The sequence below is a fragment of the Myxocyprinus asiaticus genome, chromosome 48 (genome assembly GCF_019703515.2).
Source record: "Myxocyprinus asiaticus isolate MX2 ecotype Aquarium Trade chromosome 48, UBuf_Myxa_2, whole genome shotgun sequence".
Taxonomy (NCBI): domain Eukaryota; kingdom Metazoa; phylum Chordata; class Actinopteri; order Cypriniformes; family Catostomidae; genus Myxocyprinus; species Myxocyprinus asiaticus.
Genome location: NC_059391.1, coordinates 9,353,521 through 9,472,392, shown reverse-complemented (window position 1 = coordinate 9,472,392; position 118,872 = coordinate 9,353,521). Strand labels below are relative to the sequence as shown.

The window sequence follows — 118,872 nt, the reverse complement described above, 5'->3', positions numbered from 1 at the left end:
GTTTGCAGCGGGCACGCAGCCGCCGGCTTGTGGACGGGCCCGCGACTGCATTGGCACATCAACTGCCTCGAGTTGTTGGCAATTTTGCTCACCCTGCGGAGCTTTTGGCCGTTGATCCAGGGCAAGCACATGTTAGTTCGGACAGACAACACGGCAACGGTAGCATATGTCAACCGCCAAGGCTGTCTGCGCTCTCGTTGTATGTCACAACTCGCCCGCTGCCTCCTCCTCTGGAGTCAGCAGCACTTCAAGCTGCTGCGAGCCACTCACATCCCAGACAACCTCAACACTAATCGGTCTACCACCCGCGGTGGTAGACACGATCACTCAGGCTAGGGCCCCCTCTACGAAGCGCCTATATGCCTTTAAGTGGCGTCTGTTCGCTAAGTGGTGTTCTTCCCGACGGGAGGACCCCCAGAGATGTGCAGTCGGATCAGTGCTTTCCTTCCTGCAGGAGAGGTTGGAAGGGCGGCTGTCCCCTTCCACCTTGAAGGTGTACGTTGCTGCTATAGCAGCACACCACGACACAGTCGACGGTAAGTCCTTAGGGATGCACGACCTGATCATCAGGTTCCTGAAAGGCACCAGGAGGCTGAATCCCTCCAGACCGCGCCTCATTCCCTCATGGGACCTCTCTGTAGTTCTTCAGGGTCTACAGAGAGCCCCTTTTGAGCCTTTGCAGTCAGCTGAGCTTAAGGCACTCTCCTTGAAGACTGCCCTCCTGACTGCGCTCACTTCCATCAAGAGGGTAGGAGAACTGCAAGCGTTCTCTGTCAGCAAACCGTGCCTGGAGTTCGGTCCGGGCTACTCTCACGTGATCCTGAGACCCCGACCGGACTATGTGCCCAAGGTTCCCACGACCCCTTTTAGGGACCAGGTGGTGAACCTGTGAGTGCTGCCCCAGGAGGAGGCAGACCCAGCCCTGTCGTTGCTGTGTCCGGTTAACGCTTTACGCATCTATCTGGATTGAACTCAGAGCTTTAGGATCTCTGAGCAGCTCTTTGTCTGCTTTGGTGCACAGCGGAAAGGAAGTGCTGTCTCCAAACAGAGGATCGCCCACTGGCTCATTGACGCCATAGCTATGGCATATCACGCACAGGACATGCCGCCCCCGGTAGGGCTATGAGCCCATTCTACCAGGGGTGTAGTGGTCTCCTGGGCCCTGGCCAGAGGTGCCTCTCTAACAGATATTTGCAAAGCAGTGGGCTGGGCAATACCCAACACCTTTGTAAGGTTCTACAACCTCCGGGTGTAACCGGTTTCATCCCAGGTAGTGGCACGCAATACAAGCGGATAAGCCCGGGATAACCGGCCGGCTGTATCGCTTGCACATAGCACCTTTCACCTCCTCTGAGCTGAAGATGTGCGCCGTTAATTCCCAGTAGTGTTCACAAACTATGTTCCCTGGTTGACTTCCTCTGAGCCCTGTGGCAGTCGAGTTTTTGGAGAGACTCACTGCCGGCCCAGTACACGTGCTAAGAGCCCTGTTCTGGGGTAGGTGCTCCGCATGTGGCGGTTGCCTGTAAGGCTAACCCCATGCGATATATATCTTCTGCTAATTCGTTTCCCTGTTGGCAAACTGCGTCTTCCTTGGCCCCAGTCTCCATGTTTGTAGTAACTCCTCCCCCATTGGGCAGGATCTACCTTGAAGACTCTCCACATGGTTGGCAAGACCATGTGACGTATTTTTTTCCACTTAAATATCCCCCCCCTCTCTTTGGGCGAGCTGTGGTCTCCGTGGTGTCCTCCCCTTGGGAGGGACACCCCCCGACTAGACCTGGTGGCCCAGTCAGATAATCCCCCTTCTTTTTTAAGGAGTGGAAAAAAGAAAGGGAAAAGAGGCCACGACTGGGTTAGCCTGTCTCTATCTTTTGGGTTGTCGACTTGTCCCCAAAGGGCCGTTCGACACTCATAACTATGTTGGGGGAGGTTACGTGTCAGCCTGGTGTGCTGGCTACGAGGCACACAGTGGTCTGCCCGTCACACACCACCAGTTCATGTAACACAGTTCAGCCAGTTGTGGCATTTCGTATAGGGACCCCTAGTGTCACTACATCGACACAACGTCGAGTGAGTGACAGATAGGGAATGTCATGGTTACTTGTGTAACCTCCGTTCCCTGATGGAGGGAACGAGACGTTGTGTCCCTCCTGCCACAACGCTGAACTACCCGCTGAAATGGCCGGACCTTGTCTCGGCTCCTTAGCATAAAACCTGAATGAGTGGTTGCATACCAGCTCCTTTTATACCTGTATGTCCGGGGGAGTGGCATGCAAATAGCACTCGCCAATTTTCATTGGCCTTTTATCAAAGACCAGAGGTGTCTTGGTCTCCCAAGAGTGACCCCTAGTGTCACTACATCGACACAACGTCTCGTTCCCTCCATCAGGGAACGGAGGTTACACAAGAAACCATGACGAATTTAGTAAAGGAGAGATATTTGTGGGGGAAACTGGGTGTATTACAAACTGTAATACTGACAATACTGATTATGTTTTGGCTGTTTTAGAAGGTATCTGCTCCTTGGTGGAGAATGCAAGCAGAACAGAGGGTGCAGAGCAGAGATGCAATTCTTGATTAAAACAAATCTGTTTTAACTAATTCAAAAATTAGGTTATGTCTGAATTAACATATTCCTATTAGTTTCCTAAATTAAAAAGTAAAGCAGTTACTTGTTTTTTATTTTTACTCTTTTCTGCTTCATGTATAAGTTACTAAAACCTTCATCTACTTTAGCATTACTTTCCAGCGTACAACCTTACAGATGCTCCATGAGCAGGAAGATAAGTCAGTCAAGTTTAGATAGAGTGCCTACTGATTTTGGAATGTGTTCGTTTGTCTCTCGCAGGAGGTGGAGGGTCAGTCTCTTTTGTGTTGTGGTGTTAACAGCCGCTTCATTTACTACTGACTTGCAAAACTTGAAAAGTTATTTCATTGATCTATCTATGTGGATTTTCTTCCCTACCACACCCTTTTTTAGCTACTTCAGTTCTTGAAACACGTTTTACCTTATTTCATCTTCATTTTAAGCCACTAAGGTGTAGGAAAGAGAAAAGTTGTGAAGTATCGTGGTGGGTTTTTTAAAATGAATTTTCTAATACTGTACTTCTTTACAGTATATCACTCCTTTGTGATGATAGTTTAGGCTATATTGAGTCAGTCTTGCTGAAAGATTGAATTGTATCTCTTGGGTTTAAGGAAGACCTACAATTAAATTAAACCCAATATCTCCAAGCAAATAGAGCTGTTCAGCCATGACATGGTTCCCACTGGATTTTCCTATTGGTTTTTATAAAGGCAGTTTTGGATTTATGAGTAAAATAAGGTCTGTGGTCAACATTATTTGAAGGTACAAGGACGTTTTGCTCTACAACATAAACTACACACTTTCATACATCAAAAGTGAATTTTGAAGCTGAATTTTGAAGTATTTTTGTAAAAGGCATGTTGCTTTAATTCTGCTTCAAAATTCACATTTGGGGTATGACTGTGTGTAAGTTATTTTGTACAACAAAATATTTTATCTTCCAAGTAGGTTAAAATCCAAAACATTATAAAAAAATCATAGGAAAATCCTGAGGAAACACATGGCTCAAAAGTGCTAATTATCTTCCGGGTTTTTGGACTACAATCTGAACTTCTCATTCCAGCCAGATGATCTGATGGTAGCGAGCTGGGTCTCAGCCTGCTTAGCAGACATTTCATGTTGGATGAAAGATCACCACCTCCAACTCAACCTTGCTAAAACAAAGCTGCTCATGCTTCCAGTGAGCCCAGCAATTCATCACAACTTCACCATTCAGCTAGACACGTCAACCATTACACCATCCAGGACAGCCAGAAATCTTAAGAGTTGTGTTTGATGATCAGTTGAACTTCACAGACCACATCGCAAAAACTTCCCGATCGTGCAACATTAGGAAAATCAAATCAAATCAAATCAAATCAAATCACTTTTTATGGTCACACAGAAATTCTTGGGTGCAGTTCCGATCAACATAGCAGTCGTGACAGTGATGAGACATATACCAATTTACAATAACATCAAATGAACACAGCACAATTTAAAGTCTAATATACACATAATTACACACAACACAATATACAAATAATAACATACACTGTACAGTATACAATACACACAATATAGATACACATTATTCAATAAAAAAAGTATATATAGTATATATAGAATGTACAGTAGGTTGTATTGTACTGTATTGGGGGAAGAAGCTATCATGGAGTCAGCTGGTGCGGGTCCTGATGCTGCAATACCGCCTGCCTGATGGTAGCAGTGAGAACAGCCCATGGCTCGGGTGGCTGGAGTCTCTGATGATCCTCCGAGCTTTTTTCACACACCGACTTGTATATATGTCCTGGAGGGAGGGAAGCTCACCTCCGATGATGTGTCTGGCAGTTTGCACCACCCTTTGCAGTGCTTTGCGGTTGTGGGCTGTGCTATTGCCGTACCAGGCGGAGATGCAGCCAGTCAGGATGCTCTCTACAGTGCAGGTGTAGAACCATGTGAGGATGTGGCGGTTCATTCCAAACTTCCTCAGCCATCTCAGGAAGAAGAGGCGCTGATGAGCCTTCTTCACACCGACTTCAGTGTGGATGGACCATGTGAGTTCCTCAGTGATGTGGACACCCAGGAACTTGAAGCTGCTGACTCTCTCCACTGGTGCTCCATTGATGGTGATGGGACTGTGTTCTCTATCTTTTCTTCTGAAGTCCACCACAAGCTCCTTTGTCTTACTGACGTTGAGGGAGAGGTTGTGCTCCTGACACCAGTGTGTCAAAGTGTGCACCTCCTCTCTGCAGGCTGTTTCATCATTGTCAGTGATCAGACCTACCACCGTCGTGTCATCAGCAAACTTAATGATGGCATTGGAGCTATGTGTTGCCACACAGTCATGTGTGTACAAGGAATATAAGAGTGGGCTAAGAACACAGCCCTGTGGGGCTCCAGTGTTGAGGGTCAGTGATGAGGAGATGTTGCTGCCTATTCTAACCACCTGGCATCTGCTTGACAGGAAGTCCAGGATCCAGCTGCACAGCGAGCTGTTTAAGCCCAGAGCCTGGAGTTTCTCATCTAGCTTGGAGGGCACTATGGTGTTGAATGCTGAGCTGTAGTCTACAAACAACATTCTCACATAAATGTTCTTTTTTTCCAGGTGGGAGAGAGCAGTGTGTATTGTAGATACAATGGCATCATCAGTGGAGCGGTTGTTGCGGTAAGCAAACTGCAATGGGTCTAGAGAGAGAGGCAGCACAGAGCAGATGTAATCTCTGATTAGTCTCTCAAAGCATTTGCTGATGATGGGGGTCAGAGCAACAGGACGCCAGTCATTTAAGCAAGTGATTTTTGATTGCTTTGGAACAGGCACATTGGTGGATGTTTTAAAGCATGTGGGGACTACAGACAAAGAGAGGGAAAGGTTGAAAATGTCTGTAAAAACACCAGCCAGCTGGTTCATGCACGCTCTGATGACGCGGCCCGGAATGCCGTCTGGGCCCGCGGCTTTGCGGATATTCACCCGTCGGAAGGATCGGGTTACATCCGCTACAGAGACGGAGAGTGAACTAACCTCTGTAGCTTCGGCCGCGAGAGCTCTCTCCGCAAGGGCAGTGTTATTTCCCTCAAAATGAGCATTAAAAGTATTTAGCTCATCTGGGAGAGAGGCAGCGGTGTTCATGGCGGAGTTTTTATTCCCTTTAAAGTCCATGATGATGTTAATTCCCTGCCACATGCTTCTAGAGTTGGTGGTGTTAAACTGTCCTTCAATCTTGTTCCTGTACTGGCGTTTTGCTGTTCTGATAGTTTTTCGGAGGGCATAGCTGGCTTGATTATGCTCCTCCGCGTTCCCGGAATTAAAAGCGGAGGTCCGCACATTAAGTGCTGCGCGAACATCGCTATTTATCCAGGGCTTCTGGTTCGGATAGATCCGTGTTGTTCTGGTCAGAACGACGTCCTCTATGCACTTTCTGATGAACCACATTATGCTATCAGCGTAAAGCTCGATGTCGTCATCAGAGGCGGACCGGAACATCTCCCAGTCCGTGTGATCAAAACAGTCTTGTAGCGTAGAGTCTGATTGGTCCGACCAACACTGGATCGTTCTGAGGGTGGGTGCTTCCTGTTTCAGTTTCTGCCTGTAAGCGGGCAGAAGCAGAATGGAAGAGTGGTCCGATTTGACAAATGGTGGGTGGGGGAGGGATTTGTAGCCGTCCCGGATGGGAGAGTAGCAATGGTCCAAAACCCGGTCCCCTCGTGTGTTGAAACTAATGTGCTGGTGGTATTTTGGTGCGACTGATTTGAAACTGGCTTTATTAAAGTCCCCGGTCACAATGAACGTGGCTTCAGGGTGCACAGTTTCCTGCACACTTATACTCCCATGCAGTTCCTTGAGTGCCCGGTCTGTGTCGGCTTGTGGGGGGATGTACATAGCAGTGATAATGACCGCTGTGAATTCCCTCGGTAGCCAGAATGGTCGACACGGAAGCATGAGAAATTCGAGATCAGGAGAGCAGAAAGACTTGATAGAATGTACGTTCCTCTGATCACACCAGGATTTGTTGATCATAAAACATACACCACCACCTATGCTTTTACCTGAGAGGTCTTTCGCTCTGTCTGCTCGGTGCACGGAGAACCAAATTGAAAAAAAATGGTGAAAAAATCAGGCCCATCCTATTGGAGCATGCTACACAACTCCTCGTCCAAGCTCTTGTTCAATCCAGGCTGGACTATTGCAATGTTCTTCTGGCAGGCCTTTCAGCATGTACTGTCAAACCTCTGCAATTGATCCAGAATGCAGCAGTGAGAAGGGTCTTCAACGAGCCCAAGACAGCGCACATCACACCTCTCTTCATCAAATTGCACTGGCTGCCAATGGTTGCTAACGCTAAGTTCAAAGCATTGATGCTTGCTTATAGAACAACCACTAGCTCCGCACCCCAATATCTAAACTCACTACTTCAGACTTATGTGCCCTTCAGAAGCCTGCGTTCTGCGGGTGAATGGCGCCTCATGGTGCCATCTCATAGAGGCACAAAATCACTGTCCTGGACCTTTATCTTGACTGCTCCCCACTGGTGGAATGACCTGCCTAATTCCACCCAAGCGGCTGTCTTTACCCTCTTTCAAAAAACAGCTAAAGACATCTTTTTCGTGAACACCAAACTCATTCATACTAACGCACTACCTTTAAGTTCTTTAAAAAACAAACAAAACAAAAAACTTTCCTTGCTATGTGTACTGCTCTAAGCTGTGTGAGACTTGTATTACAGCACTTATTAAATTGTTGCCCCTTTTGTTGGATGAATCACTTCTATTGTTCTCCTCAGTTGTAGTTGCTTTGGATAAATGAATAAATGTAAATGTATTAGAGATAACTCGATCTTGGTGAAAAACAATATATGTGAGCATGGTTAAAGGCAAATACGGTTGACCAAGACAGTCACTGATGTTCCAGCCTACTGGATGATGCCCACTAGTGTGGACAAGGTCCAAGCGGAGGTGGGCTACAAGATTGATAGCTAAGAAGAAGGAGCTCGACAAGTGCATCAGTGGAGAGAGAAGTATGTAAGGGATACAGACTTGTGCTGACTGCATGAGTCCATGTGGGCACAAGCCCACACTTTTGGACCTGTCACCCCTACTTCAGATTTTACACACTCACAGCAAGGCTGTTTGTCTTTCTGGAATGGAGGACTACTACCATGATTATGCAGACCCTGTTAAGCCACGTGTATTGCCAAAGTCCATCCAGCACCTTTGTGACCCAGGAAAGGATGGATGCAAACTCTCTGTCCTGCACCAGCACTGTGAGGGCCTCACACATGTGGTAGCGGTAACAGAGACACATGCGGCTGTAGTGGAAGCTCAGACGAGACAGCAACATCGATCCCCTGTCTGGTACACATCAAGAGCAGGAAGAATAACAGCTTAGAATGCCGTTGTGTCCACCAGTGTTGCCAGACCAGCTATTTCAACTGTGAGGAGGGTGTGCTACCTCAAAAAAACATAAATCTCAGCTGCCATCAGATGAGGGATAGACAAGGCAGACCTATTTCACACTGATAGCATCCCAGCACGGGAACCTAAAAGTGGAGCAATGTGGGTTTTATAATAAATCCATAATTTCCTGAAGTTGGGGCATCACTTGATGGGCTCATTCACTGCACATATTGTGGGAAAGGCTGTCTGGAAATCGAATGCACATTTAAGTGCCGCAACAACTCCATCCTGCAGGCCTGTGCAGATGACAGCAACTTTTGTCTCCAGCTAACTGATGGGAAGTTAAACTTGAAGTGGACACACAAGTACTACAGCCAAGCACAAAACAAAGAGTTTTGTGACTTTGCGGTGTGGACGCAGAAAGACTGTGTTGTGGTTCGGATCTTACCAGATGTGGACTTCTGGACGACACTTCTGACAAAGCCACAGGAGTTTTTCCTCAAAGTTTCTCTACCCGAGCTTATGGCTTGTCACTACACCCGATCAGCCTCCACAACACTGCATGCTAAGCCTTTAACCGAGTTACAGCCATCTCGCACAAGAAGGCCAAGAAAACAGGCACTAGAGAACATAAACAAACAGTGGTGCCTTTGCAGAGGACCTGAAGACCAGGATGACATGGTGACTTGTGACATCAAAAACTGTGCAATCCAGTGGTTCCACCTCAGCTGTGTGGGACTCAGTCAAGCACCTTCAGCAAGTGATGCACTTACTTATTTACTGCCTTTTTTATCTCAACTGTCAGTACTTTAAGGTTACACTGCCACTTTGTTTACCTGTTGTATTTGCACTACAATGTTACTGTGAACTGTATTTACTTCAGCATATTATGTTACACAAATAAAGAGATTCAGAATTGAAACACTTTTCCATCATTTTTTATGGTAACACGTGATATGCAACATATGAATAAGCTGTTAATGCAGCATATTCAGTTCACATGGTTTATGACATGGTTTACGGTTTCATAACAGCACTGGGGCACATATTAGTCAAGGCACAGCCCAGTCACAATCTTGTCAAAGAATATCATGTCCTCGCCTACACATGGGCGCACCATGCTCACTGGTATGGTCTCACTTAGTATGGTGTACTTGGTGTGTACACATCCAATCACCCTCTCCACATGAACCCTGAGGTGAGCTATCTGCCGTGTCTCCCCCATATCTTTTGCATCCAGTTGGCAGCATCCTCTTGTGAATGCAGGGATTTTCACTTCTGCACATTAGTCCGACACTGTCCCTGATGCCAAATCCACATTCCGCCAACACTATGTCTCCAGGCAATAGTTTATTAAGAAGGCCACTGTTCTCAGTCACTTGCTTGTCACTGACACGACCTCCCTACCCTTTGGAAATGAAAGAGATAGCTCCCTGTGGTGTAATGCCAATAAGATATTTTAGAGTGTGCTTGTGTTTGTAGTGGGAAAATGTCTGTGCTCTAGCTTTCAGATTTGATGCTCTCTCAATGTTAATTCCCAAGCAGTCCACAATATCTGCAACACGATTGCCAAAAGCCTCCACAAACTGATGTGGCATGCTGCCTTGCAAGCAATGTCTCTTTGGCCAGTGCACCAAAGGGCTGAGGTGTGTAAACATTGCACTTATGGTGTCTCTGAACATGGTGGACACAGTCTTTCGATCTATGCAGAAGAGGTGTGCAATGTGCTGGATTGGCAGATTCAGCCTCAGGCGCAACGGAGTTAAGAGGAGCATCTGAAAATGTGAAAGTTTTTGGCCTGTTTGTGGTAGGCAGGGGAGAAGCTGCATCAGCACACCCATCTCAACAGCAAAATATGGACGCCCAGTGTAGTACTTCACCTTCATTTCATCTTCTTTCAAGAAATGCTCATCCATCTTTTTTTGGGAGAGCTCTTCCTTCAGTATCCTGTTCTACTCCAACCAGAGGTTATTGCTGCATTCCTGCTGTATATATAATGAAAAAAAAAAGTTTTTTTTTTGGTAACCTTTCTTTACTGTGACTAGATGGCCCAGACACAAAGACTACAAGAGTGAAAATTAAAATTTAATCTATTTAATATATGCACTCCCATATACAGTGCATTCCAAAATGGATTAAATTCATTATTTTCCTCAAAATTCTACAAACAATACCCCATAATGACAACATGAAAGAAGTTTGTTTGAAATCTTTGCAAATTTATAAAAATAAAAAAAAATCGCATGTACATAAGTATTCACAGCCTTTGCTCAATACTTTGTTGAAGCACCTTTGGCACCAATTACAGCCTCAAGTCTTTTTGAGTATGATGCTACAAGCTTGGCACACATATTTTTGGGCAGTTTCTCCCATTCTTCTTTGCAAGAACTCTCAAGCTGCATCAGGTTGGATGGGGAGCATCGGTGCACAGCCATTTTCATTTCTCTCCAGAGATGTTCAATCGGGTTCAAGTCTGGGCTCTGGCTGGGCCACTCAAGGACATTCACAGAGTTGTCCCATAGCCACTCCTTTGTTATCTTGGCTGTGTGCTTAGGGTCGTTGTCCTGTTGGAAGATGAACCTTCACCCCAGTCTGAGGTCCAGAGCGCTCTGGAGCAGGTTTTCATCAAGGATGTCTCTGTACATTGCTGCATTCATCTTTCCTTCGATCCTGACTAGTCTCCCAGTTCCTGCCGCTGAAAAACATCCCCACAGCATGATGCTGCCACCACCATGCTTCACTGTAGGGATGGTATTGGCCAGGTGATGAGCGGTGCCTGGTTTCCTCCAGGCATGACGCCTGCCATTCAGGCCAAAGAGTTCAATCTTTGTTTCTCATGGTCTGAGAGTCCTTCAGGTGCCTTTTGGCAAACTCCAGGCGGGCTGTCATTTGCCTTTTACTGAGGAGTGGCTTCCGTCTGGCCACTCTACCATACAGGCATGATTGGTGGAGTGCTGCAGAGATGGTTGTTCTTCTGGAAGGTTCTCCTCTCTCCACAGAGAAATGCTGGAGCTCTGTCAGAGTGACCATCGGGTTCTTGGTCACCTCCCTGACTAAGGCCCTTCTCCCCCGATCGCTCAGTTTGGCCAGGCGGCCTGCTCTAGGAAGAGTCCTGGTGGTTCCAAAGTCTTCCATTTATGGATGATGGAGGCCATTGTGCTCATTGGGACCTTCAATGATGCAGAAATTTTTCTGTACCCTTCCCCAGATCTGTGCCTCAATACAATCCTGTCTCAGAGGTCTACAGACAATTCCTTGGACTTCATGGGTTGGTTTGTGCTCTGACATGCACTGTTAACTGTGGGACCTTATATAGACAGGTGTGTGCCTTTCCAAATCATGTCCAATCAACTGAATCTACCACAGGTGGACTCCAATCAAGTTGTAGAAACATCTCAAGGATGATCAGTGGAAACAGGATGCACCTGAGCTCAATTTTGAGTGTCATGGCAAAGGCTGTGAATACTTATGTACATGTGATTTTATTTTTTATTATTATTATTTTTTTTTAAATTTGCAAAGATTTCAAACAAACTTCTTTCATGTTGTCATTATGGGGTATTGTTTGTAGAATTTTGAGGAAAATAATGAATTTAATCCATTTTGGAATAAGGCTGTAACATAACAAAATGTGGAAAAAGTGAAGCGCTGTGAATACTTTCCGGATGCACTGTATATATGTGTGATGTGAGAACCAGCTTTTGATACTTAGGACCACTGAGGGACTAGTTGTGAGGATACACAACTATTAGGTGCAAACGTTCACTGATGCTCAAGAAGGCAACACACTACTATATGCATATTATACATTATGTAAATACCTGTTATGTAGATTTTGAAGGGCAGTACTAAATAAAAAAATTGTAAAATGTAAACAATATTTGTATAAATTCTTAAAGGGGTGTGAAAACTTATGAGACAAAACAGGAATGCAAATCTGCGCACTCAACTATACAGTATATTTATAATAAACACCCGATTAATGAGCTACCAGATATCTTTTCTTTGACTTTCTATCTTGTTTTTTTTGAACAACAATCTAAATAAAGCAATTATTTAAAACAGTAATTTGGCTCCTAAATGTTTCAGTTAAGTCATTTTTTTTAGTCTGGAGCCCTGTCAACCAAGGCAACCACTCGATCCACATCAGTTCCACGCAAACCTCCTGCCACCTGACTCACCTTTAAACAGTCTAATTACTGAGGAATTCCTCCCTTATTTAAGGCTGTTTCACTGATCATAGGTAAGTTCATTTCAGGTTATAAACTTTGGAAGAAAGAATAACTGTTAACAAAATTATTACAGTTGTGAAATGTGATTTTTATCTTTGAAAAAAAGGGAAACTTTTCTTTAGCAATCATATGGGTCATTATCAAAATATGGTGACAAACATGTTCCTTAACTTAAGTAATGAAAAATATTTCAAATAATAAAGAAACCCCATTTAAAAGGCATCATTCTGAAACCTAACCTTTTATTAAATAATATTAAATGGTTTGACTCTATATTGTTTTACACATTTTGTTTAGTGCTTTTCTCACCATGTTGAAAAAGTTTGAGAATGATCTACAGATACATTATAGGTCGTTTTCTTTGTTTTAACACAAACAAAATGTACCACAGTACTACCATGTTGTTTTATTTTTATTTATTTTTTTGTGGACATAAACCACAGTAATTTGGTATTTTTTTAAAGCACCATGCAAATAACATGGTACATGAATATACAGTATGGTAATCATTCAAACCACGGTATTGTCATCGGATACCATCACTTTACCATGGTACATTAAAAAAAAAAAAAAAAAAAAAAAACTTTTTTCTATGGGAAACTGGAGAAAACAAAACACCTACCTGATATTGTATTAGTCTGCCCTGTAACATACAGGTCAAAAGACGAATACATTACCACTTTACAGCAAATATTATTTCACATTTCAGGCTTTTTCAAAGATTTTTCGGTTCCAAACACAATCCCGCCCATTTGAAGGAGGGAAGATAAATCTACCTTTCCTGAGGGACCGTTTCATATCCCATCAAACGGCATAATTTCCTCACTGTCTTTGCTGTCATTATAATTCATTTGTTGTGTGGGTACAGTCGAGTTTGTTTATACTTGCATTTAATCGCTCTTTTAATTTAGGTTTTCACCGGCCTCTGGTGCAAAAGTTTATTGCCTCAAGGGGGGGGGGGGTATGAGGCGTGGTGCGCATGCGCAGAGGAGTAACGCTGCAAGAACATTTCTCACGCAGCTCCATTGCATAGGCGCAGTCTAAAGAGAGCAGACTGTTTCCACAGCAGAATCAGGACTACTGCAAGAAGAAAGATTCGGAAAACATGCTGTTACATCTTGCAGCAGCCCTTATAAGTAAGTTTTAACGGCATAATAGCAGATTTGGTTTTGTGCAGATTTAATGTAGACATTTTCTTTCGTTTTGATTTAACTTTTAAATTCTTGTTTATTAATTACTTTCTCATGCTTTAAAAAAAAAAAAAAAATCTTAAATCAGCGTAAAATGTTTTTAGCTGGTCTAAGCTGGTTTAAGCTGGTCTCCTACGCATGGACAAGCTTGTGCTCAGTTGGTTTAGCTGGCAAGTAAGCTGGTTTCTCAGCATGACCATCTGAAAAGTTCCCCAAAGCCCTCTAAAATAGCCAACAGACCATGGAGCTAGACCAGCAGAAACCATCTTAGGTTGATTTAAACATTCCCCACCGCCCCCCAGCAAGGATAAAGCAGGGGTCCCAAACACTTTTTATCAGATGAATCCATGAATCATTAATTATTTACTTGAAGTAGCATATCCACTGTTGTTTTAAATAATGATAATCTTTCAAAACACAATACATTTTACAGCATCTTTGCATGTTCTCTCTCTCTCAGTTTTTTTATTTATTTTATTTCAATGAACTTTATTATTATTATTATTATTATTATTATTATTATTATAAATTTTAGTTACATTTATTTCAGCACTGGCATTTCTATCACAATCTCACAAACCCTGTTTGGAAAACCTCATTACAGAACATTGCATCTTATTTAGATACCTTACTCATGTGACACATTGAGGCATATCAGACATAACATACTGTATGCATTTATTGAGTTATGCATATGCATATTTTTTTGCATTGTTTATTATATAAAATTGGGTACTGGTATAAAGGCCACTTTTTCCACTCATTATGTCCTACATTTTTAGCTTTTCTAAAACTGAAAGTATACAAGAATAAACAAAGGCGAACATCAAGTTTTATTAATTCAAATGGATATTAATCTTCCACAAAGGTCTAGGGGCATGGGCTCTTGCACAGGTGCCCGAGCTGGGAGATGTTTGCACAGAGGGGAGCTGTTACCCTGCGACAGGAGATCTGCTTATTGGGAGAGCTCAACAACTTTCGGCCACCTCAACATGCGGACTTCAAAGACCTGAGCCCTTTTGTATCGTCAGTCATTTGCAGGTAACATATGGGCTACATCTCAAAAACCTAGCCTTCACGGTCAAATAACTGCTGAAGTTTCACCATTATAAGACAATGCAATGGGATATCAAATAATTAGAGAGTAATAAGTATTTCTTTTTCGTATTTTAAAAAGTTGCACATGTAAACATTAATAACATGATAACGTCATGACATAACTTGATAAATGTCCCTCTGAAATGAAAACTGCACCCCTGTGGGCTCTATATTTGGCCTTATAATTATATTGTAATACCACACTTGAGGATTTATATGTTAAAGTTTTTTTTTAAAAAAAAAAACATCCCCAGGGCTTTTATCTGGCTTTATTGTGGTGTTGTTATGTCATGTGGGTGTTTCTGAAATATGCAAACTATGTTTGCCTTTAGAGATTTGATTCTGGACTTACAACCTTTGGATGTCTAGACTACTTCCTTGTAAACGGCCCAATCTTTTTTATGTGTGGCTATTGGAAATGGGTTATGAGGGTCTTCTGAATCTTCAAAAATGCAACCAGGAGGTTTATAGGGGCTCATTGATTCTAACTGATTATCACTCATCAGATAGTCTTGACTTGAGAGACTTGAGAGAGAAAGCAAGAAATTTGCTTTACAATCTTGTATCAGTTCTTTGATCACTCCTTTAATCATCTGAAAAAAGTGGTTAAATCACAGACAACCCTTTGCAGTGAAACATTTTGACTTAGAGCTTATGGTATGCAGACAGTCATTAAACATTGTGGCGATGTCATCATCCTTCTTGGTTAGGTCAAATGGCGGTTATAAGGTTGAGGAACATGCTATTGTTAGGATAGGTGCTTAATTTATGAAGCTAGTTACATTTTAAAACCACCAACACCATACAAGACCTAACTTTTAGTCAGATCGCTCTCAAAACAGCTACTGCTCCAACAGGTTTTTAATTAAAAGAAAAATGTCACGGAGGAACACACACCAAACACTATACATCTGGAGAGCAAATGAAATCAATGCTCTCTGTAAGCCAGCAAACTTTAAAACCGCTGCTTCATGTAAATAAGACCTAGTGGGTGTAATTGCTTCGGTATCTCCTTCAGTCATCCATTGCATTTGGAGAAATCTATATAGCATCACAAGAATGCAATTGACATTTTCTGGTTTTCCCACCCCCCTCCATCTCAGGAAGAGAAGAAGTGCTTTATGTGCGATTCCAGGGAGTCCTACAATGAGCGGACGCACCAAATATCCAGCCATGGAATTGAAAATGTCGTCACTACTTTTGCCCCAAATCGCCTGAAGACTTGGTGGCAGTCGGAAAATGGTAAGTTTAGTTTTGATACCAAAATAAAACCAGTAATATTCATCTTCTTTCATTTCCAGTGCTATTCTCTACTGTACTGTTTTTGGTATTTGACTATTGTTTAGTCTTGGTCATAAAAGGTAGTAGTCACTTTACAGTTTTCTTAGGAAAATAGGAAGGCTGTGACACAAGGTCTTATCAGAGGGAACTCTCTCTCCTTAGTGTGTCCGTTAGTTCCCCTATAATCAGACCAATGGTGGGACTTACAACTTTACAAGTTCAAAGCAGTTGCCTTATTGCTGGCCAGTTAAGATGATGACCTGTCTTTAATGTGTGCTATGACAACTTTTTTCCCTTGGGAAAGAGGTTTCCACCTGTCTGATGGCTAGTATAGTATTAAGATGGGGTTAAACTTTAGAGTCAGGTACACAAAAAAATCAGTCTACAACTAAAATTATATTGTGTAACTCTAAAAGAGCATATTTTATTTTAGAAACTTGGTCATGTTGGGAATATGAACATATTGAATGAAACATCTTCACTAGTAGTTGAGCAATATCGGTTTTTCAACGGCTGATATTGGTATCTAGACAGCACAGTGCCTGATGGCCTTGATAATACCAATATACATACATGCAATTTAATTAAATTTACAAAATTAATGAGATGTACACAAAATTGCTGAAATTAATTGAAAAGACACTTATTTTACTTAACATTTATTAGAAATTAAATAAATTATTAAACAATATATTCATTGGCAAACCTGCTTTTAGACTTTGAAACTCACACAAGGTTGAAGTCTCAACTCTGGTAACTTTATGGCTGTCAGCCAATGCAGATAATCTCAAAATGACCTAATATAAGCCAGTTAATTGGCCTGGTTGCTATATTGGTTTATCGCTACTCTGCATTCAACTAGAAATGGGAATTTTCAAATAATTTTGTAGTAGAGTACAATATCCCACTAAAAACGAGTAATCGATTACTCGTAAATTAAAATATAAGTAAAAATAACTAGTAGGCCTATGACACATACGTGAAATTTGTATTTTGCTTTATTTACAAATGTTACCAAGAACTGTTTCAAAATAAGATAACTTTAACAACCTATGTTTTTCTTTTGGGAAAAAATTAAATGAACAATATGTATTCATAAAAATGAAATAATAATAATAATAACAGTGAAAAACATTTGCACTCACCCAGAGCTTACATTGAAACCAATACTGATGGCATTAAGGCTGTCACATTTTATATAATTTCACATGTTATTTAGAAAAACAAGTGGTGAAATTTGGCTTTTTATAAAATGCATTCTGCCGGTGTTCAGATTTTTTTAAGTACATACTGGTCTGAAATGCTTCAGAGTTTCTCATACCACTTCGTATTTTCTTTTCACCATAAAGCAGATCCTCGTTCGTTGGTTTGCATGAATCCAACAAGAAACGAGTACCAACAGAGTAGAATTCATTAAGAATCAGAATGTTACAAGTATTGCCATATTTGGATTTGCTTGAAAGCACAGACGCCATGATATCTTCTTCTCTCATCCAAAACCTCAACGATACACATCAACAGTGCCCACAGTGGACTCAATTGTAGCTACTTGATTTGGTAAGAGATTCAAAGGGAAAGTACAGGATAATTCAGGGTTGCCCACGGCAGGTAAATACGCAAAGGAAAATCAATTTGCGATATTCGAGTGGTGTTTTAAATAGTCGACAAGCTGGTGCAGAATAAGAACATGATTTGTCCATTACTCGTGCACATCCCTACATTCAACCAGTCCAGCTGTAACAACCAAAATCTCCATGACATACTGTATGTTCTTCAATAAAATGAGCAGACTGAGGAAAGGCAAATCCAGAGATTTAATAGTTATAGCAGCAGGAGAGTGTGAAATATAGAGGGACAGGAAATGGGCCATGAATGCAACCAGAGAAGCCTGTGAATGTAAAGTTTGGAGAGCGAGAGTTGGGTGGGAGGACAGGGGAGCATTTACTCATCAGAGATACAGCAGCAGCCAACTAGACAGAAAGCCTGGAAATACAGGGGTGGTGACCATCTACCTAATGAAAGATATGATAACTGTTTATTCTTATAGTTTTATTATTTATCGCCACTGAAAGCACTTTTATAATCTCACGTGTCTTCTGTCATTATGTTTACATGCAATTTAAAAGTTGAATGATAAAAGTTCAGTAACTCGTCTTTTAAAAAATATCATGTAAACGCTTTAGTCCGTCTGAAATCGCACCAGTTTTTTTGCAAAGTCGCACTAACAGACCCAGATAATGCAGTTGTTGCTCGGCTTTGTCCAGCATGTTTACACATTAATCCAACCACAATTGGTCTCGCCATTGTCTTAGAAAGACAGAGGTGACGCACGACATGTATTTGAACTGGCATATTTATCTTCCTTGAAATATTCGATTAAGCATTGTATCATGTATAAATGGACGGACAGATGAGAACAGTAAATCAACTATGCAAAAACTCATCATAGCTCGATTATAACTGCGCATGTAAACTCACTGAACGTTTCAAACTGTGGTCTTGTGCCAAGATACCAAAGTCTGCAATCAAGTCAGAGTTTTCAATATGAACCTAAACATTTCTCATCAAATTCTTCCAAGACCAAGTTGTCTACTCTCATTTTTGTCTATTGTTATTTCTAACAAGAAATCTTTGGAGCAACATCTGAGACACTGTTGATACTTATGTAAAGAAAAATATCGAGAGCTCAATAAAGTCTCCTGAGCTATGAAAGAGCAACCTCTAAGCAATGCCGTTGTCCTCTGGGTTTCAGTGCACGGGTCAAAATAATGACAGTCAAGTTTTTGCAATTTAGTCCTGCAAAAATATAACATTTGCAAAATAAAATATATTTTATTAGATGCCAAAAGACTTCTAGAAGTACACTTTGGCATTTGGTCTTGGACGAGAGTTCTGGATGTTTCAAGAATTCCTGAACAGGTGAAGAAATACAGCCCTTCATCTTGTATTGTGTCTTTAATTTCTCTTTATCTCTCTCACAGGCTTGGAGAATGTCACAATCCAGCTAAACCTCGAGGCAGAATTCCACTTCACCCACCTCATCATGACTTTTAAGGTTAGTCGGTGAGGGACACTGTCAGTTTGTGATGTGTGTGGTTGTGTGGAAGGTGTCGCCACAGCCTGAGGTGAGATTTGAGGTCGTTAAGGGAGAATGTGGGAAGGGAGGAGGGGTTGATGTGTATCGGCTGGGAGGGGAGGGGAAGTGTCGCTCAGTGTGTGGGAGCCGTGGGAGGTCTGGGATAAACCCAGCTGTGTAGTCAACTGAGACGGCTGGAATGCTTAAGATAAGGCTTGAATTTCAGTGGGACCTCAAAGATTAGCAATACAGTTACACAAGATCAGCAAGTGCATATTAAACGCCAAGCATCAAGAGAACGATAGTGGTCATGTGATGCTTGCTACCTTGATTACTGAGAAATAGGAACAAGACTTTCATCTTTCGTCATCTATTCAACCATTAGTGTGTGATTATTAACTTTATAGCAATGTTCACACCTTCTACATGGCCAAGTTTGGGGTTCTTCTCATACGCCATGTTCAGAGTAGAGAGGGGCAATGTCACTTATTTTCTTCCGATACCAAGTACAAACAATGCCAACATTACCACTACCAATACTTATTTCTAATAAAGGAGTATTCTGGGTTCAATACAAGTTAAGATCAATCGACAGCATTTGTGGCATAACGTTGATTACCACAATAATAATTTTGACCCTTAATTTAAAAAAGTGCTGTTACAGTACAACACTTACAATGGAAGTGAATGGGCCAGTCCACAAACATTAAAATACACACTATTTCAAAAATATAGCCACAAGATATTAATACGTGATTTTAGAGTGATAAAATTACGGGCATTACAGTTTGTACCAGATTACAGGAATTATCCGTCGGCATTACGTTGTCATGATGACAGAGTTATAGTAAGGTTGAACAAATAAGGTTAGTCACCGATTTTATCACACTAGAATAATGGTAACTGGTATAATGTTTACATTGTGTGTCTATACATTTGAAACAGTGTGTAGTTTAATTTTTGTGGACTGGCCCCATTCATTTCCATTTTAAGTGCTTTACTGTAACCGTGTAATTTCTGAGTAACTGTAATGCGATTTTTTTATTTTTTAAATAAACAAGGGACGATTGGTAATTATGTTTTGTGGTATGCAACATTATGGTAAAAATGCAGTCCATAAAGCTCAACTTGTATTGAACCTGGAATATTCCTTTAAATGGAAATTGTTGTGACTATGAAATTTATTTTTTGCATAAAATGGTTAATTATAGCCATTTAACATTATATTTAAAAGCCATTATCAGTAACAATACATAATAACAAATTATGACACCTCAATTTCAACAAAAGCCTATGATATTAAATGTCAATTTTAGCTTCATCTTTCCTTAGTTTAGTGAAAAAACTCATGATGATGTTAAAACGAGCTGAGGGATAAATACTATTTGCTAGCACTGTTCCACTTTAAATCATCTGACACACTTATATTTTCATACAAAAAAAACCGTTATGGTTACTTTCGTAACCTCCGTTCCCTGATGGAGGGAACGAGACGTTGTGTCGATGCAGTGACACTAGGAGTCACTCTCTGCTTTTTTGAAAAAAGGCCAATGAGAATTGGCGAGTGGAATTTTCATGCCACTCCCCCAGACATACGGGTATAAAAGGAGCTGATATGCAACCACTCATTCAGGTTTTGTGCTGAGGAGCTGAGACCAGGTCCCGGCCATTTCAGTGGGTAGTTCAGCATTGTGGCAAGAGGGACACAACGTCTCGTTACCTCCATCAGACCACACCCCACCCAAAAAGGGGGGGGGGGGGTGGTATTTTGAGTGGAATACGTCACATGGCCTTACCGAGTCTTGTCGGAAGTATGCCATGTGGAGAGGTCCCATGGTAGGTCCTACCCGACGGGGGAGGAGTTTCTACAGAGCATGGCGACCGGGGGCAGAGGGTCCTCTGCCCAAGGAAGATGCAGTTTACCGACAGAGAAACGATTTTGCGGAAGATATCACATGGGGTCGCCTTTGGGGAACCAGCACATGTGGAGCACCTACCTCCAGGGTCTCATTAGTGCATGTACTGGCTGGCACCGAGTTTCTCCGCAAACTCAACTGCCAGAGGGCTAAGGAGGAAATTCATCCAGGGATCACACTCTGTGAACACGACTGGGAGTCAAGAGCGCACGTCTTCACCTCAAGGGAGGGGAAAGGCACTATGCGCAAGCGGTACACCCGGCCAGCTGTCCTGGAACTTACCTGCTCATGCCTGCCAATACACGGGACGAGACCGGCTCAACCCGGAGATTGTAGGACCTCACAAAGTTGTTGGGTGTTGCCCAGCCCGTTGCTCTGCAGATGTCTGCCAAAGAGGCGCCACTGGCCAGGGCCCAGGAGGCTGCCACACTCCTGGTAGAGTGGGCTCGTAACCCTGCAGCGGGTGGCACGTCCTGAGCCTGATATGCCATCGTGATGGTGTCAATAACCCATTGGGCGATCCTCTGTTTGGAGACAGCGCTTCCTTTCCGCTGTCCACCAAAGCAGACAAAGAGCTGCTCGGAGCTTCTAAAGCTCTGTGTGCGATCCAAATAAATGCGTAAAGCTCACACCGGACACAGCAACATCAAGGCTGGGTCTGCCTCCTCCTGGGGCAGTGCTTGCAGGTTCACCACCTGATCCCTAAAAGGGGTCGTGGGAACCTTGGGCACATAGCCCGGTCGATTCGCTGACAGGCACGATTCGCTGACAGAGAACGCCTGCAGGTCCCCTACTCTTTTGATGGAAGTGAGCGCAGTCAGGAGGGCAGTCTTCAAAGAGAGTGCCTTAAGCTCAGCTGACTCCAAGGGCTCAAAGGGAGCTCCCTGTAGACCCCGAAGGACTACAGAGAGGTCCCATGAGGGGACGAGGCACGGTCTGGAGGGATTCAACCTCCTAGCGCCTCTCAGGAACCTGATGATCAAGTCCTGCTTCTCCGAGTACTTACCATCTACTGCATTGTGATGAGCCGAAATAGCGGCTACATACACCTTCAGGGTGGAGGGGGACAGCCGCCCCTCCAGCCTCTCCTGCAGGAAGGAAAGCACCAATCCGACTGCGCATCTCTGGGGGTCTTCGTGTCGGGAAGAACACCACTTAGCGAACAGACGCCACATCAAGGCATACAGGCACCTCGTAGTGGGTGCCCTAGCCAGAGTGATCGTGTCTACCACCGCGGTTGGTAGGCCACAAAGGTCTTCTGCGTCCCGTCCAAGGGCCAGACGTGGAGATTCCAGAGGTCAGGTCGCGGGTGCCAGATGGTGCCCCATCCCTGAGAAAGAAGGTCCTTCCTTGGGGGGGGGGCTGTCACGAGGAGCGTGAGATCCGAGAACCACGTCTGGGTGGGCTCTGTGGGTCTGTGCAAGTAGGCTCACTGGGGGAAACACGTATTTGCGTTGTCCAGGGGGCCAGCTGTGTGCCAGTGCATCTATACTGAGGGGTGCCTCGGTCAGGGCGTACCAAAGCAGGCAGTGGGAGTATTCCCGGGAAGCAAACAGGTCTACCTGTGCTCGACCGAATCGACTCCAAATCAGCTGGCTCACCTGCGGGTGGAGTCTCCACTCTCCCCTGAGGGTAACCTGACGTGACAGCGTGTCCGCTGCAGTATTGAGGGCGCCCGGGATGTGAGTGGCTCGTAGCGACTTGAGGCGCTGTTGACTCCAGAGGAGACGGCGGGTGAGTTGTGACATGCAACGGGAGCATAGACTGCCTTGATGGTTGATGTACGCTACCGTCGCTGTGTTGTCCGTCCGGACCAACACATGCATGCCCTGGATCAACAGCCGGAACCTCCGCAGGACGAGCAGTACTGCCAACAACTCTAGGCAGTTGATGTGCCAACGCAGCCGCGGGCAAGTCTAGGAGCCGGCGGCTGTGTGCCATTGCATACGGCGTCCCAGCCTGTCTTGGAGGTGTCTGTTGTAATGATGATGTGCTTGGAGACCTGCTCTAGGGGAACCCCTGCCTGTAGAAATGCAAGGTCGGTCTAAGGACTGAAGAGGCGGCGACAGATCGGCGTGATGGCTACGCGATGTGTCCCATGGCGCCATGCCCATCTTGGGACTCGAGTCTGAAGCCAGTGCTGAAACGTTCTCATATACAACAACCCGAGCAGTGTGGCGGCCGCAGAGGATGCCATATGGCCCAGGAGCCTCTGAAAAAGTTTCAGTGGAACCGCTGTCCTCCGTCTGAATGCCTTCAGTCAGTTCAGCACCGACTGCGCATGCTCGTACGTGAGGCGCACTGTCATGAGTCCAACTCCAAACCTAGAAATGAAATGCTCTGAACCGGGGAGAGCTTGCTTTTTTCCCAGTTGACCCAAAGCCCCAGTCGGCTGAGGTGCCGGAGCACGAGGTCTCTGTGTGCGCACAGTAACTCTCGAGAGTGGGCTAGGATTAGCCAGTCATCGAGATAGTTGAGGATGCGGACGCCCACTTCCCCTAGCGGGGCAAGGGCAGCCTCTGCGACCTTTGTGAAGATGTGAGGGGACAAGGACAGGCCAAAGGGGAGGACCTTGTACTGGTACGACTGGCCTTCGAAGGCAAACCGCAGGAAGGGTCTGTGTCGAGGTAAGACCGAGATGTGGAAGTACGCATCCTTCAGGTCTACCGCCGTGAACCAATCTTGATGCCGGACGCTCGCTGGAATGCATTTATGCATCAGCATCTTGAACGGGAGTCTGTGCAAAGCCTGGTTCAGTACTCGCAGATCCAGGATTGGTCGCAACCCACTGCCTTTCTTCAGTACGATGAAGTAAGGGCTGTAGAACCCTTTCTTCATCTCGGCTGGAGGGACAGGCTCTCCCTTGCGCAGAAGGGTAGTGATCTCTGCACATAAGGTAGCGGCGTTCTCACCCTTCACCGAGGTGAAGCGGATGCCGCTGAACCTGGGCGGGCGCCTGGCGAACTGAATCGCATAGCCGAGTCGGATGGTGCGGGTCAGCCATCGCAACGGGTTGGAAAGTGCGGACGTACCAGCGGGTGGGGCCCGAGGTGCCACGTCGAGGGGACTCGAGCCGATGTCCCTGGACTGTTGAGTCCAGGGACATCGAAGCACTTACCTGGCTCCTGCCGCCCACCATAAGATTGGCCAAGGAGGGAGGAGGAGGAATCTCGTCCCCGTAGTCAAACCAATCCCATGTGGGCATGTTTGTGCCACAGCTGGGCGCACAGGGGCAGGGGGTCCACCGCTGGAGCGCCATACCTGCCAAAATGGGACGGTGGACGGTGGTCGTGACGAAGGCCGTGTGCACTGGACATGTGACCCAGGAGACGAGGAAACCATTCTTTTGTCAGGCTTTTGGGTGCCGCAGCCTCCTGGGCATGCGGCGACAAAAGATTCTCCTCCCGGCCCTCCACAGGGGGATGGAGTGGTCTATCAACCAGCTCCAGAGAAGCCCAGCCGAAGCCTCTGCGTCAGATTGTACGAGCCCGCTCTCCGATGCTGCGCTCGATAACTCATCATCTTCCTGAGCTCCAAATGAGAAGTCGAACTCGCGCTGAGACGAGCCGGCGGTCTCGTGCGAGAGCCCGATCGGGGCAAGCGAGCGTGCTGGGGAATGGGAGGTCCATGGGGGGGATACCCGGCGGAGGTGGTCCCATTGATGTCCCCAAATCACCCCCAGTGCTAACCGACGTGGCCTCAAACATGTAGGTAGAAGGACCGGTGTGGGGAGCCGCTAGAGATTCTTACGAAAGCAAACTGTGACCGTAACGTTGCGATGGTCATGTTCTCGCAATGAGGACATGACTCATCCACGAATTATGTCTCCGCGTGGGCAGTGCCCAGACACGTAAAACAGCGATCGTGGCCGTCAGAAGCGGAGAGATAACGACCGCAACCAGGAATAACACACAAACGGAAAGGCATCTTTAAAAAGACGTTCCGCGTGTGAATGGAAATATACTCTTTTAGAATATACTCACTTATTTTCGCTCTGCCGAAGCGCCCAGGGGCGTTCTCTGCACTCCATGGGTGCAGAGGGTGAGAAGCCGCTGAAATGCGCCGTAAATCCAGCAGTTTTGAGGTGCGTCTTTGGAGGGAATTGAATTCAGTGCACTGAATACAACAGCTCGGCTCCGAAGAGAAAATCTGAATGAGTGGTTGCATACCAGCTCCTTTTATACCCGTATGTCCGGGGGAGTGGCCTGCAAATTCCACTTGGCCTTCCACTCGGCCTTTTTTCAAAAAAGCAGAGGTGTTTGGGGCTCCCAAGAGTGACCCCTAGTGTCACTACATCGACACAACGTCGAGTGAGTGACAAATAGGGAACATTTAATATCTAGGATCAATCGATACAGCATCAATATTGTAAGTATGATTGTTTTAATATAGATCCACCCATCCCTGTTCTTGTCTGATCTCTATCCAGACATTCCGGCCTGCTGCCATGGTTATCGAGCGTTCATCAGACTTTGGGAAGACGTGGCAGGTGTACCGTTACTTTGCCTATGACTGTGAGGCATCCTTCCCCTTCGTCTCTCAAGGACCCATGACGAAAGTGGACGATGTTATCTGTGATTCTCGCTACTCCGATATTGAACCCTCTACTGAAGGCGAGGTGAGCATCTGGAAATCTGATGCACTGTATCTTAAAATGTATTGTACTGGAGTTTCCATTGACTCTTGTTCCTCTTGTTCTGAAGGTCATATTTAGGGTTTTGGATCCAGCCTTCAGGATTGACGATCCGTACAGTGCCCGAATCCAGAGTAAGGACAAGTTGCGCAAAAAAGAAACAACAACCATGATAATTTCTCTAAAACGTTTTATAATACATCCATATGCTTATTTAAGATATTAAATGGCCCCATTGGTCTAAAATTCCAATCAAAAATTTTTATTCCTAAATTGAAGTGTCTTTTCATATGCGTTCCCCTGCTATAGACATGCTAAAGATTACCAATCTGAGGGTGAAGTTCACCAAGTTGCACACTCTGGGAGACAACCTTCTGGACTCCCGTATAGAGATCAAGGAGAAGTATTACTACGCAATATACGACATGGTGGTGAGAGGAAACTGTTTCTGCTATGGTCACGCATCTGAGTGCGCCCCCATCGATGGAGCTGGAGAGGTGGTGGAGGGCATGGTGAGTTTAAGAGCCTGAAAAACATGACTAGCAAAAATAGCTTGTTAATAATGTGCTAGTAATGTGCCATTGCTAAGACTGCACAGTTTCTGCACTTGCAGAATTCCTCACAATTAAGGCTAAGTGCTTCTATGTTAGAAGTTCGAAACAGCTGAGCAACGACATACTGTTTGTGAACATTCAGACATCAGCCACGCCGCTGTGAGAGAGGTGTTGATTCTTGAGATAAGGGACAATAAGTGTTTAAATCTTAGTTTTTGTTTTTTAATACTAAATTAATTTGAAATGGATATATTTGTAGACAAAGGTCTCAGCTAACGAACCATGTAAGGAAACAGGTTTTTATAAAAACACTTTTTTTCTGAAAATTTACATTTATTCACTTCATAACTTACATCTTACTATAATTTGTGTCAGCTCTGTCCGACACACTAAAAAGCATGTCTTTTTAACTGTATCCACCAATAAGAGTGTAAAGTCTTTAATTACCTAATAATGCCGTTCATTAAAGGATTTAAGTGATAAAATACATTCTATAACTTATTTTTCTGTTTTCACACTATTTATAATAAATAGTTATAATATTTATAATAAATAATATTTTTTATTATAATATTAATTATAATATTTTATAATTATAATATTATAATTAATATTATAAGTTATAATATTTTTCCATCTTAAACATGTGTGGTACACTGCAGACATTTTGTTGTTTTCCTCAGTTGAAGCTGCCTCTATAACCTAAACTAAAGTGCCAAAATTTATCCCACAATTCTATCAGAAATTATCATAATAGGAATGATGGAGTTGACATGTTGAAGCTGTGACCACAGAGACTTAAACATTGTTTGTTTAAAATATAAAAAAATATTAAACTTACCAGACCACATGTCTACTGTTGCATCCACCTTGAGCAGGAAGTGGGAAAGGGGTACTCAGAGTTACAGTATAGCTGATCATAACATTGTCTGATTTATTCAGGATTATAAAAAAATCTGACGGAGTTGATGCAAAGTGAGGACACAACTTTGATAGGCAGTTTTATATGGAAAATATTATTCAAAGTTTACTTTATATATTTACAGATCCCTACCTTTCATTTGATATTTATATTTATTAATTTGTTGCATTTTTAAACACTTTGTTTGGCAGTTTATCATTGTGACCTCTTTCTGAGGAAAGGTTAAGTTACACATGCTTCCAAGTATAGAGAATGCATTTAAAAAAAAAAAATGAAATTATTAAATAATATAAGTAATAAATGCCCTGAGTATACACATTCCTTTAGATTTTTATTATTATTAATTTCTTGATTTTTAACATAAGGAGGACTTTTGAATGTAGGACATGTTTTGTCCCTTATCTCAAGAACCATTGAGGAATATTTATATATGAGAGACGCTCAAGACTTCATGTAGAACATCAAATAATATGACATTAAGATGTGTTATCAATGACTTCATGCCACATTCAATGAGGAGAATTCATACGAGATCCGTAAAAAAAAGCTGTTTTAACTACTCTGGTGATTTAAAGTAGAATATATGCATTAGATAATGTGTCATTTGTAATGTTTACCTTTTGCATTTATGGTGCTTATGCACTAACACGCTATACGCGGCCATAATATGCTCCGATTACACTCTGTTATTGTAATTTATCATGACACTGAAAATCCTGCAAAGATGGGTGTATAAAAGAGTGTTAATGGGTAGAATACAGACAAAAGAGTTAATACAGATAAAAGAATGATGATAAGAGGGGCATTTCTTACTTTGGGAAGATGTGTGAATGGCTTTCAGCTGCAGATGGCACATGAATGAAGCGGTGTATCAAACAACAGAGTGAATGGGCACTTTAGAGTATTTGAGTAGATTTGATTCCTTCAGTAGACTAATAAAAAAAAAAAAAGACATGTTCTTGGAAAATGATGGTAAATTTGCACCAGCTCATTAATAACTCCGTAATCGTTAATAACACGCCGATGTGTTCATGTTGACTGATCTTAGCTGGCTGAACAATGTAACCGGAATTAGATGCTGACCTCAAAGTAGGTGGAGCTCTAGGTCACACCTACCGGTGTCGTGGCCCAATGGCAGTATTGGTAGCTCAGCGGTTAAGGCTCTGGGTTACTGATCAGAAGGTCGGGGGTTCAAGCCCCAACACCACCGAGATGCCACTGTTGGGCCCTTGAGCAAGGCCCTTGACCCTATCTGCTCCAGGGGTGCTGTATCATGGCTGACCCTGCACTCTGACCCCAGCCTAGCTGGGATATGTGAAAAAGAAGAATTTCACTGTATATGTGCAAATGTGTGATGAATAAAGAAAATTATTAATTAATTATTAGTAAGGAGGTGTTTAACAGCTGGTATGACATTTTCCTCAAAGTTCGCATTGGCGAGCTGTTATGAACCAACGAAACAAACCCCAAAACACCTTTGTTTGGCCAGATTTGTTTTCGAAATGACGTCACACCTGTTCTTTGATTTCGTATGAAGTGTGCAGGGGCTTTTATACACCCGTCATCCTCCGCCTGTTGCGTGTTTGTTTAGTACCTTTTTAGTTAAATAAATTACTTTTTATTTTTATTTATATAAATAAATATTTATATTTAATTTTATTATTAATAATTTAATATAATTAATATAATATAATGATTTAATATGTTTGTATATTTAATCAACCATTTTATTTATTTTAAATTATTATTAGTTATTATTATATGTAATTATTATTAGTTATTATATTTTGATTTATTTATTTATTTTGTTATTTTGATAATGCTTTCAGTCACCAGTAAAATTATAGTGCACTTAGCTTTGTTTAACACATTTTACCATATTTCGGTGAATTGATTCCACAGATTTTTCAGTCGGCACAGAAAACGGGCAAAAAAAAAAAAACAAACAAAAAAAAACAGATTTGTTTGGGCTTAGCAATCGCATATGACAAGACACATACTTTACTCAAGAAAGTTTCATGATTTATTTTGTCATTTTTTACTAAAACAAATAGGAGATACAGACAGTACTTTTTTGTACTAGTTTTTTAATTTATGCGGCAATTAAATGCAGATGAATTTTGTGCCTTCTTTAACCACTGATTTAAAGAAAACATCTCAAACACATTTGTCATGGAAAGAAATTGTTTGAACTCGCATCACAGTCCTCTGGTAACTCAGTCTGGATCTGTTTCGCATTAGTATGAAAGAATGCAGACAGCTTTATGGTTTCACTATTTAATTATTTACAGTGTAAATGTTCATGGTGCACAGGAAATGCACGCGAAGGCTTGATTTTCAGTGTCTTATTCGCGCACAACCATATTCAAATACTTTTTATGGTGTGTTTCTTTATGTTTATGAATGTTCTTTTTTGTATGAGTGTGTTTTTAAAACAATGAAGAAATATAGCAAAGCAACAAGGATGCTGTTTAGTCTGCCATCTCCTCTGGTTACAGCCCGTCTGAACCGAGATCAGTCTCAGTCCATTACCAGTGCACTTCCAAAGAAATTACATCTACTGTAGATCTTAATCTCAGTACATTTATACTGTATATACAAAATTCTTATTCATAGGCACTGAATTGATCAGCTCTAGGTAAAACACAGTTCTGTGAAAGCTTGCTTAGGCTGCATCTTTGTATGTGCCTGGAGTTTGTTTAATGTAGACCCAAGGGCGTAGATTTTTCTTGAACGCTGGGGGGGTTGCAGCGTGAAGCATTTACATGTTTCCATTGATCATGGTATAAATATTGGGGGGGTTGTACTTGCTTGTTTTCCATCAGGTCTGCAGGCTGGATTTGTGGATCATTCTGAGCAACTGTCTTTTATCTGGGTTTCCGCTGTGCGATGAGGCTACCTCTGTGTTTTTTGCAAAACTTTTCATACTGTGTATAAGATGAACTAATGTGGGGTGTTTTAGAAATTGCAGCTTTAAAAAAAATATATACATATTTTTGTACATATGGGGGCTTTAAACATCTCCTATGTACAGTATGTTTTTAGTGCTTTTACACACTCTGTTCTAGATACTACATATTAGATTACAATTATTTTAAGTTGTCTTGAACTTGAGTTTTTCACTATTATGTCTGCTTTTGCCGTAGGTCCATGGCCATTGTATGTGTAATCATAACACCATAGGTCTAAACTGTGAGCGCTGTCAGGACTTTTACCATGACCTGCCATGGAGGCCCGCGGAGGGACGCAACACCAATGCCTGCAAAAGTATGACAAATTCTAATGTTAAATTATTGTAACTCATCAAATAATTGCAAATGATTATTCTTTATAACATTATATAATAACATATATTGTTATATATTCTTTATATATTTTTTCTAATAGGGTTGGCACAATGCCAAATTTTTGCTTTCTAAACCTTACCAGCTTTGGCACCTCGATATTGATACTATAGTACATTAGTGCCGTTAGGTTTCCAAGTTGACCTTTTTAGTGTACTTAGCAAACAACATCTTTCACGTTATCTTCAATTTCTTTCCCCCAATAAAAGTATACTTGCTAGCTGCCAAATATGTTAGCTAGCTGTAAACACACATTAACTTTAATGCTTCACATCACAGTGCCTGAACTGCTGAATTGTGCTAAATATCAACACATTGTTGGCAGGTATTATGCCAATCAGATAACTAAGCTGGTGAATAAGGCGATAGCCGATTAATCAGCCGAAAGTTTTTAAAATCTATTTATTTAATGTTAAAATTCTAATGTCTTAGTGTTTCCTTACTGTGACGGGCACAGACATAGAGACAACAAGAGTCCAAAAAGTATAAAGTCCCAGATGTAGTTTTTTTGTGCGAACAAAATCCCAATGGTAATCAGGAATAAGCAAAAAAGCAACTATCTGTACTAATTAATCTGGGAAAACAATATATCGGTTGACCTCTAATTGGTTATAAACAATGTTGTTGTAATTCTTTGTTGTACCATTGTTACAACATACGTTTTCAAACAACGTTGGTGGAATTCTTTGTTGTATCATTGTTACAGTATTACAGTTACCAAACAACTTTGGTGGAATTCTTCATTGTACCATTTTTACTGCATTACAGTTACCCAACAACGGTGTCGTAATTCTTTGTTGTATCATTGTTACGGCATTAGTTTCTAAACAGCGTTGTCTACATTCCTGGTTGTACCATTATTACGCCATTATAATTTCCAGACAATGTTGTCATAATTCTTTGTTGTATTATTGTTACCGCATTAGTTTCCAAACAACATTGTTGGGATTCTGCGTCACATCATTGTTATTGTGATATAGTTTCTAAACAATCTTTTCAGAATGTTTTGTTGTATTATTGTTCCTGCACTATAGTTTCCAAACCAATTGGTCGTAATTGCTTTTCCTTGCTTCTTTTACAGAGTGTAACTGCAACCTTCACTCTGATTCCTGTCATTTTGACATGGCCGTGTATCAGGCCTCAGGTAACGTGAGCGGCGGCATTTGTGATAACTGTCAGCACAACACCATGGGCCACCAGTGCGAGCAGTGCAAGCCGTTCTTCTACCAGCATCCGGAAAGGGACATCCGCAACCCCAACATCTGCGATCGTACGTGTCCCCTCTCATTTCCTCTGCCTTTCATTTCCTCTACACTTTTTTCCCTTCCATTTCCTTCAGACAGCCGCTTCTCCTCTACATGTCTGGTCCAGTTTGTGATGCAAGTCTGCTCCAGCTGTTCTATTGTTCATCTCAGATTGGAGTGGTGGAAACACCTGGGCTTTGAAGTGGTCCGTAACCCCACAGCTAAGGTTTCACACTCGCCTTTTGTTGTGGTAGCTGAGGTTTGTTCATTCCAGTCTTTTGACCGCAAAGCAGAAATGCAGTTTGTGATTTCCAATGCAAACTGTGTAGTCAGTCCTAAACATTGTATTTACTTGTCTGTTTTGATACCTAAAGACAGCTTATGTACAAAGTATTTTTAGACACTTAAAAACAAATTAAGCACTTAAAAATGTGTGATTTTCATTGCTTTATAAAAAAAAATTGATTTAATAATTTTTCTTTATGCAATGACATTCATACATTTTTAAATGTAACTTGAGTGTCAAAATAATTTTTGGGGCCTCTTTATCTTCTGATGTATAGATATATGATTATACATCTTAATCTACTGACACACTTTTCTGTCAAGATCAAATGATGTAATGCACAAGTTATTAGGTGGACACTGAAATAGCGTAACAATTCATACTGTTCTATGTCTTACTTTTTTCAGCTGTCTACTATTCCTCCTACTCGTTTTAAGTCTGCTGTGCCTGGATTTTTCTTTCCAGCCTGTAACTGTGATCCAATGGGCTCTCTCAGTGGAGGAATTTGCGATGCGCTGACAGATGTGTCTCTCGGGCTTATCGCGGGTCAGTGTCATTGTAAGCCCAATGTGGAGGGTGAGCGCTGCGACCAGTGCAAACAGGGTCACTATGGACTTAGCGACGATCCCCTGGGATGCCAGCGTAAGTCTAGATTCCTTTAACAACAAAGCAAGTTTTTAAAGGCTGTGGAGTCTTAATCTGAATTTTTCAACAATTAATGTGAAAGTAGTTCTGAAGAATCTCCAAAACTCTAATAAAAGATGTTTATTTTTGTTTTATTCTTACTCAGAATGCACTTGCAACGCTTTGGGGACTGTTCCGGGTGGCAGCCCATGTGATACAGATTCAGGAAACTGCTACTGTAAGCGTTTGGTCACTGGATGGAATTGTGACCAGTGCCTGGTGGGTGTTCTTCATTAAGTCATTTCTTCACACAATTATACTGTAAATTTGCAATCATTGTTTTTTACGGGATAACATTTTCGTTTTATATTGGTAACATGATGCTATAATGCCCTACAAAGGCAAAATGCAGTCACAACACCAACCCTGAAACAGACAACAATGGCTTAAAAAGGTTTTTGACTATCCTTCTAAATGTGGTGTACATATGTACATGGAAAAACATGGGTTGTACATGACTGAGCATAGCTGAGCCAAACCTGTCTGTCAAAGGACAGATCATAAAGTTAATGATTTAATTTATGTAAAAAATCAGAATATCGCAAAAACAGTTTGCAAATAGAGCGAAAGCGTGTTCTGGGATGTAATAGTATAGCTAATCACTTTGATGAAAAGATTTTTGTCCGGCGTTGCAGAATAACCTGAGCAACATTTCAGATGCTATGCAATATATTCTCTGATTGAATTATATATGCACATGTCTTGTTGAGGCAAAGTCACATGACTTTTCTGATGCATATCTATATTCCAATATAAATTCTATAGGAATATATTTGGTAAATGTATATTCAGTAAATTTCCATCTTAGTTTATGTGCATGTCTTCTTATCGAATAAAAAATTATCCATCTCAGATGAGCTTCTATGTTTTTTTTGCAACTGTGGTGCGGAGGAGGGTGGGCCGAGCCGGAATCACGCACGCCCGGATCCCAATCAGCCTGATGAGGCGAGCGAGGGATAAAGCCCCGCCTTCCTCCGCGTCACAGCAACTTTTTGAGATTTTATTCGCATTTTAGATATTTCCATCCAGCATTTTTGTATGCAATATTCGAAAATTCACATAAAAATATGCTGATGGATATAAAATTCCAGTCTAAGAGGCCAATTTCAGTCATAAATAAATTTCAATAAAATGTAATTACTTAACTTAATAAACTGTTCCTTGAAGGACAATATATATTTAAAAATCATACATATGTTTTTTATTCAATTGCTAAGTGTGATCTGGCACAAAAAATATGGGGTTTATTTCTGGACTTTTTTAGCATTTTGCCAAAATATGATCTCATGCCTTCAAGAACTGCTGTTTTTGCTTCTTGGGAGGTCTGTCATAAACATTGTGTTGTTCAAAGAGTGTTTTAACAAGTATCTCTCTCTCTCTTAGCCTCAGCACTGGGGTCTCAGTAATGACATGGATGGCTGCAGACCATGTGACTGTGATCATGGAGGTACACTCAACAATAAGTGAGTAAAATGACTCCTTTCTAAGTTCAGATTTCTGCCTGACTCACTCAATCAAATACAGTTTTCATAATCACTGTTAAACTTAAAAAAAAAAAAAAAAGAAAAAAAAAGGATTTGATCAAACCCTTAACCTATAGTAAATTTTGGCGAGTAACTTGTCCCGTACGTTTGTGAACCTTTTTACTTTTCTAAGCGATCTGACTTAAACTGGAATATTCTGGTTCAATACAAGTTAAGCTAAGATTTAAGCTACTTTACAGCTCAAATAATAGTTTTAACAGAAGAATTAATGTAAGTGCTTTAATAAAATTATAAGCTTCACATTTAAACCCTCTAAAAATGGGCCCCATTCACTTACATTGTAAGTGCCTCACTGTAACCACCCAGAACACTTTAGCAACCACCTTGCAATGCCCTAGCAACCCCATAGCGATGTAATAAACACCACTGAGCAGACTTAAGAAACCAAAGAGCAATGCCCTTGCAACCACCCACAACACCATAGCATCATGTTTGCAACTTTTTGCAGGGGCAAGCACCACCCACACTTTCTTCAGAAAATGTAAAAATCGAGATTTCCCTAATACTGCAATTTCCTCTAGGTGACCTTAATGTGGTAATAAGAAACATCTGTTTCATTATTGTTTTACGCTTCTTACCAGCATTATTTCAACAGGCTATGAAACAACTTTTTCTCCACCTATTAAAAAACAGATGGTAAGAGGCCTGAGAAAACAATGAAAGGATGTTTCTTAGTCCCAGAATAAGTGTTGGCCCTAGACAAGCAATATCGTCCAATAACAACCCTCTTCACATGCTTTACAAAGGCAGCCAATAAACTACGGTCAAACAAACTGTTGGGTGCTGTTTCTCACAAGTTTCGGTGAGTCAGCTTTGCGTATTGCCTCCTGAGCTTTTTTCTCCCAGATCTTTCAGAAGAACCTTCTAAATCTCATGATTGTTCTCCTCCCAGTTGTTCTCCTGAAACCGGCCAGTGTCAGTGTCGTGAGCACATGTTTGGTAGACGCTGCGACCAGGTAGAGTCTGGTTTTTACTTCATTGCTCTAGACCACTACACTTATGAAGCAGAAGATGCCAAGTTTGAGCCTGTAAGTCTCCTTAGAGTCTTTGTCAGTGTTTTCATTTGTTCTGAGTCCTCAAGCATTAGAATTGTTGATCCAAACACTTCTCTCTTTGTCTCTGTAGGGTGTGACGGTTGTCCCAAGAACCCACCCTCAGGACAGATCTCCTACTTGGACTGGTATTGGTTTTGTGAACGTTCCTGAAGGTGCCTACCTTGAATTCAGCATCGACAACATCCCCTACTCGATGGATTATGACATAATCATTCGCTACGAACCTCAGGTGACTTTTTCTACATTTGTGTTACATTAACTCTATTTTTTATAGCCTTTATAAAGGCTTTTGTAATGTCTACCTGAAACAGGAATGGGACATGATGGTTGACTAGTCAATCAGTGAGATCTTGATTTGTTTTGTATATTTTTTACGTTTTGTTATTTTTAGGGGTGGTGCAGAAATTAGTGTGCTGTGCTTTTGCATGTTAAAACCCACTCGGAAAAGGCGCGTCTTTAAATTCATCAGCCTTTAAAGCAATGCCGCTATAGCATACCCGTTCAGATGGAGTTCCATGCTGTTGCGTCACATCGGTCAGTTTTTTGAGTATTCTACCATGAGTGTTGCGCTTATAAGACAGCGTGTCAAGTTAAATTTAGCCCATGTCTTGAGACCCTGTTTGTCTAGCTGTTTTTCAATGCAATAATGTGTCTTTTGTAAACGTCCTCTTAAGAAACATGTCCAAATGGGGTCAGGTGAATCTAAAACCAGCCTAGTTACACAGGGCTTTCTTGAGACTGAATAGTCAACTAGACTTTCAGACAACCCACCAACTGGTTGATTTTGAAAATATGTAGTTTTGGATTTCCCTAAACTAAAGGCAACTAACAAAAGCCAACTGTACTGAATTGTGCTAACAGTAAGCATACCTTTACATGACATCATTATATTACATCATCTTTAGATCTTTTGTAATGTATGTGTGTGTAGTTGCCAGAACAGTGGGAAGAAGTTTTGATAACTGTCATCAGACCTCATGTCATTACTGCTGACAGCCGCTGTGCCAACACAATGCCCGATGATGACAACCAGATGGTGTCTTTGCATCCTGGATCCAGGTACAGGCTTTCATTCTCAAAACTGACATAATAGCTCTGTTCCAAAACCTGGTGCGCTGACTGCCTAGACAGCATTTTAAGGCATCGTAGGCACATTCCCGATGCAAAGGCTATTTCAAAAGGTTGGCAACAAAATTATACTGCCTTCTTTGAGGGATTGTTCACCAAAAAAATTACAATTCTCTCATCATTTACTCACCTTCATGCCATCCCAGATATGTATGACTTTTCTTCTTCTACAGAACACAAATTAGGATTTTTAGAAGAATATTTAAGCTCTGTAGGTCCATACAATGCGAGTGAATTGGTGCAAGTGAACGACTCCAGTTTTTTAATCCATAGAAGTGATATGATATGTGTGTTTGAGAAACAGATCAATATTTAAGTCCTTTTCTGCTAGAAATTATTTTCCCTGCCCAGTGGGGCATGAAGAATGTGAATCACTAAAAACACAAGAAGAAGAAGAATGTGAAAGTGAACGTTAAAATGGAGATTGACTGAGCAGGGAGGAGAATTTATAGTAAAAAAACAACTTAAATATTGATCTATTTCTCACCCACACCTATCATATCACTTCTGAAGACACTGATTCACCCTCTGGAATCGTATGGATTACGTTTTTGCTGACTTTATAGAATTTATAGTAAAAAAACTACTTAAATATTGATCTGTTTCTCACCCACACATATAATATCACTTCTGAAGACATTGATTTAACCACTGAAGTCGTGTGGATTACCTTTATGCTGATTTGTATAATTTTTGGAGCTTCAACATTTTGGCACCCATTCACTTGCATTATATGGATCAAAAGAGCAGAGAAATTCTTCTAAAAATCTTCATTTGAGTTCAGCAGAAGAAAGAAAATCATACACATCTGGGATGACATGAGTGTGAGTAAATGATGAGAGAATTTTCATTTTTGGGTGAATTATTCCTTTAAGATACCTAATTCTAACCAATTTCTAAGGAATCTCAAGTATCCTCAGAGAAGAGAATCCCAAAAAGAGTCAGTAGAAATATACTTATATTTTATTAAAAACAACAAAACATTGCTAAAATAGTAATGTTTTTTTATTTAAATAAAAATGGCTTATTTACCTCATAATTATGTATGCTATTTCTTTTATTACGATTAGAGTATTGTGTTGTTAGCTTAGCAACATTCTAACGTCAGACTTTATTGTAATCAATTGAGAGTCGAGTTTCTAGCATGCTTTAAGTGAGTAGCACAATTTGTGTCATGCACAGACTTGTCAATGTAGAGCAATCAACATCAGTCACTTCTCTTGCAAAAAATCTAGAGTAGCCACAAACTTCCTGCAAATTCACCACTCATTATTTTCACATGCATTTGAGCTTTGCGGAAAACTCTTGTGATGGTAGTGGTTTGGTGCACCACTACCAGTGAAGAGCTGCAAACTTCTATCAATCATTTGCGGTGGATAACAGGTTAATTTGCACGCGAAAATAATGAGTGGTTAATTTGCTGCAAGTTTGACCGAACTCTAAAATTTTTGTAAGGTATATGAGGTTCCATTTCGGTTGGGATGCTGCCTTAGAAGGCAGCTGCCTATGTAGGCAGGAGACAGCAGGGCAACTTACAAAGTTTTGGAGCAGAGCTAATGTTTTTTGATGATTACAAGCAAGTCTAAATCAGTGCTTTAGTTTAATCTAACTGGATTCTCTTGGTTTTGGCCATCAGGTATGTGGTGCTGCCCAGGCCTGTGTGCTTTGAGGAGGGGTTGAACTACACTGTGCGTTTGAGTCTGTCTCTGTACTCAGCACTCAGTGATGTCCAGTCACCATACACACTCATCGACTCGGTAAGCTCTCTCTTTCATCCTCTCAAATGAATGCATTCAAATGCATTTGAATCCTCAAGCTCTAAATGGTTGATTTTGATCTTTGCCCTCAGATTGTGCTCATGCCACACTGCAGAAACCTGGATATTTTCACTGGCTATGGATCAGAGGGTGGAGACTTGGTGTCTAACAGTGCCTGGGAAACCTTCCAGCGGTACCGCTGTTTGGAGAACAGCCAAGCGGTGGTGAAAACCCCCATGACTGATATCTGCAGAAACTACATTTTCAGTGTATCAGCTCTTCTGCATCAGGGAGTGAAAGGTACATTTCCTTGTGCAAAAACACAAAACATTCTGGGTGTCCAAAATAGGTGTGTCCATAAATTAGATATATTTAATCCTAAATAATTAATCCTAAAAACATATAAAAATGTGTGAACAAAAATGAAGGGAATGTTAAATTTTGATTTTGTTGAAATTTGCCTTTAAATATATTTTTTTTCTTTCAAAATGTGGTGCATCTGTTGTAATGCATTCAATTCTTATTTTAAGAAAAAAAAAATGTGTCTGCCTTTGCATTATTTGTGTATTTTGCATATACATGATATTTCAGATTTATTTAACTTCAATGATAATTAAATTTTACCATATAACACCGTAAATTACTACAAAGTCCCATTTGGATTTCATTTCTAAATAAATTTGTAGTTAAGAAGGTCTGTCACTATTTAATCAAAAACAGTGTGAGACATATTTTATTCATCATATTTTATTAATTAAATCAATTTAATTTAACACTTAAAGTAAATGTATAAATAAAACATATTTAACTAATTAAATTAATGCATTAACTTTGGCAGCCCTGGTAAATATTATAATAATAATAATAAGAATATCAATAATTTATTTTATTAATTAAATTTATTTAATTAAATTGTTATTATTATTATTATTAATAATAATTAATAATTATGTAATTAAATACAATTAATAATTATTAATAATGATGATCAAATCTAATTAGTTTAACCCTTAATGGTAATTAATTGAACAAATATAACATATTAAATTAATTTAATTAATGCATCCGATATAACCCTGGTGCCTGTTTTTCCATCAGTTGTCAAGTTCCCTTTCTGATCTTTTCACTGTTGTCAGCCCACTTTGATTATAGCGCACACACATATTCACCCTGTCATCACTGTGTGACATTGGCTCCATTTTCTAACCACATAAACATTCCCCTTCCCCCTTTATGACAGATGTGTCAATCTTCATTCTGTCATCATTCATTCAGCTTTTATTCTCCTCTGTCTGCAGAAGTGCTTTCCTGTCTCATGTCAGAGCTTGAAACGGGGCCTCAGGCCTAATTACACTGCCTTACATGCTTCCTGTCGGAGTCTTTACCAGCACGGCACATTTCATCGGCTGTAAAACAGGGCGCAAACTTTGCTCACTATTAATATTACTGTGGAAATGTTCATGATAAAATCAATAACAAGCAGATACAAAACACACTTCTACAAAACAGTTATCTTCATTTAACATTGTCCTTTTAAAGCACTGTTGAGGAAGTTATTTTAAACTGTAGTTTGCCAGTCTACTAATAATTTAAAGTAGTTAAACTACAGTCCAGTTACATTTAATTAGCTACACTACAAGCGTATACCACTAGCTATTTATGAGGACAATGTCTTTATATAACTATCAGATCACATAGGCTCATTTAATCAGAGCAGTTTATTATATTTGGCACAAAATCAAAAAAGGTACTTAATAAATCTTAATTAAGGTGAAAGTTTAAACTTGAACAGGTAAATTTACACTAAACACAATGAATTAAACTAGAAACACCTTATATTATAACTTTTATAATGATCATACAGAATAGCAATATACAGTATAATGCAATATAGCAATCAATAGTAGCATTTAATTAAATATGTCACCATAAAAAAGAATACCTAAAATGCAAGGGAATCAGTGAATCATGTTTCTGAATGGTACGTTTTTCAGAACACTACTTGAGAGAGAGTACACTCTAGATAAGTGTTTGATTATTACCTCAGTTCGCTAGGCTGTAAAGATATTTGTGCAATACGTAGTGATTGACTGATTTGTTGCGCTACATTGCTAATTTTTGGATTGTTACTGGAAAAGATACTTGAAAATAGCTAAACTACTGTCATGCTACAGAAAAATTTTTGTTCACAGTATAGTGAATTTTTCTTAGTGTTGCTACTTTCAGTTTGTTACTCCCCAAAACTTTTTTAGAGAGCCACTAACTTCGACAACAGTCAAAATTTTCGCTCTTATGCAAAGCAGAACAAACTTTGATAATGAAGTTTGTTTGAAAGAACAAGGAAATTATACTTTCAGGCCCTGAACCAGTGACTTTTAAAAATTTAACTTGGTTTTTTGAGGTCTTTCAATGTGATATGACTTGCCAAGTCACTAGGCAAAACAAAGCAGTTGTGCATGGTTGTGGCTTCAGTGTCAAGCCACTGAGGTGTTGAGTTAAAGTTCAGTGATTTAGCTCAATATGATTAATGAGGTGTGCACAACCGCAAGAAGGGCCAGGGCTGCTCTGGGTTTGAGCCCTTGTTAAACTGCACAAGCTCTGTGTCCGGGTCTAAGCACTGCCCCCCCCCCCCGATGAAATTCATGAAATGAAAATCATTATTTAAAAAATAAAAAAAAGCCAGATTAAAAAAAGTAAAAGCTGTAGGGAATGCGTGCCAGTCCCAGAAGCTAGACATTGAAATTATGGTTGTTTGATTTGTAGGTTGTCCTGTTCAAATACTCCACTAACGACTATACATAAAATAGAAATCTTGGCCGATATTTTTGCTAAGGTTCTTTTTTTTTTTTTTTTGACAATTACCAATGCAATGATCCATATAATATATATATATATATATATATATATATATATATATATATATATATACACACACTGACGGCCAAAAGTTTGGAATAATGTACAGATTTCACTGTTTCGGAAGGAAATTGGTACTTCAATTAACCAAAGTGGCATTTAACTGATCACAAAGTATAGTCAGGACATTACTGATGTAAAAAACAGCACCATCACTATTTGAAAAAAGTAATTTTTGATCAAATCTAGACAGGCCCCATTTCCAGCAGCCATCACTCCAACACCTTATCCTTGAGTAATCATGCTAAATTACTAATTTGGTACTAGAAAATCACTTGCCATTATATCAAACACAGTTGAAAGATATTTGGTTTGTTAAATGAAGCTTAACATTGTCTTTGTGTTTGTTTTTGAGTTGCCACAGTATGTAATAGACTGGCATGTCTTAAGGTCAATATTAGGTCAAAAATGGCAAAAAAGAATCAGCTTTCTCTAGAAACTTGTCAATCATTGTTTTGAGGAATGAAGGCTATACAACGCTTGAAATTGCCAAAAAACTGAATATTTCATACACTACAGTCTTCAAAGACAAAGGGCAACTGGCTCTAACAAGGACAGAAAGAGATGTGGAAGGTCAGATGTACAACTAAACAAGAGGATAAGTACATCAGAGTCTCTAGTTTGAGAAATAGACGCCTCACATGTCCTCAGCTGACAGCTTCATTGAATTCAACCCGCTCAACACCAGTTTCATGTACAACAGTAAAGAGAAGACTCAGGTGTGCAGGCCTTATGAGAAGAATTGCAAATAAAAAGCCACTTTTGAAACTGAAAAACAAAAATAAACGGTTAGAGTGGGCAAAGAAACAGACATTGGACAACAGATAATTGGAAAAGAGTGTTATGGATCTGAACCCCATTAAGCTTTTTGGGATCAGCTAGACTGTAAGGTGCGTGAGAAGTGCCCGACAAGACAGCCACATCTATGGCAAGTGCTGCAGGAAGTGTGGGGTGAAATGTCACCCGAGTATCTGGACAAACTGACAACTAGAATACCAAGGATCTGCAAAGCTGTCATTGCTACACGTGGAGAATTTTTTGATGAGAACTCATTGAAGTAGTTTAAGAAGTTCTGAACATTTTTTTCAAATTGTAATAGTAATTTTTCACGTTATTAATGTCCTGACTATACATTGTGATCAGTTGAATGCCACTTTGGTGAATAAAAGTACCAATTTCTTTCCATAAGAGCAAAATCTGTACATTATTCCAAACTTTTGGCCACCAGTGTATATATATATATATATATATATATATATATATATATGCAGGACATTTCTTTTTTATTTATAGTTCTCTCTGTTTCTCAAAATAGCGTGTCAGTGTGACCCTCAGGGGTCTCTCAGCACTGTTTGTGACCCGAGCGGTGGCCAGTGCCAGTGTCGTCCCAACGTGGTTGGCAGGAACTGTGACAAATGTGCCCCAGCTACCTTCCTCTTTGGACCGCAAGGCTGCAGACGTAAGTACATCTGACCAATTTCTACCATATGCATCTATCATATTTGTAACTTGGTTTTTTAAGAATTTCTTTTAAATGGAAATGCACCAAGTCCTGCAGTATTCCCAGTCTATATTGGTAGAGTTCAGTAGTTAAAATGTCCTTTCACTAGTGTACAACGTAATTCTAGTCTGTCTGTTGTTGGTTAGACTGTGACTGCAGTCCTGAGGGCTCTATCCATTCTTTCTGTCATGAGTCCACTGGACAATGTGAGTGTATTCCCGGAGCGTATGGACGGCAGTGCGATCGCTGTCTGCCAGGACACTGGGGGTTCCCAAACTGTCGCCCCTGCACTTGCAATGGCCACGCTGAGCAGTGTGACCTGCGCACGGGACAGTGCCTGTCCTGTAGGGACCACACCACTGGACATAACTGCGAGAGGTCAGTGACTAGTGTGTTTGTTTAGAGTGTTTTGTTTCTCATTAACTGCTTGACATTAAATCATAAAATCACTTCCACAGGTGTTTGAGTGGTTACTACGGTGACCCAGTCCTGGGCTCTGGAGACCATTGCCGCCCCTGCATGTGTCCTGACGGTCCTGGCAGTGGCCGACAGTTCTCCAGTGCTTGCTATAAGAGTTTTGACTCTAATCAGTTGTTCTGCGTCTGTAACCAGGGATATAAAGGTAACCTGCAGGCACCTTGATTGATTTATAAGGGCATCTGTCAACAAAAAAGATGCTGTAAAATTGCTTAAATCATAACACATGCTAAAATTTGCTTTGGTCATATAGATTATATAGAAGAATATGGTAATATTTTGCTCTATGATATACAATTATATGTGGCGAGGGCTGCAATATTAAAAGATGGTGTTAGCTGTTTTGTCAAGAAATGTTTAGACATGCATCAGAGGTTGATTTTATTCAATGCATGGCCCTCTTATGTTGCCGTAGGTGCCAGGTGTGAAGAGTGTGCCCCCGGTTACTATGGAAACCCGCACGAGGTGGGCGGAGAATGCAGGCCCTGTCAGTGCAATAACAACATTGACATGATGGACCCGGTGTCCTGTGGTGCCCGCACGGGTGCCTGTCTCAAATGCCTGTACCACACAGAGGGAGAGGGTTGCAACCGTTGCAAGCTTGGCTATTATGGCAATGCGCTGACCCAGAGTTGTAGAAGTAAGTGTTAGAGATTTTATGAATCGGCAGTCTGGGTTTTAAAAATAAAATTCCCCCTCCGAATATTATCCAAATACTGTATATTTCATATGTAGTGTATATATGACTTTAAAATATAATTTTGTTTTATACAAAACATGCATGCACCAATGTAGAAATTGTGACAGACAGACAGACAGTCAGACAGATAGATAGATAAGACAGGCAGAAAAGACAGACAGACAGATAACAGATAGATAGATAGATATTTAGACGGACAGACAGGAAAGACGGTCGGACAGACAAACAGATAGATAGATAAGACAGGCAGAAAAGACAGACAGACAGATAACAGATAGATAGATAGATATTTGGACGGACAGACAAACAGATAGATAGATAGGTTACATTCATATTTCTATTATAATGAATGTGAAGTTTGCTTTTTACAGTGTGTTTCAAATGTTTTCTCCTTGTTCTCAGAGTGTGTGTGTAATCATATGGGCACTGCTGAGGAATCTTGCCCCTCTCTGGGTAACTGCAACTGTGACTTAAACAGTGGGCAGTGCCAGTGTTTGCCCAACGTGGTGGGCAAGCACTGCGACCTGTGCACTCCTGACACCTGGAATATGGCCAGCGGGAAAGGCTGTGAGGTCTGTGACTGTGACCCCAACCATTCCTCCAGCTCCTCCTGTAATGAGGTTAGACCACATTCACAGCTGTCTTTATGTAAATTGTGTGTACGTGCATGATTGATTCATCAATGTTTTTTTCCTCTGTAGATTACTGGCCAGTGCTCTTGTAAAGCTGGATTTGGTGGCAGAACCTGCAGAGAGTGTAGAGAACTGTTCTGGGGCAACCCTGAGGTCAAATGCCATGGTGAGATGAGAAAAAAATCACAGCAATACTGCCTGGCAAAATGCAGTAACTATGCCAACATTAAAACTATGAAAAATGGCTGCGGAGTTACTTGGTTTTGGTGTGTATTTTGTTGTGTTTGCAATTTTCAAACTCTGTTTGGAATATTTGGATTCTCTGTGGATTATATTCTAAGAGACTGGATTTCGATAAATATGTAGTTACTGCATTTTGCCTTTGCACAGCAGAGTAAATTACCCAATTAATTATGGTAACCCTTGACTGAATGTTCTGGATTCAATACAAGTTAAGCTCAATCGACTGCAATTGTGGCATAATGTTGATTACCATAAATTGTTTTGACTCATCTCTTGTTTATTTAAATAAGCAAAAATCACAGTTACAGTATAGCACTTACAATAGAGGTGAATGAGGCCTGTCCTAAAACATTAAAATACACGCGGTTTCAAAAGTAAAGCCGCTAGACCTAAACATTATACATGTTAACATGATTTTAGTGTGATAACATCGCATACTATCCTTATCTGTTTAAAGTTATATATTACAATATTACAACTTCAATGTCATGATGACATTAGGCCGGTATCCCTATAATCTGGTAAATGCTGTCACACTTGTAAATCCTTGATTTTATCGCACTAAAATCATGTTAACACATATAATGTTTACGTCTAGTGGTAATAAACAGCATCTTCTGTATATTCAAATTTCTGGACAGCCTTACTAGAAACAGTATTTTTGTTTTTAAATATACAATGGTTGAGTCGAAATTCATTTTTGTGATAATTAACATAATGCCACAAATGCTGTCGATTGAGCTTAACTTGTATCGAACCCGGAAGATAACACTGAAGATAACATGAAATGGCATTTACAATGAGTTTAATTTCTGTAATGTCACGTATTTCCAAGTGAAACAGAAAAATCTGCAAAAAATTATTTGACTTGATTATTATCCATCAGAATTTGATCGGATTGTGAAAAGTTAGGCTATGATATTATTGGCAGATATGATTTTATCCCCACCCATACGGTCTTGGTTACACCAGCAGCAAAGAAAAGTTGTTTCAGAGGCGATTCGGAAAACAAACCCTTTGTTTTCTTTAGAATAACATGTACTGATTTAGCAGAGCAATACCAGGGACATTATTAAGAAAGTAAATAAGGTCAAGTATGATTGCATTTTATCTTTAATTGTTGCCACTGTTGGACATTAAAAAAAAATTATGAAGAGTGCAACTGAACACCCATTTTGCTGACATTTCAAACATGACAATTGTGAGCTTTGCCAATACTTTAACCTTGAAAACTTTTTTGTAGCAATAGCAGAATGGAAGAGCCTTTGGCCCACTCTTTGATTTGCCTCAGATGTGCGTGACCATGACGGACTGCCACAATGTACCTTTGTTTTCATGGGTTTTCCCCTCATGACTCCATTAGAGTCTGACGCAGTATCCCTCCAGTCTTTGTCCCCTCTCGGACTGTATATACTGCTATGCAGACTATATCTGTGGAAATCTATTTGAACTGAAGTTCCATGAGCACTTGATAACAAATTTTCTGGTGCTTTTGAGGTCTTGAAGACTTGAGGATCAACATTTTATTTCAACTTCTCTACAATCTCAGCCCAAATAATAGCTCATGATCAAGGGCGATAAATGTGGAATTATGGTCTACCATCAGCATTTCCAACACTTGAGAAGTTATAAATTCTGTACTATTCATATTAGTGGAATAGTCTTGTGGCAGAGCAGGTTTTGGGCTCTCTGTGAGGTGAAAAAGCTGTATGCTGAGAGAAATCTCTTCCCTCCACCCTTTCGTTTGTTTGAAGAGCCCTGACAGAGCAGGAAGCCCCCCGTGTTCCTCTAAGATCCAGTTACCCTCTATAACCCTCTCTGTTGACTCGCCCTCAATATGCTCTTCCCTCTTCCAACACAGGAATGAACATTTATTCAGCTTGAGCTGTTTAACTGCCATTTGTGGTTTCCTGTTAAATACTACTTTGATTGATAAAGAGTAATCTTATGAAACCACAGGCTTTAATTTGAGTTGAACCACATCTCGTTCACTGGAAGAATTTGTAGTTTAGCTTGAATATTTTGCTTAGAGGTATTTGTATTGTATCTGGCAAGTGATTTGCTCTTTGAGCCATTATTAGACTTTAATTTTAAAGTTTAAAAGTTTGACTAGTGGTTGACCAATGTGGGTTTTCTAATGGCTGATTCTGAAAGCGATACCAAGAGAGCAGAGTTGGACGATGTAATGGCAATAAATACATTTTAGCTGTAGCGAATAATCTACAGAGAATTGCTGAATTTAAATGAAGAATTGTTATTCACTTTTTTATTTAATGTTTTCTCAAAAATATCTAAAAATATTTGAAAACAGAAAATGTGCACTATCCATTGATTTCAGTAGGTGGAAGAACCATTTCTGTTAATTGGTCAATCAGGGACAGTTATTGATGTCAATAATTTAAAAATGGTCAAATGTCGGCTTAAGAAGCCTGGCCGATATGTCAGTCACTAGTTTAGACATCATGTTGTCTTGAAAAATAAATACTCTTTTCCATTTTAAGCTTTTTCCAAAATCCCTAAACCATGACCAAAATCCTCCTGCAGGTGCAACTGTATATACAGAACTTCTGATCAGATAACCGTCTGAATTACGGTTTTCGCACAGCGAACAATAAAAAATCCCATAGAATTAGGCCACGTCTACACAAATTCATTAATAACGGAGTTTGTAAAGGATTTGTGTGGATGTGGCCTTATCCGTTTAAGTTTAAACCTCCATTCCCTATCTGTCACTCACTCGACATTGTGTCGATGTAGTGACACTAGGGGTCACTTTTGGGAGCCCGAGACACCTCTGGTCTTTGATAAAAGGCCAATGAAAATTGGCAAGTGGTATTTGCATACCACTCCCCCGGACATACGGATATAAAAGGAGCTGGCATGCAGCCACTCATTCAGATTTTCTCTTCGGAGCCGAACTGTCGATGTTTACTGAGCTGACTGTTCATTCACCTCTGCTGGATCTGACGGCGCATTTCAGCGGCTTCTCCCTCCTCTGCACTGGTGTACTGCAGAGAACGCCCCTGGGCGCTTCGGCAGAAATAAGAGAGTATGTTTTCTAAAAGAGTATATTTCTCTAAAAGAGCGGCACACACAGAACATCTTTTTAAAGACGCATCTTTTTAAAGATGCCTTTCCGTTTGTGTGTTATTCCTGGTTGCGGTCGTTATCTTTCAACTTCTGACGGTCACGATCGCTGTCTTTCATGTCTGGGTGCGACCCACTTGGAGACAGCGTTCATGGATGGATCATGTACTCATTGCGAGAACATTCGTAAGAAAGCAAGCCACCCCAGCGGCTCCCCGCCTCGGTCCTTCTACCTACGGGTATGAGGCCAGCGCGGCTAGCACTGGGGGCGATTTGGGGACCCCAATGGGACCACCTCCGCTGGGTATCCCCCCACGGATATCCCTCCCATTCCCCAGCACACTCGTCTGCCCCAATCGGGCTTCTGGATGAGTCCGCCGGCTCGTCTCACGGCGAGTTCGACCTCTTGTTCGGAGCCCGCGAAGCTGATGAGCTCTCGAGTGCAGCATCGGAGAGCGGGCTCGTCCAGTCGGGTACGGTTGCCCAGTCACAGGCTGACGCGGAAATGATGGACATGCTTTCTCGGGCAGCCGCGAGTGTCGGGCTAGAGTGGAATCCTCCGCTCTCCCCTGAACCCTTGCAGCTCGATGATTGGTTCCTGGGCTCGTGGCGCCGCTCAAAGCAGCCATGCCCTGCTCCAGTTCCTTTCTTCCCGGAAGTGCACGAGGAGCTGACAAGGTCGTGGGAGGCACCTTTTACTGCCACGTCCCGATCTTTCAGCTCCCCCGCCCTCACTACCCTCGATGGTGGGGCGGCCAGGGGCTATTCGGCGATTCCCCCGGTGGATAAGGTGCTTGCGGTGCACCTATGCCCGCAGAGCGCCGCCACCTGGCGCAGGCGCCCAAAGCTCCCGTCCAAGGCATGTAGGTTTACGTCGTCCTTGACGGCCAAAGCCTACAGTGCCGCTGGACAAGCCGCCTCCGCCCTGCACGCCATGGTTCTCCTGCAAGTCCACCAAGCCAAGGCGCTAAAGGAACTGCATGAGTGTAGTTCCGCCCCAGATTTGATGCAGGAGCTGCGCTCGGCGACCGACCTTGCTCTCTGGTCGATGAAGGTCACGGCACGGTCTCTTGGGCAGGTGATGTCCACCTTGGTGGTCCAGGAGCACCACCTTTGGCTCAACCTGGTCGAGATGGGTTCCTTGCTGCCCCCATTTCCCAGGTTGGCCTGTTTGGCGACACCATCGAGGGCTTTGCCCAGCAGTTCTCGATGGTGAAGCAGCAGACAGAGGCTATCCAGCACATCCTGCCCCAGCACGGCTCAAGATCCTGCACCCCGCCTGCTCATCGTCAAGGGCGTCCCCCTGCGGTGACTGCACCGGCTCCATCGCAGCCCGGCCCTTCGGCCCCAGTGTGGAGCCCACCGCAGGGAAGCACGACCTGATCATCAGGTTCCTGAAAGGCACCAGGAGGTTGAATCCCTTCAGACCGCACCTCGTTCCCTCATGGGACCTCTCTAGTTCGTCAGGGTCTACAGAGAGCCCCCTTTGAACACTTGCAGTCAGCTGAGCTAAAGGCACTCTCTTTGAAGACTGCCCTCCTGACTGCGCTCACTTCCAACAAGAGAGTAGGAGACCTGCAAGCGTTCTCTGTCAGCAAAACATGCCTGGAGTTCGGTCCGGGCTACTCTCACGTGATCCTAAGACCCCGACCAGGCTATGTGCCCAAGGTTCCCACGACCCCCTTTAGGGACCATTTGGTGAACCTGCAAGTGCTGTCCCAGGAAGAGGCAGACACAGCACTGACATGGCTGTGTCTGGTGCACGCTTTACGCATCTATTTGGATAGCACGCAGAGCTTTAGAGTCTCTGAGCAGCTCTTTGTCTGCTTTGGTGGACAGCGGAAAGGAAGCGCTGTCTCCAAGCAGAGGATCGCCCACTGGCTCATTGACGCCATAACAATGGCATATCACGCCCAGGACATGCCGCCCCCGGTGGGGCTACAAGCCCATTCTACCAGGGGTGTAGCGGCCTCCTGGGCCTTGACCAGTGGCGCCTCTCTAACAGACATTTGCAGAGCAGCGGGCTGGGCAACACCCAACAACTTTGCGAAGTTCTACAATATCCGGGTGGAACCAGTTTCATCCCGTGTAGTGGCACGCAGGTAAGTCCGGGACAGCTGGCCGGGTGTATCGCTTGCGCATAGCGCCTTTCACCTCCCTTGAGCTGAAGACGTGCTCTGTTGACTCCCAGTAGTGTTCACAAACTGTGTTCCCTGGTTGATTTCCTCCGAGCCCTGTGGCAGACGATTTTGCGGAGAAACTCGCTGCCGGCTCAGTACACGTGCTAACTTAGCCCTGTACTGAGGTAGGTGCTCCGCATGTGGTGGTTCCCCGTAGGTAACCCCATGCAACATATATCTTCCACTAATTCGTTTCCCTGTTGGTAAACTGTGTCTTCCTTGGGCAAAGGCCCCTCTACCCCAGTCACCATGCTTGTAGTAACTCCTCCCCCGTAGGGTAGGACCTACCATGGGACTTCTCCACATGGCATACTTCCGACAAAGCTCGGCAAGACCATGTGACATATTTCCACTTAAATACCCCCCCTCCCCCCTTTGGGTGGGGTGTGGTCTCCGTGGTGTCTTCCCCTTGGGAGTGACACTGCCCCGACTAGACCTGATGGCCCCAGTCAGTTAATTCCTTTTTTTGGGGAGAAGAAAAAAAAGGGGATAAGAGGCCACGACTGGGCTAGCCTGTCTCTATCTTTTGTGTAGTCGACTTGTCCCCAAAGGGCTGTTTGACACTCATAACAGTGTTGGGGGAGGTTACGTGTCGGCCTGGTGCGCTGGCTACAAGGCACACAGTGGTCTGCCCGTCACACACCGCCAGTTCACGTAACACAGTTCAGCCAGTTGCGGCGTTTCGTATAGGGACCCCTAGTGTCACTACATCAACACAACGTTGAGTGAGTGACAGATAGGGAACGTCCTGGTTACTTGCGTAACCTCCGTTCCCTGATGGAGGGAACGAGACGTTGTGTCCCTCTTGCCACAACGCTGAACTACCCGCTGAAATGGCCGGGACCTTGTCTCGGCTCCTTAGCACAAAACCTGAATGAGTGGTTGCATACCAGCTCCTTTTATACCCGTATGTCCGGGGGAGTGGTATGCAAATACCACTCGCCAATTTTCATTGGCCTTTTATCAAAGACCAGAGGTGTCTCGGGCTCCCAAGAGTGACCCCTAGTGTCACTACATCGACACAACGTCCCGTTCCCTCCATCAGGGAACGGAGGTTACACAAGTAACCAGGACGTTTTCAGTTTCATAACGTCATTGTTTTCCACAGTATGCGTGGTGCAAAGTGTCCGTTTTCGGTGGAGAAAAGTACTGTTCTAGTGTGGATGAGAGGTATAAACATGGCAAAATCAATGTGTTTTCAAATGCAAATGTATTAGTGTGGGCATGGCCTTATGGTGTGTTCACATCATGTCAGAATTACTGTAATTACGAGATTCGGACTTGTAAAAACTCTTCACATCTTTGTTGAACTCATAATTACATTTTGCAAAATCTAAATTCTATGAAATCTCTGAATTGACAGTTCTAACGTCATGTAAAAAGAACCAATGTGGCAGCGGCCTAAACGGTTAAAACTAGTTAAACATTTTTGTTCATATGCCATTTTCTTATAACCAGTGTTACCTTAAGTGCTTTCTTAATTCATAAACATTTTGCAGGAAAATATAGAGGTGAATTCATAATTTTATGAAGTAATTAAATCAACAACAAAGCCACGCAAGGATCCGTTTTGGTGTTATTTGTGTTGCCAGCAGTGCTGGGCGGATTACTTGTAAATTGTAAGTACTGATTACAAATTACATGACAAAAAATGCAATCAGTAACGTAATCTCGTAGATTACATTTTTGGGGTAATCTTATCCAATTACTTTTGGATTACTTTCAACCTAATTCTATTTTATTTTATGTAACATGCATTTGAGTAGGAAAATAATTTTAACATAAAAGTACAAAGAGGAAGAAAATGTATTCCATTCTTTATTACTAACAAAAAGAGCTCCTTATGACATTTTTAAAAAGTGCATTAAAGATTACATTAATGAAATAAACATTAACTCTAACAGCAATGACAGTGCATAGCTGAAGTTTATAATTCAAAACACTGAGACATTGAGTTCATTTTAAGTGCATAAAACAATAGCAACTTTACGCACATTAATGATCATAAAATCAATAGCAACTAGATCAAAGCTTTAAAACACTGAAACACTTTTAACCCTTACTGCTTACTGATAGTCCATCACCTGTTCCAAAGCTTAGGGTCAAGATATTATCTTTTGAACAGCAAGAATATTCTAAAAGAGCAGAATATTTTAAAACAGCAGAGTTCCAATTTGTAATCCAATTACAAATTCTTGATATTTGTAATCTGATAACGCAATCCAGATTACATGTAATATGTTACTTCCCAGCACTGGTTGCCAGAGAAACAAATAATTTTACAGTTGGAGAATTTGAACAGCTCTGAGTAGAATACTCATCTACCAATTGTCATCTCATAATTACAATAATTCCAACAGGAAGTGAATGCATCAAAACATTGATGGAATGTTCAAATTGGCCAAGATTATTTAAATTCCAACTGTCAAGAAATTGGAATGTAAACAAACACACTCCAGTCAGAATATCTAAACATTCTTAAAACAAGTTAAATGTACCCAAAATGTAAAACTTCATAAAATGTATAAGATTTTTCGAAGTAAATATACTTTTTCAGAAGTAGACTGTACCTGCATTTTATCATGTTCCATTATCAGATTTGTTCACTTGTTCTGAAGCATAAACATCACTAACATTTTTATTTTGTTTTTCTTACAGCCATTTTATACAGTGCAAGGCTTTTTGCTGCTACACAATACTCTACAGTTATATCTGAAATACCACTCAAACCCTGAAAGCCCCTATGAATGGAATGTTAACCAGATATAGTTGTGTTTTAACACAGGCCAAGAAGTTTCCTCCCCTGCATTTTTACAATCACCTCATCGCAGAACCGTATCAAAGCATATTTGTGAATGAAAGGCCACTTACAGTTAAATCGGAGTAACTGCCCTAATACTGAGACTTGGGGTGGGCTTTTTCGACTTGGACCAGTAAACGCCCTTACAAAAAAATCTAGCTGCAAACTTGCCGCAATCGCCACTTATTAATTTTCACATGCAAATGAGCTTTGCGGAAAACTCTTCATTGTCACCAAAGTTTGCTGCAGGTTCACCACTACAGATGAAGAGCTACAAACTTCTGGCAAACATTTGCAGCAAATAACAAGCTAATTTGAACGTGAAAATAATGAGTGGCGAATTTGTGGCAACTCTTGATTTTTTTATAAGCCAGAATACCTAAGCAAACCACCTAGTAATGTCCCAAAACACCCTAGCAACCACATAGCAATGCTCTAAAACCCTCAGAATACCTTTACTTCAGAACATTTCAAAGTCTAGTTTGTTTCAAGTTGTTTATATATCTAGAAACCCACTGGGCAACTGCCCTCATGACTTGTTACTGTTTAAACAAATCTGGCAAATATATCTCCAACCCGTTTTCAGCAGAAGTAGGTACGCTTTTAAAGCAATAGTTTAGTGAGCTTGTTAACACTGTCATGAATGTTAAACACCAGTAAAATGGACTGTGTAATTTCACAGGACCCTTTTTTTTTTTTTTTTTTTACAGTTTCAAATAGCTCTTGAGTGGTTCCTTTTCTTTGCTAATGTGTGTGTGTTAAACATTGAAATCCCTACACCTTGGCTATTGAGAGTCTGTGTAAACAGTGGCTGAATACACAATTGTGTTATATTGCATTTAATCTTCAAGGAGCATATTTGTTTACTTTACAGCTAGTTTTAAAAGCCCATTTTATTTGACCTACTTTTAAACACTAAAATGCATATGTGCTCCTTGGACAGTGAAAGTACATTTTGGAGCATTTGTGTTGGGTATTTTTTTGTGTGGGTAGATATCTACCAATAACTCATCTACATCACAAAATCTTGTACGCCTGTTGCCGTCTCCAGGGGTCACATTCATGTCATTGTCCCAACAAGAAACACCCCCGGCGCTGCCCTAGGCCCCCCCATATTAACATAGGGATTAACTTCTGAGATAATTCCCTAACTCAACCACTTTGTGTGCATTAGAGCCCTTAGGTAAAGGAGCCTTTTTCCTTAGGAATGTGTGTGTGTGTATAAGCACCAAAGCTTGGAATGCGTTTCAAGTAAATCAACTGTCTCAGACAGGGGCCCCACTCGTGTAGTGTGTGTGTGTGTCTGTACTGTTATGTGTATTGTCCTGAATTTCCTCACAGGGATTAAAAAAGTGTCTTTCTATATGGCTACCTACAGTATATACCCTAGTGAGCAAAACCTAGTTAGCTGCCTACCTAAATAGCATTTTAAGGCATTATTAGAATGCTCCCAATATGAAGACTGTTCCAAAAGGTATAGGGAGCATACATTTTATTCCTTTTTGGCCAAATTCTAAAGCGTGTATTTACTTTGACAAATTTAATCCAAAATGGTGGACAAAGAGATATGTTGATCCTAAATATACATAATCATTAAATACTGAAAAGTACTGTTAAAAAATCATTAACATGGACTATTTAACCCAATATTTGTGTTTGCTGTGTATTTTCATTGTTAGCATAGCAACATGCTAACATAAAACTCCATTGGATTCGCTAAACTTTTGTGTGCTTCACGTGAAGAGTGCTTTTTGTATGTGACACACTGAGTTGCTGTATTGTAGAGTGTTTCAAATTAGTCACTTTTGAGGACTGGTTAGGATGCTGCCTTATAAAGCAACTGCCTATGTGAGCTGTCAGACTGATGTCAATGTGAAATCGAAAACAGTAGGTTGACTTTTCTTTAGGTAAAATCAGCCTGTGCTTACCGAAATTCGAAAAACACTGCCCCCACTGTCCAAAGCGATAAGTATTGTTGGGCAGATGAGCATGTGTGAGCTCCATTTTTTTGTGAGACATTTCCACGGAGGCATGCCAAAAGCTATTTGTTTTCAGCTGCACAGGCTGTAATACAGTGAGGAGGATTGCATATTTTATAAACTGTACCCCCAAATCCAAACCCCAAACCTAAACTTAACCATCAGTGTAGAAAAAAAATTATGTTAGAGGGAAAAATTCATAGTCCGAATCATGCTTGTGATTATGCAAACGCAATAACTTCCTGGTTTCAAAGCAGGATCCGAACCCGCATCTCCCTACAGGGGAAGATAAACAATCTGGAGCCGATGCAAACATATCTGATAAGAGATGGTGCTCGTCAATGTGTCGGCACAGTTTGGCCAATCCTAGGGTACTGGAACTCTCAGATACAATATGCAGACTTCCCGTCTGATCATGTTAGAGCAGTAGACAGCAAGGCAGCTTGAACAGTTTCTTCTTTTGGTAAATTGATGTTAACAAGTTTGTTCGTACAAACCCTAGAATTTTCTCTGAGCTTGTTCGTTTAAGGGTCTCAAAATAAGGTTATTCCGGATGTGGTGTTTGCTAAGTGTCTCGTCAGTCATTGTGGGTCTGTTACTGCCTTTTGTTCACAAAACACTTTGAGATGACACCAGCAGTGCAATCTTTAACAATCTTTCCTCCATCCTTCTTTTCCCCCTCTGTCCCCCTCTCACTCCATCACACACTCTTTCAACTCCAGCCTAATAAGGTCACAGTAACTCTGAGTATGCAGGCACTGACAAACAAAGCCACAGTCAGTGATCTGTTGTCTTTAAGATCTTGAATTGTACAAGTCTTTCAGATCAGTTCTTCCACCGTTTCAGATTGTAGTTCAATTTATATGTCTTGTTTTAAAGGAATATTCCGGGTTCAATACAAGTTAAGCTCAATCCACAGCATTTGTGGCATAATGTTAATTACCACAAAAAATAATTTTGTCCTGTCTGTCCTTTTCTTTAAAAAAAGCAAAAATCTGGGTTACAGTGAGGCACTTACAATGGAAGTGAATGGGTGCCAATCTTTGGAGGGTTTAAAAGCAGAAATGTGAAGCTTGTAATTTTTATAAAAGCACTTGCATGAATTCTTCTGTTAAAACTCATGTATTATTTGAGCTGTAAAGTTGATTTTAATGGTCATTTTTACAGTCATTTTAGGGTTTTATGGGTTGTTGACATTACATCGCCATGGCAAAGAAGTTGCAAAATTGGTTTTAACTTAAAGATTAGTAAGTGATTTTTATCCCACTAAAATTGTTTACACACATATTGTTTATGTCTTGTGGCTATATTTCTGAAAAAGTGAGTATTTTAACATTCAAAAATTGGCTCCATTCACTTCCATTGTTATTGCCTCAGATTTGTGCTTTTTATATATATATATAGAGAGAGAGAGAGAGAGAGAGAGAGAGAGAGAGAGAGAGAGAGAGAGAGAGAGAGAAAAGGAGGGGCAAGTCAAAATAAATTTTTGTGGTAATAAATATTATGCCACTAATGCTGTCAATTGAGCTTAACTTGTATTGAACCCGGAATATTCCTTTAAGCAAGGCTCAACAACATAAATGTGACTAAGCATTCAACCCAACACTGCAAAAAAATCATTTTTTTCCAGTAAAAATATCAAAACATTCTAAAAATGTGTCAATGTGGTAGCCATTTTTCAAATGGAAAAATTGACTTGGCTAATTTATTATTTAAAAAAATACCCTTCACATCATGGCTGCATTATCAGCATAGATGTGCATAACATTTTCCATAAAATGATGATCAGTCATCAGAGATCTTTTATTCTGAGATAACAGCCTCCGTGTTTTTAACATAGTAGAGAGAGTAACGGTCAACAAGCGTGTCACAACAGTAAGTCACTATTTGCGGATACTATACAAATGAATGGGGAGAGTCTTAAGCTGACACCTACCTGTCGCAAAATGTTCTTCTGTCTTCTCTTGTAAAGCAGCAATTTTCTCATAGTAAACTCCACACACAGTTCATTCCAAAAGGACTGTTTAGCGTAAAACATGTTGAAGATTAGCAGACAGGCAGTCAGTTCATTAAGTGATGAGTTGTTTCCTCACAAATGCAGTTTATTCAGCACACTGAGGCATCTCCTCCATAGACATCCATTAAAAAAATAATAAAATGTTTTTTTTTTTGGCCTCTTGTCTCCTCGCCAGTGTACCGCCATAGAATGTCTATGGAATGGCAGCGTTACGCTAATCTATGCTAACCTTGTTGGCTCCCCTTGGTAGAAGCGCCCTGCTGTTATTAGTTATTCCTTACTTATTAGACAGTCACACTGGAGAAATTTTAGATGAATCGCCTTGAAGTCACAATGGTGAAAGTTCCAGGGTTCCCAAAAGTCATGGAAAACCTGGAAATATCAGGGAATTTTTAAAATGATGATTTTCAGGCCTGACAAAATTAATGCAAATTTATAAAACCTTAAAAGTCATGGAAATTTCTATAGTGAAAGCACATTTTTCTTGCCTTTCAGTTAGATACTGCTCTTGGATAGAGCAAAACTTGGTCAAAACAGTTCTCAAATCAGGCTGAATGAATCAGTAGGGAATCTGTATGAATCAGATTGATTTTTAAAAATCTGTATCTATTAAATCCAAATGCATGGAAAAGTCATGGAATTTCATGGGTCAAAAAAAGGTGGTGATTTGCTCCTTGTGAGATTTGAACCTACAACCTTTTGGTTACCAGATCAGGGCTTTAACCACTAAGCTGCACCACCCCTGGTGCATTGCATTGTGTGTTAACTTCAGTGTCCCTATATGTTTTCAGCATGTGACTGTGACTACAAAGGCATTGCAGAACGCCAGTGCAACAAGGCCACAGGTCACTGCGTATGCCTGGAGGGTGTGTCTGGAGCCCGATGTGACAAGTGTGCTCGCGGCTACACTGGCGAGTTCCCACGGTGTGAGCGCTGCCACCAGTGCTTTTCCGAATGGGATGTAATCGTGGGTGACCTGACCAACCAGACCCACAGACTGGTCCAGAAGGTCAACACCATCAAAACCAGTGGCATCATGGGACCCTACCAGACCACCATAAAAAATGTTGAGAGCAGCACTAACTTCATCCGCGACATCCTGGCACAGAGTCCCGCCACTCAGCCTCTCACTGAGATCCAGGGACTCCTCGAACAAGCTACGTATGTTACGACCATGCTCAAGTTAAAGCAGGTGTAGATACGTACTTAGTGTATTTACAGAGACTGTTTTCTACTCTTCCTATTAGATCTTCTTCTGGCTTATTTGGTTTTGCTTTCGGACTATTTGATGTGTATTTATTTATCCTGTTTAAATTAATATTCCCTCTACAGTGCCTTAATGGCCGAAATGAACAAAAACCTTAACATAACAGAAGGGGCGTTGTCTGAAATCTCATCAGAGAACAATAGCACAGACACCAAACTGAACTCTCTTAAAAAGGAAGCTCAGAAACTCCAACAGACAGTGAAAGACCTGCAGGAACAGGTGGAGTTTGTGAAGAACTCAGACATTCGAGGTGAGTAAAATCACTCAAGATTTACACAATGCTCATTGAAGCTCTAATACATAGTAAATACCTCAGAAGTCATGTGTCTCCATTTCCACAGGGGCAAGAGCCAGTGTGAGTCGGTACTTCCAGGAGTCTGAGGAGGCAGAGATCCGTGTGAACGCCTCCACCAGTGACCCATTCAACCTGGTCAATCAGTCTGCCACTCTGCGGAGAGAGACAGAAGACCTGATGTACCAGACCAAAGAAGAGTACAGTCAAAGGCAGGATGAGTTTTCCAAGAAACTGGATGACCTGGCAGGACAGCTGGAGACACTGGATCTATCTGAGCTTAGTGAGAAGGTAGAACAATCAACAGCTTGTTGTTCATAGTCTGCGGCAAGAGCCTGTTTAAAGACTTTTTTTCTTCTCCCCTTTTCTCCCCAATTTGGAATGCCCAATTCCCAATGTGCTCTAAGTCCTTGTGGTGGTGTAGTGACTTGCCTCAATCTGAGTGGCAGAGGACAAATCTCAGTTGCCTCTGTGTCTGAGACCATCAATCCATGCATCTTATCATATGGCTTGAGCGTGTTACCATGGAGACGTAGCACATGTGGAGGCTTCATGCTATTCTCCACGGCATCCACTCACCACGTGCCCCACTGAGAGCAAGATCCACACATTATGGAGGCCACAAGGAGGTTACCCCATGTGACTCTACCCTCCCTAGCAACTGGGCCAATTTGGTTGCTTAGGAGACCTGGCTGGAGTCACTCAGCACACCCTGGATTTGAACTTGCGACTCCAGGGGTGGTAGTCAGTGTCAATACTCGCTGAGCTACCCAGGCCCCCTGTTTAAAGACTTGATATTCTTCACCTGACGGTTTTGCAAAAGTTTAATTTTCAGAAATAAATCAAGGGACAAATCGCACTGTTTTAAACTTCATTTTCATATTACATTTTACAGCACAACTCGTCCCTGCACTGTTTTGTGCTGTGGACTTGAATGATACCTATTTATGAGGCTTGTTCAGGTTTGCTATTACTTTTCTAAGTGGTTGGACTTAAGATTTTCACCTCTCAAAAAAATCCCTTAGACTTATATTGAAGGAGGAACCCGAGCCATAAACCTGTCAAGAAAATGTCCTGGTCATATTTAACCTCTCCCAAGAAAATAATAAGCAATAATAAATAAATAGAAAATAAATAATAATAATAATAATAATATTAAATTTTATTTTGCACAAAGAATATGCCTACATGAAGAACCATTAAGATATTTTGCATTAATTTCAGGACACATTAAGCATATTTGACCCAATTCTCATTGCTGCAATGAAAAAAATTATATTTAAATTGTAAAATACATCATAGTTTTACATTTTTACTTTTACTATTCACATTGTTTTCAATTATGATTGTCATTACCAGAAGATGTCTTTTTTTGGCCCTAAAAATAGGCTTTATTTTTTATTTGCAAAATATTATTTCTTACATGTTTCTTTTGATTTTGAAGTAAAATAGTAAATTTTCTTCACAGGTTTCATGAGAATCACCCAAAAAGATGTATTTTATTTTTAACTATCCGCTCTTTCCATGGATACAGACATGTGGTAGTCCAACTGGCTCAGAGAACTGTGCCGACTCACCCTGTGGTGGCCTGAGCTGCGTGGATCTGGAGGGAAATAGGAAGTGTGGAGGAGAGGGATGTGACGGCCTCACCACGCTGGCCCACAACGCCTGGCAGAAAGCCAAAGAATTCGACCTAGAGATTATCAGCGCCATGGAGGAAGTGGATAAGCTCTCCAAAATGGTATGATATATAATGCTATATGTTTTACTGACTTGATTAGAGGTTTTGCTATGCATTTACTAGAGATATTATTCAGATCTTTTCATTATGATAAGCACTCCTGAATGCTTTTGAAAAGAAGCTTTGTTCACATTGAAGAACTGATTTTATTGTATGATTACCAAGGCTTTCTGTAAAAAATCTGTGTACTTTCTGTAAAGAGTCCTTAATCTGTGAGAGGTCACATGACGCCATGTGAGGAGCAGACATGTGAGCGACGAGCTCTGCGCACTTTGCTAGTTTTTTAATTATTTTCATGTTATAATCCAGTGAGATTCGATACACCTAGTTACATATTTGTTCTGTGAGGTAAACATGGCAAAGAAGTCAAAATCCTTGGGCTCTGGAGACATTAAAAGATACAGTACTTACCTGCTCAAGCTGAAACCTCTGACAGGCCTGCAGACCGGGGACTCGATTTGGATGGTGCGGCGGGAGAAGAAATCTAGCGTCAACTGTCCAACATGTCTGTGATGCTGACAAAGGTTGTTGCTGACTAGGAAGATCTCGCTGTAATACAGTGCATCCGGAAAGTATTCACAGCGCTTCACTTTTTCCACATTTTGTTATGTTACAGCCTTATTCCAAAATGGATTAAATTCATTTTTTCCTCAAAATTCTACAAACAATACCCCATAATGACAATGTGAAAGAAGTTTGTTTGAAATCTTTGCAAATTTATTAAAAATAAAAAACGAAAAAATCACATGTATATAAGTATTCACAGCCTTTGCCATGACACTCAAAATTGAGCTCAGGTGCAACCTGTTTCTACTGATCATCCTTGAGATGTTTCTACAACTTGATTGGAGTCCACCTGTGGTAAATTCAGTTGATTGGACATGATTTGGAAAGGCACACACCTGTCTATATAAGGTCTCACAGTTAACAGTGCGTGTCAGAGCACAAACCAAGCCATGAGTTCCAAGGAATTGTCTGTAGACCTCCGAGACAGGATTGTATCAAGGCACAGATCTGGGGAAGGGTACAGAAAAATTTTTGCAGCATTGAAGGTCCCAATGAGCACAATGGCCTCCATCATCCGTAAATGGAAGAAGTTTGGAACCACCAGGACTCTTCCTAGAGTTGGCTGCCCGGCCAAACTGAGCGATCGGGGGAGAAGGGCCTTAGTCAGGGAGGTGACCAAGCACCCGATGGTCACACTGACAGAGCTCCAGCATTTCTCTGTGGAGAGAGGAGAACCTTCCAGAAGAACAACCATCTCTGCAGCACTCCACCAATCAGGCCTGTATGGTAGAGTGGCCAGAAGGAAGCCACTCCTCAGTAAAAGGCACATGACAGCCTGCCTGGAGTTTGCCAAAAGGCACCTGAAGGACTCTCAGACCATGAGAAACAAAGATTGAACTCTTTGGCCTGAATGGCAGGCGTCATGCCTGGAGGAAATCAGGCACCGCTCATCACCTGGCCAATACCATCCCTACAGTGAAGCATGGTGGTGGCAGCATCATGCTGTGGGGATGTTTTTCAGCGGCAGGAACTGGGAGACTAGTCAGGATTGAGGGAAAGATGAATGCAGCAATGTACAGAGACATCCTTGATGAAAACCTGCTCCAGAGCGCTCTGGACCTCAGGCTGGGGCGAAGGTTCATCTTCCAACAGGACAACGACCCTAAGCACACAGCCAAGATAACAAAGGAGTGGCTACAGGACAACTCTGTGAATGTCCTTGAGTGGCCCAGCCAGAGCCCAGGCTTGAACCCGATTGAACATCTCTGGAGAGATCTGAAAATGGCTGTGCACCGACGCTCCCCATCCAACATGATGGAGCTTGAGAGGTCCTGCAAAGAAGAATTGGAGAAACTGCCCAAAAATAGGTGTGCCAAGCTTGTAGCATAATACTCAAAAAGACTTGAGGCTATAATTGGTGCCAAAGGTGCTTCAACAAAGTATTGAGCAAAGGCTGTGAATACTTATGTACATGTGATTTTGTTTCGTTTTTTATTTTTAATAAATTTGCAAAGATTTCAAACAAACTTCTTTCACGTTGTCATTATGGGGTATTGTTTGTAGAATCTTGAGGAAAATAATGAATTTAATCCATTTTGGAATAAGACTGTAACATAACAAAATGTGGAAAAAGTGAAGTGCTGTGAATACTTTCCGGATGCACTGTACGTCGATCAATTACAGCGATGGAAACAAAATTCTCTGAGTTGGTTACAAGAGTGGCAGAAGTGGAGAAAAGGATCAATTATCTGGAGTCATCAAAAGGGAATTATCCGCAAATCCGCTGGTGACCAAAATAGAAGTGGGAAACATTTTGGAAAAATTGGAATATCTTGAAAATAGGAGCCGAAGAAATAATGAAATTCCTAGACAAGCTCTTCCCGAGTCTGCTGGACATAACAGGCCATAAGCTGGAAATCGAGCACGTTCACAGAGTCCCTGCTCGCAGATCGGCTGAGGGAAACAGGCCCTGATCAATTCTGGCCACATTTTTGAGATCATCCGATAAAGATCTCATGTTGCGCGAGGCGAGGAGCAAAGGAAAGCTTTCTTGGAAGAATCACAATATTTACTTGTTCCCGGATTTTGCGAATTCGACAAGAGCATCGCGATCAATTCAAGGAGTGTAAGAAACACTTGCATCAACGGAAGAACGCTTTTGCACTGATGTTTCCGGACAAACTGAGAATAGATACGAAGGATGGTCACAAAGTATTTACGTGTCCCAAACAAGCACTGTCCTTCATAAATACATTGGAGTGAGTAAGCCATTTGGTGTTTCTTATGTGAGTGGATTGACTCGCTGAATATACACTCGATTGTCTGAGGAAGCTGGGCGTCATTTTTGTTTCTGTTTGTGCTGGCTCCACCTAGCGGCTGGAGTTTGTTTTGTGAAATAACACTTCTCCTTCAAGAAACTTTTGCATTGATGGAGGATCGCTTTTGCACGGGGGTTCCCGGCCAGATTGAGAGTTTGTCTGTCCGAGGAAACTGAACAGCTTTATATCGGTTGGAATTTGTTTTGTGGAGGAACAAACCTCCGAGACAGTTATGAGAATGAATCTACACGTTCTTTGTGTTTATTCTGCCTATTGGCTTGGATTTGTCTTACAAAGTATTTTCTGTTATGTAATTTTGCCTCACAAAATTTATGCAGAAGCACCGGGCTTGAGCAATCCGACAACAAAGTTGTCACGGGGACTCTCGTAGGCGTACATGGACCTTTTGAGTTTAGAGGGATTGATGCCGGTTGGCGCTGTCGTGTGTGGGGTTAATGCGCACGTTTTTCTGAGTTCGGGGGAGTTCGGGGTTTGATTGTTGCACTAATGTTGGAATGTGGTCTTTATCATTTTATTTTTGATTAATGATAAATTAGGAAGAGTCATTATTGTTTTAGCTGAAATTCAGGGGCAAAGGTTGATTTTGGCTAATATTTACGCACCTAATGCTGATGATCAGGGCTTTTTTATAGATCTTGAAGGCACCCCTCATGATATAATATTGGAAGGAGACTTTAATCTTTTGATGGACTCAGTCCTTGATCATAGTGAAGCAAAAGTGTGTAAGCCCCCTAGAGCAACACTGACGCTTCACAGGATGTGTAAATATCTTGGTCTTACAGATATTTGGAGACTTTTGAACCCATCTGGTAGGGACTATACATTTTTTTCATTAGTCCATAAGACTTCATTAGTCCATAAGATTTATTCTAGAATAGATTTATATATATATATATATATATATATATATATATATATATATATATATATATATATATACAGGTGCATCTCAATAAATTAGAATGTCGTGAAAAAGTTCATTTATTTCAGTAATTCAACTCAAATTGTGAAACCCGTGTATTAAATAAATTCAATGCACACAGACTGAAGTAGTTTAAGTCTTTGGTTCTTTTAATTGTGATGATTTTGGCTCACATTTAACAAAAACCCACCAATTCACTATCTCAAAAAATTAGAATATGGTGACATGCCAATCAGCTAATCAACTCAAAACACCTGCAAAGATTTCCTGAGCCTTCAAAATGGTCTCTCAGTTTGGTTCACTAGGCTACACAGTCATGGGGAAGACTGCTGATCTGACAGTTGTCCAGAAGACAATCATTGACACCCTTCACAAGGAGGGTAAGCCACAAACATTCATTGCCAAGAAGCTGGCTGTTCACAGAGTGCTGTATCCAAGCATGTTAACAGAAAGTTGAGTGGAAGGAAAAAGTGTGGAAGAAAAAGATGCACAACCAACCGAGAGAACCGCAGCCTTATGATTGTCAAGCAAAATCGATTCAAGAATTTGGGTGAACTTCACAAGGAATGGACTGAGGCTGGGGTCAAGGCATCAAGAGCCACCACACACAGACGTGTCAAGGAATTTGGCTACAGTTGTTGTATTCCTCTTGTTAACCCACTCCTGAACCACAGACAACGTCAGAGGTGTCTTACCTGGGCTAAGGAGAAGAAGAACTGGACTGTTGCCCAGTGGTCCAAATGAGAGCAAGTTTTGTATTTCATTTGGAAACCAAGGTACTAGAGTCTGGAGGAAGGGTGGAGAAGCTCATAGCCCAAGTTGCTTGAAGTCCAGTGTTAAGTTTCCACAGTCTGTGATGATTTGGGGTGCAATGTCATCTGCTGGTGTTGGTCCATTGTGTTTTTTGAAAACCAAAGTCACTGCACCCGTTTACCAAGAAATTTTGGAGCACTTCATGCTTCCTTCTGCTGACCAGCTTTTTAAAGATGCTGATTTCATTTTCCAGCAGGATTTGGCACCTGCCCACACTGCCAAAAGCACCAAAAGTTGGTTAAATGACCATGGTGTTGGTGTGCTTGACTGGCCAGCAAACTCACCAGACCTGAACCCCATAGAGAATCTATGGGGTATTGTCAAGAGGAAAATGAGAAACAAGAGACCAAAAAATGCAGATGAGCTGAAGGCCACTGTCAAAGAAACCTGGGCTTCCATACCACCTCGGCAGTGCCACAAACTGATCACCTCCATGCCACGCCAAATTGAGGCAGTAATTAAAGCAAAAGGAGCCCCTACCAAGTATTGAGTACATATACAGTAAATGAACATACTTTCCAGAAGGCCAACAATTCACTAAAAATGTTTTTTTTTTTTGGTCTTATGATGTATTCTAATTTTTTGAGATAGTGAACTGGTGGGTTTTTGTTAAATGTGAGCCAAAATCATCACAATTAAAAGAACCAAAGACTTAAACTACTTCAGTCTGTGTGCATTGAATTTATTTAATACATGAGTTTCACAATTTGAGTTGAATTACTGAAATAAATGAACTTTTCCACGACATTCTAATTTATTGAGATGCACCTGTATATATAAATTCCTCATTTCATCTTTTGTTGATTGCTCAATTGGAAACATTTTAGTCTCAGATCATGCCCTGGTGAGTTTAGAGGTGTTGACATATATGGAGAAAAATAAATCATATAGTGGGCATTTTAATGTATCCTTATAGCAAAATCCTGATTTCAACAAATGTTAAAGACTGAAATCAATGTCTATATGGAGACCAACTGGTCCTCAGTATCCTCTGTGGGCGTGGCTTGTGAGGCACTTAAGGCGGTTCTTAAGGGTCGGATCATACAGTATGCCTCATTCATTAAAAAATCCAAAACACAAGAACTCGTGGAGTTGGAAGGAAATATTGAAAGTGCCGAGGCTGAGCTGAAGCGCTGTATGTCATCTGATGGCCTCAGAGAATTGACCCGATTGAAATATAGATATAATACTATTTTGTCACGGAAGATGGAGTTTTGGTTATTCAGGGCAGGACAGTCATACTTTCAGTCGGGGGACAAAGCAGGAAAGCTTCTGGCTAGATATATAAAACAGAGAGAGTCTTTTTCTACCATTCCCTCAGTGAAATCTGCTGGTGGTGAAATATTTACCTCGGCCATTAATATTAATGATGTTTTTAAAGAGTTCTGTCTTAATCTTTATAGTTCCACGTCTTCTTATACTGATGAAGATGTTAGAATCTTTGTGGAACCGTTAGAACTCCCTAAATTGACGACTGAGCAAAAAAATTCTCTTGATTCTGAGATAAGCTTGGAGGAGCTTGACGATGTAATTAAGGCCCTGCCTACTGGCAAGGCTCCAGGGCCAGATGGCTTTGCCGCTGAATTTTTTTAGATCTTATGCTACAGAACTGGCTCCACTTTTGTTAGAAGTTTATTCTGAATCATTAAAGAATAACCGATTAATTTAAGTTATGACATCTCTTATACATATAGATCAGGTGGGGTTTATTCGGGGCCGTAGCTCTTCTGATAACATTAGGCGTTTCATCAATATCATGTGGTCAGTAGCGAATGATCAGTCTCTGGTCGCTGCCATCTCACTTGATGCTGAAAAGGCGTTTGATATGGTAGAATGGGATTATCTTTTTAAGATTTTGGAAATGTATGGGTTCGGGAGTACATTTATTGGTTGGATTAAGTTACTTTATAGACACCCTATAGCAGCGGTACAAACAAATTGATTAATTGCAGATTATTTTACTCTGAATAGGGGCACTCGGCAGGGTTGCCCTCTTTTCTCATTATTGTTCTGTCTTGCCCTGGAACCATTAGCAGCTGCGATAAGAAAGGAGGATGATTTTCCAGGGGTGGTGGCGGGTGGTGTGGCACATAAGCTTCTGCTTTACGCAGATGATATTTTATTATTTGTGACCCTACTAGATCTATGCCTTGCCTCCACAGAATTATTAATTCCTTTTCCAAGTTCTCAGGATACAAAGTCAGTTGGTCTAAATCCGAAGCTTTGGCTCTGACAGTGTACTGCCTGATAACGGCTTTTCAGCCATGCGCCTTCCAGTGGCCCAAACAGGGCATTACGTATTTGGGTATTTTATTCCCAGCAAATTTGTCTGATTTAGTTAAGAGTTAATTTTGACCCTTTAATAAAAAGGTTTTCAAGCGATGTGGACAGGTGGGCTTCATTACACTTACCGATGATTTGGAAGGTTAATGTTATTAAAATGAACTGTATTCCAGAATTCAACTACCTGCTACAGTCACTCCCTATAGAGGTCCCCCTCTCTTTTTTCAAGCAATTTGATAGCATAGCGAAGTCCTTCATTTGGAATGGTAAAAGTCCCAGACTACACTACTGGTCAAAAGTTTTGAAACACTTACTCATTTGTTTTTCTTCACTTACTTTTTCACATTTTAGAATAATAGTAAAGTCATTAAAACTATGGAATAACATAAATGGAACTATGGGAATTATGTTATGACTAAACAAAATCCAAAATAAATCAAAACTTTGTTATATTTTAGCATCTTCAAAGTAGTCACCCTTTGCCTAGAATTTTCAGAAATGTACTCTTGACATTTTCTCAACCAACTTCTTGAGGTATCACCCTGGGATGCTTTTTAAACAGTATTGAAGGAGCTCCCATCTATATGCTGGGCACTTATTGGCTGCTTTTCTTTATTATTTGGTCATCAATTTCAAAAACTTTTTTTTTTTAATTAAATTTTAGATTTATAATGAAATAAATGAATATGGTGGCACAATTATATTTTTGTCTACAAAACTATTTCAAACATTTAAGCATACGCCTTCAGATCAAAAGATTTTTAAGATCATGGGAAACATTTCGGTCAAGTGTTTCAAAACATTTGACCGGTAGTGTACATTTCAACAAATTACATTGACAAAGGTGGGCTAGGCCTACCCAAGATTTTGTTTTATTATTATGCGTTCGGTCTCAGGCATTTGGCTCATTGGTCGCTTCCACCTGAAAGAGCCCCTCCCTGGTTTTCTATTGAACAGGAAGTCCTTGCCCCTATTTCGCCATTGCAAAGACTTTCTATCAAACTAACCGGAGAAGTTAAGTCACACCCCGTTATTTCACATTTGCACATGATTTGGACAAGAGTGGCCAGAGTATTTAATTCGGACATTTATTTAAATGTTGCTTCAAGCATATGGCTGAACCCCAAATTATGGATCAACAAGTCCCCTTTCTGTTGGTCAGAGTGGATTGTGAGGGGGATTACTACACTCGGCGACCTTTATGAGAGTGGAGTGTTGAGATCTTTTAAGAATTTGGGTCATCATTTTGGGATTCCAAGATCTCAGTTTTATAGGTATTTACAGCTGCACCACATGCTCTGTACTGTTTTTGGGAGTAGCACACACCCCCCTAAAGCAGCAGATGCTTTGGGAGAGGTGATTACTGCTTTTGGAAAAGGTCATGAGGCATCAATGTATTACTCCCTGTTAATTCAGAGTCTGGTGGACTGAGCTTCAACTTCTCTGAAGAGATTATGGGAGAAAGATTTGGACTTGGTATTCAAGGAAGGAGTGTGGGCTAAGATTCTAAAAAATGTCAAGTCTGTATCTAGAGATGCAAGGTCGCCTTATGCAGTTCAAGATTTTACATAGATTCTATTGGACCCCTTCTAGATTGTATAGGCTTGGTCTTAAAGACACACCTACCTGCTGGCGATGCCAATCGGAGGATGGAGATACAACCCATGTTTTTTGGGGGTGCGTTAAGATCCAAGGGTTTTGGTTGAGGGTTCAAAATTTTGTATGTGACGTCTTGGGCACTCGGGTTTCGTTTTGCCCCAGACTCTGTATTTTGGGAGATGGGGCAGAAATCAAAGTGGAGAATAAACGTGGAGGATTGAGGCCTAACCTGTGTTATAGTCGCCAGAAAGGTGATTTTGAGGGATTGGAAGTCGGTTGGAGCACCCCTGTTCAGGAGCGGTGCTCGGCGATGGGGAGAGTGGCAGGGAGGGGTCTTATAGAAGATTGGGGAATCTAGATTTGTTTGTAGGAAAATGGGGTGGATATTTAGCATCCTTGGAGGGTTCTTAGGTGGAGTAGTGGAGAGAGAGGGGTAATTGTCAGTGTGTGTGATTTTTATATTTTATATGTATTTTTTTTTTCTTTTTTCCCTTTATTAGTTGTTTGTTTTTTGTTTTTGTTTTCCTTCATATGGATTCAGGTTGATCATCATGATGGCGCCATGGATGGCTGCCTCGGTGTGGAGCTCCTCAGTTCTTTTGTTGTTTTTGTTTGTTTGTCCTGTGTTTAGTAATCTTTTTCCAGTCAGTTTTAACAGAGACGAACTGCTGAACATTCGACAGCATGTACCAGACAATCTTTTCCCGGTTTTCGAATATTCAGATGTTTTGCTAGACATTTTAGTTGGAGGCACAGCTCTGCTGTTCAAAAGACGCAGGCGAGGGAGACGAGCCGGTGTGCTGGTCAAACTCCGTCAGCACAGATTTCGAACAGCGCTGCCGAGTATTCACTTAGAGAATCTCCGCTCTCTTCCTAACAAAATGGACGAACTACATCTCCTCACCAGCACAAATAAGGACTTTTCAACCTCTGCTGCCTTGTGCTTCACAGAAACCTGGCTGAGTGAAGCCATTCCGGACAGCGCATTACATATGCCGGGCTTCCAGCTGTTCAGAGCGGATCGCATCACGGAGTTAACGGGGAAAATGAGAGGCGGTGGAACATGCTTTTATATCAATGAAAGTTGGTGTACAGATGTAACAACGTTAAAGAGGATGTGCTGTCCTAATTTGGAAGCACTCTTTATTAACTGTAAGCCTTTCTACTCGCCGAGGGAGTTTTCCTCGTTTATTCTAGTGAGTGTGTATATCACGCCAAACACGTGTTTGAATGCGGCGCTGTAACAGCTGGCTGATCAAATCACAGACACGGAACAACAATACCCGGACTCAGTTATTATTATTCTTGGGGATTTTAACAAAGCAAATCTCACACGTGAACTGCCCAAATACAAACAGCACATCACATGCCCCACTAGAGACAGGAACATACTGGATCATTGTTACACAACAATAAAGGATGCATATCGCTCTGTCCCCAGAGCAGCTTTGGGACTCTCTGATCACTTTCTGGTTCATCTTCTTCCAACCTACAGGCAGAAATTAAAATCAACCAAGCTAGTAGTAAGGACTGTAAAGAGATGGACCAATGAAGCAGAGCAGGAACTACAAGCCTGCTTCGATTGCACGGATTGGAGTGTTTTTGAGGCTGCAGCCACAGACCTGGATGAGCTCACAGATACTGTTACATCATATATCAGTTTCTGTGAGGATATGTGCATTCCTACTAGGACTTATTTAAGGTTCAACAATGACAAACCGTGGTTTACAGCAGAGCTCAGGCAGCTTCGTCATGCCAAAGAGGATGCTTACAGGGGTGGGGATTAAGTCTTGTACAATCAGGCCAGAAACACACTGAACAGGGAAATCAGAGTGGCTAAAAGAAGATACTCTGAGAAGCTGAAAAACAAGTTTTAAGCTAACGACCCTGCATCAGTGTGGAGTGGCAGGAAACAACTCACAAATTACAGGACTCCTACCCCCAACCCTGTAGGGAACCAACAACTGGCTGATGACCTGAATGTGTTCTACTGCAGATTTGAAAGGCCCAATCTCACACCCCACACCCACTCTGACCTTCACTTCACACAAATACCAACACCTCCTGCAACCCCCCTCCTCCCCCCTCCTGCTACTCAACCTGCACTTAAGATCTGTGAAGATGATGTGAGCCGCGTCTTTCGGAAAAGACAAGGAAGGCTTCAGGCCCAGATGGCGTCTCACCAGTGTGTCTTCGATCCTGTGCTAACCAATTGGCCCCCATCTTCACACAGATCTTCAATAGATCACTGGAGCAGTGTGAAGTCCCATGCTGCTTCAAATGCTCAATCATTATTCCTGTCCCAAAAAAAACCAAAAATCACAGGACTTAATGACTACAGACATGTTGCCCTGACGTCTGTGGTCATGAAATCATTTGACAGACTGGTGTTGGCCCACCTGAAGAACATCACTGGACCCTTTCTAGATCCCCTTCAATTTGCTTATCGAGCAAACAGGTCTGTGGATGATGCAGTCAACATGGGATTGCATCATATCCTGCAACATCTGGACAGAACAGGGACATATGCAAGGATCCTTTTTGTGGACTTCAGTTCAGCTTTCAACATCATCATCGGTAGTGGGTGTTAAAAGTTGATTTTGTGTATTTATGTTTTGTTTTTCTATGTTTTAATCAAAATAAAAATGTTAATCATAAAAAGATCCTTTAATTTGTGTGTTCAGGTGTCGGAAGCAAAGGTAAAAGCAGATGAAGCAAAGCTAAATGCCCAGGAAGTGCTGACAAAGACCAACAAGACCAAGAAAAGAGTGGATGGAAGCAATGAGGAGCTTCGGCAACTCATCAAACAGATCAGAGACTTCCTCACTCGTAAGACACAATTACGTTTCTTTGCCACAAGAGACCTATCAGTTGACATGAAATTTGAAACTGTTTCTGCTGTGTCCTGAGTGACATATTATAATTCAAATTATATTAAACAAACGTTTCCAATTCTTCTATAATTTAACGTGTTAATTTTATGCAATTAATTATATAAAAAATTACACAAATTCCATAATAAGGAATGTTTCTACTATCTGAGCAATTCAAGCTTGATGTACCACATTGATGCAGTAAACTCACTGAAAACTAGTGAGATGCAACGCAACCAAAGTGTGATGCTCCAAAAGTGTTCGTCTGATGCATGAGTACATAGATAGACAATTAAAAAGGATGGTAGGTCAATAATTGGGTTATATTCAGAGATATGAAAATATGTAAAACAAACAATATTTTGATTTTTAAAGACACTATTTGTATTGTATAAATGCTTTACTTCTCTGTTGCCACAAAATATGTATATAATGTAATGTATCTAAATTGTCTGAATTATAATATTTATTCTATAATATATTTATAATAATTTTAATTATTATTCTAAATTGCACTATTTGGGGGCCTTTCATAGTAAATATTGATATGTGATTAAGTGTAATTCATTATAAATAATTTGATTAAAATTTAGCGATTGACAGCCCTAATCATAAAACATGTATTTTATGAGCTCTTATTAAAGGGATAGTTCACCCAAAAATGAAAATTTTGTCATAATTTACTCACTCTCATGTCATTACAAACCCATATAACTTTCTTTCTCATGCAGAACAAATTGTTTGTTTTTTGTTGGTTTTGTGCTAAAAACAATGCATGTTCTTGCATGAACACACAAACTACTGTAAAAGAGCTTCTCTTGTGCACTCATGAATGTGCAATGACAATATTTTCACTGGAAAATGACTTCTCTACGAAACCAATCGCATGCCTTCAGAAGACTTGGAATATGACGCATGAGTCGTATATACTGCTTTTATGAAGATTTTTGGGTCCTTTTTAAGCTTTAAAATTAGTCTTTATCAACTGCCATTGCATTAAAAGATCGATCACTATATTCATTAAAACATTTCCTTTTGTGTTCCACATAAAAGAAATAGTCATATGGGTTTGGAACAACATGAGGGTGAGTAATAGAGGACAGAACTTTCATTTTAGGGTTAACTATTTTAATTTAGAGACTACATGGAATATCTGTACTTAAAAAGAATTTGTCATACCATTTAAAATGTAATGAAATGAGTCAAAAAGATGATTAAAAATGCTGGAAAATGTAAAAGAAATTGTGAATGGTTACAAGACCTAAAATATACACTTTCCTTAAACATTCCTTTTAACTATCTTTCCCCCCTCAAATCTAACTCTAACTCTTGTGTGTCTACTTCCTGCAGAAGATGGAGCTGACATGGAGAGCATTGAGGCTGTGGCTAATGAAGTTCTGCAGATGCAGATGCCCACCACACCAGCCCAGCTGCAGAACCTCACAGCGGAGATCAGGGAGCGTGTGGGCAGCTTGTCAGACGTGGAGGACATCCTTAACCAGAGTGCCGATGACATCCTGAGAGCGGAGAGCCTGCTTGAACAAGCCCGCAAGGCCAGGTTCAAGACATCTCCTAGAGAACAATGTAATATAGTAGTGCCATCTAGTGGCCAGTTCATTGAACAACATGTTTCTGGATGTTTGACAGGAAAGAAGCCACAGATGTAAAAGACACAACTGAAATGGTGAAGGAGGCCTTGCAGCAAGCTGAGCGAGCACAGAGTACTGTAACTGAGGCTTTAAAACAGGCCACTGCGGACATCAAGGGAACACAAGACCTGCTGGTCACAGTGAGTCTGCAATGTTTTATATGACAAGTTTTAAGTTCAAAGGGAAAGATGTTTGACTTGATTCGATCGTGAGAGATTTATTGCTTTTGAAGGAATCTTTTCAGTGAACAATACATGGACTGAACAGGATTCAAAGGCTGTGTTTGGTATGGAATACTAGTTTACTACTTACTGAATACTGGAAATAAACAGTATAACTATTTTTATTTTTATTATATATACAGTATATATAATATAATAGAATATAATATATAAATGCTATAAATGTTTTTCAAAAATATATGAAACCAACATGGACACAGATATTACATTTCTGCAAACTTAAGTTGATTCAAGAGTTCTTAGTTTTATTACTTCAGATAACCTTATTTTTCAATGACCCATATACTTCCTACTTTTATTTTAGAAATAGTATGCAAAACAGAATGCATTATGAAATGAAGAAACAATACAGATTCAAACAGTAGTATGCTTCATTGTTGTCACATGACCTTCCCACATTGTATTGTATGTTTAACATACATAAGTAGCATCCAGTTATCTTCTTATAAATAAAGTTATTTGCATTTTTAATCCAAATGTGTGTTAAAAAAACAACAACAATTTTTTAAATTGCAGCTGATATTAGGGATGGGTAATACCACTTATTTTCTTTTCGATCCGATACCAAGTACTACCAATATCACTGATACCAATACAACAAATTTTGTTTTTGTTTCTGAGGATGAAATAGGGAATTTTAGCCATTTGATATTATATTTAAAAGCCAAAATTTTTTAACATTAATCAGGGTTCCAACTTGTCCTGGAAAACCTGGAATTTTGCAATGCAGTTTTCCAGTCATGGAAAAAGTAAATTGCCTAAATGTCCTGGAAAATATTTTATTGTATGAATCCCTGTCACATTCATTCTCTGCTCATCTGCTGTCATCTCTGCTTGATGACAATAGCTTGATAACTAAATAGCTTAAGTACTGGTATTGGGATTGGAATTTTTTTCATTCCAACATTGCTGTTAACCAAAAAGCATTGAGTTATAAACATATGACTTTTAAATTAGAGTTATTTAGACAACGATGATGGTCGAACCGCTGATTATTATTATTATTATTTTTTTATTCATTCACACCCTGGGTCGATAGCGTGGTGATTTGGACTTAAAGAAATAGTTCACCCAAAAATGAAAATTCTCTCATAATTTACTCACCCTCATGACTCATGCCATCCCAGATGTGTATGACTTTGTTTCTTCTGCAGAACACAAATGAAGATTTTTAAAAGAATATCTCAGCTCTGTAGGCCCATACAATGCAAGTGAATGGTGAACAGACCTTTGTAGCTCCAAAAATCACATAAAGGAAACATAAAAGTAATCCATATGACTCAGTGGTGAATCTATATATTCTGAAGCGATATGATAGGTGTGGGTGAGAAACAGAACAATGTTTGAGTCCTTTTTTACTCTAAATCTCCACTTTCAGATGTGAAAGTGAAACTAAACAGGCACCACATGTGACTTACAGAAATAAAAGTGAAAGTGGAGATTGTGCCCCGAAAAGAGTGGGAACCCTTATTTATATCTTTTTTCATTTATCATTTGTTAACGAAAATTACAGAACATTATCAATGTTACTGACTGAGAACTAAGTGACTGCTTGTGTTGTTCAGCATGTCTGTGTGCTACGATGAGCGGAAGAAGAACGAGTTCCTATCATATGCGACTGTGTGCTAATATCGTTATAATTTATAATTATATACTTTAATTTTCATGATAAATAAATAAATCACTAGGAAAAAAACTTTAGCAGCCATATTTTCTATCAGGATCAATCCACTCAACACAGCATCAGTACTGGAAAGTCCAAGTCAAGCAAATTGCATAATAGGATAAAGTGCACAGTGTAAATTTGATACGCTGCTGCAATAGTAAGAGTAGTATGGTAGTATTCTGTTCCATACAGCCCATGTCTCTAGTCGCCACCTACTGGTGTAATCATGTAGCCTACAGACAGGGCGACTCAATGAACAAATCTGAGCAAGTTGTCTTGGTGAGCAGAAACAATAGATCACTGGAATGAATCAAAGACCCCACCATTAGAAAATATAACCTTATGGGTAAAAAGGACAGACATTATGAGTCTATGCAACATGGTTCTTACTTCCTCTTTATTATGTGGCTTTTTTGGACGACAGGTGGAATCAGAAACATCCGACTCGGAGCTCAAACTGAGTAACGCCACTCGCAGGCTCCTGAAGTTGGAAAGTGATGTAGATCTGTTGAAAGAAAAGGCTTTCAACACTTCCACCAGCGTCAACAACACAGAGAAAGAGGCCGACAGCATCAACAAACTAGCCGAGCAGATCAAAAAGGTGCTGGTGTTACCTGGAGCCGTTTACAACTAGTTAGATATGAATTGTATTTGCGTTGTTACAGTTGAAGTCAGACATTTACATACACTAAGGTTAAAGTCATTAAAACTCATTTTTTAATCACTCCACAGATTTAATATTAGCAAACTATAGTTTTGGCAAGTCGTTTAGGACATCTACTTTGTGCATGACTTGAGTAATTTTTCCAACAATTGTTTTTTAATGACTTTAATCACAATTCCAGTGGGTCAGAAGTTTTACTTCTGTTGATTTAAGTTGACTTAAGTCTTAAATTAACTGTGCCTTTAAGCAGCTTGGAAAATTCCAGAAAATGATGTCAAGCCTTTAGGCAATTAGCTTCTTATAGGTGTACTGAATTGGAGGTGTACCTGTGGATGTATTTTAAGGCCTACCTTCAAACTCAGTGCCTCTTTGATTGACATCATGGGAAAATCACCCAAGGCCTCAGAAAAAAAAATGATGGACCTCCACAAGTTTGGTTCATCCTTGGGAGCAATTACCAAATGCCTGAGGTACCATGTTCATCTGTACAAATAATAGTACGCAAGTATAAACACCATGGGACCATGCAGCCATCATACCGGTCAGGAAGGAGATGCATTCTATCTCCTAGAGATGAATGTAGTTTGGTGCGAAAACTGCAAATCAATCCCAGAACAACAGCAAAGGACCTTGTGAAGATATTGGAGGAAACAGGTAGACAAGTATCTATATCCACAGTAAAACAAGTCCTATATTGACATAACCTGAAAGGCTGCTCAGCAAGGAAGAAGCCAATGCTGCAAAACTGCCATAAAAAGGCCAGACTACAGTTTGCAAGTGCACATGGGGACAAAGATCTTACTTTTTGGAGAAATTTCCTCTGGTCCGATGAAACAAAAATTTAACTTTTTGGCCATAATGTTCATCGTTATGTTTGGAGGAAAAAGGGTGAGGCTTGCAAGCTGAAGAACACCATCCCAACCGTGAAGCATGGGGGTGACAGCATAATGTTGTGGGGTTTCTTTGCTGCAGGAAGGACTGGTGCACTTCGCAAAATAGATGGCATCATGAGGAAGGAAAATTATGTGGATATATTGAAGCAACATCTCAAGACATCAGCCAGGAAGTTAAAGCTTGGTCACAAATTGGTCTTCCAAATGGACAATGACCCCAAGCATACCTCCAAAGTTGTGGCAAAATGGCTTAAGGACAACAAAGTCAAGGTATTGGAGTGGCCATCACAAAGCCCTGACCTCAATCTGATAGAAAATGTGTGGGCAGAACTGAAAAACCGTGTGCGAGCAAGGAGGCCTACAAACCAGACTCAGTTACACCAGTTCTGTCTGGAGGAATGGGCCAAAATTCCAGCAACTTATTGTGAGAAGCTTGTGGAAAGCTACCTAAAATGTTTGACCCAAGTTAAACATTTTAAAAGCAATGCTTCCAAATACTAACAAAGTGTATGTAAACTTCTGACCCACTGGGAATGTGATGAAAGAAATAAAAGCTGAAATAAATCATTCTCTCTACTATTATTCTGACATTTCACAGTCTTAAAATATAGTGATCTTAACTGACCTAAGACAGGGAACTTCTACAATTAAATGTCAGGAATTGTGAAAAACTGAGTTTAAATGTATTTGGCTAAGGTGTATATAAACTTATGACTTCAACTGTAACCTCACATAACTCAGTGGTTAACTGTATTTTCAGGATCTGGATTCAGAGCTTAAAAACAAGTACAGTACTGTTGAAGGGCTGATCACACAGAAGGCTGAAGGAGTGGCAGAGGCCAAGAAAAGAGCAGAGAAGCTCCAACAAGAAGCCAAAGTGTTACTGCTACAGGCCAGAGACAAACTTCATCTTCTGAAAGGTATAGGATGAAATGGGATTTTGGAAATGTTGATGCTGTGAAGTAAATTTTTACACCTTGTTGTAAGAGTCTGGTAAAACAAAGACATGTTTATGGCTTTTTAAAAATATATTCCCTGTTGGAACCAGCCTAAGCATGTGATTAAGTACATTTCTGTGTGCTTCCAGATCTTGAGAAGAGCTATGATGAAAATCAGAGGCTGCTGGAGAATAAGGTCAATGAACTGGTGGATTTGGAGAAGGCTGTAAAAGACCTGCTTCAGGAGATCAGCCACAAAGTTACCATCTACAGCACATGCCTGTTTTAACACTAACACCAACAGTCTGTATTAGGACAATGAAAAGTATTACCACTTATTTCAGATTCTTTAAAAGGCTCAGTGAATTTTTATTACAAACTGTTACAACTTCTCACACACATCTATCTTTTGTCACTGTAAAACACTTTTGAGACCACAAGAGAATGTAATTTGGATTTTAAAACAGAACAGAACAAAGACTGAATGTAAGATTCCCAACCTAATTATGAGACTGCAAGTACAATGAGATCATTGTGTCAAGTTAAAATAAATGTAAAATAATGTAAATGTGCCTAAATGTTATACTTTTCTTACTTTTATAGATATCTGGACCAATTGTCGTGAAAATCCAAACAGAATAAATTTATGTTAGCAATACTACAGAATGAAGTTGTGTCATGTTTGTTTTACTTTCTCAACACATTTCGAATAAAAATAAAATCTGAACACATCTCCGTAATAAACATGCACTCAGTAGTTTGTGGATGTTTTCAAATTAAAAGATACAATTCTGTATTTAAATTAATTGCAACTTTTCCTGAACCGACTTTCTCAGACTTCATCACAAACACTTGCATTGTATGGACCAACAGAGTGGAGATATTCTTCTAAAGATCTGTGTTTGTGTTCTGCTGAAGAAAGAATGTCATACACATCTGGGATGGCATGAGGGTGAGTAAATGAGTGAATTTTAATTTTTGTATGAACTGTCACTTTAACAATGCCATTATTGAAATACCCTATTTGCAGGCTTATTTGTACATTCATGATTAAATTATTTAATTTTAAATGTCTGCTTATTCCCCTATAAGTAGCATTTAAAGGGACAGTTCACCCAAAAATGAAAATTCTCTCATCATTTACTCACCCTCATGCCATCAAAGATGCGAATGACTTTCTTTCTTCTGCAGAACACAAATGAAGATTTATAGAAGAATATATCAGCTCAGTTGGTCCTCACAATGCAAGTGAATGGTGATCAGACCTTTGTAACTCCAAAAAACACAAAGCAAACATAAAAGTAATCCATATGACTTGGGTGTTTAAATCCATGCCTTCTGAAGCGATATAATAGGTGTGGGTGAAAAACAGATCAACATGTAAGTCCTTTTTTTACTCTAAATCTCCACTTTCACTTTTACATATGAAAATATTTATTTGTGTTCTGCAGAAGAAAGAAAGTCATACACATCTGGGATAGCATGAGGGTGAGTAAATGATGAGAGAATTTTCATTTTTGGGTTAATTATTTATTTTTTATTTTTTTCAATTTGTTTTAAACTCGGAATGTTCCTTTAAAGGCGTGACTGCAAAAATGGATCATTTCTACCTTACTTACCCATGGGGAAAATACATAAAATGGCCACTAGATGACAGCATATAAAACGATACGAGGCAAACCGCAACAAACTGAAGGCAATTTTACGAACAAATATAAACCTGAGGATTCCTTATTGTCAAGCGCCTTGTTTTAATTGTATTTATTATGGTTTCGTTCGTAAAAGCAAAGTTCAACTGGGAAGACCTGTCAACAAATTAGGCAACTTGCACTGAACCACAAGTCACCACATTAAGGCGCAGGAAATTCAGTTCTATGTGCGGTCCACCGTGTTGCCATTGTTTCAGCAGCGTTTGTTTATATGTCCTGACCACTGGTTTGCACATATAAAATGGTTACAATTGCATTTTAAAGTTAATTTATATGCACTTTTATTCTAAACTCGAGCAAGCTCCACCAGTTGGCCTCAGACACTGACAAAATATGCTGTTCGTTCTCATTGTTTTAACTGCAATAGGCTAATGCAATAACAAGCCTAACTTTGTTGTATTTTATTTAATATTTGTATTTTGATGAAGGCTGGGAATGCTGTACATTTTAACATTACTAGATAAACAAGGCTTATTCAAGGGGGAAGCCATACTTGCAGTATATGCAGGATATTCAGTTCCCATTTACCAGAATGATACGGTATAAAATCTCTAGACATGCATATTTGGACTTCCTTAAATTTCGTTTTTCATCATGCATTTGCCATTTACTTCTGTTTTTCTAAGTGACTCTTAACAGCCATTTTAATACTTCTTTAAGGACATCAGCTCTTTTATTATCAGTTTTGTTGTATTGTTAATGATATATGAAGTCTCTGGATTTTATGGTAAGTTTAACTTTGTTATCACCAATGAAATTTAATTTGAATTAGTAAGCGTTGAAATTTAGACGCAACACAAAGCCAATTCGGATACGTGTCTGCAATATGGAAAAAACTAATATATATATATATATATATATATATATATATATATATATATATATATATATATATATATATATATATATATATATATATATTCTCATTATTATATATATATATATATATATATATATAATTTTTTTTTTTTTTTTTTTTTTAATCCGTGCATGAAAAGGCATCTAAGAGTGTGCATCTTTAATAGTTATATTAAAAGACAAACAAGGGACATAGGTCATTAAATGATCAACTGTATCTAAATTATGAAAAACCTTCATCTGGACATTAATGCGGAACTGAAGGGAGAGGCTGCGCGTTCACAATCCCTCCCTTTCCACTGTTGTGGCGGGAGCGCGCAATGAATTCTGTTCAAACTCAAACGCGAGGAGAAAACAGCTTCTGGACTGTTCAGTATCGCGCGGGCACTAAAATGTATCATATGCCGTCTGATAACAAAAACAGCAGCGTTTTCCAGCGGGATGTAAAAGACTACATCATGTTTTGGGATAATTTGACACCTGAGCACTAAATATTCTGATTAAATTTAATTCAAAGTGTAGTGTTGACTGATATCCGCGAGAGGGTTGGGGATATCGCTTACAGGTAAGGCAATATCAGGTAGTTACAAAAAAAAATTTTCTTTTCTTTTTTTTTTTTTTTTTTTTTCTAGAAGAAGTAATTCACTAGATCGCAGTGTCAAGAGCAAAAAAAAAATTTTTAATTGTGTCCCTTCTTGAAACTTTCAGCCAAAGGTTTCGTTTGTCGTTTAGAAATAGTCCGCCAGTAATTGCGAGAAGTTCGAGATATTTGCAAGCAAATTTTATGAATAAATCGTCTTATAAAGTGACAAGCTTTTTCAGCACTCTGTACAACGAACAAGATCGTTCTGGCGTCATACAAATCTTTGCGCAGCCATCCGGAACCACAGTAGGACACAGGACGTCTTTTTTTTTTGTCAATTACTTGGACAAAAACTTTAAAATAATTATAATAATAAAAACAAGACAAAAATGTGTATAAATTACTATTACATTGCCTTAAAAATACGAGAATGGCTAAAATAGTTGCATTTGGTTTTTGATAACTTTAAAAAATAAGTTTGTCTCAGTGTATTTTTTAAATTCATAAATGTAAGTGTTTTTATAAAATTATAAGCCCCACATTTCTGCCTTTAAACCCTTCAAAAATTGGCCCCATTCACTTCCATTGTAAGTCGATGTATTTCTTTTTCTTTCTTTTGTTTTTCTTTTCTTTTTTTTTTTTTTTTTTGAAGAAAAGGAGGGACTCAAATGATTCTTTGTGGTAATCAATATAATGCCACAAATGCTGTTGATTGATCTTAACTTGTATCCCTGATAGCACACACACATATTTGATGTGTGTGTTTACATCTGGAAGACCTATTTTTAACTCTTGGATGTCAGTAAGACATTCAGCAGATGTCTTTGTGACATTTATGATTAAGAATGTTTGTCTGATCTTTTTAAGATGTTTAGCAGATGTTAATTTGATTATGATGCTTTCCAGATTAAAATATCTAAAAAGACATCTCGGAGATGTACGTGTGCTATCTGGAATTGAACCCAGAATATTTATTTTAATTTGTGTTATTAACTGTTCTGCTATTCGCTTTTGTTCTTTGAGCGAAAGGTATATAGAAAACATTATTTGTGTACTAATCAGTGCCTTCATTAATGTGTGCTTTAGCAGGTGCTGACAATGGCATCCAAATACCTGATGCTTATTGCCTTGGGGACTGCAGTGATTGGCAGTGTGCACTGTTGCCCTGAGCAGTGTATCTGCTCTGATAAACATAACCATCAGTTTGCAGATTGTGCCTACAAAGACCTTCTGGAAGTACCTGTGGGCTTGCCATCGAACAGTACCACCCTGAGTCTGTCAGCAAATAAGATTAAAGTCCTAAAATCAAAAACTTTTATAAATGTGACCCAGGTGACCTCTCTTTGGTTGGCACACAATGAAATTGTCATCGTCGAGAGGGACACGTTGGCTCCAATGATTCAGCTGAGAAATTTGGATATAAGCCACAACAAAATTGTCTATTTTCCATGGGAGGACTTGGCCAATCTCACTGCCCTGCAGTTGTTAAAGATGAACAATAATGAGATGATCAGTATACCCAAGAATGCTTTCTCCAACCTCAAAGAATTGCGTTCGGTCCGTATTAACAATAACAAGTTCACCACTATTGTGCAGGGAACTTTTGATGCTCTGACTGCCATGTCTCACCTTCAAATCTTCCACAACCCCTTCACCTGCTCTTGCAACCTTGAGTGGCTTAGGGATTGGATCGGCAAATCCTCAATCTCCATTCCTGACCAAAACAACATTGTTTGTGAAGCTCCTGCCCACCTCCTAGGCACTAAGGTCACTAGCATGCCCAAACTGGATTGCAAAGCCCCATCTGTGTCCATCACATATCAGCCAAACATTGAAAACACAGAACTCTATGAGGGATATATGGTCATCCTGAACTGCGAAACAAAAGGAACCCCAAAACCTGAGGTCACATGGGAGATATTTGCAAGAAACCAACTAATTACGTTCCCTTTGCCCGCCATAGTCGAAAGAAGTGAGATTCCCATTAATGGGCCGCCAACGAACACCAGGTTCCTTGTGTTTCAAAATGGCACCTTGATCATCCCTCGCATGACCAAAAAGGAAGATGGAAACTACACTTGCTCGGCTTTCAATGATGTGGGCAAAGCAAATCACTCTGTGAAACTTGTTGTCGCAGGTACCAAAAAGCATGCCATCAATTCAATGCTGGAAACAAAAGCAGCCAGCCATTTACCTGGAGACAAGCTTGGTTCAGAGAGCTCCAAAAACAATGTGATCAACATGTGGCCCAAATCTGAGGAAAAAACAAAGAGTGTTCCAACTGGAACATCCCTCATTACAGTGGTTAAAAAACAAGCGGAAAAAGGGACTGATACGCTGCCATTCATTGGCAAATGCGGAATAAATGATGGTACCCAGTACATCTCCAATCATGCTTTTAACCTTAGCTTGGACGAACTTAAACAGTACACGTTTGATTTTGGGGTTATTGCACTGGAGGTTTCAGAGACTGAAGCCAAAGTTCAGCTGAACCCTTTCCAGTTGGCCAACGCCAAATCAAACGTTCACCTCAGTCAACAACAAGACCTGCAAACCGTGAATAAGGAGCCTTTCAGTCTGTTCCATACATCCACCAAAAAATCCCCCCTGGACATGTTGTACCTTTGCGTCAGTACTGGTAATGGACATTCAGTGGTGCAGTGGTCCAAGATAGAGGAGGGCGTCAATGCCTATCGCTTCCAGGGCCTCAAGTCAGGCACTAATTACACCCTATGCCTCACCTATGGAGGCCAGGATTGTCAAGTCCAAGTGGTCTTCACAACTCGGAAGAAAATCCCATCTTTGCTAATCATAGTGGTCGTTAGCATTTTCTTGCTAGCTTTGGCAACTGTGCCCCTGCTGGGTGCCACCTGCTGTCACCTGCTCCACAAGTATCAAGGCAAGACCTACAAGTTGATTATGAAAACGCAGAACCCAGATCAGATGGAAAAGCAAATAGCAGCGGATTTCGATCCCAGGGCGTCTTTTGTTGGGTCGGACAAAAACTTTAACCCAAGTGAGCTGGGGGAGGGAGAAGGCGAGGTTGAGGGCGAGGAGGAAGACGGAGAAGGTGAGGATGTCGAGGGCAGCGTGGTAACCGAGTCCATTCCTGAGTCACAATCCAAAATGCAGGAGGATTTCGAGGTGGGATCCGAGTACAGCGATAGGTTACCGCTTGGGGCGGAAGCAGTAAACATATCCACGGAGATCAATGGTAATTACAAAGAGCCCCGTTGAGATGTTTAGTTACAGCGAGTGTAAAATATTTACTCTAAAACACATTACAAACCAGGTGATTACTGATCATCTCACGTTATACGTGCGCTGACAAAGGTGCGTTTTTTGCTCATTTTTTACCTCCATAAGTTAGCTGCAAGTGTATACGATGAGTGTTATTTACAAAAAAGCATTTATTGAGATTGGTCAAATAGAGCAGACTTGTATTAGACAAATATATCTTTAAAAACCTCATAAACCAAATGTACAGTTCATTTTCTGTAAGTTTTATCACTCGTATCCTAAGCATTCATAGGCTCAAAGTAGCATTTGAAATAATACAGGGCTTTCGTAAGTGGCCGTTCACCCGGAACGCGTTTTTGCATTCGTCCGTGACATTTTTCAATTGTTTTTCTATGAAAACATGGGTTAGCCTAAGACTTTTCCACATTATATATTTTTTTTTTTTACCTTTGATGGTTGCGTTGTGTCTTGCTGTTTTGCTTTTTCAGCATCTTGTGCAGGAGCACTGCTTCATTAAAAAAAATGTCAACTGTTAAAGACGCTTCACAAGGCACACCTATAACTCTAGTGCGTATCAGCGCAATAGACCTTATTCACAGTAGCGCCATCTTTGATTTTTAACGGGAATGAAAACGAGGCTGTGAGGATAGACGTACAGTTTCATAAATGGGCGCACAGCATAAAGCTGTAAAAAGCTCATAGATCCCATCTGTTGTTTTTTTTTTTTTATATATTTTTTTTTATTTTTTTATCCACAACTCATGTTGTCTGGAGTTCGTTGTTTACTGTGTGTTGTTGAAAATATGTTTTTTTGTGTGAATGTTTTGTCCTCGAAATGATCCAAATACACTTTAAACTGCAGTACAGCCTATTGAAGAGACTGTACGTCTATCCCTCACAACCTCATTGTTATTCCCGCTGTGAATGAGGTCTATACGTGTTTGGAAGGGGCAGTTCATACCAAACACGTTTTTGCGTACATCCGCACTATTTCGCCACTGTTTTCTTAAGTAAACATGCGCTGGACGGACGTCTTTGACCGTTGCGTCTTATTTATTTTGATGCGTCTCGTGCAGGAGCGCCGCTTTCTTAGACACTGTGACACGTTCAAAATAACTTCCTGTTAAAACGCGCTTCGAGAAACCCGTTCTTTCCTTTTTGCGCAAACTGTGGTCGGTGTGAACAGGTCCTGATACTATATAGCCTAGTGGTCAATGAGCGCCCGTTTCAACGGGATTCAATGCGTTGCGTTAATCTCTAAGGGAAATATCACTCCGTTACTCTTCTCACAGCATACGTGTGTCTGGAAAACAAACCAGGTCACCTTTAAAAAAAAGTTCAAGTGTTCATGTGGGGAATCCTAAAAAAAAGTTGTGATTTTTAATCTCTTTGCGAACGGGTGCTTAAAAAAATCTCTCGTCTTTAAGAATCGACTGAACTCGTCTTTCTCTTTGAGATACTTGTTCGTGGCATGTCACACAAAAGTATTTTTAAGTGTGTTTTATTAGGGAATATATTGTAGATATTTCATGTCCATTTGTGATGTAAGACAACTACCTAATCTGAAAAAAAAAAAAAAAAAAAAAAAAGGTTCTTTTTTTATATATATATATAAATGGTCAGTTTCTACCATCAGTCAAAACGACATTGAGTGCCCTGTAAATTGACGCATTGTGACTTGTTTTGTGTCCAACTGTCCAATGATGTTGTAAAAATACTTAAACCTTTGAAAGATTTTGATATGATTTTATGTACGTGACCTTAATAAAATATTAAACGAACGAATGTATTGGGTTTTGTTCATGAAAAGAAATTAAACTGATTTAAAAACGTGGAAGACAAAGTTTCCAGCATTAAAAACACAATTTAACAACTGTGGAATACTATATAAATTATAGCTAATAAAAAAAATAAATAAAAAAAAATCCAATTCCTGGACATTGGGCGTTGGCAAGGAAATTGCCAGAGAGATCAGGTAAATTATTATTATTATTAGAAGTCATAACTGCAAAGGTAACAAAACACCCGACTAATGCATGATTGAGTTATTTGTGTTTCTGAAACGAAATAGGCTAACTATTTTAGGTTTATTAAATACATCTGCTGTATATTCATGAATCTAAACTAGCAAATGTTTTATATCATGCAGTTTTTATTAATTAAAAGTGCTTTTTACATTTTCGTTGGATATTGGGAGTAATAAACAAATTCAACTGGTTGAGAAAACTGTTGGGCAGAACAAAAGAAATGAAATTAAAGTGATTGCGGAGCAATCGTGCACTTTTCCAACAGGACTAGTAGCCTACAATTTATTTTGTATATACAGGATAAAACAAAAAAAAAAACATATGTAAAAAAAATTAACGATTACATTTGAATATTTTTCTTACTATGAAGCATTGCACGGAAAATATGCTCTTATATTTCGTGACAGATGTTAAATGAAACAGCAAGGAAATAGTTATCTATTAGATCATTTCTGTTCCTAGAATCTTGCGTTAATACAACATTGATTTTTGATTGACGTTAACTTCTCGCGACGCAGAAGAGGGCACGCGCTGCTTTTGACTCATCACAGAGAACAGCCTTTTGTTAGATTTGAGTTAATTTTTATTTCATTTAAATCACAAATATGGCATAGGTAGCAGAACAAGACATTTGAGAGGAAAACATCAACAAAATGAATGTCAAATGTAACAGTGAGACAGATTGTGTTTATATTCTTTGTCAGAGAAAATTATGACAGAACTACAGTAGATTATATTCATGAGAACAGACACAGATCAACCATAATGGACATTATTGGTTTCATCTGTTAGTTTTCAATAATAAGAACATTCTCACCACTGGCGAAGAATAATTCTGGAAATGAATAATTCTTACATTTGCAAAAGAGCACAACCTGTACATTCATAAATAGTCCACATACTAACCTCGCATCAAGTGGTTTGATGGGAGTTCAGTGCCAAACTAAATTTCCTGATGTGCTAAGTTTAACCTGGACTGAAAGACATGGTCACTCACACATACAGTAAAAGACACAATACATCCACCCATCCATCCAAACATCAAATACCGATACATGCAAAGGATCTGTTCACTACAACTGCATGAAGTTCTTCCTGAGGCACTGAGATGTAAATGCACTTTGCTAAAACACGTGTGTTTCTCTGCTACACCGAAGCAAATAATACTATCATCGATATCTGGCCAGCAGCCTTTATGTATTCAAGAGGCTGGAGGGGGCAGGGAGGGGCGATCCTCTCCATGATTTTCAGTCCTCAGTTGGTGGCAGTGGTTTCTGCCTCTTTGTTAGGCTCCTTGATGCTTCCGTCCTTTTTGCTGCCTTTCATGGAAGTCCGGTTGAGGGCTCCGTTGATGAAGCTTTCAGAACTCTGCCGCTGGAAGTGCTTCCTAGAGCCCACCAAGGACGGGTTGTTGACCAGCGTGAAAAGGAGCTGCCAGTGCACTCGTGCTCGCTTGGCGTTGGACACCTTGTTCTGTTTCTTCTCTTGCTGGACCAGTTGGATTCCTAAAAATGGTTAATATAATAAAATCAACATACTGTAAGATCTGCATAGCCAAGTTTACAAAATGTTTCTAAATTTATCTATGAATCAAGAGAAATGATAATTGAGAATGCAAATAATTAAAAAAAACATTTAAAGTTCAACTTTGGGTTTTACAGTGCATCCGGAAAGTATTCACAGCGCTTCACTTTTTCCACATTTTGTTATGTTACAGCCTTATTCTAAAATGGATTAAATTCGTTATTTTCCTCAAAATTCTACAAACAATACCCCATAATGACAACGTGAAAGAAGTTTGTTTTAAATCTATCTTTTGAGCACAGTTGGAACATGCACACTTTGCCATTACCATTTGGAGATTGTAAGACCTCTGGGCCAGATACATATGAAACAGTCAATTATAGTCTTCTATCTGTGTAATCCACCAATTTGTCACTAATCTCTTCAGCACAAAGGAGCTTTAACATTGAATTATTACTGTATGCAAACTGGAATCCTTCAGTCTTTGAATGCAAAAAAATAAAAAATATAAAAAAATCATTGAAAAGTTCAACAAATGACAAAAGTTCAAAAATAGTTTTTTCTAAACATTGTGGCTATTTAATGTTTAATATACACCATCTGCCACCTGTATCTTCCTGATGATAACTCCACCAAATACTGGCAGATCTGTACTCTAACAGCTTTGACTTGAAAAGATGGTTCTTGTTTTACCTCCTCTCGGCTATATTAAAGAGAAATGAACTATGTGATCTGGACTGTTCAGTCATACCAAGCAGCATGGGCTGTAAATTTACAAAGGATGTTTTCCCTATGGATCAAGGTGTGTACTCAACGACAAGTCTCATCGAGCAGCACCAGGGTGGAGGTGAGTTATTGCACATTGGGGCCCAATTTATCTGACAAATTAATAATTGCGGGTACACTCGCCTGCTGCGTGCAAGGCAACATGATGAATCAATTATTCTAAAAACTAGGCCAACCGACTGTCCATATAGACTTGAATAACCCAAGAGAAATCAACGATAAATGTAAATCAGTTCAGAGATTTGACACCGATGTGCTAACATCGGTTTCTGGTTACAAAGCATCAAAAAGAGAAGAAATTAATGTATTCCTTGAAAGTATGTGTGTGTGTGTGTGTAATTATATTATATATATATATATATGTACACATACATACATACATACATACACACACACACAGTACTGTGCAAAAGTTTTAGGCACTACACCTGGACACAGTTTTCTTGGTTGTTGGCAGATAGGATGTTCCAAGCTTCTTGTAGAATTCACCACAGTTCTTCTATCCATTTAGGCTGTCTCAGTTGCTTGATATTGTGTAGGTCCCCCTCATGCCACCAAATCAGCACCAACCCGCATCTCAAAATAGCATTCTTAGAATATATTCCTCTCATCACAATTGTATGGAGCGGTTATCTTAGTTACTGTAGATTTAGTCATTTCAAACCAGTATGGTCATTCTCTCTTGACCTCTCTCATCAACAAGGCGTTTCCGTCCGCAGAACTGCCGCTCACTGGATGTTTTTTGTTTTTGGCACCATTCGGCGTAAATTCTAGAGACTATTGTGCATGAAAATCCCAGGAGATCAGCAGTTACAGAAATACTCAAACCAGCCCGTCTGGCAACAACAATCATGCCACGGTCCAAATCACTGAGATTAAATTTTTTCCTCATTCTGATGGTTGATGTGAACATTAACTGAAGCTCCTGACCCGTATCTGCATGATTTTATGCACTGCAGCCACACGACTGGCTGATTAGATAATCGCATGGATGATTGTTGGTGCCAGAAGGGCTGGTTTGAGTATTTCTGTAACTGCTGATCACAACAGTCTCTAGAACTTATGATGCTAAAAACAAAAAACAAAAAAAAACATCCAGTGAGCGGCAGTTCTGCAGATGGAAATGCCTTGATGAGAGAGGACATCAGAGAATGGCCAGACTGGTTTGAACTGACAAAGTCTATGGTAACTCAGATAACCGCTCTGTACAATTGTGGTGAGAAGAATAGTATCTCAGAATGCTATTCTGAGATGCGGGTTGGTGCTGTTTTGGCTGCACGAGGGGGACCTTCACAATATTAGGCAGGTGGTTTTAATGTTGTGGCTGATTGGTGTGTGTGTGTGTGTATATATATATATATATATATATATATATATATATATATATATATACACACATACACACACACACACACACACACACACACCAATCAGCCACAACATTAAAACCACCTGCCTAATATTGTGAAGGTCTCAATAACTTGTTTATAGAACTATTGTTAAAAAGCAACATACATATGTAATGGTATACCTTTTGACATAACAAACCTATACAGGCAGTACGCATATACTGTATATTCATATATATTATACCATATATTCATCTGAAAGCTAACAAACCTTGGTGTATTTCCAGCCTCTATTTTCAACAGGTCATTCCAGATTCATAAAAAGGAAACGGACCTTGAATGTAGTTTCTGCACCTTAGCTAAAAAAGTTCACTGAACAAACTGAATTAGAGCACAGCTTAAAAATAAAAAATAGCCACAACCTCAATAAAATGATCGAAGCTGCTCTGAATTAGTTCTAAAGACTAAAAGTTTAAAAACCCTAAAATAGGTTGCTCTTAAGTGAAGTAAATTGAATAATTTTGTGGTCATGAATCAAACTGGTCTTTGAACTGATAAAAGAAGACATCCATGGACCTTCTTCAGCATCTCGCATCCTCTGTGCAGAGACACTGTCCTGGCCTTTGGTTTGCAGTAGCAGTCCGCAGAAGGCCTTCATCACAGGATGAGACTGGCTGACTTCAATCTTGAGATAATGAGCATAGCAGTGGTAACCTGCAGAGAGCACCATGAGATGTGTGAGCTGAACAGGGAAGAGGCAATCTACATCCAAATAACAATCACATTCAATGATCACAGGCTGTCTGATTCTACAGTGGTGCCTGTAACGTATGTTAGCAATCTAGTTTCCAGTAGTGTGGTGCTTTTATCAGAAAAATATCAGATATCACTGCAAAAATAATGTTGAGAGTGACCTCTGATATTTACATTTATACAACACAGAACAGCTCTAAAATCTCATTTATTAAATGTAATTTATTGAACATTGGTGCAATTTAATGTATCGTATCACTGTTGCCAAAGTTGTATACACTGTAACACACAAGCCATGTGTTACAGTTCTTTTACAACGATTAAGGGGGTTCCATTTCATAAAATGCCTATAAAGATACCATCATGTCTGGGTCAAAGGGGGTGCCGGGGGGGGTATTGCCCCCCTAGATTTGCCTGAGCCCCCCCCAAAAAAACTTCTGATGCCCCTGCCCTGACTGACAGCAAAACATTCAAGTGGAAAAATGGTCACCGTTGCCCCCCATAAACATACCCCACCAAAGATCGCATCCTAGTCCCAGCCCTGTTATTTGTGGTAAAATCATAATGCAAATAATCTTGTGGCTTATTACTTCAACATTCAACAAACATTTCACTATAAATGAGTGGGACTCATTCTTAGTGGGGAATCGAAACCTAGCCTATACTGAGTATTAGTTCTTCAGTCATACCTGGGTCAAATGCCTCAACATTGCGGTTTAGGAGACTGATATCCAAGCGTCCTAAATGGACTATGTTGAAAAGTGCAGTGATGACCATCCTCCAAATGCCCAGTAGCACCCCAACCATGACATTTACCAGGAAAAGCATATAGGTGAGAAGGAACAGACTCCCTCTGTGGACAAAAACCAGATGCACATTCATTCGCAGAAAACCTCGTAAAAGGTATTAAAAGATAAAGTATCTAATGACTTAACATTTGACTATACGGTTTCATATTCTAGAATGTAAAGAAACAGTAACTGGAAGAATATTTAAATGTAGTTTTATTGGCTGTTGTACACCCATTCATGGCATACCAGGTGCCATTAAAGCTATATGGTGCAGAATGTTTGAAGGATCATATAGTGAATTGTATTTTCCTTGTTCTTTTGAAATAGGAGTTTTAACTTTCAGAAATCAAAACTTCCTCCCTAGTCCAAAAAGATCATTTAGTGAAACTAAGCTGCACAAATTGTGTTGCAAAATCATTGTCAAATGCTATAAGCCATTGCGAAATCATATGTGATGTCACATGGATGAACTGTCCACATTTACACATATACAATGCCTGTTTGGTGTTCACCAACTTGGAGGAAAGAAAAAGCATGGAGGCAGGGAGGGAGGGAAGTGCTTATGAAAGTTTGAGTTTAGTCAAAAGCTGTGTCCCAAATGACACACTGTACACTATGCAATCAGCTTGGGGTGATGGAAAAGCATTCAACTCACATTTGTAAGGTGCTGTATCAACTGAAGCATTGCCAGCTACTACATTCTTCATTATTTAAAACTGTTTTGTCAGACCAGCAATGCAGCCAGGTAACTCCGGCCCTTCCACTATGTATGGCAAGCCGGGTGCGCCGAGTGCATGAAGTGTCCAACATTCCACACTCCGTTTTGACAGTTGAAAAAGTGCATCATCCAAAGTACACTTCTTTTTGCTGCATTTTCAGTGTAAACGTACTACTCGCACTACTAACACTACAAAATGGATTAGAATAGTGCAGAAGTATGTCTTTCTAGCAAGTCAGTCAACTGTCGGCCATCTTTGGAACGCTCTCGGGAGGCTATTTCCAGTCATGCCAGAGAAGCTCCTATCTACATGAATGGGGAAAGACCAAAATCTCAAAAACTGTTGGTCAAGATTACGATCAAAGAACATATTTCAAATCAGCAATAAAATCTGACAATACTGAAATCATAAATTGTGATTCTTTACCTCATTTTACACTAAAAATCGTAATTTTCCCGGCTTGTATAGTTAATGTGCATGCACATTCTAGAGTTGATTGACAGGTGATGTCTGTATCTAAAAGGTGATTGGCTCTTTACCTGAAAGGCGGGACTTCCTTTCTATATCCGTTGACCGTTGGGCGCTTAGAGCTCCTTTGTTGAGGGTTCCAATTTCTCCCATTCATTTGAATAGAAGTGGCCCGTCTCTGTTAAATAATCTCTGGTTTAGTTTGTTTTTTCAGTCTCAAGAAGGCGGGTCGGTTTTTACCGGTGTTCATCGCCATAGCAACTTGTGCTACATGGCTAACCAGCTCCGGAGCAGGTTTTATTATGGGTTACAGATTGTAAACTGATGCTAAATCAATCAGCTGTAAAGAGACATCTATGACAGAATGAAGTCACTTCCCCTGTATCTCTTGATCCAAATTAAAGCACCCTTCAAAGGGAAATTTATATATAATTCAAGAATTTATATATATATATATATATATATATTATATATATATATATATATATATATATATATATATATATATATATAGATTTAATATATTATTAGCCATTTAAATTAAGATATTATAAGATGGTTTATTTGAGAGATCAGGGACCTTTTTATCTTTTGAGCAGCACATTAAAACATTTATTGAGTTTCTTTGCATTTCTTTTCATACTGTATCTGTATGCAATACGTGATGCTGAAAAACTCAAAAAAAATAATAATATATATATATAGCCTGCAGAAGTGTTCGTAAAGTGATTCTCACACTTTAAATACAAATGTATTGAGTGACCGTCTTTGCACATGAACAAATATACTGGTTAAAAATATACTGTAGACTATCACACAAAGTGACATTACTTGCACTTCATTAAATGTATTGGGCATTTAATTTAATATAGAAGCTTTTACATTTTAGATAAATATATAGATTTAGACATAAATCACGCTGAATTTCTTGCTAGAAGTAAATCGCACTCTCTCCAAGCTTCACCCATTGGCTGTTCGTGGCAAACATCACTCATTCATGTGCACAAGTTTCAGGGTTAACCACGAACTCAGGATCAAACATCAAACTCTGAGTTGACAGAGAACGTTTGTACAGAGCGTGTTAAGATCGCAGAACCTGATCTGAACTTACTCTGAAACTCAGTTTATTCAACTAGATTTGTGCAACAGGCCATAGGGGACTACTAAACTAAACTTAACACAAAAACTAAAAAGCAAACAAAATGTAAAGCAATGTAAACAAAAAGCAAAACAAACAAACTATAAAACTATCAGGGGACTACAATGTGACATGCGTCAATAAAATATGATGTACTATCATATAAACTCAGCAAAAAAAGAACCGTCCCATTTCAGGACGCTGTATTTTAAAGAATTTTGTAAAAATCCAAATAACTTTACAGATCTTTATTGTAAAGGGTTTTAAACAATGTTTTCCATGCTTGTTCAATGAACCATAAACAATTAATGAACATGCACCTGTGGAACGGTCGTTAAAACACTAACAGCTTACAGACAGTAGGCAATTATGGTCACAGATATAAAAACTTAGGACACTAAAGCAACCTTTCTACTGATTCTGAGAAACACCAAAAGAAAGATGCCCAGGGTCCCTGCTCATCCGCATGAATGTGCTTTAGGCATGCTGCATGGAGGTATAAGGACTGCAGATGTGGCCAGGGCAATAAATTGCAATGTCCGTACTGTGAGATGCCTAAGACAGCGCTACAGGGAGACAAGAAGGACAGCTGATCGTCCTTGCAGTGGCAGACCACGTGTAACCACACCTGCACAGGATCGGACATCAGAATATCACACCTGCGGGACAGGTACAGGATGGCAACAACAACTGCCCGAGTTACACCAGGAATACACAATCCCTCCATCAGTGCTCAGACTGTCCGCAATAGGCTGAGAGAGGCTGGACTGAGGGCTTGTAGGCCTGTTGTAAGGCAGGTCCTTACCAGACATCACCAGCAACAGCGTCGCCTATGGGCACAAACCCACCTTCACTGGACCAGACAGGACTGGCAAAAAGTGCTCTTCACTGACGAGTCGCGGTTTTATCTCATCAGGGGTGATGGTCGGACTCGTGTTTATCATCGAAGGAATGAGCGTTACACCGAGGCCTGTACTCTGGAGCGGGATCGATTTGGAGGTGGAGGGTCCGTCATGGTCTGGGGTGGTGTGGTACAGCATCGTCGTACTGAGCTTGTTGTAATTGCAGGCAATCTCAATGCTGTGCGTTACAGGGAAGACTTCCTCCTCCCTCATGTGGTACCCTTCCTGCAGGCTCATCCTGACATGACCCTCCAGCATGACAATGCCACCAGCCATACTGCTCATTCTGTGCATGATGTCAGTGTTCTGCCATGGCCAGCGAAGAGCCCAGATCTCAATCCCATTGAGCACGTCTGGGACCTGTTGGATCGGAGGGTGAAGGCTAGGGCCATTCCCCCCAGAAATGTCCGGGAACTTGTAAGTGCCTTGGTGGAAGAGTGGGGTAACATCTCACAGCAAGAACTGGCAAATCTGGTGCAGTCCATGTGGAGGAGATGCACTGCAGTACTTAATGCAGCTGGTGCCACACCAGATACTTACTGTTACTTTTGATTTTGTCCAGGGACACATTATTCCATTTCTGTTAGACATATGTCTGTGAAACTTGTTCAGTTTATGTCTTAGTTGTTGAACCTTTTTATGTTCATACAAATATTTACACGTTATGTTTGCTGAAAATAAAAGCAGTTGAAAGTGAGAGGACGTTTCTTTTTTTGCTGAGTTTATATAACCACACTCTGAACTTAAACTCAAAACTAAACTTTTCTGAACTCTGGAGAGAAAAAAATAAAAAGATAAATAAAAAATATCATAACTTCCTAGTCAAAAAAAGACTATTCAATGAAACTAAACTGCAAAAATTGTGTGTTTCTGCAAAATCATTGTCTATATGATGTCACATGTATGAACTGCCCACATTATACATCCACAATGTCTATTTGGTGTTCACCAACTTAAAAGGAAGGAGAATGGAGGGGAGGAAATAGGACATTCCATATTATTCCTTAAACCAAAAAAAGATACTATTACTCTGTTTTGCAATATTTTAGTAAAAAGGCTGTTTCTGAAGGGGAGAGCAGAGCCGACACATGCATTACATAAAAGTCTTACAAGCACCACAGCAAAAAAAACAAAAAACAGCCAGTTTAAATTTAAAGATCAGAAAGAGGGTCATGAAAATAGTCATGAAATGACATTGACAAATAATTTTGTGCAAAAAAAGCGTATGATTAAAAATTAAGACTCCTTTGAATGCTATGAGCAGCAACAGTCTAATTGCTCACACCTGTTGTTCAGATCTCGTGTTCCTGCGTCCTTCTTGATGAACAAAAACCTGGAGGTCACGTGTTGGATCAGCACAGCCAGGAACAGCGTCAACCAGAAAGGCCTTTAGCAAAGAGAACCATCTTAAGAGGCACTTATCTAATTGCATGGATTTATGGCATATGATGTGAGACAACTGATAAGAATACACAAATTTAGTGTTGCACTCAAAGGGGTCCGTGTCTTACAGGGTCATGACCCTGAAGTCACAAGGAAGACAGAGGAGACGTCGGTTTCCTCATGTGGCCTTGTGATGAGACAACAATATTACAATGATGTGGGTTAAAAAGTATCATCATCATCATCACCTTCAGTGAGAAGAGTGAAGGCCACTCACCACATTCTGCCGATAATGTGGAACAGCATGAGGTTAGTTCCATACAGAATGGGAATGATGATCAGGAAGACAGCAAACAGGATGCATATGAAGAACACCAGAGTCTGAATTGCCATGCCTAAACTCAGAGACAGACAGCCAAAGACACAATCAGACATGCAAGACAAAAAATAATTCACAATTGGCCCTTTTTACTTTCTAGATACATGTTCCTGGTCTTACTGCGCATAGTTCATTAATGCAAATTATTTCAAATGGCAAACAATGTTTGTATTTGTAATTTTTTATTAAAATGTAATAACATGAAGAGTAATACTTTATGTCATGAAAAGTAGGGGGCAAAGTTCCTCATAAGTAACATGGGTGGTTAAGCAGCAAGAACCATGTCTTACATGCCATGCAGAGAACAAATCTGGCCTCACCTATACAGATACCAGCAGCTTGGTAACTGGTGAAGCCCATCCAGCAGACCAGGGCAGGTCGAGATGGCCTCATACTCCTGTGGCAGTTATATACATTAAAGATGTCTCCTCTGTACAGTCCTTTCAGATTAAACCTGAGTGAGCACAGATATACCATTCAATGCGTTAACAGACACATCTGTGGAAAACATGTCTAATGGGGGCATTTCTTTATTAAGAAGGAACCGAGATGAAATTGCATGGCACAGAGTCAACTGCCATTAAATTACATTTAAAAACTCAATTTGAAAAGTCATTATTTCTAATATGGTGTTCCTGACTGTAATTACGTCCTCCTTATTAGGTTGGGAAATAATTTTTCAACCTCCAGCTATATCTTATTCTTAATAGCAGCAGTCATTTACTGCACGATCAAGAGAAAATTGTTAGTAATGCTCTCAAATATATGTGTAAATGTTGTGTGAAAGTGGGTATGAGAAATGATAGTGATGTCTAACAAAATGTTAGTCAATATGTTAGCGAGATTGAGAACACAAATGAGCATAAGTTATTCCAAACATCTTAAAAAAAAAAAAAAAAAAAACAAAACAAAAAAAAAAAACACACAAAAGCAAAACACAAACAATAAAACTATCAGGGCCCTAAAATGTGATGCGTGAATTGGCAAAAAAAAGCAAACAATAAACAAAAAGCCCAACAAAACAAAAATGAACAAACTACTAGGGGCTTGTACTATGAAGCCAGTTTCGGTGGCTAGCCAGTTAAGTTTTAGTTTAGTTTGTGTCAATCCTGGGTTTTAGGTACCATGAAGGTAGGCCAGCCTTTACCAGTGTTCATTGCCATAGTACAGTTGAAATCAGAAGTTTACATACTCCTTAGCCAAATACATTTAAACTCAGTTTTTCACAATTCCTGACATTTAATCGTAAAACACTTTACCTGTCTTAGGTCAGTTATGATCACTACTTTATTTTAAGAATGTGAAATATCAGAATAATAATAGAGAGAATGATTTATTTCAGCTTTTATGTCTTTCATCACATTCCCAGTGGGTAAGAAGTTTACACTTTCTTAGTATTTGGTAGCATTGCCTTTAAATTGTTTAACTTGGGTCAAACGTTTTGGGTAGCCTTCCACAAGCTTCTCACAAGAAGTTGCTGGAATTTTGGCCCATTCCTCCAGACAGAACTGGTGTAACTGAGTCAGGTTTGTAGGCCTCCTTGCTCGCACATGCTTTTTCAGTTCTGTCCACAAATTTTCTATCAGATTGAGGTCAGGGCTTTGTGATGGTCACTCCAATACATTGACTTAAGCCATTTTGCCACAACTTTGGAGGTATGCTTGGGGTCATCCATCCATTTTGTGAAGTGCACCAGTCCCTCCTGCATCAAAGCACCCCCACAACATGATGCTGCTACCCCCATGCTTCACGGTTGGGATGGTGTTCTTCGGCTTGCTAGCCTCACCCTTTTTCCTCCAAACATAACTATGGTCATTATGGCCAAACAGTTAAAGTTTTGTTTCATTAGACCAGAGGACATTTGTCCAAAAAGATCTTTGTCCCCATGTGCACTTGCAAACTGTAGTCTGGCTTTTCTTTTTATAGAGGTTTTGGAGCAGTGGCTTCTTCTTTGCAGAGCAGCCTTTCAGGTTATTTCGATATTTTGCACATCAGCAAAAGAACACCATACCCACGGTGAAGCATGGTGGTGGCAGCATCATGCTTTGGGGCTGCTTTTCTTCAGCTGGAACTGGGGCTTTAGTGAAGGTAATCATGAATAGCTCCAAGTACCAGTCAATTTTGGCACAGAACCTTCTGGCATCTGCTAGAAAGCTGAAAATGAAGAGATCTTTCATCTTTCAGCATGACAATGATCCAAAGCACACATCCAAATCAATAAAAGAATGGCTTCAGCAAAAAAGATTAATATTTTGGAATGGCCCAGCCAGAGTCCAGACCTGAATCCTATAGAAAATCTGTGGGGGGACCTAAAGAGGGCGTTTTCGCAAAGAAGAGTGGGAAAATATTCCTAAGTCAATATGTGCCAAGCTAATAGACTTATCCAAACAGACTGAGTGCTGTAATAAAAATCAAAGGGTGCTTCAACTAAGTATTAGTTCAGGGATGTGCACACTTATGCACTTAAGTTATTCTAAGTTTTTTTATTTGTATTTTTTTTCTCTGAAATGTATCACTTTAGTTTTCAGTGGCATTGCATAGGTTGTAATTTTTAAAGGTGAAAAAATTCTGATGTGATTTATCTTTGTTTAATTTTTTATATCACAAAAACCTGCTGTTTTAACAGGGGAGTGTATAAGGGGAGTGGACTTTTTATATCCACTGTACCTGCCAATAATAATAAATTTTAAAATATTTAAAGCTTAATCACGTCACAAAATGGCTATAGCAAGCAATGAATGCCTACAAAACCCGTTCTATCATGTACTAGAAGCACACACAGTATTTCACATAAAGTCCAATATAAGTGGTACACAAAAGACATCTTAAAAAAAAAAAAAAAAAAAAGTCTTATTGCATACAGTATTCCGAGTGCTCACTTTTTAATTATTCAATAGTAGCCTATATTAATTTGTAATAGTATTAAAATGATATTAAGCTTTCAATTTAAACAAATCTAAAAGCTTTGATGGATTTACTGTTACATCGTCTTCTACAGTGAAGAACTTGGTGTTATATTTGATACCAATCTGTCCTTTGAAAATCACTTTTCCAATGTTTGTAGAACGGCATTCTTCCACCTCAGAAATATTGCCAAGTTACAACACATGCCCTCTGTTGATGATGCCGAAAAACTAATTCATGCATTCATGACCTCAAGACTAGATTATTGTAATGCATTTCTGGGAGGATGTACTGCAAATTCAATAAATAAACTTCAATTGGTTCAAAAGAAATAGGATCATATTAGCCCCATTTTATCGTCATTACATTGGCTACCTGTTAAATTTCATATTATTAAGTGACCTTCTACCACGCTATATTCCATGACGTTCATTAAGATCGCAAGATTCTGGCCTGTTAATAGTTCCTAGAATATCAAAATCCACAAAAAGATGTAGATCATTTTCCTGTTTGGCTCTTAAACTACGGAATAGTCTCCCTAACACTGTTCGGGACGCACACTCATTCAGTTTAAACCTAGAGTAAAGACTCATCTATTTAGCCAGGCATACACCTCATTTATCCACCAAGTCACAATTAGGCTACTTTATTTACGTCTGCCAGAACCAGAAAGATTTCTTATAATCAACTGTATAAATCTGCAATAAATTGAATGGCATCTAGCGCAAATATTATTCTATTTGTTTCGGGATTCATATCCCGAGGTTACCAGAACCGTCCAGATCCAGCTCCATTCCTGCTTGGTGTCAGACTCCACTGCTACGTGTCGCTGAGTGATGATGACTAACTGCAGCCGGTGCCAGCCAGACATCACTTCAGTCTATTACAATGGACTTCAGAGGATGAACTGATGCCAACTCCAACTGTAAGTCATGGGATACTGCATATGCCACTGCCTGAACCTTGGATTTAGGATAGACCTCACTGAAATGACCAAAATTTACATTTCTACATTTGGCAGACATGTTTATTCAAAGTGCTCACAGCACACTAATTACAGGGACAGTCCCCCTGGAGCAACCTGGAGTTAATTGCCTTGCTCAAGGACACAATTGTGGTGGCTCTGGGGATCCAACCGGCAACCTTCTGCTAACCAGTTGAACTGCTTACCAGTTGACCTGCAGGTTGAACTGCCGGTTGAACTGCGATGCACCTCACAGATCTCTGCCTGCATCACCTTGGTCTAATGATGGACTACACTCTTAAAATGGAATAAATAGACCATCAATTAATTGCCAACAAAACCCTTCATCAGCCAACTAACAAAGGACAATGCATCTATGTGAACTTCTGCAGTTAATCCAGGATGGACTTCAAAGACATTAGTCATTAATCTTGCAGTTCATACAAAATCTTTTTAAACACTGACCCTTAACACTTACTTAGCTTACTAATTTTAAACCACGACTGGCACGGCACACAAATAGCTAATATTGGCATTATATTTATGCTGTTTAGCCACAGTGAGCCTGGTTTCTCCCAAGGTTATTTTTCACCATTAACCAACAGTTTATGGAGTTTTGCGTTCATTGATACAGTCACCTTCGGCTTGCTCACAGGGGTTTTAAATACAAGTATTATCTAATTATTTATATTTATACACATTTTACAATCATATTTAATCAAAATACACAATGATGACTCTAAGACTTAATAGATATTACAGTTTTCATTTTCTGTTAATGCATGATTTTCTGTAAAGCTGCTTTGAAACGATATGTTGTGAAAAGCGCTATACAAATAAAAATGACTACCGTTTTAAATAAAGTTTTTAACTTTTAAAATGAATACGCCCGTGTGTTATTGTTGTGGACTTATGTGAATTCACTTACACATTGATATATCAGCTGTTTTATATTTTTATCACCTTCACAATTTGTTTCCAGTGGTCCTCTTCAGCTCTCACAGCAGCTGCTGTTTATTCTTGCTGTGTAAATGTCTTTAATTAAATTTCTGTGATCCTTTGTGCTACTGTATGTAAATTATGTTTCAACTCCATGATTTCATGGTGATCTCTTGTGCAGTGTAAATGTATTTTCATAATTTTATAATGATCTCTTATTGTATTGTTTAAATGCATTAAAATTGTTCATATTTTCATAATGATCGGTTTTCAGCAGAGAGGTAAATCCCGCAGCCTCTCTCGTGAGAAGTGAATCGCTCTAATCTTCGCAATTTAGGATCATAGCCTGAGTTGACAGAGTTAAGCCTGATTGGACTGGTTTGGTTTTGTCAACTCGAAACAAATCCTGCAACCCTGAGTTTGTTCAACTAGCTTCATGGTACAGGCCCCAGGGGACTACAATGTGAAGTGTGTGAATTGAAAAAAACAAAAAACAAACTAAAAACAATGCCAAACAAGCAAAAAACAAAAAGGCAAGACAAATAATAAAACTAAAAGCAAAGCAAAGCAAAGCAAAATCAAACAAAACAAAAAAAGCAAATCATAAACAAACAATAAAACTATCAAGGGACTACTAAACTAAAAACTAAACTAAAAACAAATAAAAATCAGGGGACTTCAATGTGACGTGTGTGAATTGGAAAACAAAACTAAACGAAAAACAAAACTAAGCAAAGCAAAAAAAATAAAATTAAGCAAAACTAAACAAAACACTATAAATATCAGGAGACTACAATGTGACGTGTGAATTTGAATTAAGCAAAGTAAAATGCAAAAAAATAAAAGCAAAAGCAAAACTAAAAACTCAAAGCAAACAAAACAAAACAAATATTAGTGGACTAAAATGTGATTTGTGTAAATCGGGATAAGTGTGATGGTTGTGTTGCTGAGGAAGAGCTGTTTTTAGCAGGTTTATATGACTGAATCTGCAGTTTTGAGCATCACCTGTGCAGGACCATGGACCTCAGGAGCATGAGCAGGTTCACAAGGCAGGACAGGGTCACCGCACAGACATAGCACACTGAAATAAACACCCACAATCACATGAGCTGGAGAGGTCAATGTCAGAACCACACACACAAACAAGTACACCTGAAGTCCTTAGACACAATCTCAGCACTTTTTACCAGAGACTGATCGGAAAACGAGTCCTGCTACAGTTCAGCACTCTGCATTGCTGACTTCATCATTATTCGTCTGTGAGTGTGTGCTGTTGATTTTCACTGACATTAAAGGCAGAGTGAAAGTGGATGCATGCAGTCCAGGGGCTGTTCCTTCATGTGATTAAACTGTGTGCAGTAAACTGTCTAATAGCAGATAAACTTCAGACTCTGCGCTAACAGTCTGGATCAAATGGAAGCATGTTATCAATAAGACAACAAATGGCTGCGTTAGCATAGATTTGCTAATCAGACATCATGCTTAAACTTCTAGTTGGTCTGGCCAAATTCTTGCACCAAAAATTACTTTTAAGTGACACTTCTTCTATTCTGGCCAAACCATAGCTTAAGAAATGACTCACCCTCCACACACCACAAATAGTACACTACAATCCTGACCACTTCTTGACGGTCGTCTGACAAAATTATATTGACACTAGTCAACAGGAAGGCAATGTTTTCATCCACTCCTCTACGGACGATGTGCAGCGTGGGCAGCACTCCTGAGATCAGTAAGAGCGCCATCTAAGAGATATATATAGAGAAGAGACCCTTAAACCTTTCTGAATGAAAAAAACAAGCAAGCTCATTTCTTTAATCGTTTACCTGATAAAGAGCAATGAACGCCACAACGACAGAGATTGCCAGTTTCAAAGGGAACCTAAAAACTGATAAAGGAAAATTACCACAACATATAATTATATTATATTACTGTATATTATATTATATTGATTGTTACCATCTTCTGGTGTGTAGATGTAAGACTTGGCAGCATCTGTGAGTCTTTCAATTAGTTTGGGCTTTGATGTGCTGGAACTGCAAAGCAAGAGATAAGTGACATACATCATAGAGTATATGAAAAGGCTTGTAATTATTTGTTAAATTATTTTCACCTTTCCTAGTTTATTATGCAGAGATAGCTATAAATAAGCCATTTGTGGGTTGATTTCACCTAAAAGTAGAACACTGCAGCTCTATCAGAACATTCCTCTATTTAAGCTGCCCAACACAGCAACTTAGTCTTAACCAATGTAATAAGTTTGTGGCGGGACTATCTGTTTGTCCAACAATGGAAAATGGGGGGAATCTTCAGGAAATCGGGTTGATTTTTTTTTTTTTTTTTTTTTTTCGCAATTCTGTTTGGTGACTTAAATTACACACTACTTCTTTAACCCTCCTGGGCTGTTTAATAAAGGTCAACACCTTGGCATTTTGCTGTAATTTTTGACAGGAAACTACCTCACCTTTTCTTCCCTTTATGAATTTTACTTCCATTACCAATACAGTTACAAAAATTAAATTACAAGCAGTTTGCAGTATAGCTGTTGTGCATTGAGTTTAATGGACAGGTAATCTTGGGTCAAGGGTTACTAGTATTCTTATCTGTTTGCAGCTTCTCAAAGCTTTGGGATTTGGTTAATAAATATAATGCAGTCCACATTAGGCACTCACCTGACTTTGGTGGGCTTTTTCTTCTTGAGGATCTTCTTCACATAATCTCTGTAATAACTGCTACTGAGGTCCTGCAAAAAAAAAGAAAAGAAAAAAAGATAAAATCATGAAATACGTGGGGTCCAAAAGTCTGAGACCACTACTGAAAATGCAAAACAATTATATATATATATATATATATATATAAAAACAACCACACCGTCTTTTTCCAGAGCAGCCTGTATTTCTCCTGAGGTTACCTGTGGGTTTTTCTTTGTATCCCGAACAATTCTTCTGGCAATTGTGGCTGAAATCTTTCTTGGTCTACCTGACCTTGGCTTGGTATCAAGAGATCCCCGAATTTTCCACTTCTTAATAAGTGATTGAACAGTACTGACTGGCATTTTCAAGGCTTTTGATATCTTTTTATATCCTTTTGCATCTTTACAAAGTTCCATTACCTTGTTACGCAGGTCTTTTGACAGTTCTTTTCTGCTCCCCATGGCTCAATATCTAGCCTGCTCAGTGCATCCACGTGAGAGCTAACAAACTCATTGACTATTTATACACAGACACTAATTGCAATTTAAAAAGCCACAGGTGTGGGAAATTAACCTTTAATTACCATTTAAACCTGTGTGTGTCACCTTGTGTGTCTGTAACAAGGCCAAACATTCAAGGGTATGTAAACTTTTGATCAGGGCCATTTGGGTGATTTCTGTTACCATTATGATTTAAAAAGGAGCCAAACAACTATGTGATAATAAATGGCTTCATATGATCACTATCCTTAAATAAAAGACAGTTTTTTTGCATGAACAGTCATATTTTCAAAATCAATGCCAAAATTTCACAACTTCTGCCAGGGTATGCAAACTTTTGAGCACAACTGTATATATATTTCTTATTTATATAATTTTTTTTATAAAAATGATCAGTTGTCAGAATATTATTTTTTTTGGAAAAGTTTAGTTAATATGAAATGTTTATTAAATGAAAACTTTAGTGACCTACAAATAGTGCAGAAACATTTTAAAGAAAATATTTGTTTTTCATTTCACATCATAACTTTGTTGTTCTCCATTTTTCAAAATCCAAATACTTTCTGTATATTTCCAGGTTTAAATGGGATTTTAAAATCAGACTTTCTTTTTAACCACAATGTATGTAACATTCATTCTGTACAGTAACTCGATAAATCTCAGACCTTGTCTACAACTAGAAGTGAGTGTTGCAGTGCGATGTGACAAAGCAACACTTGCTTATAGAAAGCTTTTCGATTATAATGAGAGCATTTTGGTTTTATTACTTTCCTTGCAATTTTAACATGTTGTCAGGGGGTTTGTTTATATTATTTTATCGAGCATATTCGTCATAGCGATTATAGTTAAATAACACTGGCATTGTGCTTTGCTGTGGGAAAACAACACGCTGTTTGTGTAATGTGCTTGGCGAGTCAAACATAGCCCAATCCCAGTGAGCTGCTTACAATGATTAGACCTCTGGAATGCAGGTGCCGAGTTTACAAACTCCCCTCTAGACTCTGTGTTGCCAAGTCCTTTTATTATGATTTAATGCACTTTTTTCACCTGTGCACAGGCAGAGGAAATAAAAATTCTTCTGATTTGTATGCTCTTGTGAAAAATAAGGCCAGGAACAATGCAGTCTAAAGCTCTGATTATGCAAAAAACAAGAGAAAATACCATACAGACATCTTCCTTTGGAATAATGGTCTGTGTTATTTACGTTGGGGTTGATGAGGACAAGTGCCCACCACCTTTTTCCCCAAGGCCGGTTTTGTCCCCACTGCTTTATAACATAGCTTGCAGCAGGGGTGTATCTTATACAGAGGTAACATCTCTAATAGAGTGCAACAATCTTGGTTCTCCAAGTGTCTTTCCCATTCATTTCTTCCATAGGAATTTCATAAAAATGTCTCTTAGCCATGAACTAAACCAACAAGCTACAAGGTGAACAACAACTTTGCCTTGAAGCAAAAAAGTATATGAATATCAAAACTAAGACTGTGAATTAAAAACAAAACAAAAACAAGGCTGTGTATTTAATGTTTTTCATGAAAGACTAAACTACGATCCCATGAAGCAATGGAAAACAATGGAAACTTGATTGATTTAAAATGGTTGATTATATGTAGACATAGAAACAATTTATTTGAAGTTTATTGCAAAATATTCAGAAATATACAAATATAAGAAATTTGAGAGTGTATGGAGACCGGGTGGTAGAAGTGGCCGGCCACTGCAGAGCTCTTTTGGCACACTTTGTTGGCTGCAATTCTCTAAATTAGTGGATCTTTCTCTGCTGGATCATGGGTAATGTAGTTCTTTTTTTTAAATGAAGAAATTAATGGGATTTTTACTTCCAGAACCCAACTGTTTTGATTTTGTTCAATACGAGTCAAAATAATTAGTTATAGGGTGGAACAGAACCTTGGAAACCTATGTAATCAAAGTAAAAACAATTCCACTAGACCAATGTGTCACACTTAATATTAATTTGCTGATTCATGCATTTATCCACTAACCTACAAAATCCCAGGACAGACATTTCCAGAGATGAAGTCAAATTAAATGTCACAATTTCATTTGAGCACTAAATCGATGGTTACCGGCTATGGAAAGAGGAAGTAAATTATTGCGGGGTAAACTTCAATAGCGGTGAATGAGAGACCACTGTGAATATTATTTTTGCTTATCCATTTGTTTCAAAAGCCCACTATTACATTTCCATGACTTTCCACAAGAGGAAGAAAATAGAGAGCGGTGGATAATGACAGTCTAAAGAGATGCAAAATTTACAGTCACTCCCTAAGCAGATGTATTAAAAACCCCATTGCAGCTGTGGTAAATATTTATTCATTTATTTATTTTTTACTAATTTCAGGGTAATATAAAACACAAACAAGTTATGAATGTGCACAAAATAAAAAAAATGGAAATAGTTTAAAAAGTTTGCTAGATTTCCGCTGCTAAATAAGGAGGAAACGCGCCATTACAGTCTGTGAAATGGGTCCTATACTACAGATCTCACCTTTGGATCAATACATCACATAAACAGCAAAATATCATGTTAGATTATTTGTGCATAATTAATAAACCTCAGCCAACCATCCCTACAAAGTGACACCAATGTCCCAGATCACCAAACTGGCATGTCAGTCTCACCTCAGTGGCATTGGTTTTCTCTGTATTCTGTAGGCCTTTGAACAAAAGTAGTGGGTACTGAAAACTGAGAAAGGCCAGGCAGGCAATCTGAGGTAGACTGCTGAACAGGGCATAGTACTTATAGATCTGTAGAAAGAAAGAGCAGGAAAAATCAATGTCACATAGAATCAAATGGCTGCAATAATCTGTCTGATGATTCGTGATTTCACACAATTCCTTCCATTGATATTCTCAGCAAAGCAGTCGTGAATTTTCCTTGAGAAATGATATTACAAACCCAACAAGACTTCCTTCATTTAGCTATAGATATAAAATGAATGCACTTTCAGCAACAACCTATCCAGCCAGCCAGTTTCTGCAGTTTGATCCCTTTGTTCCCTTTTTAGTGTGCAAAATTCAAGCAGTAGGCAGCACAAACTAATCCAGACTTTTATTTTCCAGAGAAAACAATTTTAAACTATGATGATGATTCAAGATTTTGATTTTTCCCCTTTTTCACCCAATTTGGAATGCCCAATTTCCAATGCGCTTTTAAGTCCTCGTGGTCGCGTAGTGATTCGCCTCAGTCCAGGTGGCGGAGGACGAATCCCAGCTGCCTCCGCTTCTGAGACCGTCAACCTGTGCATCTTATCACGTGGCTTGTTGAGCGCGTTGCCACAGAGACATAGCGTGTGTGGAGGCTTCACGCCATCCACCGCAGCATCCATGCTCAACTCACCACATGCCCCACTGAGAATGAACCACATTATAGCTACCACGAGGAGGTTACCCCATGTGACTCTACCCTCCCTAGCAACCGGGCCAATTTGGTTGCTTAGGAAACCTGGTTGGAGTCACTCAGCATGCCCTGGGATTCGACGCTGGCTATCCTTTTACCACTGAGCTACCCAGGCCCCCACCTTTAATTTTTTTGACGTTACAATATTTTCTTGTATTCCAGCTTAATATGTAGAGACAACAAAAAGTATGCTGTTCGTAGTTTGATTATGCCAAAAAGCAACTTCGTTTCATTTATCTACATTTTACACAACATACAAGTTCCTATAACTAAATGTTTGCAAAATGAGTTTTAAGTGCCATATTCTACATTTTGCTGCACTTTCTTGGTGAAATTAACACTAGAGGTGCTACAACTGTGTGTACTATTCACACATCGTGAATACAACGGCTGATTATGACTTTATAAACACTTATTTTTGGCTGCTATGTTTTGATAATATAATACTTTAACGCATCATTTAAAAAATACAAAACGCATCATTTAAAAAAAAAAAATGCTTGTATTACAGACTCGCCTACATTAACACACTTATTGAAATGTGATTGGCTTCTGCAGTAGCTCACCTCATAGAGGGTTGGACTTTGGACTCGGAAGACCGAGGTTCGAGCCCAGCCAAACCCGCAAGCTGAGGTGAGGAGAAAGTGTCATAGAAGGGACACGAAATAACGTGCTTGCTTCAGAAAATGTGCTTTTCACTTCTCGTTTTGTTTTTGGACACTATCGGTTAGGTTTAGAGTAAGAATGTGTTTTGTTCACCTCTCAGGACACTATTGGCTATATTTAGGTTCAAGTCTTAGGTTATGGAGGTACATTTTACTCATTAAAACCTCACTCTAATATTTACATTAAAAACTTGATTACAATATCATTTCACTCGCCTTTGTCGCCCCCCGCTGCACATTTCACTGTAATCTTGTTTTGCAAAAATGCTGCCACGGTAACGTAATTTTCATGAAATCAGGCATCCGGTCCAGCATGCGGTTTTCCATAGGATGGTAGTGGAAGATTCATTCAAATTTGCGGCATGAAACATTAAGACTTAGGTTTTGGGGTAGGGTTAGGTTTCATGCTTTCCTAATGTATATAAATGACTCCTTCCCTGCCATACTACATTTTGGAAATTCCCGAACAGGACAACACATCAGCATTGGTTAATGGTGTGAGTTTGAGGCGGGACTGTCTATTTGTCGACCAATGTTTGAAAACACACATTTCTGGGGCCTGGTTAGCTCAGCGAGTATTGACGCTGACTACCACCCCTGGAGTCGTGAGTTCAAATCCAGAGCATGCTGAGTGACTCCAGCCAGGTCTCCTAAGCAACCAAATTGGCCCGGTTGCTAGGGAGGGTATAGTCACATGGGGTAACCTCCTCGTGGTCACGATTAGTGGTTCTCGCTCTCAATGGGGCGCATGGTAAGTTGTGCGTGGATCGCTGAGAGTAGCATGAGCCTCCACATGCTGGGAGTCTCCGTGGTGTCATGCACAGCGAGCCATGTGATAAGATGTGCGGATTGACGGTCTCAGAAGCGGAGGCAACTGAGACTTGTCTTCCGCCTCCCGGATTGAGGCGAATAACTGCGCCACCATGAGGACCTAATAAGTAGTTGGAATTGGGCATTCCAAATTGGGAGAAAAAAAAAAACAAACTAATTTTTGCAATTCCTTTTGGTGCCACAAGTGGCAACTAAATTACACACTTCAGCTTTAAACTTAATTCTTCTCTTTTAAAACTGACAGAGACAGAAGTGATTAACCTGAGCAAAGCTCCATGGTGAAATCCGAAAGAAGCAGAACAAATTATTTTGAGGCATAACCATTCATTTAGGAGACAAGAAGACAATGGGAACAAAACTGAGGATTGATGGGAAAAGGTTAATGCAGTTAAGTAGATGTCTTATTCAAAACACAATGGGAAAGTAACAGAAGACCGCACTGCTATCACGTAAACCAAGTTGAATGTACTAATACGTAAAAACCCAACCTTTATTGTCACAGGTTAAAAGTTTCGATCCATGCATCCATGATAACTCTTACTTGTGGTGTTTTGGGACAGTCCACCTTCTGCCAGACCAGAACTCCAAAGTGCGTCCAAGAGAGCAGGCTGCCCAGGACATAACCAACCTTGTTATGTAGCGTACCACAAGCCAGAAGAGGGTAGTATAAAGCGGGGTAGTACAACAGAGCCAAGATCAGCCAGAACTCTAGAGTAACAAATAACAAATCAATACATTCAAAGGAAACAACGTTTTACTTCCATGCTATCAATTTGGCTTACTGAATATGTAAATACTTTACAACCTTGAAGAAAACAAATTATTTGATTAGTATGACAACAGAATGCATAGAAACCACAAGGTTGCAGGTTTCTAACCCCACAAGTGGCGAGCCATGAATCACGATTGTTGTCTTGAGCTGGACATTTAAATGAATAGTTCACCAAAAAATTTATCTGTTATTGTTTACTCACCTTCATGATGTTCTAAACTTGTATGACTTTCTTTCTTCTAAAACAAAAGGAGAAATCTTGCCCTCCACTGTAGCTTTTCCTCATATTCAAACTTGGCGAGTCATGTTTGGCTACAAAGCACATAAGAACCAATAGTGTTTGATGTCACTTACATGAAATCTGGCGTGGCAAGTTATGTGCGATCGTGAATGACAGATTTCATTTTTGGTGAACTATTCATTCATTTAACTGCAGGATTCTCTATATAGTCCCATCCACTCTAATAGACTTACGTGCTAAAACAAATTAATTAAAGGACCACATAGTTACACAATGCAAATACAGCCTTGTCTACCCTATTGAGGTCCTGTTTTCCGATGAAACAAACAATGCAGATGATAATCCAATTACAAAACAACTAAGAAGGACTAACAGTTCAGAGAAATAAAAGATCAGGTATTCGTCCTCATTCATCATTTTTCATCCTCTTGTGTGAATTGAGCCTGCTTTGGATTGGGTTCAAGTGCCATTTTAAAGGGAAATTAGTGATAGCTTGTGGCATGCTCCTTGAGGGGATCAAACCAGTAACCTTCCGGTTACCAGCCCTGAGCCTTAACAACTACACCACAGAATAAAATAAAAGATGCACTATAGAATGGATTTCACCTCTCCATCAGTCAAGAAATTTAGTCTTCATACCTTTGTTCACAACATCTTTAGTGAATGGGAGTGGTTGGTGACTGAGGGCAATTCCGACCAGCCTGCAGAAGAGAACTCCATACACTGCGACGGCAAGGCCTTTGTGTTGTGTGTGGTCCAGAAAGTTTACTGGGCTGAGGAGGATATAAACAGAAATTTAGTAAGTACAAAAATCCAATACTGCGAGAAGAAAAAAAACCAACAAAAAAAAAAAAAAAACGCTAAACTGCATTGGTGGAAATACCTAAAGGAGCCATATTTTGAAGCATTAACTTTTGAAGCATTAAATTTTTTTTATATTTTCCCTTAAGTCCACTTATAATGTTGGTCAAGGATTAAATAAGGGATAATGTACAATCAGCAAGATAAACCCCTTCAGGGTATATACAAGGGTCCTCCGCTTCACGTCGGCGTCTTGCATCACCCTGAAGGGGTTTATTTTGCGCTAACAACCTGCTGACTGTATATTATCCCGCTTATTACACGGCTACTAACCAAAAATATAAATAAATTGGACATAAAATATTGATTTGCATTGAAATAAAGTAATTTTTGAACAGCTGAAATCCATCTCCGGTTTGCGTTGTGACTGTTTATTTTGTAATTAATGGATGCTCATTGTGTATCTTATTACAAGATTTCTTATCAAATAAATAAATAAATGCACAACAAACATTGATTTGAGTTGAAATTATTTTATTAGCTTACTTTTAGAGGATGCACAGTGATCCGTGAAGCAGGAGTGATGACTGGCAATACCCAGATGAGCGGTCTGATACGTGGAGGTGCGGTTGTTACAGAGAATATCAGACCACTATATGGTGCCATTGACCAATCAGAATAGAGTATTTCAGAGAGCTGTGTAATTAAAACACTTATATGGTTTTATATTACAATTTGTAACCCCCTTTATGACTATTAGAATCAGACAGCTGCTTTTGCAACCATATCTTTAAGACTTGTATATGTAGAAAGACCACTTTAATTATTTGCCATCGTCCTTAAAATTTTGAAGTTCAAACTCATTTATCAGGGGGTGGAATTGCTAAATACCATTGTTATGTAAACCTGGGTGGTCACATGTTAATGTATTCATAGTTGATAGCTGTGACATCAATATTGTGGTAATTTTTTTAATGAGCAGTTTATTTAGTTTAGTTAGTCGATAGTAGTATGATCTGGGTGGACTGGGAAATGAGCTTTGGGTTGTGAAAATTTGAAATGTTTGAGATGTACATTTTAAACTGATATCAAACAGTTTAATTTCAGGAAAGTCCTGTTGTCCATGATATAGTTAAGTTAGAGGTTGAAGTTATGCACATCCCTAAATCAAGACTGGCACTTGGCAGAATTTGAAGTGTATTCCTTGTCACAGGCACAGAAGATGAACATTTCCTGTTGCTCAACTGGTAGAGCATAACACTAGCAACAATAATATCATGGCATTGATTCCCAAATAACACACATGCTGATACAAAGTATACCTAAAATGCGCTGCAAGTTGCTTTGGATAACATGCCAAATGCAAATGTACAGTATTGTGTGTGAATAGACATACAGTACATCAGACTCACCTGAGTAAACCAGTAAGTCCTCTCTGATTGTTGCCCAACTTCTGTCGTCTGGCCAGGACAGCTAGCACCAGCATGACCACCAACTTCAGATATATATATATATATATATAAACAAGACATTCTGTTAGTCTTTATCATACAACCACCCTGACTTCCTCTAATGACCCAAGACTGCCCTGGTGCAGCTGTGATGCCCAACCCTGACATATTAACCTCCTCTTCATTACAGCTTCTTGCTTGAAATAAACCACAGACCCACATCAAACAAGGGCAGACCCCATTTCCAGGGATGCTGCCCCTTTTTTTCTAATGGGATTGCCCTATGAGTCACATTCATAGGACAGAGGTCAAAGATCAGTGACCTGCACTGATCTGTAACAATTTTAGGAAACGTTGTGGCATTTGAGGTGACATTTGAGTTCATCACCACATGGGTCCATCACAGTCAACTACCACACGGTTGTTTTAATGAATATCAAAGAAAGGAAAGGGACAAGAAACAAGAAACTCAGTGGGAAGTCTGGCAGTTACAAGATGAGTGACAACTGTTTCATGTACACAGAAGTACTGGTAGTACCATTTTTAAAGAGATTGTATCAGAGTCTCTATGATCGTACCCCTGAGTCTCTATATTCTGGAACTGAGATATGGCTTGAGTCCCTCCTTCAATGCAAGTCTGTAGGACTTTTTCAAACATTTTTTATCTGTCTGACAAAAAGTATGATTACTCAAATCATGTGGCTTGTTCTTTATACAATACAATTTAATAAATGGCAAATGAGATGTACGCAGAGTTGCGAACATGAAATCAGCGCTTATTTTTCTAAATATTTATTCAAAATTCACAAAAGAATTGAAAACAGTAGTATATAAAATAGTTTGTAATTAATTTAAGACTGTTGCTAAATTTTAGAATGGACACAAGGAGAAATTTATCAGCCTAAATTGAAACTGAAATCTCATAATGGCCAAATATCTGACACTTAATCAGCCTCATCAATATATCAGTCAATCACTGCTTTGATATAAACAATGGTACTGTAACACCAATATTCTCATAATGGCCAAATATTGTCCAATTAATCTGTCTCGCAGACATACTGTATTGGTAGGGCTGATCGATTATGGCAAAAATCATAATCACTTATTTTGGTCAATATTGAGATCACGATTATTTAACACGATTACTCATTGACTTTGGAAACATCATGCATTTATTGAACAGTGGATTTCCTTGAACTTGAAATGTAAACTGAAATGGGTAGGGGAGGAGGTTATTGTCATATGATAATTATTTTATGTATGGTAGTCAAATGAAATGAGATCTAATTTTTATCATGTTATTGCAGCAAGATCTACCATACACAATAAAGGATATACATTATCACAATACCAAAATTTCAGTAGTCTCTAGTGAAATTTGACAATTCTCAATACCAGCTTCAATACCACAACAAATAATAACACTAACTAATTTAATTATGGAAGAATGGTTTCAAGTTCTTAAGTATTTATTCAAGACTGTAAACAGTCAGAAATAAAATAATAAAAAATAGCAATGAATAGAAATAGATTCAAAATAATAGAACAAAATATACAAATTAAGAAAATTCAGTGCTGTTTTTAACAGCAGTAGGCTATCAAGTATTCAAGTAAACATTCAGAATGAAATGCAACATAAAACTACTACAGGTCTTCACTGTATGATTATAATACATTAATACTTTTTAAAGCTTAAGGATGCTTTAAAAGATATAATGGTGGGATGTTTCATTGCGAAACGTAACGCTGCACAAATCACTTTATCTCGATAATCTTGTTTTCATAATCGTTGGAAGCCAAAATCATAATTGAAAATAAAATTAAATTAATCGCCCAGCCCTATGTATTGGTATATCGCTACTTTGATATATACCACGGTGAGGTTATTACAAATAATCTCATAATGGCAAAATATTGGTTGATTAATTGACCTGACTGATATATCTATTTTGATATTGTACTGTATCACCACCAATCTTATAATGACAAAATATCGGCTGATTAATCTGCCTGGTCTATCACTACTTTCATACTTACTGATTACTAATTCATGTAACATGGTATTTACATGGTAGTCCAAGGTAGCATACAATGGTATTACCACTATACATGTCCAAAATCCATCACATTGCCAAGGTTTTACACTTTTTGGAACATTTTATAAGCGCTGAGAGAGAAACAGAACAGATAAGAAATAGAAGACAGAATACTACTCAACTACAAAACACTACTTAAGATTGAACTCACAGATACGGCAGCAATGCATATATTGAAGAGGCCTTCGTCAGCTGTGGGGTCACATGGTGGGATAACTCTACAAATTTCACAAACAAAGAATTTGTAATAAGCTGGTGAGATCCAGGCTGATTACTCAGCCTTCACACTCTCCCTTTCTCCCCTCCTTTCCCAGGCAACAGACCATTACTAAAAAGAGCACTTTTGCCATTGAACCACCTCAAGTGCAGATTATTCATTTAAACCGATTGCCGTAGGTAATGTGACTGACGTAAAATACCAGCACACGACCCTGCTCGTGCTACTAAGCAAACTGGAATGCTGGGATGGACTTATCCATATGGCAAAAAAATAGATTTTGTTTTGGTTTAAATATTTTTTGAAACATATTGTGAATACATGTACTGTAGATAGTTTGGTTGATTGAAAGAAACATATTGCCCAGATAGACAATATATTTTTTTGTAAACATTTCTATTTTTTAAAATATATTACAAAATGTACTATATGGGCAAGAAAAACAATCTACACAGTGTGATAAACTAAATATTTTTTTATTCTTGCTGAAACCCTTTTTTAAATGGATTTGACAAAATGTATACATTATAATGTTAAAATATTTTCAAAGACATCAAAAATATATATATATATAATATGAAGACATTCTGAAGTCAATATGAAACTCTCATATAAAATGTAAAGGACACTGTTTGGATTGGTTTGGTTTGACTAACAGAGGAAGTCTTGGCTGAAGTTAATGTGTGACGCATTGAAATAACTCCAGCTTCACAGTTTGGTGCCTTGTTACCTAAAATAATCCACCCGAAAAGTCTCTTGCTTATGTGAAAAGAATCAAAGATGAGATCAAAGTGATACAATCTCTGCATGAATTGCTGTGATGGATTTCCATATCACTTTGAGCTGAAATATAATCAGATATGTTTGCACACCTGTAGACCTGGAACCATACAATGCTCTGAGCAGTGCATTATGGGATGGCAACAGGCTACATGATAAAATGTGATGTTGTGTGTGTTATCTAGCTGAAATCACACAACTGCTTTTGTAATATGTAAACTCAGCAGACCAATAAATGCATCTATATAATAACTTATATTTAAATGATTGCATTAGATAACAAAATATCATAAGTGGCTTTAATTTCTAAAAAAATCTAATGCAATGAAATTCGTACATTTTAAGTGTGATTTTTTTATTATTGGGTATTTTTTGTGCATAATGAATTAAAAGAAAGTTTTGATTTCATTTCAAGTTATCCCATGAAAACATCCATGAAATACAAATTATAGAGTACTTACTCGACTGGAACTTTGGTTGGCACTGCATTTTCATACCAATCAGAATATTCGTAGTAGTCTTTCCCAGTTTCAGCACTCATGGTGCCAGCCTACAGATGAAACGAATGTATCAGTGAGCTCCAATAACTCAGAAAACACCGAATGCAGTCTTCTGCACTTCTGTAAGACAAAAATGTGCAATTCTGGATTGGGGGAAAAAAGTTTCCTCCAACAGTTTGATCGCAAGACTGCTGGTTTGTGCTTATCTGCCCCTTAAGTGTCTCCTGCTCTCCTTTAGTTCCCCTCTTCAGGTGCCTTGTTACCAATGTGAGAGCTGAGAGGAGCAATGTGACAGGTCCTTTTCTGTAGCATGCCAACCCAAAACTTCAGCTTGGATCTCCTTTTCAGAAGGGGGATTACAGGAGAAAGAGAATGAGAGCCAGGGTGTGTGAATGCAAACCAGAGAGTAGGCGGCTGGCCGGTCTCTCAAGCCACCTGTAGTTTGGAGGGATTAGGAGGGCTTCCAATGGCAGTGCTGTGGCTGACATTAAGAGAAGGGAAAGAGTGCTGGATTTATAAAACTGGTTGGAGGTTGGAATTGTGTGGGCTGGGATAACAGTGGTGGAATCAGAACGCTTCCATATTCCACAGTGATAACAAGGAAATGCATATGAGCAATCTATTGTTCCAGTTATCAGGCTCTGGAGAACCCTAATAGTGACTCAAAGTATGAGGTATAAGGAAGTTATTTCCATAAACTATATATACACACACACACACGCACACACGTTTCGAAACAAGCCAGATGCAGTACAGATTACAGATAAATGTAACACCTTTCTACAAACAAAGTCACGAAAGGTTGATTTCATAACTGTGGCACTATCTTTAACAGATAAAACAATTAGGATAAGGTGTTCGGACCGACATTCTAACAATTGTTTCAAATATTTTCAACCTAACATTTTTTTCAGCTCCCTATACCCATTGTATTCTCATTTTGTGAGATTTGCTAAATGACTCCTAATGTACAAAGTTGTAATTGGATGGAAATACAATCTGCTGCTAGGCAAACTACATACACTACATATTGTTCCAAATGTCCAAATGAGGACTTCCCCAAATGTTTTCAAAGGGATGTATTGTTTGATTTCTCTCACTTTAGGGGATACATTTTATACTTATAAGGGTGATTCTCAAAAAACCTGTCAAGAAAACATCCTGGTTATGTTTAACCCCAAATTAATATATCAAAAAAGATATTTTGCATTGTGACATTTTCAGGACACTTAAAAGGGATAGTTCACCCAAAAATGAAAAATTCTCTTATCATTTATTCACCCTCATGCCATCCCAGATGTGTTACTTTCTTTCTTCTGCTGAACACAAATGAAGATTTTTAGAAAAATATCTCTGTTCTGTAGGTCCATACAATGCAAGTGAATGGTGGCCAGAATTTTCATAAAGCACATGAAAGCAGCATACAACTCCAGTGGTTTAATCCATGTCTTCAGAAGCGATATGATAGGTGTGGGTTAGAAACAGATAAATTTTTAATGCCTTTTTTACTATAAATCTACCCCTTTGACCAGCCCCGACCAGTAGGTGGCGAGATGCACGAAAAATGCAATTCGCCAAAAAGCAAAAGAAGAATGTGGAAGTGTAGATTTGTAGTAAAAAGGACTTAAATTATTATTGAGAAAATTATTTATATTGTTTTATTATAATTATTATATTGAGATAAATATTTGAGTAAAACAGGACCAGGATATTTTTTGGACAGGTTTCATGTGAATCAACTAGAGATGCACACAGACACACACCTATCCAACATGATCACACGGGAAGTCGGCATGTTGTTTCTGAGAGTTCTAGCACACTAGAAATGGCCACAATATGCCTGATGCGCATATATATATGTGTGTGTGTGTGTGTGTGTGTGTATGTGTGTGTGTGTGTGTGTGTTTATATTGTACTATTACAATTTCATAATCAAAATTGTGTGTAATCAATTCATTCTTAAATCTTTTAACAAGGGAAAATATAACTTTTCAACATGTCATCATTGCATTTTTTTTTTTGCCAAACTTTTATTCAACAGCAGTCTTGCTTGTGATACATTGCTTCATTATTATTATTATATTATTATTATCATCATCATTACAGTATTACATTTTACTATACATTTGTAATATATTTCTGTCACAATTTCTTCAATTTCAGGGCTCTAGCTTATATTTTGAAACGTGCTTTTATTATGACATGTATTTTTTGCCCGAAGCTTCGCTTTCTGGATAAACAGTTTGCAACACTTTTAAGTCACATCTGAGATCTCATCTCTTTACACTGGCCTTTGAGTCTGAAAAATGAAATGTAGAACACAGTTTTGGAGAGTTTGTATTTTAGATTACTGACATTTGTGTATGTGGTAGTTTTGAAATGTTATGTTTTGAATTGTATTACTGTGAAGCACTTTGGCCAACTCTGTTGTTTTAAATGCTTTATAAAGTGGAGTTGAGATTAAAGCACAAATGCAGTAATTTAATTATATAAATATATAGTTTGCATGTGCTACATGGTTCACAGTAGATTAGTGCTCTGCTCTATGTCGTGAATGATTCTCAATATGTATGAGCGGTCGGATTTATACATTCAAAGTACACAGCTCATCCACAGTAAGATTGCAGCCTTTAGCAGTTTAATAAATCACACTAGGACATGTCACAATTTTTATTTGACTAATGGTCCATTTCAGTGTAAAAGGAGTAATAGAGCACACGTTCAAAGTGAGCATTTTAAAGCAGTCATACTGCGCACTGGTACTGGATAGAGTCGGTGCTCGGTACTACTGGTACTGCAGAAACACTGGTATCAACTTGGTTCCGAAGTACCGGTACTTTTGACAACACATATGCATGCATTATATGCCTGATGCATATATATATATATATATATATATGTGTGTGTGTGTGTGTGATTTTTACCCTAGAGGACATCCACAATGAAATGTTTTGTGAGATCATGTAACTTCTCTGCACAATTTTGCATTCTTTTTCAGCATTCTTTCAGAATTTTTTCCTTCATTTTGTTGGACTAAAATAAGTATCTTATGGTATACTGAACTCCCTTGATTTAATAACATCAACCTCCCTCCCATACTTGTTACAGAAAGGTGAAGAAGATTGAGAGTGGAGCTTAAGATCAGGCTAGATTCCCAGTCCACATTTAATTTATTATTATATAATTCAATTTAGGAATTAACACATATTAACAACAACAACAACAACAACGTCATTTGAATAATCTAAAAAAAGAAAAAAAAGTTGTGTTTTCAGAATAATTTTCTATTACTGGTGACAATTAAGCTCTGCTATGAATATGATGTAAGGTGCATTTCCCCACCCACTGCTTTACCTACTAT

The 118,872-nt window shown here is 39.7% G+C and overlaps 3 protein-coding genes across 6 annotated transcripts; 2 read left to right on the top strand and 1 right to left on the bottom strand.

Moving 5' to 3' along the window:
- Positions 1-13,215: 13,215 nt before the first annotated feature.
- LOC127437485 (laminin subunit beta-1-like) lies at positions 13,216-77,782 on the top strand. Its single transcript, XM_051692426.1, has 33 exons — positions 13,216-13,328; positions 14,251-14,423; positions 15,584-15,722; positions 18,743-18,816; positions 25,183-25,371; positions 25,457-25,520; positions 25,696-25,898; positions 30,009-30,129; positions 31,288-31,476; positions 32,202-32,378; positions 32,527-32,639; positions 33,804-33,883; positions 34,857-34,992; positions 35,090-35,248; positions 35,951-36,078; positions 37,784-37,904; positions 37,997-38,204; positions 42,136-42,279; positions 42,468-42,699; positions 42,780-42,943; positions 43,214-43,438; positions 43,901-44,118; positions 44,200-44,296; positions 57,228-57,597; positions 57,769-57,953; positions 58,045-58,286; positions 59,530-59,736; positions 70,884-71,028; positions 72,423-72,630; positions 72,720-72,861; positions 75,054-75,230; positions 76,947-77,106; positions 77,274-77,782. The coding sequence occupies exons 1-33, from the start codon at positions 13,298-13,300 to the stop codon at positions 77,411-77,413; spliced, it is 5,361 nt and encodes a 1,786-aa protein (XP_051548386.1). The 5' UTR covers positions 13,216-13,297; the 3' UTR covers positions 77,414-77,782.
- Positions 77,783-79,419: 1,637 nt separating this feature from the next.
- LOC127437487 (immunoglobulin superfamily containing leucine-rich repeat protein 2-like) lies at positions 79,420-85,299 on the top strand. Of its 4 annotated transcripts, none has more exons than XM_051692427.1 (2): positions 79,420-79,560; positions 81,361-85,299. In XM_051692427.1, the coding sequence occupies exons 1-2, from the start codon at positions 79,540-79,542 to the stop codon at positions 83,509-83,511; spliced, it is 2,172 nt and encodes a 723-aa protein (XP_051548387.1). In that variant the 5' UTR covers positions 79,420-79,539; the 3' UTR covers positions 83,512-85,299. The 4 variants fall into 4 exon arrangements, with proteins under 4 accessions (XP_051548387.1, XP_051548388.1, XP_051548390.1 ...); XM_051692428.1 differs by having other exon boundaries at positions 79,436-79,560; positions 81,364-85,299; XM_051692430.1 differs by lacking the exon at positions 79,420-79,560 and adding an exon at positions 80,040-80,256 and having other exon boundaries at positions 81,364-85,299.
- A 135-nt stretch (positions 85,300-85,434) lies between these two features.
- On the bottom strand, positions 85,435-115,794 carry LOC127437488 (receptor for retinol uptake stra6-like). Its single transcript, XM_051692432.1, has 17 exons — positions 115,473-115,794; positions 114,166-114,232; positions 111,877-111,959; positions 110,303-110,436; positions 109,192-109,358; positions 106,377-106,502; positions 103,213-103,283; positions 102,500-102,576; positions 102,367-102,428; positions 102,123-102,285; positions 101,546-101,621; positions 96,054-96,187; positions 95,632-95,749; positions 95,257-95,358; positions 90,643-90,806; positions 89,777-89,914; positions 85,435-87,046 (listed from the first exon to the last, which is right to left on the bottom strand). Exons 1-17 carry the CDS (start codon positions 115,550-115,552, stop codon positions 86,796-86,798), a joined length of 2,013 nt encoding a protein of 670 aa, XP_051548392.1. The 5' UTR covers positions 115,553-115,794; the 3' UTR covers positions 85,435-86,795.
- Positions 115,795-118,872: the final 3,078 nt, after the last annotated feature.

Coding starts and splice junctions, on each gene's coding strand:
- LOC127437485 (XM_051692426.1), top strand. CDS start 13,298: ATGCTGTTACATCTTGCAGCAGCCCTTATAA. Junction 14,424..15,583: donor GTATCGTCAGTCATTTGCAG/GTAACATATGGG, acceptor CCTCCATCTCAG/GAAGAGAAGAAGTGCTTTAT. Junction 37,905..37,996: donor CATACACACTCATCGACTCG/GTAAGCTCTCTC, acceptor CTTTGCCCTCAG/ATTGTGCTCATGCCACACTG.
- LOC127437487 (XM_051692427.1), top strand. CDS start 79,540: ATGAAGTCTCTGGATTTTATG. Junction 79,561..81,360: donor TGAAGTCTCTGGATTTTATG/GTAAGTTTAACT, acceptor TGTGTGCTTTAG/CAGGTGCTGACAATGGCATC.
- LOC127437488 (XM_051692432.1), bottom strand. CDS start 115,552: ATGAGTGCTGAAACTGGGAAAGACTACTACGAATATTCTGATTGGTAT. Junction 103,284..106,376: donor AGAAAACCAATGCCACTGAG/GTGAGACTGACA, acceptor TTTTTTTTGCAG/GACCTCAGTAGCAGTTATTA. Junction 102,286..102,366: donor CGTTCATTGCTCTTTATCAG/GTAAACGATTAA, acceptor TATATCTCTTAG/ATGGCGCTCTTACTGATCTC.